Source organism: Lissotriton helveticus, chromosome 11 (assembly GCF_964261635.1).
Source record: "Lissotriton helveticus chromosome 11, aLisHel1.1, whole genome shotgun sequence".
In the NCBI taxonomy this organism is placed as follows: domain Eukaryota; kingdom Metazoa; phylum Chordata; class Amphibia; order Caudata; family Salamandridae; genus Lissotriton; species Lissotriton helveticus.
In genome coordinates, this window is record NC_136072.1 from 946,179,308 (window position 1) to 946,323,486 (window position 144,179).

The 144,179-nt window shown below is 41.8% G+C and overlaps 1 protein-coding gene across 1 annotated transcript; it reads left to right on the forward strand.

Annotated features, from left to right (window-relative positions):
* Window positions 1-50,900: 50,900 nt before the first annotated feature.
* Window positions 50,901-115,630, forward strand: MN1 (MN1 proto-oncogene, transcriptional regulator). Its single transcript, XM_078667296.1, has 2 exons — window positions 50,901-55,712; window positions 112,379-115,630. Exons 1-2 carry the CDS (start codon window positions 52,244-52,246, stop codon window positions 112,561-112,563), a joined length of 3,654 nt encoding a protein of 1,217 aa, XP_078523422.1. The 5' UTR covers window positions 50,901-52,243; the 3' UTR covers window positions 112,564-115,630.
* The last annotated feature ends 28,549 nt before the right edge of the window (window positions 115,631-144,179 follow it).

A 144,179-nucleotide genomic window follows, 5' to 3' on the forward strand; every position in this document is an offset into this window, starting at 1 on the left:
TGGCTGCTAAAACATGGAACTCACTCCCCGCTTACCTTCGCCTCACCCAGAACCACCTAGCGTTCAGAAAGCAGCTTAAAACGTGGATATTCGACAAATAATCCTCTTCCCCTTCCTAAGCGCCTTGAAACCCTCTGGGTATGTAGTGCGCTATACAAATTTTATGACTTGACTTTATGACATTAATCAACTGTAGGGTGGCCCTTAAGAGCGACCTCTCCTAATTCAACCCATAGCCAGTCACTTGCCTTATTTTTTAGGCGAGCCTTTAACCGGCAATCTGGTGGGAACTTCCCAGCTGCTTATGATCCCCCTTTTTGAATAGCGGGAGTAAAAATATCCAGAAGGAAGGAACTCTATTGTTCTTGTACTTGCTTTTAATAACTGGGAACACGATTTAACTCCAAAGTAATACGTCCTGTTTTATTATAGAGATTGGGACTTCTTCTGGTCCCATCGAAGTAGATAAACGCATTCTCCAAATGGCCAACTCAATCTCCTTCAGTGAAGCAGAGATATGGTTAGAATTGCCTACTTTTTGGTTGGGAGAGCTATCCACTTCTCCATTTGCCATATAAAGATTTGAAATAAATTGAATCAAGCTATCCTCCTCTATTGCGAAAGGGGCAGATATAACTCTTGACCCACACCCTCCTACTTCTATAGTCCAGAAGAACATTGTTTGGCCCTTATCAGTGGTCTCGCTTAATTAAACCCATAGCTGGTCACTTGCCTCATTTTTAGGTGGACCTTTAACCGGCTCCTATGCCTCTTTAATAGGGACACCCTGGCATTCCTCTCAGACAAGTTCTGCATGTATTGTTTCCTAACTGGAGCATTTATTTTTTTATTTAGTTAGAGAATCAAAAGAGGGATAGGCTTAAAATTACCCCTAGGTGTTTTCCGATTAGCACTTGCTACAATCTGCTTTATACATATGTTTTAACATTCCAATACATCGTCCACCCAGGTGCTTAACTTATTAAGAGCTGTTTCTAATTTTATCTTTAGGCTAGAAATCATTCTGTGGTTCCAATGGGTTCTCCATGTTTTTTATTGAATTTAGAGAAGGCCCCATCAAACCTCCACAAATAAATGGGGTACACATTTAATCCTAGGGAGAAGACCAACAAATAATGATCACTAAGGGGGGTATCAATTACTGTTAGGTCACCAAACAAATAGAACAAGGAGTGGTCAACCACCACATAGTCCAAAATGCCCCCCCACCCCTCCTTCAAGGATTTATGCATATATTGTGCCAGGGAGTCCAAGGGTATTCTCCCCTTAGCAATCATACAACTGTTGCCTCTCAGTTGGTCAGCTAAAGACTTCCCTCTCTTATCCTTCTTGTTTTCGCCAGGAAGGCAATAGGAGGAATATGTAAGGCCTTCTCTTTTTCAACATCACCTAATTGAAACAGAGCATAAATGGAGTTTTTGCAATTTAAACCACCTACTAATATAACATGGCGGGCCTGCTCCTTGTCCAGGGTGTTTTGGGTAAATGCCAAGAACTTATTCAGAAGTGGATCATAGGGTGCATCCGGTGGAATATAGGTGTTTTCCAATAAAAGGTAGGAGAACCTGATTCCCCATCAGAAGAGGTCAGAGAGGCCTCTATGACATACATGCTTCCAATTGAACTTGTAGGTTAGGAGAATCGCTACCCCACCTTTTCCATGACCCTTCCTAGAAGGCTTGGCTTTACAATCTAAACTAAAATAATCATCACAATATAGCTCCTTATCACACCAGGTCTCCTGGGGGCAAATTACATCTGATTTTAATGAACTAAAATTTAGCAATTTCTCCCTGCTATTCTTTAGACCCTCAGCATTCCAGGAGATGATGTTTAGCTCATTGCTAATTATGATGCAACAGAGGGAGGCTAGACATACAGGCATTATTTAAAACTCTCTGTAACCAATTCCACTTTTGGTCTTCATCTTTTACAAATTTGACTTCATCATTCTTAGATTCCCTAAATGACACCCATCTACTGTTCTTCCCAATGTGAAATTTCAACCCCTGGGGATCAGCAAGGGGATCACCCCTAGGGGGAGAGAATGGAATAGACCCCCTAATTCTTCTCATTTCTTTGTGATAAATCCAACCCTTCCTCCTGTCTCTCCCCTCTTTTAAACATAGGAATAAAACCAATGCCTCTACATTGCAAACTTTCACAATTTTGTAATATCATGTTTACCACAATTTTTTAATGAAAGGTTATTCTCGATTTAGTCTTTAACCCTGTGTCAAAAAGTGTAACCAAAGAAATGTTCTACTTTGGAGTAAATTCAGAGTGTTGATGTCAGTAAAACAAGATAGTAGACAAGCTTGACTAAGAATTAAATCAGAATCAAAAAGTGGAACAAAATCTAATTTGCAGACTCCAACAATACTGTACGGTAGGTGTTTTTCTTCTGGGGTAAGCAATTCAGAGAAACCCTTCTTCTTGGTTAAGTCCACAAATGGAGTGGCTGCGGGATTCAGATAGGAAGAATAAGAATATATCTGACCATCAGGAGACACGGCCACCAACTCTGCTGTGATCCTCTCATTAGGCGAGCTTGAGGCTGAACATTGTGGCCCCAGCACCGGAGAATCTAATTGAAGATATTGGGTCGACCCCTCTGACCCTTGCAGTGCAGTTTTTGTAGCTCTTTCTTGAGATTCATTGATTGGGCCTTTTCTTCCCTCTCCTGTTTTTGGGTTCACCTATAGACCACGTGGAGGATTTAATGATGGGGAATACTTCCTGTTCTATATGATAGGCTTTCTCCAATATCCTCTTTACTTCAGGCTCAACTGAGGCAGGGTCAAAGGTATTTCTAAATGATTGAACAGAAGGTTTCTCTGAGAATATCTTTACATTGTGGCTTTACTGCTTGTGAACCAAAGTCGAGGCATGTACATGCCTCTTTAGATGCACTCTCTGATTTTACTGCTAGAGTCGCCACAGTCGGGGCTACTCTAGCAGTAAAATCCGGACCCACACAGGTCATTTTGGAGTATCTCTCCCTTGTCTTATTTTCCATTAGTCAGTACCTTTAATAATGCTATCACCGTATCGTGAATAGAGTCAGACCCCCCCTACTAATGTTTCCAGTAGGGTTAGTATAGAGAATACGATTCTTTCCAAACAAAGCAATGAGGTGGAGACCTCTACCTCCTGGTCCGGGGGTTATACAACTGCTTATCAATTGTCTCAAGATCTGGGACTGCCAATGTTTGAGAAAGTAGAGAGGAGTGATTTGAGGGCGTACTGCTAAAAAGTTGCAGGCCAGTAGGCAATGTCAGGGAAGGTGTAATCAGCGTGTGCGGTATATAGTCCTTATATTGTGACCTGCTGTTCCTGCAAATATTCAGATCAATATCCGGGAGTGTGACATATTTGTTTAATATGCAGGAAATGCCTCTTTGAAATAGACCCTCATGAGTCATTGCAATAAAAGTATTCTCCACATAGGAATTTATTAGTCGCCTGACCGCAGCTGGGTTCAATAGGGTGAGATTTTTTGGGAGAAAGAGTAAGATCCTCCCTTAATATACCAGATACTTTACTTTGAGGTGGTTCCTCATGTAGCATTACTATTGGCGTGTCCTCCTGCAGCAGGCAATACTGCTGGCATAGCTGCAACTGAGGTTAGCACACAAAAATGTTCTGGCAAGGTGGCCCCATTTTGCCCCCAGCAAGAGTCATGCAGTGCTTCAGATCATCTTGGGACATTTTCTCTTTACCCCAGAGTGAGAAGATTTGGTTCTTGCATTTCAATCCATTGATAGAGGGGGCTCTATTTCCCAATGGATTAAATTTAGTTTTAGTATGAGCACTGCCCATGATCAGGTGCCCAGATCACAGTTTCCTTGGCATCATTGTAATTGTACACCATCAATTTCACCAATGCCATGGTTGCAATCAGGTTTCTTATGATTAAGAGGACAAGAAATTGCCAGCAACACCTTAGGACTGTGTTCCCAATCAATGAATAAACAGTAGAGAGCTTCAGGCAAACTGTGCTTCAATCCTGGCCCGGCAGCTTCTAACTTTTGCTGCCTCTCCTCTCAGGAGGGCTCTAGGAACCTCCAACACTGTGGCCTACGGGGGCGCCTGAAGATTTAGGAAGTGGTGAGCAGATTTCCAAGGTAGTTTTACATAGAGAAGAGTAGCAGTCCCCTGTGCATCACTTAAGGTTGGAAGATGTACCAGGCTTTGTCCCTAGTTTCCTTTGTGGAGTACTGCTGTTTGAAGGAGGGCAAAAGGAAGCAGACAGGGAGGTGCTTGAGGCAGCTAACTGCACTATGTCTTAACTCAGCTGCTTTTGCAGCCTTCACACACTGCCCCGTTGGTGCGGCCCCTCCTCTCGAGGGACTTCCCCTGAGTGACCTGAAAACATGCTCTCCTCCCTTCCTCACATTCTCGTGAATTGCAGCTCACAACTCACAGCTTCTTTGGGACCAGTTAGTTCCACCTTAGCCAAGTATAATCAGTTCTGAATCCAAATGAGGGTGGTTAGATGTGTGGACTCCATGCACTGTCGAGCGACTGCTGCTACCTAGAGCTCCTACCACCCGATGGTTTAACTGTGAGCTGAGACTGTTGATGGCTTGCGGCTTCTGACTGTAGGAGTCTTTCCATTACCCGCTTTCCTGAGTTCACAGGCTCGCTATCTGCGACTCAGAAGCCTGCTAAACGCTGAGCTCAGGCTCCTCTGGCTGCAAGACCTGCCTCATGGCCACGTAACGTCCACTTCACTCTGCCTCACATTGAAAGAAGAAAAATAAAGATAGTTCTTCTAGTTATGCCTCTGTCGGGTAGGAACACCATTTTGGTGCAAACCCAGGTTTACAAGTCTCTGTAATTCCGAGTTTACATCAATCTACATGGGTAGATGTATGGAAATACCCATGCTCTACCCATTTAACACCTACCCAAAGTAAAGTAATGGAAGGCAGCGCTATGTGCTGTGTTACATTGGATGTATGACGTTACAACGCATACTTTTACAACGCATACCTTTACAACGCATTTTTTACACCGCAACATCCATTACAATGCACTTTTACAACGCCTACCATTACAACGAATTCTTAAAACATACCTTTACAACGCATTTCACTACAACGCATACTACATTTACAACGCATACCATTACAACGCATTACATTACATTACAATTAAGGTAAGTGTTGGATAGTGTAGGGGTTAAAATTACTATTCTAACTCCAGGGGGTGCAACAATAGGGAAAATATTGGATAGTGTAGGGGTTAAAATTACTATTCTAACTCCAGGGGGTGCAACAGTAGGGTAAGTATTGGATGGTAAGTTTTGCGTTGTAATGGTATGCGTTGTAATGACTGCGTTGTAATGGTATGCGTTGTAGTGGTATGCGTTGTAGTGTCATGCGTTGTAATGACTGCGTTGTAAATGTATGCGTTGTAATGGATGTTGCGTTGTAAAAGTTTAGTTGTAATGGTAGTGCGTTGTAAAAGTTGCGTTGTAAACGTTACACCCCGTTACATTACTTTGCATTTAATAAACCATGCAAAGCTACTAAAATGGCTTTGCCTTTCCTAGTAAATGCCAAATATTACTTTGCATCAGGCTATGAAAAAGTGATGCAATATTGATGCAAAATCATTGCAAATCTGAGTCATGGTGTTTTTTGTACCTTCAATCTGAACCTGTACAGTCTGTAAGAAAATAGAAGCTAAGAGCATCCCAGATCTTTTGAATAATGGTCGTATCATTTCCTGATGCCTTTTTAACTGGAGTTCCAAAATGACCTTCAGAAATTCAGAGATAGTCATGAGTGCAATCACCTGTGACTGTATTTCAATTCATCAAGGTCAACAGTATTGACCAACAAAAATATCATATCCACTACATCGTAGATGAATATATATGTGCTATTCTTAACTCCATGTCTACTTACCATGGAGATGTGGTGATGGTTGATATAGATTTTTGTCATGCCAAGTAGTGCATGTGATACAGTGCCCTGAACAATTTAACTTTCTGTAATGATCCATTCATTATCTCTCAACATTTTTCAGCACACTGTCACTCTTATGCCTTTTATTTTTACATTGTTGCCTTTCGGACACGGGAAAGCCTCCAGAATACCCAACTGGTTACTCTGGAGGGTGCATGACATGAATATCATTTTACAGGTAAATTCTGCTACTAATAGTTAATTTTTCATCATATTCTGTTCTCAAAACTCTACTTCTAATAGACGTTTGATCCCCCTAACCCCTTTTAAACATTGCTAACTTTGTGAAGTTTATTAGCTTACAGTGTTTAAAAACTTCACAAAGTAGCAGACAACTCTCATAATTTTGCCCACCCATACAAGAGCCAAAAAGAGAACTAAGCTCAGAAATATCCTCAGGTGATTCACACCAACAATTGAAATTGGGTTTGGACAAAAAATGCATGCAGACCCCCTTTTTATTTCCCAAATATCTAGAATTGTTTATCAGATTTGATGATGCCACTTACTATGTCCTTACCAAAAAATCACTGGTTCATTTTTTGGTTTTCTAATTAAACTAAGATCTCAAGGTCATGTGATCAAAGCAGCGCTGGCTGGAATATACGTTAGAAGGGGGGAACAAATAAATAAATAAATAAATGTGCCTTCCTTTCTTGCAGCGCAACGTCCTCCTCCGTTGGTGTCTTCCAGGAAGCTCTCAGTGCAGGAAGCTGCACCACCCAATCTTGGCGCTGCTTTCACAGCATGAAAGCAGCACCAGGATTGGATAGAGCAGGCTCTCCCAATGCTCCTAAGAGCACAGGAGGTTTGTCCTTTCTCTAACCCATCTGTCTAAGACAGCCGGCCAAAGAGACATGCGCATTTTAAAGCACACAGCTCCCTGCTGCTATCGCTTGGAATCACTGGCCCCGCCCCGTCATGACACTAAGGGGCCTATTAGATGGCGGACGGACCTGCATCTGTCCGCCACCCCGAGGTCCGCAGGGGCAGCGGCGGTCCCTCCGGTGCAATTAGGATGTGACCGCCACCCTGGCGGTCACATCCCGTATCTTTAACCTTGCGGCGGGTGCTGCTTGAAGCAAGGTTAAAAATGCATGTTTTACATTTACATGCACAAAGCGGCAGGCACCAAAGGTACCCCCATGTGCACCCCCCACCCCCGACACCCTGGGGGCATGCAACGGGCCCCCAAACACCAAAGACCACATGCTTTCCCACGCCGTGGAAAAGCATGTTTCAATGCACATCGGAATTTGGCTAACGGTGTCTTGCAGACACCGCCACCAAACAGCCCTCCACTCCCCGCGGATCAGTGGCGGACGGACCTGCCATCCGCCGCTGGTCCCACCGCAATCCCACCGCCATCCTAATCTGGCGGTGGGTGTTTTCTGTGGCCGCGGCGGTGAATCCGCATCCTCCACGCTGGCGGTGGCTTCCGCCGAACGGAGGATGCGGATTCACCGCCATCCTAATCGGCCCCTTAGTTCGGGATGGTTTGCGGAAAAACAAAATGGTAGTAAATAAACGTTATTACCATTTGGTTTTCAGCTGTGGCGATTTTGGGGCGACACTCCTCCGCTTAAATGGAGGAGCTGCCCCGGATCAAAGCCATACAGGAGGCCTTGGTCCTGATACTGAAATATGTGCCCGCAGGATGCTTACTCAACATAAGTGAACATATCTGTCTTTCACTCAAATTTCCAGGCCAATCATCAAATGTCCTACAGTTGCAGGTTCCCTGACTTACTCCTTGAAAACATTTGTGAACTCCATTTTCTCACGTGCAAATATACATTTGCAGAATTTTCTTTCAAAAAATGGGCAGCACCAGTGCAAAGGCACATACTTATTTTCTTTCTATATTCATGCACAGGGGAAATATTTTCTCCATTGAGAAAACCCTTCCACTGCACCCCACCAGTTTGGGACGGTTTCCTTCTTATATGTGAAAGCCATTTAATCATGCAGAGGAAAGGAGTGAATAAAAAGCATTTTCTATGGTGGGATGGTGTTGGAGATGAATATGTGATAAACCAGAAATTAATACCTTTATGGGTGTTTCATGATCTCCCAGGGAATTCTCGCTCTGCAGCACCACTTCCTGTCCATTCCCCGCCCCTTCTTGTCGGTAAACTTAGCTGAAGATCTTCAAGGGTTTAATACTACCTATGACTGCACAGCAAACATTTCTGAATAAAAAAAGTGGCTTAGCACTTCTAAATAAGAGCATTGGCGCAACTAAACCAGGCGTACATGCACAGGTAATTTTGAGATTAGGGCCTTTGTGATCACCGCAAAATTTATAGTAGAGGAAAGAAATGTATAGCCTTAACTTATAGCTTAGGATATAAGGAGTGAAGGAATCATGTTACATACGACAAAGGGAATGTGATTACCAAGAAAATGGAGGCAATGGTTGCAGAGCCAATCTACAACAAGTAACAAGTGAAATACAGCTTCTCGGGAAAGGTTGTTGCATCAATATGCCATCACCAGCGAATGATTAATTGGGGTACAGTGCTGCCACCACTGGAACTGTATGGGGACATGTGTATGGGTCAGACAGACAAGTAGGCACCAAGGTGGAGCAGGAGAAGGACAACAACAGATGGAGATAATGTAAAACAGGGAGGTGGACATATTGACGTGGAAACAGGCTGAGTGAGAGGTCGAGAACACAATGATGAAGAAATATTTGGAGAGCAAGAGACACAGCTCGTGAGACAGGGTGGGATAAAGACATGGTCGCACAAAAACAGGGATATAGAGATAGGATGAGAAGAAAACAAGGATAAGAAGTGATTGAAGGACAGGCAACTCTGTACTGAGCTCTTTAAATGTAACTTTCGAACATGTAACGTTTGGTTCTGACACACCTAGTGAACTTAGGAGCCATCTTTGGAGATCCCCTCCTTTCATCGAAATGCCTCTGGCATTGCATTTTTGCATAAGGCTATACACTTAGGAAATGAAAGGCAGACATGTATCCCTCTCCTTTCTCCATTTGCAGTCTTGGCACTCTGGTTAAGTGTTTCTATCATGGAGTGGCAACATGGAAGTGTACACACTGGGGAGAGGGCAGGGGAGGCAGTCTCTTGACTCATCGAAGTTCGCTCTTGCTTGCCATACTGTACCTTGATTTGAGATGCACTCAAACTGATGCCAGTTGTAAAACCGGACACAAGAACGCCCTGCCACAAGTTACAACTGGACTTTTTGAAAAAAAGGGGCCCCCTACCAAATAAGTATGCTTGGTAAGTCTAGGGACAAATAGAATTGTATGAAAAAAACAATAGCAAGCTTCTATTTAACCATATCAAATAAACTAGGTGCAATTAGGCAGTAACCACACTCTATAACATCACAAACAAATGTATAAATGAACACATAGTTCTGGAAAATATATTTTCAATTTATTTTTTATCTATATAAACAGTAGTGTTTGTTCATTCATTTAAGTTAGATTATTTTGTTTAAGACACAGAGAAAAATGTTTAAATATTGACATAAAATGACAACAACAACAATACATAAAATGGAATGATGACAAAGGACAATCTTATTTGTGTTATCAAATTAGTGCTTTCAATAATCCTTGATAGGTTAGGTAGGGCTAGCAGAAGATGAAACTTGATAAGGGCAAGGGGTAGATGTGAACTACGCGCGTTTCGGCACTACCGCCTTCATCAGGATGCACATACACCTAGAATATTTATTATACATTATTAACCAAGCAAATCAATGAAACATTAATCATAATCACAGCAAATAAATTAACCATTAATCATTTCATATATCTGATAATGCAATTCATTTTTCAATATTATTTCCTATTTCTTACATCTGATACCTCAGCAATTTATGAACATCTAAGGGATACAAGATGGATTCATTTATCATTTAAAAACAGCATAGCATATACAAATATAACACAGATAAGTTATATACATGTCTTAACAATTAATAGAAATACAATTAGTAAAATTGAAAAATAGGAAAGTGGAAAGTGGAAAGATGAAAACAGAAACACAGGTAGATACAAAGGGCCCTTGTCTATTTAATTTCAATATATAGTTACACTTTTCTATAGTGACTCTTTTCACTCGGACACAAGGGTAACAACCCCATTTTAATGGGTGACCACTTGTCTGATGGAATAGTTAATGGATACATAAACACAGATAGGCTATGTATATGTAAAGGGTGAAACACTATCAATATCTTAGGTATTGATAAAAACTATGATGAGAATCTTAGTTTTACCTCCATTGGGCAATACATTAATCAAGCTTGTTACAAGGTCCACACTTACTCAGATGGATGAAAACCTGAATGGCGATAAACTATAGTAAACCAGTGCCCAGAATGGTTTCCAAACAGCTGAAAAGCGGAGGATAATAATAATACAATTAATCATTATGGCCCAATTGAATAGCTTATTGGTACCTACAAGAGATATGCAGACTTGGACACTCACTTCATTAAGGAGGAATCTGTTGGTCCTAAAGGTAGCTACGTTCGTTGATAGTAAGCGTAGGGCTGAATTCTGACAGCGATGAACTTGAATCCTATGGTGCTATATTTAAGGCAGATAGAACCAGCTATTAGTTATACTATAGTATCAGATCAGCCTTTGACTATATATTACATAAGAGTTAGCTTATAATGTATGTGCTTACTTGGGGGAGAAATTCTCTCTCGTTCTTGTAGGTACCTAGGATACGATCCTTATTGAGTGTGATGCGACGCAATGCTTTCTGAAATTAAAAGTATTACGATTTGAAAATGGTAACCACTATTTTCGATTAATTATATAGCGCAATGTTCTATATCGAAAGATTGGAGACAATACAATATATAGGTCTAAAGCGCTTACTTCTAGTTGGATGTAAAAAAGTCTCCTGCACTCGGCTCTAGGTGTGAGGTAAACACTCCATTGAAGACGTAGTAAATACCAGCCTTATAGGTAATTTATGATGCTGAAAATAAAACAAAAAGTTCCAGCGTCACCACTTAGTAAATGAAATATGGAGGGCTTAACCTATAGCTAAGCTCACAGGAGTTCCCTCGCATTTCCCGTTACCTTTGTATTTCGATGTAATTGTGGCCCGTGGTATCGGTAATTGGCTTCGATTCTCTGGATCAACATCTTGAATTTAGTGAAATATCTAGCTCTATATAAAGCACTTTGCTTTCGCACATTTTTCGAGTCAAGTCTAGTAAGAGGATCATAGACTGGACTACTTCCTCAAATAATGATCGCCATCTTCTAATAGGCGGACAATTTTATTTATGCAAAAAAATATTTATATATATACATTGGTTTCTGCTCATGGTTCATAATGGCAAAATTGTATACAACCTTTTATTCATTTAAAACAAATATTAAGAGTAGTGAAATAGAGTCATCGATATTAGACTATTAGCGCCATCTGCCTTGCCGATAGTAAAGAAGGACATCCATATATGAATATGGGTGCCATCTTAAAATGGGCAAGCGATTGCATTGATGCAGAAAACAGGGTTTCTATTGTTGTATTAATATTACAAGATGTATATTTTATAAATCACATGTTGAGAAGGGTGAAATAAAGTCTTCTATCTGTAGTTTTTAACTTACGCACACTTTATCATGTCATTAGCCTCAATAACGGACAATACACAGAACGATGTAGCTGCCATCAAGGAGTGGCTGCATGATGGTGCTTTAACATATTAACGAATTATATTTGCCCTCATCCTAATAGCTCGACCAATAGAACGTGTTGCTAGTTTTGAATCATAAATTGTATACAAATAAAGTAGTGTAATTAATGCCATTAAATTTTTTCTTCGTCGTATAGTACGCCCACTATCGGAAGCCGGTCCTGCAACCGGCCCCAGATTTCAATTGAAGACAACAGCTGCTATCTTGTGTGGGGAATAAGGGTACCTTTATACAGATAGGTGACATGTAATTCATAAAGTTCCTTAATAATAACAAGACTATATCAGATGGCACTCCTAAGGGTGCCCTAGCTTTATTTAAAGACAGAATGTCATAATATGACACCCGACCCAGATTTCACCTAGAGATAACAGCCTTTATCTTGTGTAGTGAATACGGATACATTTATACAGACAGGTTGCTCTTTATTCATAAAGTTCCTTGCCAATAACCAGATTATATCAGCTGGTGATCTTGACGATAACCTAGCTTTATTTAAAGACAGAATTTCATAATGTGCCATAGAAGGAACAAGTTGCTAAATAATCGCATGTTCCCAAGGGATATCCTGGTTCACACCCTTATTTACAGTATCTAATAGAAAAATCCAGTATACTTTACGTTTCTTTCTAATAGTGTCTGGACATTGGCCATCTCTCACTAGAATTCTTTCAATGATGAACCAACGTATATCATCAGAGGTGTGATTATTCTCTATAAAATGAGATACCATAGTTGAAGCCACTTTTTTGGTTCGGATGGCAGATCTGTTCTGTTAATCTAACATTAAGGGTCCGTGATGTTTCACCCACACATACTTTGTTACAAGGGCAGATCAACAAATATATTATATTTTTTGTTTTACAGTTGGTCATGCCCTTTGATACAATTGTTTGCCCATTGAAGTTCAGTTTATTCATTTCCATTGCAAACGGGCAGACTTTATGCATGCCACATTTATAATTACCTTCAGTCGGTAGCATGCTCACAGCACTTCTCTGTATTGGCTCATTTTTTGTTGGCATGCGCGATCTAACAATTAGGTCTTTCAGGTTTCTATTTTTTGCGGTAGGCAAAAAGAGGCTTCTGCAATGTATCAGTTTGTATTCTATTCATATTGAGTAAGTGCCAATTTGAGCAAATTATTTGGCAAATTTTTTCGTTCATCAAAGAGTGACGTGTCACGAAGACTAATTTAGCATCCTTTTTTGGGTTTGTACCTTTTAGTAGGTGTTGCCGATCATAGAACCTTGCCCGTTTGTATGATTCTCTAACTAATCTGTGTGGATACCCTCTATTCAAGAATTTTCTTGTCATATCTGTGGCTCTAAGGTCAAAATCTTCCAATTTTGTACAATTACGTCTAAGACGCAAAAATTGCCCAAAAGGAATACTGTTTTTTTTGTGTTGTAGGATGAAAGCTTTTATAATGTAAAAGTGTATTGCATGCAGTTGGTTTTATGAATAGAACCACTATCAGTTGTCCACATTCATGCTTAATTGAGATATCAAGGAATTCAATTTGCCTATTGTTTGAATTAGAAGTGAACTTCAAATTAGAGTCACACAGGTTCAACCAAAGTAAAAACTCATCCAAAATATCTACATTGTCATTCCATATGAACACAATGTCATCTATATATCGTGACCAATGGAGTATAGATTCATAGAATGGCGCCACTTCATAAAAAATTCATTCTTGTTCAAAATATGCCATGTAGATATTTGCTACCGTACTTACTCCTTTAACTTGTTTGTATAGCTCATCATGAAATTCAAATACATTGTCCTCAAGGATGATACGTAGGTAATCAATGATAAAGTTTGTATTGCAATCAATGTTCATTAATTTAATTCTATGAACCATTGTACTGCCGAGATTGCTCCATGACTGGGTATATTGCTATACAAACTTTCAACGTCTAGGGTGACTAACCATTGTCTATTGCAATTGAATGATGTTCCTTCCAATAGATGAATTATATGACGTGTATTTTGTACATATCCCGGTATGCCTCGGACATGTGGACGGAGGATTGCATCAAGGTATTTTGATATAGGTTCTGTAACAGACCCTATTGTGGTTACAATCGGTCTGAGAGGGGGGGTCAAGTTCTTCTTTATGAATCTTGGGTGTACCATAAGGGCTAGCTAGCCTGGGATGATCTATATTCATATAGTCAAACTCTTTTTCACAGATATAGCCATTTCTTAAAGCTTTTGTTGTTAATCTATATATTTAGTTTTTTGTCTTATCAGTAGGGTTTCTTGTTATTTTCTTGTAGAACCTACTGTCACTCAATTTTTGTGACATAATTTATAGTCTCTAGTATGGCTATTCCATCACCCTTTCACAACTTTTAATAGTGATTTCGGGGGAACCCTTAAGTTTCATTAGGGCTTTATGTATTGTTCATCCGTACTTATATTGAATGGAGTTTTGGGCCCATATTTGGTGGCCGTTACTAACTTCTTGTAACCACTTGTTGAAACATTTTGATTTCTGGAGCTACCTGATCTATTGTTGGCGTAAAAGTAGATTTAGGTGCCAGTCCTGATTTATTAATGTCACTAGAATTATTTTCTATATTCGTGAAAAAGAATTTCCAAAATATTTTTCGAAAGAATGACATTAGATCATTAAACAACTCAAACCTATTCAATCCTGAATGTGGTACATATGTTAGCCCTTTTGATAAAAGATAGTAGGTGGCCTCATTCAGATTGGTTGTACCCAAGTTAAAGATCGGGATATCCTTCATTCCCTCAAATAACGGGCATTGCGGGTTTCGAGATATTGATTCTGATTGATTGGTTGATGTCCCCGGAACGTGCGTTTGATATTGTACACGAGGCTGATATTGTGGTCGGGGTTGGTATTGTTGTTGGTATTGTGGTTGGTCTTGCGGTCGCCAGTTGCCCCTGCTCTCATTGCGTCACCCGAAAAAAAGGTGGACGATCTCCTTGATTGAAACGTGGGTTGTATCTATTACCTCTATTTTCAAACATAGTCGATGTCCCTTTGCTATCGGAGTCTGTTGTATCAGAGAAAGTTGATACCTTTTTGTTTTTGTTATAAGATCTATATGTCTGCTGGTGAGATTGTTGGTCTTGCTCAGTTGTATCTGATTGTGAATAGTAGCCATCAGAAAGATATGGGTAAGTATTTTCCTTACTGAAGAACCTTATGTCTTTTTTTTCAGTTTATTAGTTTTGCGTTTTATTAGATAGTCAGTGTATTTTTTTTAACACAGATTTTATTGAGATTCTGAGACCATACGCCTCATACATGTGATCGCATAATATTTGGCAAACTTACAAAGTCCAATCAACGATTGTGGACACAATATAACATTGCCTCGCCTCACAGTGGTTAAGCTACACCATCTACACTTTGAGCGTGTGGTGTACGGTCTTTCCTGGGTCGAGAATCATAACTTAGTTGACATGAGACATACTCCAGCGGGGCTCAATCGGATTGCTACCCACTCATACAAGGCACTGTCATCTTCCATTCATTGGATCAGGCGACAGGGAAATCAAACCCCCTCAACTCGGACCCCCTCTCCCATGGTCCCTCCCCCCCTTTCCCCCAGCCCCCGCTGCTTCCCTAACATCATGCATGTCACTCAGAATGTATTCCGCACACTCCAATTGAGTCCTGTGTCAGTAGTCCATGCCCCACCCGGAAGGATGCACCCACTCAAGTGACCTCTCCACCCACCTGCTTGTTCACCCCACTATCTGCGGCAAAGGTCCCATGTAGCCAAGGGGTTGTGCAAGGCCGGAAGGATCAGTCCTCTTCGTCAGTCGGGTCCTTAAGCAGATCTGTCAGCGCCACCCAGGCTCTCGCTGTTTCCCATAGTTTGTCATTGTCAGTTCTTCATGCTAGTTGGAGCCGGCGGGTCCCCTCACAGTCCGCCCACTTGATAAAGACTCTGAGCCAGCGCGCCGCATTGGGGCTGTGACCGCCTTCCAATGGCTAGTGATTTCGCGCTTGGCTAGGACCAGCCCCAAATCCAGGAACCTGCTGGTGATTTTGTTGCGGGCAGTGTGAGAAAAACAAGTGCAGCAAGTACACAGCTGGAGTATTTTGCAGGTCCCTCTCCGTTACCTCTGTCAATTTGGCCATTATCTCTCCCCAGTACCCCTGGAGCAGTGGACAATCCCAGAACATATGCATGAACTCTGCGTCTTCCAGTCTGCAGTCGCAGACAGGCAGCGTGGGAGACGAAGAACTCATTAAATTTGGAAGGAGTGAGGTATGCCCGATGAAACACATAGAATTGGATGAGCTGGAATCTTGCGTTTCTGGAATACTTCCATGCCCGTTCCATCAGCATTTCCCAAGGTTTAGGCTCTATAGGCGTTCCCAGGTCAGCCTCCCACTTAGCGCGCAATCCTTCTAGTGGAGTCCTCAAGCCCTGCGTCAGTCTTCGATATAAGCACGTGACCGCCTTAACCCTACCCGTGGAGGAGACCACATATTGGCAAGGAAGGAAAACCTGTGGTTCCTCTAATCCTCTCTTCCAATGTTTGCGCACAGCAGCTATCATGGCAGCGTGTAGAAGAAAGTCCTGAGCAGACAGTTTGTGTCTGTCCATGAGATCTTGAAATGGTAGAAGTGTACCATCTTTGTATAGATCCCCAAGGGTGGAGATCCCAAACTCCTCCCATTCATGTAGCCCCTGCCAATCCCCCCCATGAGGCAGTTCAATGCAGAACCATATCGGAATCTCAGGCGAATATGCCAGACTCCCTTTATGGCGTCGCAGGGCCCTATTCGAACAGAGCCTCAGGACCCAGGTCTCCCTGGACACCGCCCTCTCCTGCACCGGAAGGCACAGGAGAATCCGAGTCAGGTGGCGTAACTCTATGTCCCGGCCTCTCCGAGCTATCTCCAGGCCTAATTTCCCTGCCAACCTTTGAGTGGACCATTGGAATTGGGCCGCATGGTAGTAAGCCTCAAAATCAGGTGCTGCAAAGCCCCCTTCCTGCCTTGGGCGCATCATGGTAGGCAGTGCCATTTTACGCCTCCCTGAACCCCACAGGAAGTTAGAGACCATGGAGTTGAGTTGGGGGAAGTACTTTCCCGGTATCCAAAGTAACGAAATAATAGAGTAACCGGGGGAGGGTTATCATTTTTAGTAGTGCCACTCGTCCCGCAACCGACATAGGTAAAGACCCCCAGAAGTCCAGGATATTCTTGTTATTTCGCAGGGCTCGGCCTATGTTACCCTCAAAAAAATCAGCTGCTTCATGGTAAATTCTAACCCCCAAGTATGGTAAGCAGCTGCCTTCCCATTTCACGTCAAGCCCCTCAGGGGGATCGTCACGGTCTCCACCCATCGGGAACAGACAGGTCTTGGCCCAGTTAACCCTGATCCCCGCGACTCGCCCCAGTCTCTCTAGCAATTCCATCATCTCTAGGCCCCTGTAGTGTTACCGAGTCCGTGCTCGCGCCGCTAGTGGCTCCATTGCCAGGGCGAACAGGAGAGGAGACAGTGGGCAGCCCTGCCTCGTCACCCTGCCCACGGCACACGCGGCCAAGATTCCCCCTCCCGTCCGGACCCTAGCCGTCGAGCAGGATTAAAGAATCTGCGTCCATGCCACAAACCCCTCACCCAAGCCAAGGCCCTCAAAACCCAAAACAGGTACATCCACTCTAGGCTATCAAAAACCTTTTCAATGTCTATGGATAGCACACATGCCTCGTCGCCTCCAGCAGCCGATTCATGCAGCAGCTGACAGAGCCTCCGAATATTCACTGCCGTGTTCCGGGTGGGGATAAACCCAGATTGGTCTCCGTGCACCAGAGTCGTCATGTGCACCATCAGGCAATTGGCCAATATACCGCTCAGGACCTTATAATCAATATTTAACATCGCAAGGGGGCGATACGCTGTTCGGTCCCACTCCAGTTTCCCCAGTTTAAGGAGCGGTACAATCACTGCCTTCCTTGCCGAGGTGGGCAGATAGCCCACCTGTTTCGATCGGTTATAGATAGACACCAGCTGCGGGGCCAGCACGTCGATATAAGTGACGTAAAACTCCGACGGCAACCCATCAGTGCCTGGGGTTTTGTTCTTAGCCATGCGCTTGAGGGCTCCCCGGACCTCGCCCACTTCCACCGGCCGGCCCAAGCTTTCTGCCTCTTCTGCTTCAATCTGAGGTAATTCTATATCTAGGAAATCCCCTTCTTCCAGTTCCCATGGCGTCCAGTGGGCTACGATAAAGGGTGGAATAGTAATTTAGGAACTGCGTGTTAATGGCCTGCTGCCCTCTCGTCTTGTATTTTGACGATCGGCGTACCCCTGCGGGCAGGATTCGCCAGCCAGGCCAGGAGCGCCCCTGACTTATCGCGCTCCGCGTGTGCCCGCACCATATAGGCCCTGTAATCAAAGCACCTCAGTCTCTCCACTTGTGGAGCCAGCTCTTCCTTCACCCTCAGGAGCCCCTCTTGTATGTCCTCCCGACCCGGTCTCTCCCGTTCCTTCTCCAGAAGCCATTGCTCCACCCCTGTACCTAACTCAGTAGAGTTGTGCGAATTCCCACTGCCTCTCCAATGCACCGTCCGCATATCATCTCTTTGAACGCATCCCATTCATTGTGCAGACTGGAAGAGGTGCCTATGTTGTGTTGGAAATAGTCCTCTATGGCTGTACCTATGGGGGTTCGGAAGACCTGATCTTCCAAGGCCTCTGGCGGGAGACGCCAATTAGGAATCGCCGTCCTAACCCGAATCCAGTTCAGGGCCACCAATAGGGGGTTGTGATCAGAGGTCGTCCTAGCCAGATATTCACTCATCATAATCAGTATATGAACGTCAGGGGAGCACAAAACCGCATCCAGCCTGACATGCAGTTCATGGACTGAGGAAAAGTAAGAGTAGTCACGCTCTCTGGGATGATGGGTCCTCCAGGTATCTGTAAGCCCCCAACTCTGCTGCCAGTCCTGCCAGACTTCTGCTATTCTACGGGTAGGAGTGTCAGGGAGTGGTGGATGGGAACGGTCCAGGTCTACGTCCGTCACACAATTAAAATTCCCTCCTAGTAGCACAGGGCCCATTAGTACCCCGGCCAGTTTCTGCGACAGCTGCGTGAAAGAGGTGGGCTGATCCATATTGGGGGCGTATATGCTTCCCAGCGTAATGTCCCGTCCATCTAGTCGCCCTGTGGCCACAGTAAACCTGCCCTCGGGGTCAACCACCTGCCTCACACATTGAAATGGTACGCCTGCTCTCAACCAAACCAATGTTCCCCTGGCATAAGCTGAGTAAGTAGTGTGAAAGATCTGCCCTCTCCAGCGGCGTTGTAGCGCCATCCCCTCCGCTTTCGTCAAGTGAGTTTCCTGAAGTAATGCGATCTGTACTCCCCTCCGTACTAAGTAGGCGTGTATTTTGTGTCGCAGACACTTATATGCATCCCCTGCACATTCCAAGTCAAAACTTTAAGGCCTATGGAGGTGCCCATGGATCTGCTGCATGCACACACTTACCTAACCCCCTCTAACGGCATGTCTGACCCTCCCCCATCCCACCCAACACATAAACGTCCCCTAACTCCCGCTCCCCAGGACAGGCACAATAGAACAGGTTCCCATCCAAACCAAACTGCTCAAAGCCATAACTGCAACTAGAAGGGAATTCATGGCTCGCGCACAATGCCCCAAGAACACCCCCCCCAGCCACCACCCTCCTGGAGAAGACCCTGTATAGCCAGCTGAAACCCCGGCATTCCTGAGAAGTCATCATCAGTCGCGCTGCCCCACTTCTGAGTGCCCCCCAGGATCAGGTAGCTCAACAGCCCCCGCAGCATACATCCCGCATAACCTCTGCAGCCCCATCACCCAAACATTCCGTCAGCTGTCCGTGGGGTGACATTCGGCATCTCCATGTCTGAGAGACCCTGGGAGCTGCCAGAACCCGGACTCCCTGTTCCACTCTTCGCAGTGTCGGTAACAATACTCGACGGGCTGGCCGCTCCTTGACTGATGGCCGCCAAAGCCCGCACCGCATTATCTCGCTCATGTCTCTAAGCCACCGGAGAAGTGGGGCTCCCCCTCGGTGGAGTAGTCACCCGTCGCTCCGAGGCGAGGTCGCCCGTGGGGTGCTCGCTGCTGCTCCACCGCGACTCTCCAACCAGTCCCACGCTGCCTGCGGGGTAAGAAAAAAGTGGATCTTCGCATCCGCCGTCACCCGCAGACGTGCCGGGAAGAGCATGGCGTAGGGGAGATTGAGTTGACGCAGCTTCTTCTTGACGGCTAGAAAGGAGGACCGTTGACATTGAACCTCTATGGTGTAATCCAGAAATATCAACACCCTAGTGTTTCCTATTTGCAGGTTCTGTTGTTCTCGAGCCCTCTGCAAGATAAAGTCTCAGTCGCGGTAATGCAGCAGTCTCGCCACCATTGGTCGGGGTGGAGCACCAGGTTTAGGTGGACGGGCTGGGACCCTATGTGCTCGCTCCAACGCATAAAATGGGGAAAGGCCCTCTGGCGCCACCTCTGTCCGCAACCAGTCCTCCAGAAATCGGACTGCATCAGGGCCCTTCTCGCGCTCCGGAACCCCCACTATACGGAGATTGTTGCGCCGCGAGTGCCCTTCACTGTCCTCCGCTCGTACTTCGAGGGCCTTGACTCTGTGCATCACTTCATATGGAATGCCCTTCGTGTTGGACTCATGGGTCGCCACCCTCTCCTTGAGCTTCCGATGATCGTCTTTCAGTAGGGGGAGGTCCGTTCTGATGGCGTCCATCCTTTTCTCAAGCGCTTCTCGCGAGGCCATAATAGCCTGCATTATTTTACCCAGGGTAGGGTCCCCAGGCCGACCCAGTCCCCGTCTCTCAGTATCTCCATCTTCGTCCTCCATGTGTCGTTCTGGCTCATCTAGGCGCAGTACCTCAAAGCCCTTCTTTCTGGACACACGACCCATTGTAGTGGGCAGATGCTGCCAATGTTAGCAGCTCCGGGGGAGCCCGCAGCCGTACCCCGCAGTAGCAAGGCACCACCACTGCCATGCGCCTGCTCTGGAAATCACAGCCCTAAGCGCCCCTCTGGGCCTGTGCAGGACCAGTGCTGTGTGGTGAGACACCCCAGAAGAGCCTCCCAACGCCGAGCTGTCCGGCCTGAAGTAGGCAGTGTAAAGGCGGTGCCGTCCGTGTCCCGCCTATCGAGAGGAGGCCCCCCCACTCACCACTCGTCTGTGTCTGTCGCAAGTCCGCCATCAGCGCTGGGGCCCCTTGATACCCCACCAACGTCACGGCAGGCCAGTGTCCTCCCAGGTCGCAGGCGTCGTATAGGTGCACTTTCCAGGACTGTCTGCCAATACCTCTTCCAGCTAGGTCGGTCGTCCTCACCCTCAGCGCCTCCGATCATCAGCCAGGGAGCCCGTGGAAAAGCACCCTCGGCTTCCGTGGCCCTCACCGCCACCTATCTCAGCCAAATGTCCGGGGCAGGCCCCAGTCTGTCACTCCAGCGGAGCCCACTGTGAAGACCCAAGTACAGGCTGCAAAGGCAGCAGTAGTAGCGTAGATAAGGCCAGTAATCGGAGCACGTTCATCGACTCCCGCACGCAGTGCTGGGCCACTCTGTGATTTACCTCAGGGCACTCCGGGTCGGGGTACAGTGAGCGGCCCTCCCAGTCTTGACTCTAGGGCTTCCACGACCCCCAACAAGTGACTTGTAGGGCTATCAGCAAGTGGAGAGATCGCACAGGTTCTCAAATGGTGCCAATCCTGTTCCGGGCGCCGCCATCTTGAGGCCAAGCAATCAGGGCAAAGCAGTCGGGGTATATCAGCCCCCGCCCGCCGGTATGGGACACCTCCTCACAGCCGGTGTTAACAAGAGCAGCAGTCACTCCTCCGATCGTGATATCAGGGCCAAAGCTCCCCAAGGCGGCCGCCAGTCTCAATCGCCGCTATCTCCGCCAAGCGCCAGTCTCACAAGGTGAGGACGCCATCTTGTAGCCTGAGGCTGTGGCGTGCAGTGTGGGAGGTAATAAACCCTTTTCAGCCCCCTATCGCCCCCGCCGTCGTCAGTAAGAGCACTCAGGAGGGGCACCGGACATTTATTCACAGAATGCGGTGCCGGGTTCCAAAGCTGCTGGTCAGGATCATTGGTTACGGAGGGCAGCCGCGGATGAGCTCCAGAGCTCGCTACTGCCTACATCGGCGCTTAAGCCACGCCCCCTTAGATAGTCAGTGTATTAGTTCAATTCAATATCTAGTTCTCCAAGTTTTTTCTTTGCATCATCCACAGCTGTGGAACTTTTTATTTTGCTTTCTAGTTCCAGAATTTTATTTAATAGCTGTGAAAGCATCTCCTTAGCAGTCTCTACTATCAGCATCATAAGGTCCCTCGAGCACCTATTCGCAATCATGGACCACTTTTCTAAAAATTCCTTGATCTGAACAAGTAAGCCTGAGATGCTTTTAATTTGTAATCCTTGTGTGATAATTCCGTCTCGTTGATATTAGAGCATGAACTGCTAATGCAGTACTATTCGTTTTGTCTTTTTCTTAAGTGACATCAATTTAATTAAATTGTTATTTTTGTCAGGAATTAAAGATGTTCTATTATCAAAATGTATTGATGATCCTACCATAGAGACAAAATCATCATCTGTGAACCCAAAGGTTTTAAGGTTAGCCATATCAAGACCTGGTAAGGGTATAGCTCTTCAAAAAGAGAAAAGGAAAAATGGTTTACTTGGTAAAGATTAAATCGACCATCACAAAAGGGGAAGGGCCATAATGGATATAGTGGAAAGTAAATAGTATGAAGAGTACATAAACATAGAACAGATAATACCACACAATTAGACAACAGACCTCTAATCTAAATGTATAAACCTACACATATACATTTACAAAATATGCCGTGAATAGTGATTCAAGTAGGATATTACCTAAAGAACAGCACTCCCCTCATAGAGGAGCTATGAGAAATATACCTTTTGAAAAAAGGGGACCCCTACTAAACAGGTTTGCTTGCTAAGCATAGGGACAACTAGAATTGTATGAAAAAACCAATAGCAAGTTTTTATTTAACCATATCAAATAAACTAGGAGCAATTAGGCAGTAGCCACACTCCATAACATTACAAAAAATGTATAAATGAACACATAGTTTTAGAAAAATATATTTTCAATGTATTTTTTATCAATATAAACAGGTTTGTTTGTTCATTCATTTAAGTTAGATTATTTTGTTTAAGACACAGAGAAAAATGTTTAAATATTGACATAAAATGACAACAATACATAAAATGGAATGATGACAATGGACAATCGTATTTGTGTTATCAAATTAGTGCTTTCAATAATCCTTGATAGGTTAGGTAGGGCAAGCAGAAGATGAAACTTGATGAGGGCAAGCGGTAGATGTGAACTACGCGCGTTTCTGCACTACTTCCTTCATCAGGGAAACGTCTATTGCAAAGCAACTAAGTAAAACATAAAACATAAAACAACACAGTGGTTACTAACTAATATGGTATACATACATCTAGAATATGTATTATACATTATTAACCAAGCAAATCAATGAAACATTAATCATAATCACGGCAAATAAATTAACCATAAATCATTCCATATATCTGATAATGCAATTCATTTTTCAATATTATTTCCTATTTCTTACATCTGATACCTCGGCAATTTATGAACATCTAAGGGATACAAGATGGATTAATTTATCATTTAAAAACAGCATAACATATACACATATAACACAGATACGTTATACACATTTCTTAACAATTAATAGAAATACAATTAATACAATTGAAAAAGAGGAAAGTGGAGAGTGGAGAGTGGAAAGATGAAAAAATAAACACAGGTATTTACAAAGGGCCCTTGTTTATTTAATTTCAAAATATATTTACACTTTTCTATTTTGACTCTTTTTTTTTGGACAGAAGGGTAACAACCCCATATTAATGGGTTACCACTTGTCTGATGGAATAGTTAATGGATACATAAACACAGATAGGTTATGTATATGTAAAGGGTGAAACAATACCAATGTCTTAGGTATTGATAAAAACTAATGATGAAAATTTTAGTTTTAACTCGATTGGGCAATACATTAATCAAGCTTGTTACAAGGTCCACACTTACTCAGATGGAAGAAAACTTGAATGGCGATAAACTATAGTAAACCAGTGCCCAGAATGGTTTCCAAAAAGCTGAAAAGCGGAGGATAATAATAATACAATTAATCATTATGGCCCAATTGAATAGCTTAGTGGTACCTAGAAGAGGAATGCAGACTTGGATACTCACTTCATTAACGAGGAATCTGTTGGTCCTACATGTAGCTACGTTAGTTGATAGTAAGCATAGGGCTGTGATGAATTTGAATCCTATGGTGCTATATTTAAGGCAGATAGAACCTACGATTAGTTATGCTATAGTATTGGACCAGACGTTGACTATATAATACATAAGAGTTAGCTTATACAGTATGTGCTTACTTGGGAGAGAAATTCTCTCTCGTTCTTGTAGGGACCTAGGATACGATCCTTATTGAGTGTGATGCGACGCAATGCTTTCTGAAATTAAAAGTATGACGATTTGAAAATGGCAACCACTATTTTCGATTAATTATATAGCGCAATGTTCTCCAAAGATTGGAGACAATATAATATATTTTCAATCGAATTAGGTCTAAAGCGCTTACTTCTAGTTGGATGTAAAAAAGTCTCCTGCACTCGGCTCTAGGTGTGAGGTAAACACTCCATTTAAGATGTAGTAAATACCTGCCTCATAGGTGATTTATAATGCTGAAAATAAAACAAAAAGTTCCAGCGTCACCACTTAGTAAATGAAATATGGAGGGCTTGACCCATAGCTAAGCTCACAGGAGTTCCCTCACATTTCCCGTTACCTTTGTATTTCGATGTAAATGCGGTCCGTGGTATCAGCAATTTGTTCGATTCTCTGAATCACCATCTTGAATTTAGTGAAATATCTAGCTCTATTTAAAGCACTTTCGCGTGTTTTTCGAGTCGGGTCTAGTAAGAGGATCATAGAAATTGATGTAGGACTACTTCCTTATATAATGATCGCCATCTTGTAATAGGCGGACAATTTTATTTATACAAAATAATATTTATATATATATATTGGTTTCTGCTCATGGTTCATAATGGCAAAATTGTATACAACCTTTTATTCATTTTTAAAAAATATTAGGAGTAGTGAAATAGAGTTATCAATATTAGACTCTTGACTAACTCGTGATCTGCCTTACCGATAGTAAAGAAGGACATCCATATTTGAATATGAGTGCCATCTTAAAATGAGCAAGCGATTGCATTGATGCAGAAAACAGGGTTTCTATTGTATTAATATTACAAGATGTATATATTTTAAATCACATGTTGAGAAGGGTGAAATAAAGTCTTCTATCTGTAGTTTTTAACTTACGCACACTTTATCATGTCATTAGCGTCAATAACGGACAATACACAGAACGATGTAGCTGCCATCAAGGAGTGGCTGCATGATGGTGCTTTAACATATTAACGAATTATAGTTGCCCTAACCTTAATAGCTCGACCAATAGAATGTTTTGCTAGTTTTGAATCACAGATTGTATAGAAATACAATAGTGTAATGAATGCCATTAAAATGTTTCTTTGCCGTATAGTACGCCCACTATAGGAAGCCAGTTCTGCAACCGGCCCCCGATTTCAACTAAAGACTACAGCCGCTATCTTGTGCGGGGCATAAGGGTACCCTTATACAGATAGGTTACATTTAATTCATAAGGTTCCTTGATAATATCAAGACTATATCAGATGGCAATCCTAAGGGTGCCCTATCTTGATTTAAAGACAGAATTTCATATTATGACACCCAACCCAGATTTCACCTACAGATATACATTTTTTGTGATGTTATAGAGTCTGCTTACTGCCTAATTGCACCTTGTTTATTTGATATGGTTAAATAGAAGCTTGCTATTGGTTTTTCATACAACAAATTACAACTGGGCCGCATTTCTTGCTAAGTCCCTTTTCTCTAATTGTGCCTTTTTAGGGGAAATGAGCATCTATCTTCCATTAATTTGTACTGTTTTGTCCTGGATTTTGCGCTTGTTGTTAAAACTGCCGATTAACCTGAGTGGAGACCAAGCACAAACTATTTAGGGCTACAATTTGCTCTCAACTCGGGTGCAAATGTGTGCATGTTAGAAATGGGGATCTCTCGTTGGCAATGGTTTGCACTTTTTTTCAAGTAGGGACCCTTGTTTCTAGTCAGGGTAAGGAGTTCCGCCCTTAGACAACCCCTGCTCATCCCCTTGGTAGCTCGGCATGAGCAGACAGGCTTATCTCAGAGACAGTGTGTAAAGCATTTGTGCACACATACAGTAAGACAGTGAAATCACTGCAATGAACACCACACCAGTTTAGAAACTAGGTAATCTTTATCTAAACCAAACAAAACCAAAACTACAAAAATCGGTTCCTTGCTCTAGGGGAGGTGATTTGTTGGTTACTTAGTGCCATGCATGGGAGGTGATGCGTCGGTTCCTTACTGAACAGGAGGTGATGCATCAGTTTCTTAATGTGCCGGGAGGTGATATGTTTGGTTCTCACTGCGAGCCCGGCATTGCTATAGACTTGGCGCCCCAGTGAAATGCATAGGATTCAGGAGGAGTGGGTGAAGCATGGAAATGGAGAACGAATCACAGTGGGAACAGGAGCTCAGGTAATGAAGTATTTAATCAGCAGAAGTGTAGACACAGTAACCCACAGCGAAGAGCAGCTGGGCAGACGGAGTCAACAATCCAACTGCCCCTCACAGGGGAACCACAGTACATTCTACATGAGACATAAAAGATTCTGCATGTCATATGAAAGATCCACAAGTGTCTTATAGAAACAAGGGTATAAACTTACTCACAGTCTGCTTCGATGCAGCAGCAACGGCGTTGCATCACTCAGCCTTGGTACCCCGATGCGTTGGTTCTTGCAGTCGCACAACAGGGCATGAGTCAGAATTGGTGCAGTGATCTCGGACTTCAGAGATAGGTGCATGTGACTCGGTGTGCAGGGATTTATCCAGCCGCAGACAAGCGCTGCATCAGTTTCATCAGCGGCATGGCAGCGATGTGTTGAAATTCTTCCCGCGCTGCGTTGTTACATCAGAAACGGATGTGGATGCATCACACTTCATTAGTTGCTTCTTTTTTCTCAGCTCCCAGCAGCAGGAACATCCTCCAGAGGTCCAACACAGTAACAGGCACCTCTTGGCAAGTCAGAACTCCCAGCAAGGGAGTTCAGGGGAGATGGTGGGAAAGCCTTTGTGTTCCTGAGACTTCAGAACAGGAGGCAAGCTCTCCTTTAAGCCCTTGGAGATCCTCTTCAAGCAGGATACACATCACACAGCAATGTCTTTGTCCTCTCCTTTGCAGAAACAGCCACTGCAGGCCATCACCAGACAGCACACAGCAAAGGGGCAGTAGTTCTCCTTCAGCTTTCCCAGCTCTTTTCCTTGGCTGAGGTTCCTCCTTAGTCCAGATGTATTTGAAAGTTCTGGGGTCTGGGCGCCAATATTTATACTCAATTTAATTTGTTCTCTTCTGGCAGAGAGGCTCTGTGCTCAGTCAAAACTAGTTCTGTCAACCCTGGTCCAGCTTCCCGGCAGGAGGTGGAGACAGCATTATGTAAGGCAGACCAGGCCCATGCAGGTGAAAGGAAATCTCCTCCCCCTACTCTAAATGCAGCCCAGGTCTATTCAGCCCAGTCCTGACTCATTCAGGAAAGGCAGGACACACCTCAGCCCCTCCAGTGGATGTCTACAGTGAATGCAAAACCCAACCCCTGTCACTCCAAAGCCAGTCAATCCACAAACCAGCAGAGGCACATGGGATGGCTGAGAAAGAAAATACCCACTTTCTAAAAGTGGTATTTTCAAACACCCAATATACAAATAATATGCATTTTTAAATTATACGTTCAGGCACACTAAATCAATCTTTCTACCACATCTCAATGGGAAGTTATATTTATACGATGTTATAAATAAACTCCTATTCTATCCTAAGGGACAAATACCCTTTCCATAGTGAAAGACGAAATACACTGTTTTTCACTATCAGGACACGTCACACACACCAGTACATGTACTACCTTTCACATACAATGCACCTTGCCCACAGGTGTACCGTTGGGCCTACCTTAGGGGTGACTGACATGTAATAAAAGAGAAGGTTAGGGCCTGGAAAGTGGGTGCACTTGCCAGATCGACATGGCAGTAGTGGCAGGTCTGAGACCTCTTTGAAGGGCAGCTTGTGTGGGTGGCACAATCAGTGCTGCAAGCTCCCGAGATGGCGGTCCTCTTCATGGCGCAATTTGAAGCCAGATTTATCTTCAATAACAACCCGTTCTCGAATAATGTGCAGCAGTGGCTCCGATACATAGATGATGTCTGGTGCCTGTGGTCGGGCTCCGAGGAGACATTAAATTGTTTTTTCGGCTGGCTGAACTGCAGGCACCCAGACATCAAATTCAGTTGCACAAAAAGTAAAACCATACTGACTTTCCTGGATGTGGAGGTGGTTCCTAAAGAGAAAGCCCTCACAGTAGTGTTACACAGGAAAGAGACTGACAAAAACTCTATACTTCATTATCGGAGTGCTCACCCTAAGAGCTTAAAAGACAATTTGCCCTACGGACAGCTATTATGTATCCGTAGGAACTGCACAGATAAGGCAGATTTTGAGAGTCATGCTATGAATTTTTGTGAGCAGATGGCCGAAAGAGGTTATGCTAGGAAAATGCTAAAGCACGCTAAAAAGCGTGCATGGTGTACACCTCGAGAAACTCTACATGAAAAAAGGATCAAACCACCTTTAGAGAGACTTGTATGTGTCTCTACTTTTGGGCCCGACAGCAATAAATTCAAGCAGCTAGTGTTGAAAAATTGGAGCCTTCTTGAGAATCTGGAGGGCGGGTTTGCAAAACCATTATTTGCCATGAGAAAGAACAGAAGCATCGGCCAAGAAATCATCAGGTCTGATATATTTCCAAAGGGAGCTAAAAAGGACCTTCGAAGTCAGCTAGGGCTCAAACCAATTGAAGGGCACCACAGATGCGGAAACTGTATTGTATGTGACTACACAATGGAGGGCACAGAATTCCTGCATAATGGTGTTAAATGGAAACATAAAAACTTCAGCAACTGTAAGACCAAAAATGTGTTCTATGCAGTGGTCTGCCCCTATGCTAAACTGTATATAGGCAAAACCTGTCAGCAAATTAACCAAAGAATTACCCAACATAGATCCAGACTTAAGAAAAGGTCTTGACAGCACCTATGGTGGAACATTATGTTGATGCTGGACACACGGAGAGGGACTGAAGGTGGACTGTTCTATGGTCAATGAACACGACCAGTAAGATCGCTGATGTCGAGACCTTTCTGCTTAAAAAAGAGGCTTATTTGATTATGAAATATGACACGGTGTTGACCGGGCTAAATGAAATGTCCAAAATATCGCGGATCTGAGAGGAGAGATGTCCAGAGTCTACACTGTTTTTATCATGATAAACTGAAAAAATTGCTGTGTTTAGCAATGGTTGTGAGGAATAGTTACATGCAATAGTCATTGACAAATCACAAAAAAGGTTTGTTTACAAATAAAAAAACAATCCCACTTTTGATCAGAGGCGGCTTAACACGCACTACGCTGCGCGCAGCGCCGCCACAATATATTGTGTGTTTTATTTATTTTCCTCGCTTAAAAACTACAATCCCCAAAATGAGGAGAGGTAGAACTACACTTCCCAGAGGCGCAGGCGTTTACACGGATACAGCGTTCTGACCGCTACGTGACGCTGATTCACGTTACGCGGCTGACAGTGAGAGAAGGAAGGTTGGACACGTCGACCGGTAAGTGGTAGAGACGTGTGCTAAAGTGAAATTATTATTCACATATAGCATGGAACATGAGACTTAGAACATTCGTCATGTTTGTGTTGTAGGAACTGAAAAAAAGAAAAAAAGCAGTCAGAATAACCGAGTCCCATCGTAACAGGCGGGAGAATAATCAGACGCCTGAAGGTAGGATGGGGGCAGTACATAGCGCTAGCGTATCCAAGCGTAACAAATGAGTTTAAAACTAAGCAATCCGGTACACACCCTCTCTCTCCCTCCTTGCCCTCTGTTAGGATTCAAAGAGGATGAAGAATAAATGAACTCTGCCCTGATTTTCGACATAATGAAAACACAGGTATGTTGTAGGAAACGAGCAACGGGGCTTTTGTTTTTGTTTTTTGTTTTTAAAAAAACAAGGAAATAGAACATAATATTAAATCGACCTCCTCATTTTTCACAGATTCATTGCTCTTGAAATCCGGAGACAGCGGTCCAGACAACCTTAGTTATATAACGCCTTACCACATAGGCAGGTAGGCATTTTCACAGAGCAAGTGATAAAAGCTGTTTTAACTATGTATATATTCCAGACGAGTGACAGGTGCTTTCATTGTTTTGTATTTTTTAGATACATCAAAATGTGGATAAATAAGATGCCCTGATGAGAGCACACTAAAGCATAAGTGTGTCTCGAAACGCGTCGGCACAGCGAGAATACCGCTGAGTTGTACTAGAAACACTTAAAGTTGTATATACCTGCAGTACAATTGATTTTGTCTTGCGGAGTTTAAAGTTGTATAGACTTGCAGTCCAATTGATTTCGCCTGCTGAAAACTTAAATTTGTATATACCTGCAGTACAATTGATTTTGTCTTGCGGAGTTTAAAGTTGTGTAGACCTGCAGTCCAATTGATTTCACCTGCGGAAAACAATTCTTTATTCCACATTGTCTTTTTGTAATTGTGAAAGTCTTTTTTTGATTTGTAGCATTGAATTCTGCTAATTGTATGATCAAAGTGTTAATTGTATGTGAAAAGTATATGTATATGTAAATGTTTGTTGATAAATTCTGTGTGCGAATCTGTGGAGAACAGTTGCCCCTTACATGTTAAACGAATGAATTTAAATTCCGGGTAAAATAAAAAACCCAGCCACCAACAGAAAATAGTGTGGTGTTTCTCCTTGAAATGAATGGAGGTTAAAGTAATACAGGAACCTCAGTCTTTTTTGGTGTAAAGCAAGCCCACTAGCAGCATTTGACTTACAGGCCCTGTGCACACACAGTGTATTGTACTAGGGACTTAGTAGTAAGTGAAATAAGCCAATCATGGAAACACCAATTTATATTCACACTTTACAGAGGGAGCACTTGCACTTTTGCACTGATCAGCAGTGGCAAAGTGCCCAAAGCATTTAGACCAGCAAAAACATAATCCAGCACACAGCAAAAATACAGGAGGCAGATGCAAAAAGACAGGAGGGAACCATGCCAAGGATGCCAGGTCTAATGGTGCACAATTGTGCATTTTTAGAACTGGTCTAAGCTTTAAATGAGAAACACTGTTGTCGAGGTATTGAGTTTATATTCGTGGTCATACTTCCTTCCAAAAGAGTAATTCTTATTCTAATAGACAAGAATGATTTATATTTTTCGTAGTTTTTTACACATGTTTATTTCGTATAAAAATATAGGACAGCATGTATTTTGTGACTGTCTTAATGTCTTACCTCGCTTCCTTAGGGTCTCACAAAACTTTCATACAAAGGTATCTCTCTTGAATAGCATCAAGATTTTCCTTCTTCTCACCAATTTAATTTTTGTCTCACAGATATATATTTACTGTTCTGTCATCCTACGTGTAAAGCTCATACATCAGTGACCATGAAAACTGTCTTGGGTGGATTTATTGTTTTCAAATGGCTTTGTCAGGATCGGGCTGCCTTGCGCCTGCCTAGGGGTAAAACTACAACTCCCATGATCCTCCTGGCTAGGAGGAGTATAGTGCTGACATGCGCTATTGGTCGTTGCGCGTAATTCTGCTTCCTGTTTGTTGTTCTCTCGCTGATGCCGAGAGAGGATCACCTTTTGCCTTCTGTTGCTCCGTTCCTAGATTTCCTGGCGCTGAACTCATAGGGTCCCATGGTGCCGGTAAGAGGGATGCCGGGGAGGATTGTAGCAAGAGACGCTCGCAGAACGTTTGTTTATTGAATGACACTTTTCGGAAGGGGAGTGCCTTGAACTCCGCGTGTGCTTCTTGGTATAGGGCGGAACTCAGAGATTCCTGCCTCGAGTTACCATGCCGTACCTATTTGGTTGGATTTCTCTGTGTACCGGCGGAGCGTGGTGGTAGGCTGCTACACGCTACCAAAGGTATTTGGCTCAAGTTGCTCAGTAGAACCCGGGACGGCAGTTGTGGTCTCAACTACCCGTTTCCGGCTTGGGCTACTGTGACATTTGTTCTACGGATTGTACAGAGCGGAACACGGTGGTAAGAGTAACCATGTGTTGCCCTTTCTGTTGGGATCTATATAAACTTGTTCCTTGTACTTATGGAGGAACGGTAGTGGTGGTCGCAACTACCCGTTTCCGTTCACAAGCTTTTGTTAATTCTGTACCTGCTTTCCACACAGTGGATGGAAGTGTAGGTAGCACGTTGTGTGGGGAAATCTCTCCATATTTTTTTCTTCATATTCATCAAAGGGAAGGGATGCTGCAAACCACAGTTCAACAGGGTAAAGAGAGATAAGAGTTATTCCTGAATGGTGCTTTCACAGTATATGACATATGCATTGGCCAGTCAGAAGTATAACCTCTGTCTTCTTACATGTGATTTGCTCTTAGGAACCCCCATATACATACAGAAGCTTCTTGTATTCAGTGAGGATTGTCATAAGGCTCTATCAGGTATTAAGGGTTTAGTGAGAGTGTATGAGAGTAGTCACCTTGCATGTGTTTCACTTATACATTGTGTTGTTTTGTCATTTCAGATCCTTTGTCCCTGCTGACCCCTTCCCTTCCCTTTGTCCCTCACTTGACAGTGCGAACACCCTGTGTACTTGCAATCAGGGTGTTGGTAACGTCAGGAGGTGGACCCTTATCTCAACAACCGGATCCCGCGGAGCGTATTCTGACAGGCTTGATATCCAGACATCATCGTTTATGCATCATAAGCTTTAATGGAGACCCTAACTCTTTAGCACAGACTGATTTCGCTCACTCTCAGCCATGCTCAATCCTTGTATGATCCCGCAATCTGGGACTAACAAATTTCCCTTACCTGGGCCCAATTCACTACCGTACAAGTCCTTTCACGCTGGGTGAGTTAATACCAAACTTACCAATTTCTATTACCTTATCATCCTCGCATTATCTTTTGTGGCGATGCGATCTTTATTTATGTAATCTACGTTTGGCAAACTAATATTTGGATCTAGAATAATACTGTTGCATGCTCATCATAAACCAATTCTAAAATAATGACATACTCACTTATGAATTAATAATGCTTTATCTAAAATAATGTGATTGCTCATTAAATACAATACAGCTCGAATCATTAATCACCATACAAGGAACAATAAATGAGAAATGACAAAGAACATCTCATAATTGATGCACTGAGTGAGTGGATAGGTGTAGAGACAAAAGATTAGAGATGAAAGACGTTTGCAAAATGATTATGCAAAAATTAGATATAATACTAACCCACAGAGAAAATTAGGAAAACTACAATCTGGCCATGAGAGCCGCAAGGCCCCTCAAGAAGAGTTGAAGAGCAAAGAATAAGTCAGGATTCAGCAAACAGGAACAGGCAGCCCAAATAGGAATAGGAGATAGCAACGCAGCCCTCTCCTCTCGCAAAGTGAAATCACACAACCAACCCCCACCCACTAAGGGCCAGAAGTAGGTAGGCTTTTACCGGTCGGTAACGGCCGAAATCGGCCGTTACCGACCGGTAAAAGCCTTTTCCTATGTAGGAGGCTATTTTACCGATTCGGTAAATAGCGAATCGGTATTTACCGATTCGGTATTTACCGAATCATCATTTACCGATTCGGTAAATGAGATGTAGGAAGCACTGTAAACAGTACTTCTGGGCTTTAAGAATTCGTTATTTACCACCAACTATTAGTTGTTGGTAAATAAGGAATTCCTATGTAAATGCATAAATGTTAATTTACACCTGTGCCATGTGACAGACATACATGCCCTTATGGCATGTATGTATGCCACATGTGCACACCAGCACTAATCAGGGGTGCAACAGGGTGCCGATTTGGTAAATACCGAATCTGAACGATTCGGTATTTTTTACTGATTAATTACCTACATAGGATTTACCGATTCTAAAATACCGAATCTGTAAAATTCGGTATTTTAGAATCGGTAAAACCTATTTACCTACATCTAGCCCTAGGTTCCTAAGTTATACTCTAAATCCCAAGAAAGACCAATCCACAATGTATCATAACACACAATTTCTTTTCGTTCTATTGGTTGAGGAAGGGCGTGTACTATCTCACCACTCTCATCATGAAAACCCTGAAAAATAGTCTATTGTCCATTGTATTCATTTTATCAACTTCCAGCTGAGGAAATACAAATTCGAGCTACCTTCATATACCCATTTCCTCCATCTCAGTGATGTAACAACTTTTGTGCCTCGATTGTTCAATTGCGCCGCTCTTTAAGGAAATCTTAAAGGAAGTATTCCGGCTTCGAAGATTAATTTGTTTCTCCACGCAAACTTTGACAGGCACACAGGACCTGTGAAGGACGAACAGTCTCCGACTACCCTTTCTTGCACAGTTTACACATGCATTTATTTTCTAAAATGACTCTCTGGCCTTTTCTGCAGGGCAGAAAATCATACTTCTACGGAAAACAAACACAATTATTATTAACCACTTGTAATGCTATACCATAAACGCACCCACCCTATGTGTTGCACATTTCTCATTTATACCCATGCACTCCCCGAAATAATGTTATTTCCAATGTAAATTATTATAAAATAAACAAGCAGCGTTAGTCCTTTTATTTTCCATTAGTCATTAGCATTTGTGGCCTACGTCAGCATATTAGTTCGCACTTGCAGAAGTTAATTTTCCCTCACGTTAGCCCATTTCGCATTTAGTTTGCAAATCACATGATTAGTTATTTTCTCTATGAGGGTTCAATCTGAGCAGGTTTCATTTCGCAAAAACCCTGCTCCATCAATCTCCCTTTGATGGCGATTTTGAGCCATCACCCAATAATCCACAGATACAATTTGTCACCATTTTATCATTTAGAAAGCTATAGTTCTTTTTTGTTTCAACATAACTCCATCAATATCCTGTACTATTTCATAGTAATTTCCTCTCCTGTGTTCTAATTCTATTTCTTCTCTTTTTCTTTTTCTTGCTCTCCTTTTAACATCCAGCATTTCTTCCTTACATTTGTAAAACATATAAAAATAATAGTATTAATATCCTGGTAGCAACGGGAAGTATTGGTGTTAGTAGCCTCCCTAAACAGCTATTTCCAAAAGTAGAAAAACAATTGCCCACCGAGGAGAAACTCTTACCAAGTCTCTCCTAAGCACCGTCAACCTTCAGTTCAGTTCTTTTAAATGATTCCATGATTCTTGTCTGAATGATAAACCATAGGAAAAACTATTCCGATATAACAACACCCATACCAATGTGCAGGCAACCTATAATAGGCATTCTTACCAAACACATAATAGATTCCAGGGAAAACAGGATCAGTACCTCCTCTTATTCCCCATCATCCTGTAATTAGGAAAACATAATCACATTCACTGGAACAAATGAAATAGTTATTAAAGTCAGTTTTTAATCTAAGTAAGCAAAGCTTCCCTTTATGATGCCAATGTAAAGTCGTTGTAGCGTATATGGTAGAGCGCGGGTTCACCTGCTCAGGATTTTACCATACTCACCTGGGCCCATAAACACATACAAACTTTGAACAGGTAAACCTACGCTTACCCAGTGATTTAATTCTAACCTTTTAGGACCTATACCTTGACTTACCAATCCTAGTCACCGGTACCTAGAGTCCTAAGGGATCAAGGGAGTTAGCAAGAAAATAGGTAGTAAATAAACATTTGCCCTCATTAAAATAACCACAGACTCGGGAAAGATTTAAACGCTTTATCTAAATATTTTCTTAAATGTTAGAGTCCATACTAAATCAATCAGGGCTTCATCAATTATAAAGAATAGAATCAAAGCAAAATGATCCGAAAATATTATGAGACTTTCTTTAAGCATTAAAACATAGGAAGGGTAAGAAAAGGGAAACAGCACAATGACATACCCACGCAACTTTATATTTACCTAGAATGGTGTGAAGACCAACCCTGGCCACGGGCTGGGATAAAGGACCGGACCCTTGATAGTGCAGGTGCCAACAGGATAGAACAGGTGCAGACCAGAATCAGGATAAGTACGGACCAAATTGGATCAGGACAAGACCACCGCAGGTCAGGACCGGCACCCACAGCTAAAGTGCAACGCCAGCGTCACAACCCTCTCTGCAGCTAACAGTCGAACCCCGATTGGGTTAGCGTATCTTCTCCCTCAAGAACCCCGATTGGGTTATCGAATTACTCCCCAAAACCCCGATTGGGTTATCGATTCTACTGACAGAGTGCTCCGCCAGCACCTCTGCTCTCGAATCTTCTGACAGAGTGCACAGCCAGCACCTCTGCTCTTGATCGCCTATTGAGTGCGTTCGGTCAATGACAGGTCAGCTATTCAGACAAGTCGCACAAACTAACTAGCTAAGCCTACCTTAGTTATACCATTTTCCAGGGCAGTGAACCACCCCCCAATGTTGCAAATGTGTGTATTCCCTCAATTTTATTTGTCAAAAGATGAGGAGAGGTCATCACACCATACCAGTTATGAGGTCATGCTCTTCAATATTCAGAACAATGTTCCCGCCCAATATTTTATTTTCCCATGCACTTTTATTCCACCCGGCAATGAATGTTCCAATGGTAAATACAATGTAGAATTTAACATCCTCTTGGAGGTTCAAGAGGTCGGGTTCCCAAGAGCATCTTCTAGCAAGTCAGGAGTTGGCAGGAGTTCAATGCCATGGTTTGCAGACTCGGGTGAATTTGGCGCATGCTCAGTTGCAAGAGGGAGCTACATTGTACTTCATTGGTCCAATCACAAGCTAATAGCAAAGTCAAAGAGAAACAGTTTTAGAACAAAGAATAAATGAATGCACTGTTTACCACTTATCTCTACTCTATTCCCATTACTTTATTTTAACTACAGCATTACGGTTTAGTCAGAATGAACAACTTAGTAAATGCAGCAATGCAAGCGTTAGCGCATGTAAACATAGAGCAGCCATCTTTAGTTCTGGTGCGCAGAGGCAAAGATTTCCCACCAAGCTTAAGAATACTCATGTCACGTCAGTATGACAGACGCATGCGCAGAAAAGTTCCCGCGTTGCGGCAGCCATTTTAGGTTAATCGAGTTACGGTTAATAAAAGCACATATGCAAGCTTCCCCAGCTTACTAGAAATGTTGTGTTTTGCATTGTTAATAAGATGAAACATGTTGGTTAATACATTACTTATTATTTTGAGAGGGTTGAGTCCAAGCAAGTCGTTTTACGTGCGGAACCTTAATCCATCAGTATAATAATAATACTGATACTTATAAAGCGCGAACAGCTACCTCTCGATGAGGTGTCCCGGCGCTAATGAGTATTTCAGCAGTGAGCGAGAGCCAAGAAGAAATTCTTAGATTTTCTGCATAAAAAGCCAGGTTTTTAGGAGCTTCTTGAAGCTAGCTTCTGTCGTGGCAGATTGGATGGCAGAGGGCAAGGTGTTCCAGAGTTTCGCCGCGCCAGCAGAGAAGGACCTGCCCCCAAGTCTAGCTTTTTTCACTCGTGGGACAGTTAACTTAAGCAGAGAGTTAGATCGCAGCTGTCGCTCTTGGTGGTAGCGGGGAAGTCTGAGTTTTAAATAGTTAGGACAGGTCCCTTTTAGTGCTCTGAATGCCAAAGTGAGAACTTTGAATTTTATTCTACTTGCCACTGGGAGCCAATGTAGCTCGTGCAGATGCGGAGAGACATGATGCCTAAAGGGGATACGTTTTATCAGTCTCGCAGCCGCATTCTGCACGATCTGCAGGCGTTGCACCAGATATTTGGGCAGGCCAAGGTAAAGACCGTTTGAGTAGTCTAGTCGAGATGTAACTGTCGCATGAACTACCATTTTGCGACACTCAACTGGTAGAAAAGACAGAAATTTTCGGAGGTTTCTGAGTTTGTGCAGGCAACTGGTGGTAAGCTGCTGTATGTGAGGGGTGAAAGAGAGATTCTCATCCCACCTTACTCCCAAATTTTTTGCATGGGTTCCGGGAGATGGAGCTGGACCCATTTCAGGAGGCCACCAAAGGTCGGGGGGGATGTGTATTTTTTCCAAAAAATAGCACCTCCGTTTTTCTGGCATTCAATTTTAGTTTGTTTGCATTCATCCAGCTAGCCACATCTCGAAGACAGCCCCTAATTTTGCTATAAGCTGCCTCCGACGTATCTAGATAGGGGAAGACTAATTGAGTATCATCTGCATACGAAATTGCCTTGACCCCCCATTTGGCGATCAGGGTAAAAAGTGGGGCCAAATAGACATTAAACAGCAGCGGGCTGAGTGCCGACCCCTGCGGGACACCACACCAGAGGCGTTTTGGTTTAGAGGAGAAGGTACCCAGCACCACTTTCTGGGACCGATCTGTGAGGTAAGAGTGGAGCCAACTCAGTGCCTTCTCTTCCAGGCCTATGTCCTTCAGCCGCAGCAGCAGTCTGCCGTGATCCACCGTATCAAATGCAGCTGATAGATCCAGGAGCACCAGCATAGCTGATGCTCCTGAATCTAAGGACCACCTGATCGACTCAGCAACCTCAATGAGGGCCGTCTCGGTGCTAAAACCGGCCCTAAAACCTGACTGTGTTTCATGTAAGGCACATTTTTCTTCAATGAAGCTGTTTAGCTGACGTTGGATCAGCTTTTCGAGCATTTTTCCTGGGGCTGCTAGTAGGGAAATGGGTCGGAGATTGCTCAGGTCATCCGACGCACCGCTGGTTTTTTTTTTCAAAGGGAGGAGCGTGGCATGTTTCCAGCAGTCAGGGAATGTTCCAGTTTCGATGGACGTATTTCATATATGTAGGAGTGGTACTACAATTGCGTCCGACATCATTTTCCAGAGCTTAGGTGGACAGGGGTCATCAGGGGCCCCTGATTTGCATTTTTGTATTTCTCTCAGTGCCTCGACGAGGGTGATAGGATGGAATTGACTTAAAGAGGGGGAGGGTGGTTCAGGATTTCCCGAGTCAGCCATAACTGTAGGCACAGGGTCCGTGAAGGTATCATAAACTTTTATTATTTTTGTATCGAAGAAATCCGAGATATTTTCGCAGAGTCTTACCGACGGGATAATTTCCGTCTCAATAGCTCTTGGTTTGAAAAAAGATTGAACAATCTTAAAAACTTCTTTGCTTGATTGCTCTGCCTGCTGGATGGAGGTCGCAAAAAAATAATTTTTTAGCTTTTTTTATGGAAAGGTGAAGACCATGAAGGGCTTTTTTATAACAGGTTTTTGCTGATTCACAGTATTTTGCCCTCCAAAGGCACTCCAACTTTTTGCAATTGCTTTTTTCGGCCATCAGCTCGGGGGAGAACCAGGGTGCAGAAGGAGATTCTCTGCGTGACGTGGCAATTTTAGCAGGAGCGATGGATTCCACTGAATTGCCAATCCAGCAATTCAGCGACACTGTCTCACCCTTTTTGTAATCACCTTCTCTAAAAGCCCATGGAGGTACATGGGACTTCTGCTCAGCAGCCTTTTCCTTAAAACTCTATCTTCTATCTTCTACCAGATTAATAAATTCAATCTCCTCCTGATATAATCTGCAGGTCAAGGTATTTCTATGCGCATATACTATATCAATTGTTTTGTTCGAATGGAAAAACTCACTAATAAATTCTGCATTTCTAGCCCTATACACTCAATTCAAATTCCTCCTAATTGGAATTATTTCAGAAAACACTAGATCCATGGTTGAATAGTAGTATTATAGACTACCCCTCTAGTAAAACAGACTGGTTAAAACACTACAAGAAACTCCATAGGTTAGAGGTAAGTGATGATAGTTCACTCCCTCAGAGACAGACAATGGTAGTTGCATGCACACATAACAATCTCTCACATCCATGGTATCTACATACTAGTACAACAATTTTGTAAAAACATTCAACGAAAAGTCATTAATCGAGTTATCTCTGTGATAAACATTATCATCTATCATCTTTTCTATGTTAGTTTGTGAATTTTCTTTAAGATTATCCAAATCTACTTTCTCACTCTACACACTATTAGTATTATTATTTCTATTGGGATACATAAAGTAAGGTACGACAACAATCAATGTTAACCAAACCAACATTAGTAATCTAACACTAATAAAGCAAGCATTAATACATCAACATTTAAAACTTCGGTTTTGATATCTAGTCTCTGTAATATTTGCCTCAGCAATACTAGAAAAATGTACTAAAAACTAAAAATTTTGAAAATCCCAAAAAATAATGTTGTATCCAAACACTTTTTAAACCTTCTTGCTTCACCCCTTTTTTAAATATCTTCACACCCTTTGACTCAATTGCAGCTCTAATTTTCCACACTCCTTCGAGTGAACTGTTAATTTTCTGCACCCCAATCGTTTTTTACACTGTTCATTTAGGGAAGCTTGTAGCCATTTGTGTGATTCAATTCTATAACAGTGTTTTCTCCACACCTTTCTGGGTGCTCAGCTGCTTCAGACACTGCATATGTCCATTCAGGTGCTGTGTATTTCTTCTTCGGAACTCTCAATCTTTTTTTTGCCCGAACTATGGGCCAGATTCACAAAACTAACTTAAGACAAAATCCTAAACTTACTACTTTTGATATTCACAGAAGGCACTTAGTAGTAGTAAAGTTAGGATTTTGTCTTAAGTATGTCCTAAGTTTGTCTTAAGTTTGTCTTAAGTCTGTCTTAAGTCTGTCTTAAGTCTGTCTTAAATTTTTCTTAAGTCTGTCTTAAGTCTGTCCTAAGTTTGTCTTAAGTCTGTCTTAAGTCTGTCCTACTACTTTTGGTATTCACAGAAGGCATTTAGTGGTAGTAAAGTTAGGATTTTGTCTTAAGTTTGACTTAAGACAAACTTAAGACAAACTTAGGACAGACTTAAAACAGACTTAAGACAGACTTAAGATAAACTTAGGACAGACTTAAGACAGACTTAAGACAAAATCCTAACTTTACTACTACTAAATGTATTCTGTGAATACCAAAAGTAGTAAGTTTAGGATTTTGTCAACTCTTCTTCCTGATATTTACTCAATCTCTCTGGACTAATTGTACCTAGAATCAATTCTTCCAAATCTGCTTTCAATCTCCTTACATCCATGCTCAGTTTCATTTTTACTAGACACCATTCCTCTGATCCATTAATCTAACTCTTCTGGCGATGGTCCTACCGATCCCCCAGAAGCGAGAGTCACTTCTTTCACATTCTTCATCGATTTCATGAAAGGTGGCTGAGGCAGAGGATTGTTTTGTGCAGGAAGGTGTGCCTTCCTGCACAAAAACAATCCTGGGTGCAACACACATGCTTGCACCGTGGTGTAAGGGTGCATGTGTTGGCACTAGGTTGCATTCAGTGTGCAAGTGCAAGGAGAGAGCAGGAATACATGTCTTGCTGCGCTGCCCTACGCCAAAGTTAATGGTCAGGAATGCACTGTATTTATTTATTATTATTTATTTATTTATTTATTTATTTAGAAGCTTATAAAGTGTGCGGCTACCCCCAACGTGGGTGTCCCGGCGCTACGGACTGAAGAGCAACATGGATATCTTGTAGGCTAGAGGTTGGCAAACAGCCAGCTTCGCCTGAACAAGGATTCAGTTTTAGTCAGCCGCAGACTTAATGGTAAGTTATTCCAGAGTTTAGAGGTGAAAACAACACCTGCTCTGCCCCCCATCCTGGAACGGCAAAAACGGGGAGAGAGAAGACGACGGAGGTGATTAGACCTGAGAGCTCGGGCAGATTGAACAGGCTTTAGCCTATGTCTGAGATACACCGGCCCCTGGCCATTTAAAGCCCTGAAAGCCAGGACAAAGGCTTTAAACTGGATACGATAGGGCACAGGCAACCAATGAAGTTTCATCAGATGAGGAGTTATAGAGTGGCGGTAAGGGATGTTGCATATCAGTCTGAACTCTCAATCCTCAACAAAGGGCTTTCTTTTGTCCCCACCATCCGGCCCAATTTTCTTTAACTACAGACTGAGATCCTGAGATTTTTTAGAAAGATCAGACTACACAGTTTCTTTCTGCTCAATCCCTCATCTCCACCCACTGCCAATACCCCGTTCCGACCACCATCTACCTTCTCCCCTTCAGGGAGTATGATTCCCAGTGAAGTTTTAACTTTTGAGAAACTGGTACTCAAAGACCTGACTAAATTGGAAAATAGCAAGACATTCATCCCCTATAACATCTCACTGGCAGAAAAACAAGCTCTTGCTGATCTTAAACTCAATAGTTCCATAATAATTAAGCCAGCAGACAAAGGGGGTAGAATAGTCCTGCAGGAGAAAGATAAATACCAAACTGAGATCCTACGCCAACTTGACAACACAGCCCACTACTGTAGGCTACCCTCCAACCCAACAAAAGAGATACAAGTTCTCATAACCAAAGTTACCACTGACGGGAAAGAATGTACTGCCCTCCTGGATTGTGTAGGTAGTAGATCTAGGATTTTCTGTGTGATTCTGACCAGGCCAAAACAGGTGGCTGTAAGTTTGTTTAGCTGGGCATTCATCAATAGAGAATTATCCAACCACATGCCTAAGGACTAGATGGGGGAGGCAGGAGTGAGTTGGGTACCCAGGTTCTTCGGTCATCCAATGCCTGATTGTGGTGTTGGTTTATTTCCTAGCAGCATCAACTTTGTTTTGTCTCCATTTAGCTTGAGGAGTGAACATTTTGCCATCCAGCTTGCCACTTTTTCCAAGCACAGGATTAGCTGTTGTTGTGTGCCTGCTCCTTGAGACAGGGAGCCCACCAATTGGGTGTCGTCCACATAAGAAAAAATTGACACTCACAATGCCAGCCAGAGGATGCTGATACATATTAAAAAGTGTGGGGCTCAATGCTGAGCCCTGTAGAAACCCACCACTAGGAGGGAGGACGTCAGAATAACTTGGTGGGGTCCCTAATTTGGAAGGACCTTTCTTCCAAAAATGAAGATATCAGTTTAAAGCACCATCCTTTATTCCAACTTCACTCATTCTAAGCGCTAGGGTTTCATGATCCACAATGTCAAACGCTGCGCTCAGGTTGAGGAGTATGATGGTGTTTATTTAAACTTATCAAAAAGGAGAATAGTGGTAAAACCTATTGCAATGCCCATGTAACTCCTCTTAGGCGCAGAGTAAGGAGATGCAGCAATTAGCGCAGTGTTGCCTTAATCATGATTTATGAGGCTTTGCATGCCTTCAGAAATCTGATTCAGAGCCCTGCCTCACGCATGTACCTGTTTCAGTAGTGCAAAGTGACACAGGACTCTCACAAAAAGGCCCTTGTATGTATAATGAGTATAATGAACACAATTATTTTGAGGTGCACTGTTCACTGGTTAATTTATTTTCTGAAGCCTGAAACATGACTCGCAGAAACACTGTATATTGTTACTGAAGCGGTTCATGATACCACAATCAGGGATACATTTACAAATGGGGACAATTTACGACAAAGGAATATCGCAAAGCATGGGCTGGACTTATTTAGCATGAGCCTGCATGCATTCAGGCAGAGCATTCTTACCAAACTAACTTGTTGATTTTTTGTTTTTGTTTGAGCATGCAAGAATGAGTAGATCTATGAAATAGGGCAGTGCTGTAACCTTCCATGTTACAGATGTTTTTAAACAGTGCTCTACAAAAAGAGCAGTGCTTTCGATGCCACCAGATGGGAAGGAGGGATCATGTCTGCAAATAGATTAACAAATAGTTGAAAGAGGGTAAGATAGTTGGCAGTGATTTATGCCACAGTGCATGTGTGGTATAAGGGGTGCAGTGTGGTTGCACAAGAGTATGTTGATTTCTCTAGTGAGGAATTTTACTGAAGCATTATCTGACAATGGTCGAAAAAGAAGGAAGAACTAATAAGTGATTTTAGGATCAGGATACTTGGGAGTAGAGAACAACGTTTGTCTGCTTCTTTTGGAGCGACTTTGGCAAACGTTGCATTAAGACGCCTTATTTCTTCTAACCATCATTTTCCATTGACTGGCATTTGGATTAATTAAAGAGGAAAGCAGTGCATCCTCTGTGCAACTATTTTCACTATCCGGGCTTCCCCACTTTATTAACTGTGTCAGAGCATTAGATAAAAGGAATATTGAAATGCTGCTTTTGAATTTGTACCCTGGTCAGTGCTTTTTTCATCCTATGCACCTCTTTTAAATAAGATCATCTCCCTGTAAGCTATCAGATTCGGTGTCCCAGTGCTACATCTGGTTGGTTGGTCCATGGTCAATTTTTGTTACAACTTTAATCTTTTGTGGTCACATATTAAACACTCACATGCACTTGGGAAATAATTATAAGCTTTGAGAAAGGCTTGGGAAGAGTAAAGGAGGACAGAGGTAAATGGACATGGTTGGGAGCTGTGGTGAGAAGGTTACAAACCCGCAACATAAAGAAAACACGCATGAATGTGCATGTAAAATTGTTCAATGTCTGAATGAACAGTAAAAACCCTTTCTTGATCCCTAATACTACTCGTTCTGGTGGTGTGTCAAGCAGCAGACCGTCCTGTCTGTCACAATCAACCAACTGCATTAACAACAAATATCAGTGAGAAAGAAAACAGCAGGTCACTTTTGCCAGAAGACAACTATATACATAGAAAATACAGACACACACAGCCGAACATACGCACAGGACACGCCCACAGACACAGAGACAAACACACACAAAAACATACCCACAGCTAAACTTATACATACTTGCACACACACAAACAAGGCACAAAAACATAGAGACGTGCACACATACAACCAAAGACACAGACACACGGAAAGGGGGAGACACACATTTATATTTGTAAATAAGTCCCAGTGTAAATGTTTAATGCAATCATTGAACACATTACAGGAAATATATTAATTTGGTTTCTATATTATGTGTACTGTTCTCCTGATAAGCGGATTATATGTAAATCACATCTTCACCCTTTAGGGCTGGTGTGGTCTATATAAAACTACTAATAAATAAAGGCATGCCAGAGGAAGAACTATTCCTTGCTCTGAGAGTGTATTAACCCTTTCCCTCCTTCACAACATCGGCGCCTACTGAAGGAAAACTCCGATCCAATGTTTCTTATTTTTTAATCAGGTAGTTTACCTGTCATGCTGTAAATGCCAGTTGCTAAGTCTTCCACAGTCTCAGGTATTCTCATAAACAGAAAAAATATCTAAAAATGACTGTCCCGGACACTTGCCTTCGTTCTGCTTCATAGCGGGACTCGGCTGCGGCTTCTGTGCGCTGCACAGACACCTTTGATGGCAATTATTTATGGAAAAGACAGAGGCGGCTGCCCGGGAGTCTCTCGTAGGAGGTCTGGCTGGAAATGGTAAGACGCGCATCACGAAGCTGACATTTTTTGTGGAACGTGATATGCGGCTTCCAGTGACGGACAGCGCGAGGCGCAGCGCGCCCCTTTCCTGTCAGAAACACATTCTCACGCTGCATGGAATGCCTCTCACGAGCTGGGGCCGGCGGGGGTTGAATTGAGGGGTGGGGGGCGGTTATGTCCGTGTTATATGATGAGCTCTGCTGTACAAAACAAAAATGGAAAAGAAAAAAAAGCATACTTGATAGTCAGCCCATTGATAAGAGTGTAGAATAGCCCTTTGAAAGGCTGAGGTCAACCTATGACCTTTTGTCTTTTCTTTTCTGTCTCCCTTTTCGGAGTCTTACTCCTGCTAGGGTTTCCGAGCGTGGAAAACTTCACCAGCGGCATTCAGCCAGCGAGCTCAAAGGTAAGGTGACCTTTTTTCCTCAGAGGATTATGATCCGAGCTGTTTAATGTCTCGCGACCTTCGGCTCCTCCTTTAATTACCCCGTGACATTGGGCGTACATTAGCACCTTGTTCGGAACAGTATTTAATAATTGAACACACTCAAAGGCACACTTCGGTTTTAATTCCCGCTTTCAATTATCCTGCGACGCTAAGGTTTAAACGTGGGGATTTATTCGCGGGACATTAATGGGCACTTTCATAAACAGAGCACGGAGAATTATGAGGAACGTCATCGAATATACCACGACCCTGGCGCTGTCGTTAACTCTCCGTGAACCCCCGCTGATGGATTGCGAGCTGGGGAAGATTTTTTTGGTCTTGTCTGCCTTCAGCTCGATTCTTCATTATGTGTGTGTGGAGGAATGGGGAGGGGGTAACCAAAAATAAATATATATATATTATTTTCAGCCCAGTATTTTAATAAATGTAAATACAGACCACTCACACGAAATAACAAACTACCTTCGTCTTCTGTGGTGGATTTGTGGTTGCAGTCTACAAACCCAGAACGTCTGCGCCTAATACATTTTGATTTATAGAGACGGGTTGAGGCCAGCAACGTTTAGATGCTTTGTGGTAAGAAAATATTTTTATTTCGTCGGTGTTGTTAGTTGAGCACATAGCTGGGTTGTGGTTTTGATTTATTTCTTCCTCTCATCCCACAATAACTCGGTTTTGGACGCTGACTGTCCTGTCCCTTCTGCAGTGCTGTGGCTAGGGGTCGCTGTGATGATGAATCAAAGGGTCATCAGAAGTCATACTGATGGCAGCCATTTTGATTTGAGAAGTCAGGAGAGCAGGCGTGGGTTGAGATGTCCCTTCCTGGGAATCCTTTGTGTATGGTCGGTCAGTTAATTCAGAGGAACTGCAGGTTACAAGTTCGAGCCTGGCGGCATACTGCAGAAGTCAAAGCAATGGTTGAAATAAGCTGGCTAATATAACTCACAATGTCAATGTAGGTAGAAAATAGCATTATTGGCATTTTCAACAATATTAATAATAATTGTAAAGTCACTAAATGCCACGGGGCGGGTTCTGGGTGTACGGCAAGCTGTCAAGAATATATGTAGGATAAATCGCGCACATTGTCAGGTCTAACGGTGTCCTGAGTGTGGCAGAGCTGCGAAAAGGTTTTCTTTGAATGCAGTAAAGGACCCGATGTTGTCGTATGCTGGTATAACACTACTGAGAAGTTAAAAGAGGCACGTTTCAATCCACAAAGTCGCCTCTTGCCCATACATCTATCTAAAAGAGTCTACGGTTGTCCTTTCATTTGAAATAGTCTGGTACCCTTGGGCTTGGAATTGTTCAATTTATAGACCTGTAAGGGGTGAAAACATCCTTCTTAGAAAGCAAGAATCTGCTGCAACTAATATTTCGTCTCTAAAGCGCGTGCATTAATGTTTCCTACATATACAGAGTATTAATTGGAGTAAATAAACTGCGCCTGACGTGGGAGCAGAAACATATGAAGTCGGTCACAAGTTGGATATTTTAAACTGTGCTTTAACATATTTCCGCTCCAGTCTCTGCTCTGCACGAACTGAAGATCATTCGTGCACGCACAGCTTGGCATCTCTGACGCATTTCAGACAACCAATACATTAATATTATGCGTAAAGAGAAAGATTTAAAAAAAAAACACACGTCTCAGACGCGCGGTGGAAATCTATGAAGTCGGTTAAGAAGTGAACATAATTCGATATGTTACGTGATCATAATTCCACTCAAACTCCCCGGGTGGTCACTGAACGAGATACACACGTGTTTTAAAAACACTGTCCGTGCACGACAGACGTCCACGTGAAGGTTAGCCCTTGTAGGTACCGCTCGCCTTATGTCACGCAGTAGACACAGGTCGCACGAATTCCGATGGCAGCAAGTGAAGTTTGAACCACGTCACACATCTAGCTCCAGATTTAGCCGCATCCGTGAGGTGCGTGTATTCAGTTCACAGATACCCTCTGGACTTGCCCTGTGGGGAAAAAAAGCAGAGACGGCGGAAACATATGCATACATATATAGTGTATAGAAACCCAGACACTGGTTATCTTGACCTCGGTGCAATAACAGCTTACATAGTGCATTTTTTATTCCCTTTTTGTTTGAGGTTGTGGAATAATGCATTTGAAACTAAATGAAAATGCACAGAAGTTTAAAACAAAAACGCAGCTAGCTCCGACAACAATTAGGTCCTTGTTTCAGTTCCTGAATCGCCCACCGAAACATTTCTGAACTTTTGTCGAGTTCACATAACGTACACTAGGTGGCACTGTGTCTATTCAAAAGAAAACCGGCTCCAGCAAGCTAGAGCGCAGGCACAAAAGCCCGAGAAAGATGCGTCTCTTGAACTGACTTTGAACTAAAGAAGAAAATCATTGTTACATATAATGAGAAACAACCCCTTGGACGTGGACTACCGATAATTAGACGTAGACCTCCCTAGATTTGGGGAAGTTATACAAGCCACCGTTTCCCTAGTTGTGTAAGGAAGGGCTTCTGTGCATGCACTTCCAAGCACAAGGCCGGACAATATGGGCACAACGAGCGCGAGTGCGGCTTATAACAAAACCAGTTAAATCACATGTCAAGAGATTAGACAGTAGACTTCAACTGGTGACAGTAAAGGGGGAGGTGAGAGTAGTGGTTTACTCGGGCAAACGGTACGAGCTCTGGAAAAGCATATGTTTAAATGTGCATCCACGTGCAAAAAAAATAATATATTTATATCATGTAATTTTCTATACTCTTGAATATGTGGGTATTTTCTGCCTGCATATCAATAACGCCATTTTGTATTTGATATTATTATGGTCTTTCCAATGCCTGTCTCTGGTCGGTGCGGCCAATATTTTGTGCTTGTCACTGCCCCGTGTTGTTTACTTCACCACACAAATGCCCTCCGCCCCTCCCCCTTCTCTCCTCCTCATATCACTCTGCTAAGTAATAATTTCCACGCCCAGTTGCATTTCTTCCCTGGTTCTGAAATCTCTAAGCCATCAGCAAGGAGGATAGTCCCCGTGAAAACTAATTACACAAAATCAATATTTAATCACAGCCCAGCATCCTGATCCTGCAGAAAAATCCCTTTAAAAATCTACTGCAATATACAAATATCTCTCCTTGTCTGCTTATTTATAGATCCCATTTTTGGCGGAGTGTGCTGAGGCGTAGGGGGCGGGGGCGTGCAAGATTTGTATTTTTCATCCCTGCTGCTCGACTGACAGGTCGTGAAATATACAAACATCTATTTATTCTAATGTCTCACTTAATAAAACACGAATCTCCTTAGAAAGTGTATGGAGGATAGGGCCCCACAGTTCACTGGGGAACCGCTGGCTTTAGTTGACAAAGCCTTTTACAAAATGTTTAGTTAATTTGCATTGTATGTTAGGCTATTACGTGTAAGGATTGCATGTGCATACAGTATCCCACCAACTATCAAATTTGCATGGGTATCTTTTTCTTCCTTCGCATTTAAAATAGCAAATGTCCATTTAGGTTGGCGTAAAGTGTCGGCCAGCGCGTTAGAATGCATACGTCGGTTCTGTTGCTATTTTGAAAGCAGTGACTGTGGTGTACAGTTTAATTTTATTTAATGCTTGCCCCGTGTAAAACTGTCCCGTGTATTTAATTTCAGCATTTCTCCGTTTCCCCGCTATTTCTATTGGCCGGGTACATTTCAGCCCCTGTAGAGTTCAGCGTGGTCAAAACATTTTAACTAAGATTATCGGGCTAAATATTTCATAAAGAGCAGGGCCGGTATTAAATTACACGTATTGATTTCGATATTAAGCCGCGTTCTCCTCCGTCGTCTCCCTCCCACTGCTGTCCCCTCAGACTGGCTGGTCTCTTCTGAAGGTTAGAGAGCGCGCACAGCCGTGGAAAGATTCTTAAAAGCCGAGAGAGAGAGAAAAAACAACAGTTTAAATATATCATGCGGGAGCGCGGTGCGCGCTGAGGCGCGGCGGTGGGGACCGTAGCGGAAACCACTTGAAGCAAGTGTGGGGATTTCCATGGGGAGCGCAGGGCTTGCCTCGGCGCTGGAGTGCCCCTGCCCACGGCTCGAGTTCAGCACTTACTGGCAGAGGGGGCAGCTGGGTGCCGCCTGCGCTCCGTCTCTGTGAGGAGTGAACCAAGCTAGGGGCGAGGGCGCCGGTTTTAATGGCAGGGCAAGTGTTCATAAATGTATAGGACTCCTGCCTTGCCTGCCACAAATCACACGCTTCTGTTGTAAACACACACACAGAGGCACAGGCTGGCACCTTAAAAGAGTATATTCACCTGCCAGCTAAACACGAACAATGTCAGCCTGGCCTTCAACTTACCACCGAGTGCATGGGAACTAAAGCCCCGCTCTCCGTCTAATTTTTTCTTTTTTTAAAACAACTGGGCGATGTATGTGGAAGTGAGTTTGTAGATGTCATCGTAAAAGTGTTATCTACATGAGGACATTGGACAGATTTACTCGCCGGGGTTGGATAATTCAGTTCCACCCACACATCCATCTGTCCGTGCTTTTTCTCAAATTATATATTTATTTGCAACGCGATTAACCTTTCGCGCTATTTACCATTGAACATTTAAGCTATTGCGTTTTTCCTCATTGCATATTTAGCCTTTGTTGTTTTTTTGTGACGCAACATCATAGAATTTGAACAAAAGTTGCAAGTCTGGTGAATCGTAAATAAATATCGCGTTTAAAAAATACACTGGTGTTCGCCGGGGTCAGGCGGTGCACGCAGACTTCCTGAAAGCATCCGAGGGCGCAGGGTTCTCTTGTTTGGCTTATTCCTGCCCAGTCCTGCAGGAGGGGTGCACAGACGGGCCAGTCCCAGCAGCAGGCCCCGGTCGTCCGCAACGTGTGGATTTTCCATTAATGAACAGCGCGCTGGACTGATAGTGCAGAGTGGCGCCAAAGAGACACCATCAGCCGTAGGATGGGGGTGCTGGACTGAACCTGTGTGCAGCAGGCGCTGTGCAGGCTGCACTCGGCATCTCCCAGGTCCACCTTAAGTGGAAGCCCCGCCCCTCCGTCCAGGGCGTCCTGTGATTGGCTGGAACCCGCTGTCCGGAATGGTCGACTGAAATGCAAAACTTGTTGCTGGCTCTGGAGCTGAGAGCGAGCTGAGCGCGGACTGCAGAGCACGGCTCCTGCCGGAGGGAGCGAGGAGCGGAGCGCGGACTGTGAGCGCGTCCATCCCGCCGAGCGAGACCCAGCGAGCGGCCGGGACAGGCGAAAGCGCAGCACGGCGCCCGACCGGGGCCTCTAGCAGCAGCAGCCCCTGTGCAGCCTGCAGCCTCTGTCCTCCGCCCGCGCTGGGTAGGGGACGGCCCGGGGAGGTGCGCACCGGTACAACTCAACCAGCAGTGGAGCAGCTCCCTGCAAGGGAGGTGCCCAGGACCATCCTCAAAGCAGAGGCTGCTGCGGTGGAACGAGCTCCGGAGAAGAGACAGCTGAAGGAGGGAGGGAGGGCTGCACCGAGAGAACTCCTGGCCCCTCGCAGGCAGCCCGAAGGCGCCCACAGCATGACGGCAGCGCCTTGAAGCCGAGGGCACCCATGCTAAGCGCTCAGCAGCAACTGTCTACAATGCAGGGCCTCTTCTACACGGTGTCCCCACGAGACCCCTGCTGATAAGAGAGGGGATACCTGCGCATTGGGCACCCAGAGGGGACCGACCGGCTGATTGCTTGCTGTCCCCACGCTCTCTCCACGGGAGACAAAATGCAGCCAGTCTAAACCCTGGGAGGAAAGTGAACTAACTGAAGCTGGGCTCAGGTCCCCGAGGAGTGAACTACCACGGACACTGGGCGAAGGTCTCACACATTCTGCTCCATTGGCACGGGCACCCGACGCACCTTCGAAGACTGGCGTGGGGTGTACGCATCGAGGGCCCCTTGTGAACTCTGCTCTGCCCGAGCTGACCTGGAAGAAGGGCTGTTGTCTTGGTTCACTTGCAGCCGCGGTGTGTCTCCCTCCCATGGAGCGCCTGGGGCTGCTAAAGGCCTTCTAACCTCTCCCGCACCCAGCAGTGGAGCCCGACAAGGACACCAGGACAGCCCAGGTGTTGTGCCGCTGCGCAAACTTTGACTTGCAGAGAAACTAGCATCCCACTGCACCGAAACTTTTTGTGTGTGACTATTTGTCTTATTTTGTGATATTTTCGGGGTTTATCTCTAAACTCAGAGCAGCCAGAGAAGGAACATATTTGCCCTTCATCGCACCGGTCAGACCTCGTTACAGTGTACCATGTGAGCGGTAATGCGGGTTGTTTCCAGCTACAGACCCTCGCCGCCCTCATCACTGTATTTGTATCCTGGAGAATACCCTCTAGGGGCCCTTCCCCTAACTCACTGCTTCGGTTCCTGCTTGCGTCTATCTGTGCCTCCTGGCTGTGACTCCCCCGGAGGAGGGAAGCTGGTCTGGTGAGGGAACAGCACATCAGGAGGCTGCCATGCCGTCCTATTAGCGTGGAAGGATGTTTGGGCTGGAACAGTTTGAGCCTCAGATCAGTACAAGGAGCACTGGCCAAGGAGACAGAGGCTTTGCCCAGCCAGGACTCCCCATGAGTTCCCACTTTAAGAGCCCTGCTTTCCATTCAGGGGGGCCTCCTGGCAGTGTGGACCCCTCCATCGGTGCATTGAGCGAGCCGACCATGCTGGGCATGAACATGAACATGAGTGGTGAGCCTTATCCCTTCCATGCCCGGGGGCACCCGGAGATCCATGCTGGGGGAATGCAGCCCCAACCGGTGCATGGCTTCTTCGGCAGCAACCAGCCACCCCACCACGGGCATTCAGGTGGCAGCCATCACCCGCCACACCAGCAACACCCACACTTCACTGGCACCTTTGGGGGCCCCGACCCTAGCAACTCCTGCCTACATGGGGGGCGGCTGATGGGCTACACTGGTGCCCTTGGAGGTCAACAAGCCTTTGGGGAGGGATACGAGCACATAGGAGAGAATCAGAGCGGAGAGGGTTTTGGGCAACAGAGATCAGGAAACATGCCAGACTTCCAGCACCCTACTGCTACAGGCTCCAACCATGCTGTTCCTGCACCCTGTTTGCCCTTGGACCAGTCGCCCAATCGAGCAGCCTCCTTTCATGGACTGTCCTCTGCCAGCTCTTCTGACTCCCATAGCCTGGAGCAGAGGAGGATCCAGACTCAAGGGGCTGTGGAGTCTTTGGAGTACACCTATCCCAGTGAGGGCCCCACAGGGCACTTTGACATGCCTGTCTTCTCACCCTCCGAGTCAGATGGGCAGCTCCCCCACTATGCCTCTGGAAGGCAGGTCCCTGGTAGCGGTAGCTTTCCTGGCACCCCTGTAATGCCCAGAGCCCCGGGCATGGTTGGGATAAACAAAGCCCACCCTCAGCAGCAGCAGCATGGTGTTTTCTTTGAAAGATTTGGGGGCTCTCGGAAGATGTCTGTGGGCATGGAATCTGGAGTCAGTGCCAGACATCCCTTAATGCAACAACAGCAGCAGACTGGAATACTCCCCCGACAGAACTCATGCCCACCAGCCATTCCCAGGCAACAGCAGACAGAAGCCAATACAGCCAACCCCAGCCTTCAGGACAATGGAGCAATAATGCAGAACCAGCATGCCCAGTTTGAATACCCTATTCACAGACTGGAAAACAGGAGCATGCATCCCTACACAGATCCTGTATTTAGTATGCAGCAACCAGCCCCACACCAACCCCCAAATCAAAGGCTGCAGCATTTCGATACTCCTTATCTCAGTGTTCCTAAGCGGCCAAGGTTTGACTTTCCTAATAACCATAATGTTGAAAGCTGTGCAACCTGGAACAATAACTCAATACATAATGCGGGGATAGAGAACCACCTTTCACCTTCGACTTACCCTGGACTACCCGGTGAATTTACTCCACCAGTTCCAGAAACCTTCCCACCTGGTCCACCCCTGCAGCACCCCGCTCCAGAACACCAGTCACTACAGCAGCGACAAAATGCTGCCATGATGATCAAACAGATGGCCTCCAGGAACCAGCAACAAAGAATGAGGCAGCCTAACCTTCAGCAGCTTGGTCACCACGGGGATGTCAATCAAAGCAACAGTGTGCATGGGGCTCAGATGGGGAGCATGCCTCAATCAAATTTTGAGAGAGAAAATGGTGGACGCCTGGCCAGTTTTGACCCCCAAAACCCACACCTGGCTCAGGAAAGCAACTGGTTTCCCGGACCTCATCCACCTGGGGAGATGATGCAGAGGAGAATGGGTGGGTCGAACTTACAAGCAGAGCCTACTCCGCATGATCTCAGTTTGCAACAAAATGGATCAAACATAATGTTCAGGTCAGGTGTTAATGGGATGAGTATGCAAGAACCTATGAGAATGCCTGGTGAAGGACACGTACAGGCCCTACACTCCCCAGGAATGCATTCTCAGTTTGGCGGGAACATGAGTAACCTTTCCCAAATGCAGAGTCCTGGGGGTGGCGTGGGGCTTCCAAATACTCCATCTGACAGGAGAGCACCATCAGACTTTTCAGCACCATCCATGGGTGGGCAGCCAGGTTTCCCATTTGGTTCCTCAAACAGACAAACAACTCCACATAACAACCCCGGAGTCACTGCTTCACCAAGCTCCTATCCCCCACAATCAGATTTTCAAGCCAGCCAGCGATCCACTGCAAGCAAATTGGGTGCCCTTTCCCTAGGTTCATTCAACAAACCCAATTCGAAAGACAATATGTTTGGACAAAGCTGCCTAGCAGCCCTATCCACTGCATGCCAGAACATGATTGCAAGTTTGGGTGCCCCAAACCTCAATGTCACATTTAACAAAAAGAACCAAACAGAAGGCAAACGGAAGATGAGCCAGACAGAGTCTGAAGGCAATGTCAATGGTGCAAATAATAGCAGTGGTCCTGAATATTTCCCCAATGGAGCATCTCAAAATAATCAGGTTTCTGGTGTTGTGAACAGTAGTAAAACTGTGGGACAAAATGGGCCAAACCATGTCCCTCATGCTGAATCCACACTGTCCCCAAACTATAATATCGAGGTCACCCCGGGCAATGATGGCAAACCAGTGAACGGAGGCGGGAGGGGGCGGGGCAGGAGAAAAAGGGACAGTGGGCACGTGAGCCCTGGACATTTTTTTGATAAGTACACTGCAGATGGGGCAGTAGTCAGCCCAGGGCAACAGTGTCCACCAGCCAACCTGGGGGAGCGTGGTGGGACTCCACATGACAAATCTCTGACTTCACCCTCTTGGGGCAAAAGTGACCTCCTTCTCAGTGACCAATCCGACCTCATGTCCTCGCTGGACAGTGGGATTCAGAGCATCACTAAGTCAGACAGCAGCTCACCTCACGTTGACTTTCCTGATGATGTCAGCACCAATTATGTGAATGAAGATGAAGTATCCTCTAGTTCAGATAACACAATATCCAAACCCAACCGCAGCCCAACAATGACTGGGTCCCCGAAAATTCAGCGAGGGGACCATGGGTTGCTCAATGGACAAAAACCCCTGGTTCAGAACTTATTAAACAACACTACCTCTACCCCAGACAGCTATGGACTAAGCAGCACTGGGCACCCCGGCACCCCTGTTATGGAGCAAGTCCGCACCCCTACTAGCACATCACCGCAGGATGAAATCCACCCCCTCGAAATCCTCCAAGCACAGATCCAGCTCCAAAGGCAGCAGTTCAGCATATCAGAAGACCAGCCACTGGGACTGAAAAGTAAAAAAACTGAATGTACTGCTCAAAATGGCGACAATGACTTAAGCAGTTGTTGCTCTGACAGCGTCAAAAGTGCCATGAGTACCATAGACCTTGACTCTCTAATGGCAGAGCACAACTCTACCTGGTACATGCCCAATGACAAGTCCCTGATGGAAGGACAGGAGGAGGACAAGTCTATGGCATCATGGGAGAAAACAAAGACTCAAATCCCCAACAAAGAAGGTATAGATTTTTAATTTTATGCATTAGTATAGCTTTTTTTTTTTTTTTTAAATAATTGTTTTCCAGGGATTTTTTTTATCCCCCATGCCTGCGGGTCTCATTCTGTATCCAAAAAGTTAGACTGAACCATGGTCAGGCGAATTAAAGAATGCAGGGTGTGTTATACACCACCTGTCCCGTAAGAGGTTTCCATGTGTGTTCACTGGGGCTGCCTTTTACACGCAGTTGTCCTCAGTCATAATGGGACTGTCCATCTGCAGTGCTGGAAGTCCACTGTCGCGCTGCGCTTCCTTATCTAGGTTCATGAGCGCGTCATATATCGATACCTGGAAAACTTGCATGACTGTGGCCTTTGAACACTGGAGTTGGACACTCTTGACGCCCACCAATACTTTGGTGATATGGTGGAACCCCATGACCGCATTCAAACACAGCAGAAACAACTATTTCGTATTTTGCACTCACCAGGAATCTTATGTTGTTTCCCTGTGATTAGGGCCCTGTTCACAAGAGTATTGATGGAACAGCGAGCCTGAGAGGGTGGCTACCAGCAGTTTCACTGGAGTCTCCTAAAATCGGCTGCCACACTTTCAAATAAACAAACGCCGACTAATGTGCACTATCACGTTTTTGCACTGCCGTAAGGCCGGAATCTCGTCACCAAATAAGGGTTGATAGATGGCCATTAAAAGGATGGTACTCTTGACAGTACACGTTTTAAATATACCTCTTATTGTTAGGGGTTTGCTATCATAGCCTGGTACTAAATGCATTTCTAAAATAAAAACAGCCGGACCATGCACTTTATTCTAACTCTGGATCTCAAATGTTGGCATCTGTTTACACCAAAGGAGCAGAACCTCCTCCTGCAGCTGAAAGAATGTTCTATAATTTAAGTGAAGCGAGCCATGGGCAGACAAGGGACAGGACACCAATGTTCTATACCAGTCTCACAGACAGAGGAAGGGAGAAATGTTGCCGAAGATGTGCACATGTAATGTTCTACTCACAGTTGCATGTAAATTGACTGAAACTGTCCCACTCATGAAAGAACAGACCAGTGATTAGTAGCTGTCCCTGGAATTTCGTGATTGTTTCTCAGTGTTTTGGAAAAAAATATCATGTACAAAAGTATTTTTCAAAGTTTACATACATCTTTAAATTTGCGAAAAAATACTCCGTATCCCTCATTTTCCAGTTTGCATATCAAACAGCCACGATCTGAACTGATTGAAGCAATTAGGCTAATGAATGTTAATATGTCTTGGCTTCACAATTGTTACAACAGGGTTTTTAAAAAATATTTTTCTGTTGGATTGTAAATCCGGGTGGCCTGTATCTTCAGTTTACAGAATGTGTACAGTACAAGGGTAGCGTTGCTCCATCTCCATGGAATGCGAAATATATTTTATTCATATTGAATAGCGTATTTTTGTATTAATTGTAAGATTTCATTCAAATATGCAGAAGTATCCCCCACTCCCGTCTCAATGTAATTTTGCAATTACAACAGTGGTATTCTGTATGTTTTCTAAACTGAATATATTGTTTTCCTAACTACTCAGCGTGTGTTGTAGTTTTTGTTTGCTTTTATTGAGTGCAACGACCTGTATGGAACATATTCAACATCTGTTACCGCGCATTTTTTGGCAGCGTTGTACCATTCAAGGATTTTCTTTAATTTTCTTAATTATTTTTAGCATATTGATAGCTCATCTACGGAGTTGGGGGTGAGTGACATGGAGACACCTTCTAAATGCCTTCTTTACCGCTATTATAGTAGTGAAACGCATGTAGAGCGGGAATATTTTCCTGGATTCGCTTCCGCACTTATAATTATTCTCCTTATTAATTAATGTATGCGCATTTTGCTCCCATTGTTATTTTTAGTGCGTGCTATTTCTTCCCCATACATTCGTGGTTTTACTAGAAGAGGTTCCTTTGTGTGTCTGAGCTGGGGCACAGGACCAGAAAGGGGTGCACAAAAGAAGAGACACTGTGGTTGTTTAAAAGGCCCATCACACCGCGGCCACGGCGCTCGGTGTGCCTTCGATGTTGCCTTTTGACGCCTGGAGGCCGGCTCTCCCCCGCCGCTCGCCTCTTTGTTCCTGCTTAAGGCTCAGCTCGGGAGGGCTATGGGACGGAGGCCCGGCTGCTTAGCATGCAGAGCAGGCCCCGCGAACACATCAGCATTCCCCACGCTTCGCCCAGGCAAAGACATAAATTGGTTTGTTTGGGGCCCGTCTTTTTCCATCCTTAAATGGAGTTGCACACAACATCCTTTCTAGAGCCTTCTCTTTTATTGTTCCTCGCACACCTCTAGATGCGGCCGGATCAATAGCTAGTTAGCACAAATCACAGGGCCTGTCAGGAGGGCTTTGCAGACAGAACGCCGTGCAATACAATTGCAGGCTTGTCTTTTAATTATTTAAGGTGAAAAGCGTTCTCATTGTTTCACAATAGCAGGGTTTGCGGTGCTATTTTAAGATTCATTTTGCTTTTTTTGGCGTTGGACATGACAGGTATTTGCTTTACAAAAGTGCACTACCTCATTTAATTTCTGCCTTTATTTCACGATGTGTTATTTTAAATAGAACCGCGGAACATACGCGAACCAAGTCCTTAAGAGCTGCCCTGGGCCGTAATATTGCCTGGTACCCCGATCTGTGTGCAATTCCTGCTTATGAACAAACCATGTCTCTAACCCTTTCTTCCAGCGATTAAATACAGCTTTTATATGTACAGGTTTAGGATGTTTTATAATTGAACTGTACAATTAAGAACTCAACCCCACACTCACACACACCAGGCCACTTTAAGGTTCAACCTTTACAAAGTACCACACGGTTTGTGTATTACTAAACCTCGGATCTGTAGCAATGCTTCATGGAGACCGTGAGAATGTTGGAAGACAAAGACGGAGCTTGTATCTACAATGCCTTAATCATACATACATGGGAGTTTTTGTTTGTTTTTTAAACACTGCCCACTAGCATAAACTGATAGGAGTGCAGTTCATTTAGTGTAATACATAAACACACACACACACTCACAGCCAGGTGCTACTGGACAAAAATGGATTGCTCACATGCGCTCTATCGCACAGGAACAACAAACATATACTGTACATATCACCTCAAATTCTCATGCCTTCTGCTGGAAATTGCACAAGGTCCATTCAGTTCTTCACAACACAAGGCATTGGCCTTGGCTTTCAGTTGTTATTACATTGTGCATGCCTCAGTCATACCTCCACAGGACACTAATATATTTTTATTTTGTTCAGTAAACAGTGCCCATTGGAATATTTTGTTTAGAGTGTAGACAATGTTAATACAGGACACATAATTATACACATGCACTCATTCCCGGCAATTGCTGGTCCAAATTTGGCAAAAGGGAAGCACAGGTGCAGCACACACACACACACACACACACACCACATAAAGTGTACATATCAAAGTCAAAGCATTCTCTTGACGGTTGCTAGAAATGAAACATTTTCTAAGTTAGTTTGTTACAACACAAACGTACTTTTCTGCGGTTCCCACTTGTTCAAATACATTATTTATTAATAGATTGTGCAATCCAGTCACGCGTCCCATAATATATTACTTTAAATTACCATAATAGGATGCAGACAAGAAAGCAGGGCTGAGAGCAGGGCGCCTTGATATGAACAACATGCAGCATCAGTAATTTGTGGTCTTCACAAATATAAAAACACCCTCAGTAGTGGTGGGCATGAAGGACAAAGGAGCAGGGGGTATTTTGTTTTCCACGTGGAAAGTTGCAAGGCGTGTGCTAGGTACCTAAACGGAGCAAAGTGTGCCTGAGTGCGAGCATGGACTCACAACTTGTGACATTGGAAGAGCAGCCAAGTAATACCCTCGAGGGTATGATGTGTTTGTTAACTGTTCCTACTAATAGTCGAACTTACAAAAACATTTGATAAACTCCAAGTTACCCAGCAAGGCGCTGCTTTCTTGTGTAGGATTATATTTCACAAATAAAGAATCTGTTTAAAAGTATAATGGCAGGATGTGTAGGCCCTGTGGTAAAGTATGTCTCTCATACTTGGAGCCGATAGGAAAAGTCTGCTATTCCTTCGTGCAGAAATGTTTTGTTTCACCTCTCGAACAGGCTTTGTAGGCAATTGTTTGTTTAGTAAAGTGGCGAGGTATAAACTCTGTTAATTTTCCACGATCCCTCATCCACAAACATACAAAAAACCCCGGCAGTTTCATGTTAACTGCTTAATACTTTAAATCGCATGGTCAACACGAGTATAGTCTCAACTTTAATGAGTCCGTTTGAGATACATTGCTGTTAAGATGCAATTTTTGAGCACCAGTTAGATGCTGCAGATTTCCTAGCAGCAGAATACATTTACGACCACATCCACACAATACATTAAATAGATGATTAATGTTTTACAATGCATTTAAACATTATATGCATATTTTTTATTTCATATAATTTTAAATTATCTACTTATTGTATTGCTGAATATTATCGACTTAACTTTGCAATTGGAATTAATATCTCTATCTCCACAGCATAACTCGTACCCACAACCAGTGCACATCTTGGTTTTGCAAAGCATGTGAATTGTTGTGCTGTGGTTCAGTCAAACCCAACAACTAATAGAAAGCCACATTTAGACTTATGTAGAGGAACAGGTTAGTAGTGTGTTTAGAACCACCCCGTCATCTGTCACCACCATTCTGCCTAATATGTATTCATGGGCGACAAGGAATTGCAGACATTATTAATTCCGGCACCTCTTGAAGTAGTATAATATCACATTTTCTGCACACTTCCAGAATGTAAAGACAATGTGTCACAGGATTTGAGATGAGCAAAAGGGAGTGAAAGAGTTAACATGATTTTTTTTTGTTTCACGTCAAAATTCCTAAGGTCTGTAAAAATGCCTTCACTTGACATTTGCTCTGCAGGAACATGCAACTTAAAACCACACAGGTGTTAATCAGGAAAAATGTAAATGGGTAGGGTTACCCTGACATGTATTATGTTCACGTCTGCCTCATTTCATTTACAAGCCCGGCATGCTTCACTGCTGGTCTCGTTTTGTTAAATATTTTATCACAGTAATAACGTAATCATAAAAAAGCAAAAACAAAACAAGAAGCAACTAAAGCCTGTGATTATAATCTCTCTCTTTACCTATCTTTACCTCTCTCTTTCTTACTCACACTGCACATTCACAAACGCCAAAAAATATATGGCATGTATACATTTATATACATACAAATAAACATAAATGGTAGCATCACAGAGCTGCATAATCGATGGAGTAAGGGTACCACACACTTTAAATAGAAAACGGCAGTTCTGAGGGGCTCGCACGTTTAATCTAATATTATATAGACACAGTAAGATTTTACAAGTCGTATGGTTAGGGTTTTGATATACACTGTTTTGCGCAGAGTGCATGTTATTACAAAAATACGTTTTATTCATCTAAGGATGTCTGACCGTGTATATTGACATTTTCACTCTTCCAATATATTCATGCTATCTGATCTTTGTTCTTTATTTTCTTTTGAACGCAACTGGTAATTTTGTAATAAAGTTTCATAGTTAGCTCTTAGGAACTATTTCACACCTTTTTTGAAAGGGAAATCACTGGAAACTAATGTAGAATGCAACAGTGTTGAACAATGTTTACAACTTCTACAAGATGAAAAGAATAATACAATAATGCCAAATATTGCAATTTCTTATAGAAAACATTTTTTTGGCAGTGGCGCGTTCTCTTTGTGTGCCACAGTGACTCTTTGTTGCTTTTGAGTGTCTCAGTGACATTGTATACTACCAGCATTGTGAAATGGTGCTGTATGCTAGTGGCACTCAGAGAGAGATACGTTGGAAATCAAAGCAAATTGCGTGTTTTAGATCCACCTACATTGATATTCCAGGGTTTGCATATAGAGCCATGTTGCTATTTAAAAATTTGCTAGACTAATATTTATATATATATTGCATAGTGCTTTTGGTCAATCTATTAATAAAAACCACATATAGCATGTATAATTATTAATTGATTATACATTTGTAAATTGTTTATTTAATAATCAGTCTTTATCATTAACACGCATTTAGTGATAGCTGCTATTTAATAATATGACAATTTCACATTCATTTCTTGTTCATGGAATGGAGACTCTTCCATTTTGATTATTTCAGTGATTGATGAAACTGTTTATATGATGTACTTTCTTATACTGACCTATTGGTTAGTTGTCAAAGGCTGGAAGCTTTCAGATATAAAGTAGGAAACTAATGTTGTTTTCTGTCACTGAATTGTCTTTTTGTGCAGCATATCTAGAATTGCCATGCAATTGCTACTGTGTCCCAACATGGAAAATATAGCTACAAAAGTTTTAATATTTTAAAATCCTTTTAGGAATACATTTTGCACGTGTACTGGTTGACATATTCCCATCTTAATTCAAGCAATTACACCTCCAGATTTCTACCAGAATACTTTTGGTATAATTACTGTAACAGCATATGGTATTATCTTTAAAAAGAACACCCTTTGCACTAACAGTGTCATGTTTAGCAAATTTGATGAGCTATTTAATTGATTTACTCTGTGCTTCACCGTAAACCAGCACCTTTGCAAGCATAACTCTACACACATACACATACATACATATTGGTCATTAGCAAATTAATACGTAGATTCTGTCCTAACATGATCATTTTCCCCATATTTAAATAGAAAATGGGACTACAATACCTCTTGTTAATCATTATAATACTTCACAATATGTGAGGTATGGTTAAAATACATCCAATTGATTTATGGTTTTTCTGCTGACAGTTTTTACTGCTTTTTAATCAGAAACGCTAAGCACAGACACCAAATGTTTACAGTGGGATAGAACATCCACAAACTGACCATTCGTGCTGAAGGCGAACGAATAATGATTAAAGATGGGATTACAGCAGGAGTATAATCACATAGGTGTGCCAGCCTTCCATCTACGTTTATTGTGATGCCAAACACATATTAAACTTTATGTCCACTGAGGAAACATTTTTAAGACCATCATCTTTTCTAAAAGCTATAGCTTGTTTTAGGATTGGTAGGGACCTTTGCTCTTTAGTACATTTTTCCAAATACATTGCCAAAGTAGTGACACGACTCTTCATTTTAAAATACAGGTTTTATTAGTGCATCATCTTGAGTGCAATCTTTTATAGTAATTGCACCCTTTCATGCACTGTGACATGATTAGTTAGTAACAGCGTTCTATATACATGAAAAACAGGTCACCACTTCTCCCTACATTTTACAGTTTATTGACCTCCCTAAACCCATATAACTATGTTGACTCTTGCCATGCAGGTAGGGCACCTATATATTATGCTAGTGAATTACTTATCCAAGCCACCTTAGCATTACACATATGTTATGGTTGTCCTTTATCAGAAAGTGTACAGTTAAAAAATGACCGAGTGTTACCTGGTGCTGTACAGTGCTGTGACTTCATTTGTGAAAATTACACAGATTAGGAAAATCAAATTCAACATATATATAACATTTTTTATTTCATATAACAAAAGCAGGACACTTTTGCAGTTTTAATTTTGTCTTTCATATAAACACCAGGAAGCATGTTTTGATGGGGGAAAAAACCACTCACAAATGTGTTTTGTGCTTATATCTCACAGTTAATAGCCTTTAGACGTGACGTGTTCTTTGGCAGCAGAATGCTGACAGCTCTGCAAACACGTCAGCCAATGCTGGTTGCATTTTTTAGGGGGGTTGAGCATACTTCTCAGCTGCAGCAAACCCTTTTACTGTACAAGACCCTCAACACATAATTATTCATAAGAAATTTACATTTTGCGTAGAACATGAGATTACAGAGGATGCTGAAGACACATTGCACATCTAGAATGGGTGTTAGGGAATAATTTCTCTGTGTAAGCATTATATTTATTATCATTATTGTTATCACTTGATAAGAATGTACGTCTAACTAATTTTCTGGACATAGCAGTCTGATACTCAGTAGCACTGCAATGTCAGTGTTCCGCCCCAATTCTTTTCCAAATTTGCATCATAAATGGCCCCCATATAGAAATAAATATTTTAATCAATGTAAAGAATAAAGCTTCTAACCAGTTCAGCATCCCTTGCTGTTGTCCTCTATTTCATCTAAAACTATTTTGTTTGCCACATTCTGGTGACATCAGATATATTCCCTCACTTAATATTTTATTTAGAAAGTATTTCTTTAAACAAAAATTATTTCATGATATATTCCAATCTATGCATTATTATGTCAAAGCAGTTAAGGTATTAAATTTTCTCGGCATCCATTAGCATGTGCGCTTCATTCTTACAGAATAATTGATGTAGGAAGTCTCCTATTAATTGCACTGCTTTAAAACTAGGAAATATGAACAGTAAGGAGAAATGGTATCCTCTACTTAGTCTTCCTGTGTTTTGCAATATCTTTAAAGCATTTATCCTTGTTACGAAAATGGAATTATATGGGATGTTTCAATAAACATTCTGCAAAGTAGTCAATAACCAAAATATTTTCTGAGCAAACTCTAAATTTTATGTGTATTATTTTGTTCACATCTGTAAATAATTAATTATTTTGTTAATATTTGCTGTTATTTTTTTATCCTAAACATTTTTTGGTGTTATTAGAGTTTTTTGCTAATATTTGCTGTTATTTTTTTCATCATACATTTTTTTGGGTATTATTAGAGTTTTTTTGCTGTCGTTATATCCTTTTGGTGTCTCACACCTAGAACTATACTAGTCCTAATTAACACACCTATGGGACAATTCTCATTAATGTTTGTGTACGGGAAGCAGGACTACTCTTTAAGGGACCATAACATGCCTTTGTGAATTTGCCCACGAATGTCAATTCCCCTATTAGTAAAAATACAAAAAGTACTTATTCCTTCTATTTGTATTAATTGCACATGAATCTGACCTGATAAATCCCATTTGAGATGTTTTGGTGTTGATTCAGAAAGATATGTGAATCAGCGCCCAGTTTCAGGCACAGATATTTATTCGTTAAGCGCGTCATATCAAAAATTGCATCCAAAAGCTTGTTTCAGGTGAATGTGATGTTAAAAGTGTGAATTTTAAGATCGATTTTTGGGGCATACCTTTTCTCAGCATTCTAATGTTCAAGCATATAACATATATGATTAAGAAACGACACAACTTATTATCATCATTGGATGTTAAGGTGGGCGTGAGCCTTTAAACACTGGTTAAACCAAGACACTATACTCCTCTCATCCATCTCTCTCTGAACCTCTAGCAAGGCAAAATAAGTCCGTAGACCTCAACTTTTAAATGTGGTTTAGGACTGCTGGTTTGTCACTTTATGTGTCCAAAGAAGTACAACATGATATTGCGTGAGGAAGCAGGTCAAATTTATTATAAACAAAGTGAGCTTTACATGTTTGAAGCATTTCCAAGAAAAGGGATGATCATGGCAAGAAGAGATAAGATCAGGATAACTGCATGATTTGTCAAAAATCAATCATTGGAGCAAGGGAGGTGCGAGTTTTGAATATGTGCATATGCATTTCAGAGGGGAGCTGCAGAATGTGAACGAAAAACATCTAAAGAGGGAGAACCAGTGTTGCAGCTTTCCAAATAGTCACCTCATGGCATGCAAAACGTGTAAAGTAAAACATCTTAACCCAGGCACATTTATCACTGAATTTCAGCTGAAAAAAAATCTTAACAACGAAAAACGTATCCTGGTGTGCTTTAAGTCAAATTAGTAAGCACACAAGCTATTTTGTCAACTGTGCATTATACGCTGCTTCGCCTGTACACATAATTGTCTGCTAAATCTATCAATATATATATGTTTTTATTTGTAGTGAAAGCTGTTCTTTTTATTTTATTGTTACTCTAAAAGGAATTGTGTGGTTTTAAATAGGTTACGGTTCAGAGAAAAGAAAGTGGTCCTGCTAATTTGCAATTTTCCTGATCAACATTCTGAAATTTGTACTTGGCAGTGTAAGGCAGAACTTTAACTACTTGCACAAACTGTTTTTATTATGTTATCCTTTGCTTGAAAGCAAAATATTAAGTAACCATGACTGAAATAAAAAATAATCTTCGAAGAATGGAATTCATTGTGATGTTAGAAGATCAGGAACAGTTCAGCATACACTGGTACTACATCCTAATTCTCAATCTGTATTCTACCATCACTCTGCTCTTATTTAAAATGTAATCACATTTTCTTTGGTCACCCAATGCTGAAGAAATATTGAGAAAGGCATTTTAATCCAAAGTGCAATTCCTTAACCACCATCTAATAGTGACCCAGAACTCTGTAGACTCTAAAGAGAAACCTGCCTGCTGACATCCCAAGTACCCTCTCAAATTACAATCCTTGCACTGTCCGCGACTGCTCTTATGCTCTAGAGTACACCGAAACAGTCCATTGGTAAACAACACGAGAATCAGTGACACAAGAAAAGCTTGAATATCTCCAATCTTCTATGTTTCTCCAAATGAGCCACTCTTATCCTTATTGAGTGAAGGATGCCATTCATACATGTGAATTTGATCATGGTTTGACCACATGGTGGTAGGGCAATTAACTCTTTGCCTTATTTGGCTGAACTTTGAGTACCTTTTTCTTGTATGCACCTGTTCCTCTGTGTACTTACTATATCTTCCTTAACTATTGACTGCTGGAACCTCATTGTGGGCTACCAGTTCTCAAGTCGATCAGCTATAACTGGATATTTACTACTTTTTTCGTGCTGATAACCCACAATGAAGCAATGTAATACTCTTAAAGGATTGTAATGTTGAACCTTGCAGTGATCTGTAGTTCATTTATTATAAATCCAGCAGCGATTTCCATTGCTTACAGTTACACTACTGTACCATTTATAGTAATCTGTTTAGTTAGTCTTTTTGTGTATAATTGCATGACAACAATTTTTAGAAAAAAATCCAAAAATTAATATAGAATAAATATATTTGTGAGGAACAGCACAGAAATGTAAGGTTTTAATTTGTTGTCATTAGTAAGTAACTAACTTTTAACAGACTTCCTCATAAGTTTGCCTGCCTTATTAACCAATGCAATTCAGGAAAAAGTCTGAGATAATAGGTAAACGGTAAAAAAAACTAATTATCTGGATTTGTCACTCAGCTGAGCCTCAGGGTCGGCCATAATGCAAACATTACAAGACACACATGCACAAGAGCAAGAAGAAAGCTTCGACTTTGTTGGCATAATGAGTACAATATTTATTTGCCTAAATTAATGTGACACACCAGACCGTTATTAAAAGCCTTCAGGCTTGATACCAGAACATATCGTTTTCCTACTGTAATGACTCAATTTAGCAAGACATTCCCCTGCTACTGTTTATTACTGCGGAGGGAAAAAAAATCTTACTTTCTATTTTGTTTAATACATGAAGGATTTTTGGTGGTAAAATTGAAAGATATTTTGTTGACATGGAAATGGTTATTCCAGTCTGACCTGATTAATTTACATTCACAGTTCAAAATTAAGCTAAAAATGAGATTTGAAAAAAGCATTGGTGGGAGATATGTGATAAATCATAAATTGTTTTGTGTAAGATCCCATTTACTTTTCCGCTGATTCAAGTTTTTGTGATGTCAAAAGAGGTTGAGCAGTATACGATTTTCAAAGTCAGATTTTGATATTCCACTTGGTAATTCCACAGATTGTAAAACTTGCTGTCATTTTAACAGATAGTGTAGTAAGTCTGTGGGCTGTGGAGGAACACGATCCTAGTTTCTGTTATGACGGGTTAATATATAATTATAATATGCAGGTTTAATGCATTTGCGAAGAGTTCAGGAAATACACTGGGAGGAAGTTTAAGAAATTACTTTGAGGGGTGGGGGGGCTGCAGATATTTGTAGGTTGCTTGGTAAAATTTCAAAAAGCCATGGAATGTTTACAGGCCCTACAACGGTTCCGAAGCATGCAAAAAGTAATGCCTGGATTTAGGAGCTTCATCTTCCCTACTTACCACCACCCGACACCCAGCAGCCAAGGACAACCCAGTCCTTAAGAACACGAAGTTAGCGCTCCTAAGTGTCGACAAAGTCCTGACAACGAGCATTAAGGGAGGCCAATCAGAATCCATCTGGCACAACCCTAAGTTAAGATATAAGGATAGGGTTCTAGACATGCACGAATGGTACAAACACGGCATATCCATTGCACAAGACCTTCAAAAGCAAGGCGAGTATACAACATTCGACACCCTCAAGGAAACCCACAACCTACAATCCATAGAGCTCTACAATTTTCTGAAAATTAAAGTAGCAATCAGAAAGGCGAACCTTCACAACCGAACATCATCACTCACACAACTGGCAACCAGTCTTAACACATTAGGACACCAAGTAGCACACCTCTACAAAATACTCCGTCCCCAAAAGACTAAACTCAATGATAAGCTTACAGATTTCTGGGGGGGTGCAGCAGGAAAGGAACTCAGCGAGAACGAGAAAGCGGTACTATGGAGATCAACTTCTAGGAAAAAAATAACTGCAACGCTAAACCAGACCAAATACTGGCTAGTACATAAGGCATACTGGACACCGGCCCGCCTGTCCGCTCTGGGGATCCGAGATAGCGATACATGCTGGAACTGTGACAGTGAGAAGGGAGACCTAGAACATCTACTTATCAGCTGTCCTAAGATCAGGGGATACTGGGACAGAATTGGGATACTTATCAAAGAGATCACTGGAGTAGCCATACACATAGATTTCCAGAGTCTAGCCATGTATACTCCGTGCTCCATGTAAATATATATATTTTTTTACATATACAATAAAAAATTACAGAACTAAATGAAAAATGCCATGCTGAGCAAGGATCTTTCAGGTCAGCATGTGCAATTTCATGTGCAATTTCATATGGTCTGGCAGGGAGAACTAGCTCACTCCGGGGAGTGGGAATATTTTTAAAAAATATTCCACCAGGAGCAACATATTTTATTTTTAAGTGATAGGCTTGATAAACAAAAACAATCTGTCACTTATGTCTTTGAATCAAGAAGCATGGGACATAGCCTCCATAATCATAGTTGTTGCAGACAGACAGTCTTTCATGTAAAGGGTCTGTTATAAGCATACTTGTTCACTTTTATGTCGATAAAGTGATAGGTCTCTCATTCAAGCATAGCAGACAAGGGGGGAGGGCAAACTCTTCACTACCTTTGTTTGGGATTTTCGTTCACCCATAGCATATATCTCTACATCCTATTAATCAAACCACGCAGTAACCATTCTAGAGTAGTTAGTGTGTTGTTGGATCATTTTTGTGTGTGTGTGGGGGGATTATTGGATTGCAGTAGAAATGGAAACCACAAGTGCATTAAAAATAACTGACAACTCTCCAGAAATATTTTGAAGAATAAGAAAAATTTTACACAAAATTCACTATTTACAAACACATTCGACAATATTGCAAATCAAACTTTTATGGAACTGAAGTGCACCAAAATTAATCCTGATGTCAGCAATCAAAACAAGCCTACGCATTTCAAAGACGTATTCGTATTATGTACAACAGCAAATACATCACTTGTGCATCGATATCTAGCTTATCACTTCATAATATATGCGGACTGAATTTGCATATCTGTCACGATCAGTTTGCTCACGCATTACAGTATTTTATGTATAAATGCTAAAAACATTTGTGTTGTATTGTCAAATTTACCACTAGTGCAGAATAATGGGACAGATGTGTCTTAATGACTAGAGCTGCTGACTTTGGATCTGGAGCCAGTTTCAAATCCAAACCTCTGCTCAATATCGTGGGGGTCTGGGGAAATCATTGAGGTTTATAGTTTGTTTGATTGAGTTTCCTTTGTGGGAATAGTAGGAGCCAATAACTGCGCCGTCCCGAGATACCTCGGCCCACCACATTTAAAGCTGTCCTTAAGACCAACAGACAACTCTCTGCGTTTCTGGTAGTTCCTGTCAATGTAGTAAAAGTTTGACAGATAGCACCATCAGCCATGCCATCAAACTTTTCAAAATTTTGGGATTTGAAAAAAAAATGAATGGCCCCATACCATTAGAATTTTCTGCCAGGGTGTTTTGGGGGGACATTATGTTTTTTTTCTGACCCTTACCACCAGGTTTTTTCTGGCCTTAACATACAGGCAACAAAGAAAAGGCTTTACTTTGTCTATGTCATGGGTTCTTTGAAGGACATATTCTATAGACAAAGTTAACAGGAGTACTGTCAATGGACTACTTCTGGTCTTCCCAACTCTCAATGAGGCAAGCGGACCACGAGTTTGGCAGGCAAAAGCCTCCATTGCAAATCCAATGGAATAGCCCCTCTGCCAAGCTCCAAATGGGCCCTTAGTTTCCCCTGTCCTGAAAAAATATGTGTAACATAACCTGGCTCTCATGCAAAGCACCCTAATGGCCAATGGACAACTTTGTAATGCATAAAACCTGCAACAAATAAAAACAAAAATTTGACATGCAATGGATTTAACCGAAGTCAGAAAATATAATGTGTTTGGTGTATTACAGATGATCCTGTTTAGGACTGGAATTGTTTCATGGTTATCACCAATTTCTCGGAAAACTGAAGGCAGCCCTTTCATCCGACCATTCATACATCTCAGTTGAAAAAACAAAAAACTAAATTGCGTTTATGTCTTTCAATTAAAAGACGCAATCTAATCTCATGCTGCCTCAACAATTCGATTTGCCACAAACAGCATCTAATGTTGTAAAATACACTGTATAATAAAGCTAAAAAGGTTTTATTTTTGTGCTGAAAACAGGTATCCATTAATTTAAAATCACAATATAACATTGGTATATTAAAACTGGGAACATCACCTATTTTCACCATTAATATGTATGTTTTTTTGTTTTACTGTTAATGTGGCCATTTTGTGCCTGAACAGAGTACATAAGTTAAGTCGATTTACCCATTTTAGTAATTGGAAATATCGCTATTTCCCCTAGAAAAAGCAAGCTTTTGTAAAATTATGGAAGCAATATCTCAAAGAATTGTACTAAAGGCATACATTACAGTATTCATTTGGATTTTTTAAAGGCATTAGATTGTTGTACCTGTAGGTAGACAGATTAAAAAGATTCAGAGCTTTAGGCAACAAGCAGCCTAGTTGTTCTTAGCCTGCCTTCTGAGAACTGTTAACAATGCTAAAATGTGTAAAAAAGTGTACTTTCATGTTATAGGTCTATTCTGTTTTTCTCTACAAATAAATTGCTAACCTGACGGTGCATTAAAAAGATGTTAAATTGAGAAACTATAACCCGAATATATATAAATTCTGTAGGATTGCCTTTTTAGTTTGCACCTTTGTAATGGGATCCGCAGCAGGCAAATGTAGGAAGTTGCAAAATGCAAGGAAGCCACATTTTTCTTTTGTTCAGCTCAATCGGAATTGCAATGTATTGTTTTATTTAGTCACATTTTCTACAAGCAAGTTCGAGCTGGAGGTGATATAAAATGATGTATCAATGTTAAGACAGTAGCTAGTTAAAGGTAAATTAATTGCAGACTTTGGAGAGGTGAATATTTTGTTTTTACAAGAATACATTTCAAATAATGTCAGAATTTAGCAGTGTCTTTTGAATAAATCATTTACACAGATTTCATAATTGTAGCAATCTGTACTGGATACCGTATTCATTGAACCAATCCAAAAAACATGCATGTGACTTGTTTAAGGACCATGATGTGGTTATCCTGGCATTTGACTGGATAAATGGCGTATTCATATGCTCTACCTCGTGCGTGTGAGGGCCCCACATAGAGGTAGTACGCGCTATATAAATGCTGCAATAATGTACAGATCCATGACACCACATTTTGTGCCTTCCTTCCTATTCAGTCAACTCCTGAAAAATATTACATGCAACTAATTAATATTTAGGAGAATAAAAATTGAATGGTCTCTTATTTTGTTCTGGACCATATAAGCAGACTGCATTCCACTTTTTGTCTGGATTCTTCATAAACACAGTGAAGTTGCATATTTTAATTAAATTAGAGTCCCTACACGAAGCCATTCTACACTCCAGTGCTTGTTAATGGTGACATTAATTCTCAGATCGACCGCAGAAATACTCTTTATCATGGTCTGTCCAGCATTGTGATTGAGTGCTCCCTAGGGATGTAGAATACACTTGATCTTACACCTTTCAGCTATAGCAGAAATTAATATGTAAGTGTCCATTACAAAAAGCCATTTCCTGACCCCTCATCCAGGAAAGGACACCAATTATAATCCTGTGTTTGGCACAAGAGCAATATATCGGTAAAGGTCCTAGTGGATATGTGATTCATTTTAGAATTATGACCTCTTCTTTGCTCTTGTCTCCAAAAATGCTGCAAAAATTATTATCAGCATTGGTGAAAATGAATCGCATAGGGATAAAACTCTACTGCATAAAAGTCGTCCTAATGCCGACTGACGTGCAAAACCAGAGATGCCTGCTGTGAGACTCTCGTGTGTAAATCAAGTTGCAGGAGTATCGGATGGGAGAAGGAGGAGAAGCATATTGTGACAATCTATGAATGTGTGTTATTGCATGATCTAGGAAGGATGGATTTTGAATTCTGTATATAAATGTTGACGACATGGAAATTATCCAGTAAAGCGTCTTATGATTCTGTGGACATAGCGAAGCGAGAGAAAACTTTACCATAATTGTGTCTGCCATTAGGCGGTATGCAGGACTAGTGTATTCTAATAACCCCCCACTTTTTGTGCTGGGTGAGTCAATCTATTGGGTTTAGGTTCTGAAGAGGGTGGCCAAGCAAGTTGTGTATCCACTGAAACGTATGTTGATCAAGGTTGTGTGGCAGACCCTGTACCAAGATACAGTGAAGGAAGACTACAAGAAGTGGCCTCTTTGTTGGGATACTTAGGATTGCTCTGGGCTCATGAGAAATGTTTGAGGGGAATATGCGTTAGCGTGGTGTGCGGGTATGAATAAGAGACAGTAGCGATGAGTGGGGGTTAGAGTGATATTGTTTATGATATTTATTTGATTTGATATAATGTATCTATGTTACTGTAGTGTATTTTTGATGGGACAAAGAAGTGCAATATGGATAACGTTTATATACATTAAAGTTTGAAAATATGAGATATATGTGTCGTTTGCGAATGTATATTAGTAAAATTACGCTTTAGATGAATACAATAAATCTTTGAAAAACATTTTTGCATCAACAAATATGTTGGACTTATTACTGTAATTAATGCAAAGAGGTCTAGCAGGTATATTTGTGATTATAAAGGTGGTCCTAGCCAAAATTATTATATCAGATATCATTTCTTGCCTTGAGTCTCCTTTAAGTTTGTGAGAAAAAGTGCCCTGATCCTTCTTGCTAGTTTGTGCACCTTGAGGCAATAAACAAATATGCTAGCAAATCCTTCCTTCCAACAGTATTAATTTTCATATACATGTCGGGCATTTCATCCAGATGATTTCCCTGATTTCTATGAGCCCAAAACAACAGACTGAAAAGATTGCATTTTCTATTTTGTCTTGAGGTGCCATTAGCTTTCTTATAGTGAAAACAGCACATAGGCACCATATAGAGAGATGATCATGCTAAGCAGAAAAAAATATCTAAATAAGTAATATCATCAAGCCTTGAAAAAAAGGAAAAAATAAATAAAAGCTGTACTGTTAGATGCTCAGACTTCGATTGTGTCACAAGCAATAGTTTGATTAATTTATTTAGTAAGTTTGTAAGTTTGACAACTTTTTAAAATAATTAATGCATTTTTTAATTAATTTCTCTGAAAGATATTTTTGACACAGTCTCATTTACCATATTCGAAATTAGGGGCCAAACGTATTCTTACCAGTTTCAAACTAGGGCTGCGCAATTTGCATAGTGCCTGGCTTGCGAATGGGAATGTAATTGGTGATTTGGTCTATGTCCTAATAGGTCAAACCATAAATTGCTCATTTACAGGGGGTTGTAAAATGACGTGCGTGATAATATTAGTTAGGTAGATCGCAATTTGTGCCCCCCACACCCCCATTTTTGGCTGCCAATGCAGAGATTATGATCTGCAAGATATTGGAGAACTCAGTCTAGGGCGCAGGTTACTATTACAAACAAGCATTTGCAATGCAATAGGTCTTGCATTTATACAAGTTTGAGCTATTGGTACACACGTTTATTGGCATTGTAAATGACAATGCCTATTATTTATGTTTTGGTTTTTAAAACATATATAAAATGCATTGTCATTTACAATGCCAATAGCATTAAACTCACGTAAATGCGAGACCTATTGCATTGCAAATGAAATAGAAAACGTACCGTGTAACAACCAAGTAAAGGGCCAGTCGTCACAGAAGGTTCAAAATAAAGACATGGCCATACTAAGGAGGGACTAACAAGCATATTTAGGAATCAGAAGACATAATTTACAAAGGAAAAAGACACAAGCAAATGAAAAATATGGGCCAGGGAGTGGGCGGGGCTTCTCTCCTGTACTGAACTACAACAGATCATCGCCAGAGCAGTGATTGTGCGCTGGCTCAGGCTCAACCTAAAAAGAAATGCTTCTAGTTTAGGAAGACATGTTGGGGAGCAGGCAATGGTCATAAGGTGGTTATTCGTAACCAGGACATGCTGCTGTGACAAAGTTGTTTGTCAATTTGTTTGAAATTGACGGATGAAGATTACAGGCTGCTGACTTGATTCACAAAGGAGAAGGTGTTCCAAGGGGACACCTTCCCCTTCCTGAATCCTACATAGGAGGGTCACTCTTTCCTTTGTACTCGATAAGCAAACATAATCATATTTATGCTAATCATCTGGGATGTATCTAGACGCGCTGGATTCATGCATTTGTTTCTAAGGGAACTGAGGGAAAGGAGCGGTTTTTGCAATGTTGTCCAACTGCCTTTGCATGTGGTAGTTAGTATTTAGCTACCTGTAGTGATTTTGAAATCCTGCATGAGTAGATGTGGTTTATGTTTTTGTTCAAGATGGCAATTCTAGCTGGGATGTATTTATTGAGATATTTGTATTCTTGCTATATATTAGCAAGTTAAACCATAATGGGGTTAATGAAGGTGTCTTGGTGTTTTTAAGTTTGTAAGAATTGTGTGACATGGTACCTGGGGAGCAATAGTCACTGCAAATTGTCTCACTTTCTCCGATATCTATTGGGTAGTGTCTTTGAGTGACAGTGTCCCCAGACAGGACTAGAATTTGAAACTGCAACAACAACGCTTTCAAATCTGCTAAGAAAACAGATATGTTTTTAAAAATACTTTATTTTTGGCTAGACGGACTGTAGTTGTACAAATTAATGATGCAGAAAAGACAGAGAAGTAAATATCTTTGCTTCAGTTCCTATAACACAGTTTATTAATCTTGATAGACAGTTTCACAATGGCAAATATATAAAATATTGTTGACTTGCACCAAATTTGTCAGAAAGCTATAATTTGGTCCACAAAGCAGGCTTTTTGTTATTTGGTGTAATTCCGTTAAGTCGTTTTTGAAATATTAAGGTTAAAAAATATTGGTATATTTCTGACAGATCAAAATATATGATTTGAATGGCTGCTACCACATTAAGAAAGATGTGGTGGCATCCATCCTAGGACTAAGGAACTCAGTGCGCGTGTCGTAGTAAAAAGTTTTAAAAAAACATTAGGACTAGGGCCCGCTAGGCCTGGCAATTGTTTTAATTGGCACCACAAATCGGCAGAGGATACACAGCATGGATAAAAAATATGGTGATCTCCTGCCTTTTATTTAAAATAAAAAACTTTGAGTGGGCCAGGGCATGAGGGCGGCGCAGTTACATTTTTACTGGAGGGGTGTGCATGGCTCCCTGCCCTGAACCTTTTGAGGGCCCTCAAGTCCCCATCCCCCAGGGCTCTACTTTTTTGATGGGGAGTGTGGCCTGCCCCCTAGGCCTGCCAAATTTCTTTTATTGGCCCCACAAATCCACAAAGGTCAGCAGCGCAGATGAAAACAGTTCATGCGGTCTCCTGCCTTTTTTAAAAAAAATTTATTTCATTTTTTTAAACAAGGGTATCAGGGTCCAGCAGAGTTCAAGTTTTTGGGAGGGGGCACAAGTATAGTTTCTTCAGCTAACTATAACTGATGAATTGCAGTGGTTTTATAGTTTGAAACTTTTTGCTTTACCTGACATTTTCACCTAACTACAATGTTACTTTCATCTTTTTTTCCCAATGAAAGTATATAGATGTATAGTGTACACAATAACGATGGACTGTGATGCGGCACAAATAATTACCAGTGGCTGAGATTAATTCAAGCATTCCATCCATCACTTTTTGTATACTTTAGTGGGTCTTCTTAGGTAGCTCAGATATGCCCAGATGTAGGTCCCATGCATACTGTGTCATGGAGCCAGGTATTTTCTGGCTGAAAAGCCCTAATTAGGACAAAACCGGTCCTGAGTTGATATATTTCAGTTCAGGGAAGACCTGGCATGGCAGTTTGGGAAGGACTGTTCCAATTGTAGCAGGTCAAGACTGATTTGCTTATGACTGGATCCAAACTAAGGTGGCATTGTGTGTAAAATAACGATGGACTGGGATGTACCCCAAGTAACTACCAGCAACTGAGATGAATTCAATCATTCCATCCATCACTTTTTGTATACTTCAGTGTTTCGCCTTAAGGAGGCGGGCATGCTCAGATGTGGTTCCTATGCAAACTTTATCCCTAGAATCAAGCTATACCTGGCTGCTGCAGAGCCCTAAGTAGAGCCAAACTGGTCCTGAGTTGCTTGTATTCATGTTAAGGGATGACCTGGCTTGGCAGTTCATGGTGGACTATCTCCATTGGAGCAGGGCAAGCCTGATGTGCATATGGCTGGGTGCAAACTGAGATAGCATTGTGTGCAAAATAACAATTGACTGGGATGCAGCCCAGAGTAATTACTAGTGCCTGAGATTAATTCATGCATTCCAGCCATCACTTTTTTGTATACTTTGGTGCAACCTTCCAGGTATATGTCTGAGAATGTTTCTGAATTGAAAAAAATGTAAAAGTGCACTCAAGAATTGATGTAAATCTCTGCCCATAATATTTGTGTGAATTTTGTTCCTATGGTATTTAAAACATTACAGGAGTTAAAACAGTTCACATGGCAATGCCCAATTTTATATTTGCTTTGGCATAACTTCCTACTTCCAAAGAAAGACTGTGTCAGAGAGAACAAATGTCGAAAACTGGAGGAATGCAGAGCTACATCAGTCACTTGAAATGTGGAACAAAAAAGGCCTTCACTGAAAAATGTGTTGAGTTTGCACTTCCATCAATTTCCGTTAGATGTATACAATTATTTTCACATATATTAATCAAAACATTAAACAAGGGTCTGTTGAAGTCGATAAATAGCACATAATAGTCAAGTAAGCAGCATAACATGCAAAATTGTTTTGTTGATCATTAATAGCGAATGGTAATATCGCAGTAAAAAAGGAACATCAATTGACCAATTAAAGCGACTCAGTACACTACACACAGTCCACAGGGTGCGCTTCGCCTCGCGGGGAGTAGGAAAGCACTTTATAAATGTAATTCACATCCACTTCAGTCTTATCAAACCCAACATAAGGTAAAGCATTATACTCTCATACGTGTCTTTTAAAGGTTTTTAAGATTTTGTTGGATGCACGTCATCAAATCCAACACATCTGCCCAAAAAATACATCCATGTAAACCTGTTGATACTGTAGCATTGGCTACAAATAAAACGACACAAAAATTAGGATGTAAATGACCACAAAACATGTGTGATGTTTGTAACTGTAGAACGTTTAAAAAGTCTTCCTTTTAAAAAAAAACCTTTTCTTAGTCTAGGGCAATCAAATGTAATTTAGAACAGAAAATAGTGTTGGAAATGGCATTGCAAATATTTGAGAACGCCCACAAATAAGGGTGTTCTTCTTATTTTAATTATCCAAATGGTTTGTGCACCCGTAGGGATAACTCACCTCTGTAGGTGTCTCTTATAGAAATCCTAAAATATAGGTTACTTGCATAATTTCTGGATGTGTGAGTGACAACTGCATGCATGTCTTTGATTTCTTGATCTGCCTGCCAAATAGCTCACACTTTTCCAGGCATTATATCTGACTAATGCATGGAACAAACTTTGCATATTAGGCCAGTCGTTTATGCTGTCACTGATCACCAGTGAGGATAAAGGTTTCAACTCGTGAATGCAGCTCCTACATCCCCTGAGTGAACAGACAATATAAAGACTTGCTTCGAAAGCCAAGTCGGTGTTTGAATGTCTCCCTGAGATTGCATTTGGAAGCTGCTTGTGCGTTTTATAGTAAATGTACTGCATGTGAAGGATTGTGCCAGAGCACTCACCCATTTAAACCTATTTAAATAGTAAACTTTAGGATTTGAAATGGATTATTGTGATGTGTGACTATCCATGCCTCCGTCTAAAATCTATTTGACACTGTTTAGTTAAGACTGCTTTGCTTTCCAAGACTTGTAATCTTTGCATTAGTAACTTTAAGTAAAGTGTAGGCATTTAGAAGTGGACACCAATTTGGAGTGAATGTAACATAAAGAGCTTTGAGAACTATCTTATCATAATAGTGTTCTATCTAACATGTATACTGGATATCATCATTTCAGACAAAAAGTAATTAATATTTTTCTCAGTGCTCGGATGTCATGAAGTATAAAAAGTAGAACATATAATGTCAAATCTGAAGTTGTTCCATTTTTGTAAGGATATTTGGATATGATGTGGTTATCATTGCTAATGCATGGTTAAGGCCAGAATCCAGTTTTTGATGTAAACCCAATATAGCAAACAATGGTCTAGCCATTCAAGTGTGTGGTGAAAATTGAAAATGCTTATTTAATTGGTTATTTATCTTCTGTAACACAAATATGGCTGCAATAGTTTGCGACAAATGTCTGAGGTAGCGGCAGCATATCATATTAATTTATGTTGATATAATGAAATGTAGTAGCATTTTTGAAGGTGCCTACTTTAAGATGGCTTTTTGTTTGTGATTAGTGATTCTATTTTATTCATAATTAATAATTTTGCTTAGCAAAGAGATGGCCACAGTAATTCAGGTCAAATTTTAATAATAATAATGACATGTTAATGCAGCGCCAAATAACTCATGTGGCGTTTCTAAGAACTGTTAATAACAGATTCTACTGTTAGTAACACTATGTATTGTATCCACCGTGGAAACAAGGGCAACTGAGTGCGCCTTACCGGGATTTGAATCTTGACCTCTAGAACACCACATTTGCTCGCAAAGTGTATTTAGCTCTCTGCGCCATCTACCTGGCAGGTTCCAGGCAACTATATCACTTCCTACTGATTTGCTTTTGGATAAGTAGTATGAAATATTGTAGCTGTTGCTGAAAATAAACCCTTTCAAAATAATTTAATATTTCCAGGTCAGTATAGTTTTTTATGTTGACGATATTAGGCAATATATGAGAGTCATCAACAGAGATGACATAATTTCCTCCCACTTCTTTTCTTGGTATTTTCTGAATTCTCCAAAAGTAAGATTCATCCAACATTGGTGTCATATGCACTCACAATCCAAAATAAAGGGTATTTGAATTATCTGTGTAAATAAATGATCCAGAGAATCAAAGCGAGTATGGTTCCTCCATTCATTCTCATGAAGATTTGATTCATGCATTTATATGTCATCATAAATTAGTGAAACATAATTCACTCAATCCTAAACTTTCTAGTTAACCTTATGTTCAATGCAACTTTTGTGCTTGATTTTAATTTTTAAAATGAAGTAATCTAACTGTCTGGGGAGCTAGCTTGTGATAGGAAGGGACTGGCTACTCATACTCAATAGTGTATTTGACCGGTTGTGACAAACCACATTTTATTTTATAAACTTGAAAATGACTGCATATTCAGACAGGTAAAATGTAGCATTCAGCACAAGAATAACTGTTTTACACACTGATCTTTCTCAGCTGATTTGTAATTTTGCATAAATTCACTTTGGTACGAAAAACAACTTATCTGATGTAAAATGGCATATCGTTCCTCGTGTGGTTTACCCTTGTGGGTCAGTAAAACTAAAATTACGGTATGGGAACTAGGCATTCTAAGGTGTGTTATAATCCTGTCCAAAATTTGTAAATGTTCGTAGATCTTCTACTCTTTTGTCAGACCTTCACGGTCCCAGCATAATGTGTCAATGTTTCGAGCTACCTTCTGAACATTAAAAAAGCTCCATAGAAGATTATCGAGCATGTATGCTACCACAGTATATATGTATGCAACCACAGTATCAATAAAGCTGAGGCATGTCTTCCAATGGCTATGCAATGTTTTTAGCAAATTGGGGTAGTGGTGTGGCAAGGATGCCATGGTCCCTAATGCAAGCCAGGCCCCTGAATCCCTGAGATTGGTACTAAAAAAAAGACAATAATTGGTGTGAATTAAGCCCATCAGAGCTCCAGGGCCTGATCATACTGTACCTGTTGCATTGTTGGTAGCTACACACTTGATTTAGGGTGATATCGTTTCAGTGCTTACTACCTGAAGGAACCTGCCGCCAGTTGACCCAGCCACGAATCACGCTGAATGCGTTGGGTTTCCCAGGCGCAGTCCCAGCTAGCCACCTTTTTTTCAAGAATGCTGCTTATCAGTGGAGATAGTCTTCACAGAACTTAGTTGACCAGGAGCAGCCCAACAACCCAGCTGTATTGCAGGCTTCCTTCACATTAATGTATGCATTCCTGATTGAGGGAGCATCAGTTTTTCAAGCTATCCTGATTTCACTCTAATCGATAAGTTCATGCAGAGTCGAGGTACCTGTAGTCCTAGGGATTTGTGCACTAGCATTTCAAGAACCCTAACACAACAGAAGATGCTGAGCGAGATGAGCTGGAGTGAATTAATGTTCAGCATCTGCATAACGTTATGCAAAAAGTTATGTGGTCTAGTTACATCAGCCTTTGATATTTTCATGGAGGCTGTTGCCACTCTCATTATGTATGATGTCACGGAGAATAGCCTCCGTTCAAAATTACCTCTTTGTTGATACTCACCCATATAGAAAGATATATTTTTCATTAGCAAAACAAAAAAAAGTTGTTTTGCTTTTGTCTTTTTATTATGCAGCAGGTATTTGTTATAGCACTCAGAATTTTTCATATGGTGCTAACCAGCACTCCACTAATCATTTAAAATAAAATAAAAGTATGCTTATTTCTCATTTAAATGTACACCCTTTACATTTTTAAATTAGTTTCCCTCCCTTATGGTGACATTTTACACAGAGCCCATTTCAGCAGGTCGTTTGTTTCGCTGGTTATTATTTGCATTCTTTGTTTGCAAGACTTCTGGTTTTGGTAATAACCCTGAATGGTACACCACACTCGACGAGTTAACTGGGCTTTCCACGATAAACGCACAAAGAGCTCTCTTTACCTTTAACCTTGAGCCTAGTCCAGCAGACTTCGAGGAAAGGGGGGAGACAGGGCCTCCTTTTGGAAGTAATTAAACAAATTGTCTGGCTGTTGTACTTTCCTGGTTACCCAATAACTCTGGTTTGTCAGTTCACTTTCTGGTTCATTAGTTAAGCATTTTTTGGCAATCGAAAGCATAAGACGCAAGCTGCAAAAAAGCCTTTCTCTTGAGCCACTCTGTCTGAGCAACCTGTTTGTTTGTGTAAGTTTATGTATGGCTGGGAGAAGCCGAGTGGAAATGCCAAGGGGTCAGGCTGCAGGCAGGGTAGCAGGCTGGGTTAGCTACAACTTTGTGAGAAACCTGAAACGTGCTCCAGGGGTTAACTATTTCAGCTTCGGCTGCTCCCCTTCTGTGAGCAATCCGAGCTCAGCTCAGCAGCCCTTCTGGGGAAGCACAGCGTTAAAGGCGGCTTTTGTTCTCCCTCCTCGCTCTGCACGTTGTTTTAGAGGAGGCTGCCGGTTTCCTTGCCAGCAAGCAGTTGCACATTTTTCATTCCTTCCTACTGGTATTAATATTCTAATGGTGTAAAACAATGCGTAGTGGAAACAAACGTTTGCAACCCCCTTTCTGCGTGGTCTCAATAGAAATGTGTGTGTTCCTAATTGGGACCTTTAATATTAGGTATAGTATTATTGTGACTTAGCAAAGAGGTAACTAGACGTAGCAAAATTTAATTAGACATTTGGAAGGTAGGCAGAACTGCCAGGTGACCCACAACTGACCCGTAACACATTTTGGGACTTTTGAAAAAACAGTTTTCTTACAGCGTAAATCAATGAAACTACAATTCCCAGAATGCAACTTCGGTGGCTAAAACAACCTGGCAAACAGAGGATGTCGGACGTGGCAAGAGGAACCGTGGCAGTTATGGTAAAGCTTAGCAGGTTTAAGTAGGAATAACTTTGCGTACTGTAGAGTTATTCGGAGTCCAAAAAAATCCCTAAATCTTTTTTTTTAAGTTAAAGAGTCGGCATATTAGTTCATAAAAGCGAACAAAAGGACGGAATGGAGGAAGACACACAGCTTTGTAGTGGGCACAAGAAGTGACCACGAGCACAAGAGAGTGCTTGTCCAGGCTGTGGCTGTGTTGCTGATAAGCATGCAGGTCGGAGCTCGGTTCTGGCTGCTCTGAAGGCGGGGAGGGTCAGGTTTCAACTTTTGGCTCGACCTAAATGCTCAAGGGGCTTGAATAATGAAACCCGAAGCCGAGGGCACAAAAAAAGAGGCAAACCTGCTTTGCACGAGGATCAAACATTTTCCGCAGGTCATTGTCCTGGTGATCTCTGGGAGTGGGGGGTTTAACGGTACCAGCATGTTTGATACCATTTGCCAGCCAGTGCAGCTAGGGGCTCGCTTGGCAACACACAGCCCAAACAAAGATTCCATTCAGCTGGGAGAGAAGAAATGGAAACGGGTCGACGTATTACTTTTTACTTTCTTATTGATTAAAGCAATTATTTTTGCCGTAATTGGGAAAATCCTAAAAAAAGTCGTATTATAATATGTTGATGTAGTCAGAGGAAAAAAAGAGTGTGCGATTTGTAAAAGGCCTAGGGATTGATACAGGGCGAGCAGAGCTGTCCCACCTGAAGAAATCAGTGTATTTAGAGTGTTTTCCTGGGTAACAAATCAGTGGCTCAGGGGGTTAGGGGTCTGAGTCGCAGCAGAGGTGTTTACATCCTTTCTGGATCCCTTCCATTGTGTGTTTTTTCTATCGGTGATTAGTGATATCATAAATGTACCATTACAGATGTCATCTTGTTTGACTTATAATCAATTGAGGTTTCAGCAGCTTCAGTATGGGTTTCTGGGTTAGCAGGCATATTCTCAATGTCCCAGTGACTCTTGGCATCTGACGAAATCACATTGTAGGATTCCCTGCTCATTATCCTAATCTGCCAGCTCGGTTGCTTAATGCACATGCTACAAAGGTTGATGTGCGACCTGAAGGAATTTACTCCCAGTGGGTCCTATGCGTCTGTCTCGCATGCAAGAAAGATACTTAAAATTAGCACCTTCGAGTTGTGTGACATTAATTCGTGTTATCAGTGCATAAATTTGAATCACTTGGCAGTGTGCCACCTGTGCCCATTATTTATTAGGTCTAGCTCGACAATGGAGCTGTCAGCAAGACCTATTGTTACCAATTATTTAAAATATGCATCTAGTAGGCGTTGGCTCTGCCCAGAGGAGTATCACTCTCTCACCTTATGCTATTTACTGTTTTGTATACCATTTTGCCTCCTACTGAGAGCTTACATTAAAGTGCATGAGGGACTATTTTGCTTTTGAAAAGCGTTGAATCATGACACCGTAAATTCGTTATCTCATTTACAAAGAAAACGATAATTGTTAATGTTGTTTTATCACTGCATCAGGGATTTTAGTCAATCAAGGCCAGAGATGGGCATTGCTCAGAGGGCATCCATGGCTAAACTACATTTGATGCCCACACCCCAAGTGCGTAGGGAACTGTCCAAAGAAGAAGCTGTGCACTTAGAGCAATACTAGGTTCACAAAAAGTAGCAAATCAGTGAGATTTACTAACATCAACCAGAGAAGCCACATTAAATCAAGCACTGAAGACACGGAAAGGCGACACTGACTGCGTTGGTGCTTCATACTTTGATCTGGGCCCATCCTTTGCTGAACTCCTAATAGTCAAAGACATGCTATGCTGATCCTGTGTGATCAGTTGGCACGTGGTTTGCTATTAGCTGCAGTAATACTATGTGTATTGTATTTTTCCCCCCCTCAAGATTATCCAGAAAGTAAATGTATTCGGCCAAGACATTGGCACCAAGGACTTAATAGGATAACACTTGTAATTAAATAACAAAACTATTTGACTGGACTTTGATTTCTAACTTGTGGACTACTAGGTTTGCTATCAAAGAGCTTAGAGGCATGGGACATATGTCCAAAATGTATCTTTCCCTGCATTGTCCATGATCACTGATTTTCAAAGTTTTCACCATTTTAAGTGCCCACTAATCTTGAGGAGGATCAATGGAGGTGTGTACATATGCATATGTAGACTGATGTAATTATAGATATGGCTGTGCTTCATGCAGCTGTCAGAGCAAATGTGTCAGCGTGATGTGTGATTTGATTCCCTAGGAGTGCTGGCACCTCTAGGCCCAGAACCGTACGAAGGTCTTTCTGGAGTCCTTTGTAGACCATTACATGATCCAACATGCCAGTTTTGCCATCATGGGTTCATCTATATTTGTACTTTGGCTTTATATAGTTTCCTATAATATCTTTGTACTACACACTTCAAGGTGACAAATTGTGAAACGTAAGGCTCCCTAAAACCATCAATTTGATTTAAGAGAAATACTAATGCAGCCAGGAGGGTGATAATGACAACTCATTTACCTTTCCCAGCTTCAGACAGTGAAGGGACGAAAAAATGGCAACATGTACACAGATTTGTACCATGCTCTGTCAGTTGGAGCCCATCTCTGTGAAACGTCCCCTTCACATGAAAACCTCAAGTGTTGAAGTCCCTGGATGAGCCGCCCATAGCAGCATTGAGTCTCCTATTTTGAAAGCAATGGTGGGAGCCATCTGCCTGAAGCATCTCTTCAGCATCTTGGCATACTGTGGACTAACAATAATGGGAAAAGCCTTGCAAACCAACCGCAGTCATTGAAGATTGCATCTGCGAACTCTTTTCAGGAGGAAGCAACCAGATAAAATCTTTGGAGGTGAAGAATATACAAGCCCGGAGACGGATCATCTTTGTAGTTATCTCATGAATTATCTGTAGTCTAATGTGCACCATTCTCTATTCTCAATTGTTGGTAAGCATGCCTCATAACGCAACGTCCAACCAACTACACAAGCAGTATTGCAATGATATAAGATAAACAAGAAAAATATACGCATATATAAAATACGTAGGCAGCACAATCACTAACGCTCTTGATAAACATACTGCTTATAGCAACATAAGGCAATCACCCTATACACATTATTTGACTCTGTACCAAACCCAGCCTGGCAGCTCCTCCTTGTTGACCTCATATTAAAGTAATGGGGTTAAAATGGACAATGTCTGCCTTAGCTTGTGTAGCAGTACACACTATAGTGACATGAGAAAGAGACAAAAGAATGCACTCTGTGGAGGAAATATGGTAAAAAACATGGGGACAAATATCTTAATCTGCGACCCCCATTCCTTTCCACACCTGAACACGCTGTGTGGACATCAGACTTTAGCCTACCCAAAACCTTCCCCTTTAGAATGGCCAGTAAACACACTGTTTCATAGGGAGGAATGATAGCTTCTAAATCTCAAGTCTAAGTCAGTCAAGTTGCGTATTTACTAATTAGTTAATTAAAACATTAAAAAAAGGTCATACTCCAGCCTGTGATAAAGAAGCTTCTAAACCACTTTAGTCACGGAGTAAACAACGTTAGTCACAGAGATGACACTTGATTCAATAAAATATTAAAGTTATTAAAAGATCAAGTGACAAATAAAAATGACAAATTGCATTCATATTACCTCAGAGAAGTTTGGCCAATTCCTTTAAACTAATGTCCATAAACTTGACCACATTTTTGGGTATAATCAAAACTTGGCCACTTAATATGAAAAGCACTGTAGCGATGCAATTTCCAATATTGTATCTATTTATTTTAGGGTTTAGCAGTTTTTTCCATGCGTATGAAAGGAATGGATATATATGAAAAAAATGTATGGATCAAGCTTTCTTTGGGTTGCTTGTATAATCTAATGATAGAAGATAAGGAGACACCACCAGACAAGCTATCCTCAAATCTCAAAGTAACGATCGAATTCCTAGTGTACGTTGACCATGGTGTAAATATTCCTGAATAATAACCTATTCAGTCTCATAAATTTGCTTTTATTGTGACACCTGAAGTTGTCCTCTATGAAGAGTCACATTACATTAAGGTCCTGAAGAAGTGAATTAAACTCATGTCTGAATTGTATGTGTTAGCCAGATTGCGGAAGATGCAAAATAGATGTTATGGCTTTAGATTGAGCACACTCAAGGCAGCCTCAGGTTTCACAGGAAAGGGGATATGGCCATACAGAAGTTAGGGAAGGAACATTGTGGAGGCGAGTTTTAAGATTGGTGTAATGATAGGGGATTTGAGGTAGGCAAATAAATCCTTGAATCCATAAATGAGCGAATTAAGTTTGGACTTAAATCAATCCAGATGGAATGTGTGACCCCTTGCTACTCTGCCCACATGGCAAGATTGTTACACCTGGACCTCCAGTCAATTAAACCATCTCCAGTGCTGCCTTATACTCCAGCAAGACAGTATACTCCACATATTGCAGTAGCCACACTGAAAAAGTATTCAGTTTTGAAGGAAAGGAATGTGGAATAGAGGCACAAATCAGTTGTTCAAGCCCCCTGCTTCAAACCTCTGTCATTTGTAGAGACCTGACACTTCTGGTCCAACTTGACCTTGTCTCTGGCCCATGTTTTGCAATGTAATGCAATAATAGGATTCAGCAAGGAATTTGGGATTCCCCAGTTTTTTTGTCTGAACCATAATAAAGGCATACTAACTTCCTCGAAAGCAGTCCTAATAATAATGAAACAGATAACAACTTGCACTTTCTGATGAAAATCGCCTGATGCACCCTCAATTACAATGCCACAACATTATTCAGAGTATCACAATGTGGCCTAAAGCTTTGCCTGGTGACGTGGATTCAAATCTTTTTCATATACCCAAGTATGAAGATCTAGCAATTACTGTTTTGGAAAGATTTTTGCCTCTGTGTCAAATAAAGCAATCGTGATAGTTTACAGGTAATCCAATGTCGTCCTTCTTTAGTATTGGTTGTAAAATAGAGCGTTGTCAGTAAGCCAGCAATATTTGTGATATTTGCGATGCTTTGGATAGGGGAAATAAACTAGCAGCATCCCAATATTGAAGATCATCCTTGTAAATTGTGTTTGGCACACTGTTCAGAACGCATAGCTTGCATTTACATTACTAATATTCTCCTCCGTGAGATTGTCGGACCCATTGCCAGGCCTAATATCAACTTATAATTAAGCAGGATCGACAAATAGTTTTTCATTATGTGTAGGCCCCGAAAAGGCTGCCATTAGGTTGCCTCTGGCCATAGGTCTCAAGATAGGTAAATGGTAAGTAAAGTTGTAAATGTCTTACTTTCCCTCACTTTACAAACATGATACATGTTGAGCCATAGTTTTTGAACATGGGGCTTTTTGTGGGCCAAAGTATTTTCTTTTGTGTTAATTTCAGTTATTTAATCTCGATATTTACAAAAAAACAGTAACACTCAAAGACCTGCAACCATTTTCATGCTAATTTAACTTCTATTTTCTCACTATTCTTTCTTTGATAGTTGTAGTGTGCTAAGCTAAAGTCAACAAGGTCAACAGGATGTTCTGTAGTCTAACTGCATCAATTTAGAGAGCATTCCAAATTAACCTTTTCTAGGCCTCCATAGCAACTGATACTCCAATTTTCCTACATTCAGTCAAACTCTCAAAACAGCATCTAAAGATCATGCTTTTTGCAGTATGCTCACCCCCAACCATATGCTGGCTAACTAGGAAAAAGCTTTGCACTCAAAGGAAGGTATAGTCTAAGACCACCTCCCTTGACACTGAGTGATCTGTACAGTTTATGGAAATAGTTAGACCTGGCATACAGGAATGTATTATTTTAATCTACAATTCAGAGCCCTTGGACCAAACACTTGTAAAGAGGTGAGTACTATAAGGTAACCCAGCAAAGCTATCTTTCTCGATAACCAAGGCTAAATTTAAATTGAAAAGCCCATCAATTTAATACCAAATGTAGTAGCAATAATGAAAAGAAATGTCCACACCTTATCAGTGAATTTACATTTTAAAGGGGACTTTCAATAAATATATATATTCACAATTACAAAACCTTCAGTTGGGTATTTAGGGTGCCCCGCATTACTCAAATTCCTTTATAGGATTCAATATCAATGTCAAATCTCTTCACACAACACTTCAGCCTATCTGCGTAATAGTTCCCAAATCCCTCCTCCCTTTTTAAAATACAGTGTAATGTTCAGCCTCTGTCAATTAAGAGCTCTTGCCCAGCTAGCGCAGACCTTACAGTGCTTGATCCAGGGGAACTTACCTTACAGATCAAAGGCTCTGCATTAAGGCATCATTTACAGATATCACTCTTGGAGGAGAGATATTAATAATCTACCTGAATTCATGGGTTGCTTCCTGAGAACAACAACATAAGAGAAAGGGCATGCACCTGGATCTCTGCTCCCTCTGCATGTAAATAGTTCACAACTCTACCACCCTGTTAGTCTGGGTTCAAGAATGGAGATCCATGGTCCTCACCAGTTGGAGAAAAGCAGGGCAACTCAAGAAGTGGAGGGAGCCCCAGAGCCCAATGGTGGAGCATGTGGAATAGGGGGGTATCTACATGATGGTAGGCCAATGAGCGCCAGAAAAAAAGAGATGATGCAGTGGCTCAGCTGCAGTATGTGCTGAGGTGCCACAAGGGCAAAGGAGGAGCTGACAACAATTATGAGATAATAAAGAGCTCTAGTCTCCCCAGGCCACCTTCAATATTAGAGAATATTAATCTATTCCAGATTAGACACTTCCAATCCCTGTGGCACTCTTGACACACAAATTGAATTGAGGGAGCTGCTATCAGTGAACATGTGCTATTTATTGTCCACTCGGGTTGCTGCAGGTCTCATACACCCTACTCCTGCTTCCCTAAAATGGGGTTTCCCCCTCAGGAGTGACTTTTAGCCACTCCTGGTTTTTCAGCAGACTACACTAAGTATGCTGGTTTTATAGCCTGGTTTTATACCTAGTACTTAAATTGGTAGAAGATGCCAGCATGCTTACTGGTTTTGACAGAATGGCCAGGACCTGTTAAAAGCCTTCATTACATTATTTGATTACTTGACAGTGATAACAAATTAATATTGAGAAACTAAACGGCCTCAATGCAGATGGTTAATAGAGGTGGGTTTTCAGTACCTGGCAAATAATGCGTGTTTCCTATTTTTAGTGATGAAAATGGAATCCATCAACCACGTCCATGCAAACAACACTGCCATAGTCTCTGAGATAATATACAAGAGTTATTCTTCCTAGTGCTGGCTGTCAATGACAGGACATTGTTGTTTGACGTTTTGTTTTACTTTCAACACCCAATTTACAGACACAAAGGGATTGGTTTCCTCATTTGTGAATGTAAATAATTTTTGTATTTTAAAGCATTATGTGCTGGAGTGTCATGGAATGGAGTGCTCACTTTCAGTCTCATATCTTCAGAGAGCGGCAACAAGGATTGATGGTGACCAAAGACAGAACAACATCTTACTCAGCAGGTGATGGTGCCTTGTGGTAGTCAGGGCAATGGTAAGCCATGCAGTCTGTAGTTTGTTTTTAACAGATGCCTTTATTTTTGTGTAGACCCCACTGCATTGCTTAAGCAAATGCTGTCTATTTTTATTTGTGCAGTTATGTGGTGAAGTACAAAAACAGACAGGCAGATGTTACTTGTTCCATCTCAGAAGGTTGACAGATCTTCAACTTCTTCACCTAACCTACATCCCGGCAGAGCAGTGGTGTATCAAAGCTTGAGACCCCCCACACCCCCCTCGGCAAAGTACATGAAGGGGTCTCCACACACGGGACCCAGCCAGGAGCTCTCAGACTACGGGTCTGCTGCCCATGCTGTGTGGGAGGGGGTCGCCTGGAGCTCAGGCACCTCAGTGCGGTGGAGGCTAACGTTAGGCCGCTGGGACAGTCATTGCCTTATTGCCGTTCCACTTTGAATATGCCAATGATCTGTTTGCAGACCTCTGGCATGGGCTTTAAGGAAACTACACCATGACCACTCTGATTGTGGTGCAACTAACTTTGAGAGAGAACCTTAAATAATTCGAATTACTTTGGGAGGCACACCAAATTAAAATCTGTTTTCATTGCCCACAAAAATTCACCAACTACAACAAATCTTTTAACTCAAAGGCTTTCACACTGAGAGTCACACTAGCCTTGAGCTAAGTTACAACAACCACCAATCAGGTTGCTGTGCGTTCTCCTTTTAGATCTGTAAGTTTGCAATGGGATTTTTACTTTGTTATGGGCTCCTAAATGATATCTAAGGCACTGGCAAACACCATTTAGTGAGACCATTAAAGCATTTCTATATAACATGGAACCTGTTGCGAAAAGTATAGGCCAAGGATGCATCTACCTGCCATGACACCTACTGTACTATAAAGCACATCAATGACCTGGGAACACGCTTTACAATCACTGTTAACATAACACCTCATCTGCTTACATCCCTATTTAAGGACTTATATAGATGGGGCAAATTCTACATTTCTTGAGCAATTGAATAGCCTCAAAATGAATTTCATGGCCTGTTTGCTCTGTTTTACAAACCCTCCCACTCATAATTCCAAGCAACGCAGTACATTTTTTGTTGTGAAATGCTCCATTCTCTGTTGGAGGGCAAATCCCCATGAGTGATAAAAGCGTCCCTTCCCCCTAGAGAGGAAGTGTTGGGGGGGAGGGCCCTTTCACAAACATGCTGTCTCTCAAATCTCTGCCTCCCTGCTGACGCATACCCAGCCCCCGCTGACCACCTTACGTAGTAAGTAGGACGCTGGCCTGGGAATCATGGAGGATAACATCTGGGGATAGGTCTTTAGGTACCCAAGGGAAGTAGCCAACCACGCAGGCTTTCGGCTGGTGCAGTTCAAGCTGCTTCACAGGGCTTCCTACATGAGGTCCAGACTTTACCTGATGGGGAGGGCGGATACTGATCACTGCTGATGGGGATGTGGGCAGAGAGGGACCCTGCTCCAGGCACTGTGGGAATGTCCAAAGTAGAAGGGGTACTGGGAGGCAGTGCAGGAGAGGATCTCTTTGGTGCTGGGCTACCCCCTTGCTCTTACCTCACAACTGGTGATGTTGGGAATATGGTGGGAACAGATGTTGAACAGATCAGCTCCTGTTCAGCAATATGGCATTGATGGTGGCCAGAAGAGACAGTGCCAGAGTGTGGCCCCACAGTGGTCGAATGGATTTCGAGTATGGACTGGTCAGTGCTTAATTTGAAAAAAAAAATAGGTGCCGGGGCACTCGTCAGGAGGCCACCACAGCTTACACCACATATTGTCACTATCAGCGCTGCCAATGGCAGTACCTACACAACTCCTATCAATCACACTGCTGCAAGTGTGACAATTCAAACTGTTTGAGGCCCTCAATGTTATAAGAATGAGTTGGGTAGCAGATGTTAGTTGTTTACAATGTATATTGAATTAGTAAGCAGCTGTTCTGAGCATCTTTAATTGACAAAAAACAGTGCTAGCATGTGGCAGCTGTCAAGTGCCGGTGTTGGCAATGATGTGCCAGTGCCGAGCACCAGGGACCACTGGCTCAAATCAAGCACTGGGACTGGTGCATGCGGGTGAAGAAGTTTGTGTACTGCGCCAGACGCTGACCTGGTAAATATGAGAAAGTGTGGGCCCAGAGGCAGGGGACCAGGGTGGGCCCGGAATGCGAGGTGGTCTAAAACAAACAAGGCCCTTGGTGCCCCAGGTGACATGGGGGTATGCCTAGATTAGAGCTTAGTCACAAGACATTCTGGATTGGAACATCCTACTGCAAAGTGATAGGGCTGGCTGCAGAGCAGCGTGTTCTGCCGGTTGGTGGAACAGGTTGGATGCTAGGAGATGTTAAACGTTTTGTTATGTTGTTATGAATCTTAACAAAAAGACCAAAAACAGTCCCTTCCGCTTTCACAGGTGAGGGGGGTAGGCTTTTCTGACACAATGATATACGTGTTGGCGGTGCAAATACTCCCCTTTTAGATTGGGATCGTAAGGAAAAGCTGTGGATCCAGTTGGAAAATAATTCTTGACAATACCACTTAAGAATCTACTATGGCTGCAGGTTGTTACTCGGGCAAGTCTCCCTTCTTCCCTACCATTAACGGTCAAGTTACTGACCCTCTAGCAAACTATATGGTGCAAGTGGGCTTTTCCTTCCTACCCATTCCCCCTCACCCCTCTGGCCAACAATCTTGATTTTCCACTGGGCTGTTGGACCTCAGTTTTCTCACCAGTGTCACAATTTTGTGATTTTGACAGTGGGGCTGACCTTTGATTGACAGCGGAGCTCATGGAGAACTTCGCCTTGACCAGGCTAGACATATATAGACATATATACACTCATACAAGAGGAAATACAGATTGAATTCCTATACACAAACAACATTAGGTGCAGAAGTATCTCCTGCTCTATTGCTAAATACTGAATCTTACCCCTACCCAGGCCCACTCAAGAAACCTGCTTATGTGATACTACGGGAGATGGAACTAGGTATAGAAATCTCAGAGGGGACATGGATTGCTATTTGGCAGAGGGCTTCAAAATCCTCAATATGTCTATGTAATAAAGAAAAAGGATAGAAAATACAGGCACGGTGGTACCTTAGCCCAGTGCTGTTACCCAGGAGGTTTGGTATCTTTGATGCATGCTGGAAGGGCTGTGATGGTAGGGGCACTTTCCTACATGTGTGGTGGACATGCCCACAGATTCCGACCTTCTGGGACAATGTTCTCCTCATGATACGGTCTATCACAAGTGTTACTCTGCCCCGTGGACCCACTCCCTATCCTCTTGAGTGAACGAAGACTGTACTCCATGACGATGCCAATGGGGAAATTATTTTCCCATCTCCTTGTAGCAGCACACAGGAGCATAGCCAAGATATGGAAACTACAACAGGCACCTACACTTAATCAGTGATGGGATAGATTATGGGTGATAAATGCCATCGAGAAACTCACAGCCCTGATCCACGAAAGGGTCTCAAAATGTTATAGAATTTGGTGCACGTTTGTTAGCTACTCAAAACAAATGCAAAGAATGTACGAAATACATATGACGATGTTGAAGACCCTGAGAGTATTTGCTATCTGTGAACTTCCTTCCTCTGAAGCCATAAGCCAGACATCTTGCAAAGCACATTTGGACTAAGTGCAACCAAGGTTGCAGAAAGATCACAATATGATTGGGGGGTGCTAAACGTAACTAGCTTTAATCAATGGGGAATGATGCTGTATGTCTTAAATATGCCACTGGCTGATTTTATGTTTGACAATATCCATATACTCTGTGCAAATAAAATGACAATGTGTGTGGTGCCCTATTCCCATTAAAACTTAAAATAATATTGTTACAAAAACAGAACACCTCTTAAAGGAGTGTTTGGAAACAAGATTGCTCGCTCGGTTCTGTAGAAAATGTAAACACCAGACTGATCTGTAGGTAGTGACATATGCTGCCATTTCTGAATTTCTTCTCGGTAGACATATTACCTGGTAGTATTGTTTCTCTCATAATGGATAGAAGGGCTCCAGGGCTCAAAAATTTTTTTTGCCGTTGCTATCTAACAATGGGAGTCCACTTCTCATTTTTATAATATTGGTCATGGAGCTAATGAAGAGATAATGTTTCAAGAGAGGAGCAAGAAGGGGAAGAAGAGGAAGTCACTGGTTGGTTTTTGAAGTGGAAGTTGAGGATTAAGATCATCTGAATGGAGTTGACAGAATATTTGGTGAAAACGTGGCAAAAAGAGAATGTGGTTGGAAGGCAAGTGGATTTCTGAGAAAGTGTTTAAGGATTGGGTATTGTGGATTTTGCACATTATGAAAGGTACGGTTGGGTGTAAAGGTGGTGGCAGCAAGAGATCGAGCAAAGGGACTGAGGAAGTGGCAGCCAATTTGTTTAATGTGATTAAGGAGGAAGAGTGCATGAAACGTGTGTTAGAAGAATAAGATCAGAGGAAGTTTGGGCATCCTACCAGAGTGTATCATAATTATCAGCATTAGGAATGTCTAATACTACTAGTTATTACAAGTGTTTCATATAGCACTGTCATTGGAACAATCATTCTGTAGCACACACCACAATTCTTTATGTCCAAATGTTTGAGTTAGGGCAAAACAAATTAAAGGTTTAGCAATGTCATTAGTAAATATAAAAGAATGTTTACTACTTCATCCCAGTCCTAAAGATCTTTTGTTTTGGGCATGAACTGCAACAGTAAATAACTGCATGTGTAAATATATACATTTGCAATCTAAGATATGTGCTGTGTGCTAGAGGGAACCAAGTAACACTAACCATGGTACATTGCACAATTGGCAAAGGGACATAAAACCGATTAATTTAAAATGAACACATATTAAAATTGATGTGGTTCTATTAAAAGGTTGGCTTTTCAATAACTGCTCGCATTTCAGTAAACCCTTTAATTTGCTTCTTTAAAATCTTTTAGCACTGCTGGCCACGAGGTTCAAGTACTGAGTCAAGTACATGTAGATTGCTATCATTAGTCATTTTTACAGGTTGAGTTCCTTTTTTTTACAAGTCAAGGTTGCAATGTAAGGAAGCAGAATAAAGCACCCTTAAGTAGAAGCTCTCTAAATTTAAGTACACTTGAATGATGACATATGAATGCTATGAACACAGAATATGGGACCATTTCCAGCCAGTGTGTCTCAACGCCAAGTCAAGTAGCAAACATCTGCTTACGAGCTCTTGGAGAAACTTTAGATGGCAATTCTGCACAGTGCTACTGACTTAAGTCACTCTTAAAAATGCTTGCTCGATGACTTTAGATAGAATATGCGTGTTCTGTTATTTTGTAGCTGATAGAAAATCAATTCACCTTTTATGGGTACACACAAAACTGTAAACTGATATGTAAGCACTTGAAGTGCTAACGACTGTCAGTTCTGAAAATCGTTACGGATTACTCAGTAGTCGTTTTATGGAGGTACTCAAAAGGACATACCACATAAATCCTCTTCTTGATTAATTCTTTCTAGGCCTGGCCTAGAGACGGCTTTAGCCGTTTCACCAGCTTCCTGTTATCCAAAGAATCATGATGAAAAATACACTTTAAGAAAGGCTTTCGTTCTGCCGTCTTCATCCATTGGTTTGGTCCAGTGTAATTTAGATTTTGCTTCCACCCATCACGATTTACAGCATTAGGCAGTGGATCATCCCACTTCACTGCGAATGGTGGCTTTTTCTTTTGCACGTGTGCACCTGCATCTAGAAAGTGGTACACTTCAGTGAGAGGGGCTAGTAGACATTTTCTGTTTCCAATTTTGCTATCATTTCATAGTTTTCATTTATTTATTTTAACGATATCATTTTGTACTAGCAATTTTTTTTCCAAATATACGAAAGCTACCTTTACATGGCAACAGTTTTAATTTTTTAATATGTTTTAATGTCTGTTACGCAACCCATTAGCTTTCCCAGTGATTGTTTGTGTCTTTTGTACAGCTGCCCTTTTCTCATTTTTACCTGTAATTTCTAAACATTATATTAATGTAATTGAAAAAAAGCAGTCATATTTTTGGAAGAGATGTGAGAAGTGTGTAGCAGTGGCATGCAAAGCTAAATTATATGTGACCTAACCATTTGCCAGATAAAATGTTCACTTAAAGTGCACTTCGAACATGTATCTAACTGCTCAGTTTTGTTCCGATCTTTTCACAATTAACTGCTTCTGCACACTGAAGTAAACGATGATTTAGCTGGAGTTGGTTTATGTTGTCTAACTGGGTACACTTGAAAACATGGAACTTTACCCGTTAAAAAAAAAGAGAATAATTAGGCCCTGGTTTGGTCACCACCGCTGGGTGGCCTAATCCATGTCATCATATTGGAAACACCTGCCAGGGCTTCTAGGAGTAATTGCTCTCAATTACTTGGGTAGCTAGACCTCGTTGGGTGAATGGCAGGGAGGCACAGCACAGTGCAGGCACTGCCATTGTGACGTCACTGTTCTGCCTGATGGCCCAATGGGGAATGTTGTTAAAGTTTAAAGCCCCATGTTAGTTGTTCTGTATCGAAATTCATTGCACAAATATACAGTCTTATTCCACCTCTGACTTCAACAGTGTACCACTGCTTCATGGACTGTCTGCGCATCCCGTAACTGATAAGAATTGAAGTACGCCTCTGACTGCACACAAGGCCAGATTAGCAGCGTGCTCCTCACAATCTGTAGTTAGAATAACTGAATTAATTTAGGTCAAGTGAGATCAGTAAAGTGTATCTAATGGCAAAAAATATCCAAATTAGAAAGTGTCTGGGTGCTGGTATTGTTAATTCTTTCAGTGGCCTTTCACCGAATTTTGCTGACCTTGCCAGATGAGATTCAAGGTAATTTCCATTGAGTGAATACATTCATTACTTTAAGTGTGCACTCGCTGGGTGTTTATTTCCACCTATTCAATTTTTAACCACAAGAAGTCTTATTGCCAATCCTGTGTGAGCATGCAGTGGCAATAGATAGCCGTTTGTTTAGTTTATATCTTCCACCATCTATGGAGACAACACTCATATAGTGCAATGGGTAGCATAATTTGACATATATTGCTATGGACTTTTTCCATACTGCCTGAATATGGTTCAAGCGTGGTCAAGTATTAATATGCAGTGAAGCAATGATTGTAAATGTAAGTACACAAGTACATGACGTACCATAACTCATTAAGCCTCAAACCCTGTGTTTTGCCAATTACCTGTTTAAGTAGTAACAAAAACAGCGAGTTTCAAATTGACTTCAATCTAAATTTGGTGCTCAAGTTGATGAGGGTGTAAAGATATTTTTTTAAATGGCTTTTCCTTAAATGGCATTTCGTTATTGGTTGTCAACCATCCTCACTCTGATAAAAAATAGTTCTAATGAATGTAAACTTATATATAAGGTTTCTTGTTTACTTGATGGATCACTTACAGAAATTACAGAATGCAACATGTATTTTTACAAATATACTTTCGCTAGGTATAAGGGGTTTCCTTAAATGCCACAAAGCTTACTATATTCCACTTAAGCTCGGACCACACAGATGTGCATCACCAAATGCCATGTAGGAGGAAGGATGCCCTTTGTGGAGTTTCTCCACTACTGTGCTCAGTAGTAGTCCCAGTGCCACGAAGCCAAGAAATCAATAATAGTTGCTTTAGGAATACATTAACATAAAATCTGACTTGCATCCTTCATATCGGATCTAATTAAATGGGTGATATTTGTAAAATATTGCCTTAATTGCAGTAATATGCCACTGCATTGTGCCTGATAAAAATTTTGAACATAGGGTGTAGAAAATAAATTACTTTTAGTGGAGTTATGCACCATCCAAAAAGTGGTTTAATGAGATCATTAGGGAATTACCAATAGTTTGATTTGCTGAACACAACATAGATTCCAAACCTAATAGATACCAAAATAGGCTATCGTCAGGTACATTATTATTATGCTTCATTGAACTTCCATTGTTAAGGACAACATGGTTACACATTCACATGAAGGTGAGCTAATAACATTAATAACCAAGGCAAGATATGAACATCAACCTTAGTGAAAATCAGTGGGTGATCTGCAATGCTGTAATCAGGAAACAGACAAACAATTGCAAAGGGATGTTTGTTTCACTGAAGGAGGTACCTAAACAGCTGCAGTCTGTGCAATTACATTACACTTCCATGTTCCACAAAACAAAGGGGAAGGGAGATCCAAAGCCATGACACAAAAGATAATATTTCAGAAATATTTCTCATTTTGTGGTGATTTGTGTGGTTCACAAACAATAGAAACGCAATGGAATGCTCCTTTAATCTATGAAATGTTCCTGAAATTGGGAAACGATTTCATTCTGTGTAATTTTGTGAGTTAGAACAGTTTTGCGAAAACCATGGTGAATCTGATCCATGTGCGAAAATCCTCTGTGGGTGGATTTTGCATGTTTCATGTTCCAGTGGTATATTTTAATGGGTGGTCTATATGTAAATTTTGTACTAACATTATCCTGATATTGGAAGTAGTATCTTGAAATCAAAGAGGGTCTGAGTGAAAAAAACATTTGAATCAGAGTGACATGGCTTTACTTGAATGTGTCCCCCCCACATGGTAGGATTAAAAGCAAAGTCCTCTCACTCCTTATGCTTACTTGCACATTGAGAGCTTTTACAAGAGGTGGGGTTTTGGTCAACTCATGTTTTAGGCAAAGACAGATGATTTCCTTTTTGGCGCGTAGACTGGATTTTATGCCACAAAAATGTAAAAAGTATAACAAAAGATTGATTTGAGGTTGGAACTAACACTAGTAAAAGGGAAACTGTTATTCTGCCCATGTACTAGCATGATTACTCGCGGTATGAAGATTCAGCAGTGTGATTGGCAAAGATAAGGGCTGAAAATTAAAAAATGTGGACTCAAACGGTTATGTCTATAATTTGCCTTCTTTTTTTACTATCGTGTCATTCTCAAAGATTTCTAGGTGTCTAGAGAACCGGCAAATCTTGTAAATTCCTACAAGTAATTGCATGAGCAAACACTTTTGCCGGTGCAAATTTTACGGTGAGTTGAATTTGAACTTGGTAATTTTTTGTGCTCCAATGGGGAAACCTATTTCCTTTACATCCTCACTAATTTTGGGGTTGTTGTCACCCAATTCCCACGCTGGATTGGGGCTTCTTACTTCTATTGACATAAATAATTACTTGGTTGTATTTAGGGTGGGAATGTGCCTGCCAAATGTTTGTGAATGCACACTTAGAAGTTTTGTGGCTGACACACATGCTCTTCTGTTATTCTCTTGTGCTGCAGCAGCCCGTGCGCCTGCTTTTATAACACGGCTCTGTGAACTTGTTGGGATATAGACATCGTAGTTCTTTTGACAGTAATAGATCCTGAGAAGTGATGACTTCACAGCTTTTATCCAGTGTCAAGATGTTTTCGCAATAAAGTGTTTAGTAATGTGAGCGGTTTCAATGAATTGAACACAATAAATGCAATAACTTTAAGAAGAAGCTATAGATTAATGCAAACAGAAACTCTTTTACGGAGGAGTATTAAGACATTTGCATTTATTTTTTGCTTTTATGACAATTCTTTCTGCCTAAAGTCTAGCGGCATTCGTTAGGCCTTTATTCTGACACAAATGTATTACAATTCAATTGATTGCAACTGGAAAATATTTGGAAGAGAAAGCGGTGCATAATGGTAGAGTAGATGTTCTGATATTAGGTGTGCATGTGCTCACATTAATAACATTAAAGACGAAATGAAAGGACCTTTGAATATTGTGCTCCCAAATCAAGAATTTTAAATATTAGTTGTCTTAAAAACAAAAAGACAATGGAACACCATATTAACATAGGTAAGAGAGTTTGTTTAACAAAATATGTATTTCCATCTTTACATATGCATTTTATGTGTTAGTTGGCATTACCTCAGACACACAAGCTTTGATTTTGGTGAGTGTTAGAACAGAAAGTCTGCCTAAACCAATATGTCATACTGTCATGTGAAAGATTTGTTCACAAAATATCTTGTCCTAGGGGATTTCTTGGGTACTCTATATTTAAGTTTGCTGCCTCACAAAAGCTTGCAACTCCCATTTATTCTTACCTGTAACTGTTGGCCCATACTCAAACATTATGAAAGGAAATTATATTTTCTTTTTAGGATGCTACTGAAAAAACGAACAATTTCTTATGCTGGAAAAGGAGATTTTTTTTCTCAGTCAACCCACACATGTTTGACCTGATCAGTATCCATGGGAGAAATTCACGCTTGGGTAGTTATCAAGGGCGGGCTGCCTCACACTGGGCCAGCGCTGTGTAAGGTACATGGGATGGGCAGCCATGAGCAGTGGCTGATGCTCTGTCAGAGCCTTTGCAGAAGTGTAAGGGACAAGCCCTGAGGCAAATAGCATTTCCGGAGATCTTCACCTCCTGTTTGTCATTCTGATCTTACAAGGAAGATGAAATGCAGCCGTGAACACCGCTTCTAACCATGCTCTTACCAGGCAGTGCCCCACTCTCCTCTGCTCTAAATTACACATGGAGAGTAGTATTCCTCTCTCTCTCACGCACGCATGCACCCACTCACGTGCACATACTGTTCCCATAATGTTGTGCAGACAGCACTAAACTACAAGCACCTATACTCATTAATTAAAAGCTTGGAGCCAAGCCAGCAAATGTACTGCATCTTATGAAGGCGTCCAAATCCCAATGAACGTCTCTTGTGTGACAGTCAGGGAGAAAACATAATATTGAAAAATCATTGTTTTCACTTTCGTTTTGTTTCTGAGTAGGACATTCATCATGGTTTATTGGTAAAGTCACTCCTCAATAGATGCACGCCACTGTGTCAGATAATGACTGTTAGATTAAACTTCATTTATGGATTATTTCTATGGTGAGAATTGTGGAGCTATTTAAATTGCATGCTCTCTAGTAAGTGTTGGAGTACATCAGTGCAAAGTCTGTGAGACTGGATGTAAAATGTGATGCACAAAATCAGGTCAAACATGTCTTTGTAAATTAGAATTGGAAAGCGCAGTTTGGTGACATTCCCCTACCATAGGATTTGGTGGCAGGAAGGAAGTCACAGTGCAAACCAGGTGCTGGTGACAGAATAAGATGTCAAACTACAGAGAGAGCCCTCATGTTATTTTGCTATTTGCACCAAAGTAGTACACCTCTACTATGGGAAAGTTGGAAAATAGAAAATCTTCAGTCCTTAGAAAGGATAGTTCAGTAGCTGGATCTGATGAGATGGTGGAGGCAATGGAACTAACAGTGTAATTGTTTACGTCCCGCATTTCCTCGGATCATATTCACTTTCATAGTATAGTATGTATACCTCCAACCATCTCAGGAACTGTGGATCATAGTGCCGCTTAGGTGTGAGTGACCTTTGCCTGCATATCAAGTCATAGTTACATAAAAAAAAATGCTGCTTGCCATTGTACTAGATTTTTAGTTATGTCAGTGCATTTAATTTTGACCGAATTGCATTAAAAATGTACTGAATTGTTTTCTTTGAAAGCGTTAAGAAATCTAATTGGCCATAAGTTTGCAAGTCAAGTACACACATTAAATTAAAACGGTCGTCAGAATTCAAGGTATTGTAAAAACCTATTTTGGCAGAATAAACTATAGGAGAAAAGAACCAAAACCTAGGACCAACACCCACACCCACAGACTACTCAAGAAATCTAGGGAACATCCTAGACAACAAGCTCAAAATCTCGGCTCAAGTCAACGCAGTATGCACCTCCTGCTTCCACATCCTATGCATGCTGCAAAAGATCTTCAAATGGTTGTCTCAGAAAACCAGACAGACTGTCACACAAGCACTTATCACCAGCAGGCTGGACTACGGCAACACTCTATGTAAGAATCTCGAAACAACTCTTACGCAGAATCCACACTATCTAGAACCCCGCGCAAAACTCATACTCAACCCATCATGCTGCCCACACATCACACTGCACCTCAGATAACTTTGCTGGCTCCCCATTCACAAGCACAATTTATTGAAACTTCTCACGCACACATACAAAGTCTTACACAACACAGGACCAGAATACCTGAACAGCCACATACACTATCACCAACTCACAAGATTCCTGCACCCTGTCTTACTCACACACACTCCCCGCATCTGCAAAAGCAAAAATGGAGGTTCCACTTTTTCCAGCATCGCACCCAAGACATGGAACAACTTCCCTCAACATATTAGAGCCTTCAACTTATGTCTTGTGTTTCACAAGAAGCTGAAGACCTGGCTCTTCATATAAGCAGCTTGGGGATCGCACACCTGCCCAGTCACCTGGATACCCTTTCGAGATAAGAGAGCACTATACAAATCAACACAACATTACATATCATGGATTTGTGAACTTTAAAAAAAATTTAGTTGGTAAATAATCCCAAAGCTGAGTAATGAAAATAAAAACATGTACACTGCTTTTGAACTGGCTTATTGGAACACATCCTATAATCAGTTCTGAAAACAAATATGTACTCAGATCAGTTTCAGTAAATAGGTCAATAGAAAAATATTTGGTAGATGCATAGCTTTGTTAGAGTGTTAATTTTATTCAAGTACGTTCATGAGTTTAAAATGTTTTCAGTGATTTCTATATGAATAATTTAGCATTGAGTGTAAAGATTTTTTACAGCATTCCCTTTTGAGGAACATGTTTTGAGTCAGACCATCTGATGTGGTAGGCATTATTTGTTGCATTTTCTTAGTGTAGTACAATTTACTTTATCAGTTTTTGAACATGCGCCTTAGTTCGTGTTATTTCCCAATCAATAGATATTCAGGATCCCCTCCTATATAAAGCTGCATTTAAAAAAAATATATATATTTTTATAGGTATATTTCACATTTACAACATATGATAAAAAACATGAAATGCTCAACGCTTTTGTTAATCAGGTGTCCCAGCGTACATGGTTTAGTTGTTGGCTGTAACGCTAACCCATGGGGCATATACGCCCGAGCGTCCCTGCCTCCCTGCCGTGCAACATATAACATAGAACATATACTCATTGGCGTTTGTGTTAGGGGTAACCCTCAGCCTAGACAGGGTGATACGGGTCACGTGTCTTATCGGTCCCCTTATCTAGTTGTCTACTCTGACGTGGGAAGTGAGATGGGGGGAGAGTAAAGATTTAATATGGGGATGGGGGGAGAAGTCCTGCTCTCGAGGTTCCTACGGTAGGCCCCTGGTTGTCTCTGTCTAGCGCTTTTCATGGGGGCCCGTAGGGTGCTAGGAATTTGTCCAATGTTGCCTACATCCCCCTGTTGGCGTTTTTCCATTGTGTGTTTCGTAGGGCCGTGATGTCAGCTCCCCTCAGGTATGTCACCCAATTGGTCCATCCCTTGAAGGTGGCTTTGGAGGTGCAACACGACAGAAACATCCTAGATTTCCTCATAAAGTTGCATTTTTTAAGTCAACATATATATTTTTCATATATATTTTTCAATTGCTATTTAGCTTTTAACTTACTTTAATTTTTTTTCCTGCCAGGAAAGCTATGAGCAAAGATGAGCCTTTTATGAAGAAAAACAAGTTAATAGAGAAAGTCCCAAAATTAGTGTGACCTCTCCCACAGGGTTAGAAGCAAGGATCCCAGTTATTTTTGTGCAGCTTGCATGATGGCAGCACATCAGTCTGGCATCGGTAAGAATGTTGCCCTGCTGTCACAAAAGATCATTAAAATGCCTGGCATGCAATTTTAAGCAGAAATTAAAGGTAAGAAGGATGTTTCTCTGTTTGGTTCTTCTCTTCAGGATAAACCGATTGATGGTGATGGAAATGAGGGTGAGGTCTTTGACTCGGAGAATCAGCGATATACCTCTGAAACTTCTAGTGGATTCAGGCAGATCTAAAAAATAGACGGCTACATATAGGTTGCCTTCCTAGCCCATTTCACAAACACAGGGAAAACAAATGTGGCATTTAAGGGCCCTTCTGTCTCTGTGTTGCATTGGTGAAGTAATTGAGAACAAATGGTAACATCGACTTAGTTTGACAATTGGCTGTCTTTGCTGATGTAATGGATTTGTTATCTGGGAGGCAAGGGCCGAGAAGAAGTAAAAGACATTAAAGCAACTCAGAGACCAGTGGACCAGGCCTCCCAAGGTTAGCACCTACCCAGTCCTCTGCTCTTCTGTTGCCACCTACATACTTTATGGTTACTGTAGTGGAAAGATTGTTATGTCCTTTCAGATTTCTCCAGCACAGTAACGGTTTGACTGAGGTTTATGCACATGCCTGTACCCACATTCCCTGCTCTCAGTTAAGAACAGGGAAAGCAATGCTCAATCGAAGCGAGAGACACAGACCAAATGAGATAGGCAGCTTAACAAAAGAGAGCTTTACAGTATGGTGGTGTGTGAGAGAGGCAAACACAAAGAAGGTGTTATGAAGAAATTTTTAAAAAGCAACAGCATGAGCCGCGGCTATAAGAGAGAGAGGTAGGCAGGAGTGAGCACGCTAACCACCATAGAGAGGAACAAGAGAATGCGAGAGAGAGAAACCTGAATGCTGACAAAGACATACACATGTATCACCACACTCTACAAATCCAACAAGTATACACAAGGATACACATTGACAGAGGAAAGTTATACACATAGAAAAATTTACCACAAAAGGAAGTTTAAATGAGCAATACAGGGGCAACACTGTGCAAAATATAAATGAGTGAGAAAAATGCTTTCAGCTCACATCTTTAACTGCATACAAAATATGTATGAAAATTGCATTTTTATGTTTTTAAATAAAACATTATAGTTTCTGGAATATTAATGTTACTATTTACTTTCAAAAGTTAGAATAACTCCCAAATTTAATGTGGGACCCTGAATCCCTTCTTAGGTGTGTGCTTTTTTAAATGTTTTATTTACTCCATTTTAAGTCTAAAAACACAACAATACAGCTGGATATGCATAAGAATGTCTACTGTATCACAATTTGTAAAGCTCTAGCCTCTTTACCCATTCCCTTTCAGCTGATTCCTACATCATATATGTAGTTCGTACTCCCCTGGGGCACACTGCACAACAACCAAATCCCTCTCCTGGTAAGCACTATATTTGCTTATCCCCTTGGTACGCCTATCTAGGGGCACTATTCAGGGGTGCATTTTCCCGCCGTCTGATGGTCCCCTCCCATCAAGGGTGTCGGATGAGTTAGCAAACAGTGAATTGTTCCCCAGCGTTGTCAATTTTTGTAAGAGTTCCCCCCCAGGTGGTACAATCCTCCTCCAGCCTATCGTCCATGCACACTTCTTTCATGCGCCGATCCTCTGCAAGTGTTCATTCTACCATGTCTCGAGACCCGAAAGGTCTGTTCAGGTTAGATGAATGTGTATGTTTAGATTTTGTTTGGGGTACAATGCAAATTAAAACAAATTCCTATTGGCAAACACTCTAATCAAGCTCAGAATGCTTATCTTTTTTCAATCAACCTAGTAACATTTATTTTTCAAATGCTCTAATTTTAAGCAAGCAAAAGATTTGAACCCCTGTGCTAACACAGCAAGTTGTGGAACTATATGAGATGACAGAAAAACTTCAGTTTTTTTTCCTGTGACCTCTATGTTAAAATGTAATGCTACAGTTTCTGTATGGAGCTATGTAAGCATTGCCTTGTACTTCCTTTGTCAGATTACTATGAACGGATTGCAGAAACACTGAGAAATAAGCCACCAAACTGAGGAATTTCTATGTTCATGAATGCTGCTTTAAATTGTAAAATGCCATGAATCCTGATTTTGCCCAAATAAATAAAATGTTCTGCTCTGCTAAGTTGAACATAGGGGTTACCAAAGCGTTAAAAAAACAGGCACATGGTATGGATGAACAAGCCTGAATAAATAAAGAGAATGCGGAAAAGACCCATATTCCAGAGTTCTTGAGGTTTTCAATCAATTTGTGCTACTCTTTTATTTAAGGCATGTTTTGAATAGCATCGAAACTTTTTTATTTTGCTAATGTGATCTTGAAGTCGCATTTGAGTGAGCATTACCATCATGATAAAATCGAAGAATGATGGGTGAAAATGGGAGGCAATCATTTGCAATCAGGACATGATGTCTTCGCCATAAAAACTGACCTCTTCACTAGCTTTGTTGGTCATACCAGCTAAGGTGCTATCATTTAACAATAAATTGGTAAGGCTCATAGATTTGCATAACCAGAATATGACTCATGAAAACACTGCCTACCAAGTTTTCTCTGCTGCTGGGTACACAAACCTTCACATAATAACAACGCAAACCAAAATTAAAAGATGTTCTGTGCTGAAAAATGATGAACTGTATTCAAGTGATAATTTGGTGTATTTTTAAGACCATCAACCTACACGTTCAGTGAGCCAAGATTTAAGTCTGTTGTTGAAGATAGGTGGGCAAGATAGTGATACAAACTTGGCTTTGTTATTGTTATCTACAGCTTATATAGCGCCAAATCACCGTCAGGTCTCTAGGCGCTTTTGACAGAAGAAAGCTATACTGGCCGAATAAAAAAGATACGTGAGGCCGTGGCACTAAGCGGTGCTTAGGGCTTCCCTAAACAGGAGTGTTTTTAGAGATTTCCTCAAATGCAACAGATTTGATTCCTTACGAAGAGACTCTGGAAGTTTATTCCAAAACTGTGGAACCACCACTGACAAAGATCTGCCACCCTTCGTTGCTAATTTATAGCGGGGACAAGACAGCAGTTGAGTGTTTGAGGACCTTAATGATCGTGTGGGTTTATAAACTCCAAGGCGTTCTTTAATGTAAGCAGGTGCTTGACCATAGATTGCCTTATGGGCGATGCATAAACTTTTAGGTCTTAGCACTTGCATTTTTGGATTTCACATGCATTTTTCATAGTTGAAGGCTTCTGTTTCAAGAACCTTTACTTTGTTTTATTTCTTTGTATCTGTATAATAGTGAATTGGATAATATATGCCTATTACTAATTACATAGATTTCAATATTTGGTTATTACAAACACTGCACATTAAACAAAGATCATGTTGGTTAAAGTGTATAGATTTAAGAATAGAGAGAAATTCCGAGTGCACAGGGAATTTAGACAAAGAAAATGATTATACAGAATTTACTGTGTGCAAAATGCATTTTTTACATATCTTATACTTGTTTTATGAATTAGGAATATCTGGAATAGTTAAAAAGGGGAATTGGCACATTCTAGTGAATTCTGAATTATATAATTACCTTTGTCCAAACTGTCTTAATTCACTTAAATTATGTGGCCTTAACAAATTAATCCTTAATGGTGTTCTACTTGGTAATCTGCATATAAAATACACTTAAATTCCAGTATTCACTCTAGATATCATAAGAGATTTTCTAATACACATTGAATAAGATAATCTCCATGTGAGTCAACACTCTCTGAAGGCTCTTGAGATCAGAATACCTTTAAAAAATTTACCTTCTGAATGAGGGTTGTCCAACATAGATCCATAAGTGACAGGATGCATGAATGTTTTTCAGGATATCATTTTGAGTTACATTGGTATACAATGATTATAGACAGAACTAATTTACGTAGTCAGTGGTTATATTAAAATCTATCTTGAGTCCATCCCTTCTTAAACCTAGGCTGGACATTCCTGTTTTACTCACTATTTTTCTCAGCATTAAACTTAGTGGAGGGTGAGAGAGCCAAATTGTGTCTGACCCTAAACCAGATAATACTAAAATCAAGTTCTGTTTTCGATACGCTTCAGATGTTCTTTTAAGCCAGGAAAACAGTGTATGTCTTTTGAACACAAAATTAGCTTGGGGACACACCAGTAGGTGTGACCATGCACTCTACAAATGGACATAAATAAATTGAATATCATGCTGAAATTGAATTTCAGAAGCTCAAAAGAGGACATTGTGTATTTATGTTCATCTGACTGAAACCCTGGGAGGTAATTAATAGTTACCAATCACTCTTGGACAACAATCTTGTGATTCCGGCACAGTATGTTTGAAAGGGATTTTAATGTTGACACTGTTATGCCATTTGTCATGTCTATAGTGCAGTATGAATACAAATAGAACAAGCAGTTGCAAAGCCAATAGGTCTTGCTTTGGGTGCTGATCTTTTGGGTTTGCTATTGAACTCACAATCAGTTAAGCCAATGGCTGAAGTGGACTGAGACTGTACCCCATATTTTAATCTGTGATAGGCGAAAGCAAAATGTGATTGACACTGCAGCGGACCAATAAATGAAGAGGAGTGACTAAAAGCCCCTGTAAGTTTGTATTATAAGAATATATATTTATAAATAATCAAAAGCTCTTGGTTAACGCCAAACCTAAAAAGTCATGGTTACTAACGTTCACTACATTCACCTTATACATATTTGAATTCTTGGTGCAATCCACTTACCACACTTCATTGCCAACATTTCAAATTATTCAAATAGAATTTTACTTTCTTTCACCAGTCCATTCACAATCTAATCAAATTAAGTGAAAGATCTCATCACATTTTGATGACATTAAGCTCACCTGTCCTCATGTTCGTAAACAGTGATGAATACTCTAAAACTATTCTACTTCTCATGTCCCTTCATCGTCAGGATGAGTCTCAGATCAAATTACTTACCCCACTCATTTCTACCACGTTTCACACTGCAATTCTCCTCATCATCCCTTAGCCAGTTTGTAGTCAATAGGTTTGGCTTGCATTTAGTGACCTGGCTAAAACATGAAAACAAGCCTGCTGCCCTGAAAAAAGAGAACACTTATTTTACATTTTATTTTCTGTATACAACGCATCTATGAGATAAAGAATATAATATGTGATTAATCAGTGTACTTTTGAAATGTAAAACAGTCTCTCATGGATTACAATGCAAGCACAAAGCCCACTGTGGGTAGTGGAATGATACATCAAGCAACCATTAGCACAAGGAGAGTTTGAAATAATCCTCTGGGTGGAGCCGGAGCTCACTCTATGTAAATTATTTGAAAATGTAGGTCTTGCTACTGCTACTGATTGCCTTCTTAGTCTTGAGGTGATGGTTAATGACAAGAATAGCAATCATGACATAACTGCTGCATATAAGTAGCAAACCCGTTATTGTGGTTTGTTTTGGAATCACAACCCAAAGGTATTCTCATGGCCGGTGGGCCTGGTTTATTTAAGTTTCTTCATTCTGAAACTACTTGTCTAATGTGTGCAGACACATATTTAGAAGCAGATTTCCAGTGGCGATGCAGGATTATTAATTTTGCTATTTGTTTTCTGTTGAGCCAATCGTGACTGTGTAAAACTCTCAAAAGACTGTCCTTATCTGTACTTGTGTATCTGACAATTTGCTCACAAATTATTATTAGGACACACTGTTATAAGGACTCAGAAACACCTTTTTTAAATGCATTACTCCTATCATCTGCTGGGATAACCTACTCTTTTTATTTGCTCTTGGGTTAACATGTTGTTACTGACCACCACATTTTCTAAGGACTTTAAAGTTGTTAGCACTCTGGTAGTATTTTTTCTATTTGTTTCATTGTGCCATCTTGGAGGGAGACTTTGAACAAGACCATTGCAGTCTAGTGTATTAGACCATTAGACATATTTAGAGGCAGCTGCAATGTGGTTGTGCTGTGGCATGCCAATGGAAGCCCGTCTTAACAAGTTGAACGGTCCAGCTGGTAACATTGCTGGTATACTTAAAAGGGTTGTATGACATAATATCGACAGACAGAATATCGACATACAAAAATATCGACACAAAAATATCGAAATCAAAAATATCGGAGTCATATCTTCATAAAGGTAAGTACAAAAATATCGAAAATTTAATATCGTAGTACAAAAATATCGAAAATAAAAATATCGTTTTTTTAAATGTATTAATAATAATGTAAAAATAATGTTAAAATACATATAATTTAACAAATATTAAATAAAAACATTAAAACATAATTAAAAAATTAAAAGTAATACATATACATTTAAAATAAATTAAAAACGTAATAATTTAATGTAATTTTATTTTTTTATTTTTTTAAATTTCATTTAATTGATTTAAATTAAATTTAAATTTATTTTATTTTTACCCTGTACGCCTGTACCCCAAAAACCCAAAACTGACCCTGAACCCTAAAAATACCCCTGTACCCCAAAACTCAAAACTGACCCTGAACCCTAAAAATACCCCTTTACCCAAAAACTGAAAACTGACCCTGAACCCTAAAAATACCCCTTTACCCAAGAACTGAAAACTGACCCTGAACCCTAAAAATACCCCTTTACCCAAAAACTGAAAACTGACCCTGAACCCTAAAAATACCCCTTTACCAAAAACTGAAAACTGACCCTGAACCCTAAAAATACCCCTTTACCCAAAAACTGAAAACTGACCCTGAACCCTAAAAATACCCCTTTACCCAAAAACTGAAAACTGACCCTGAACCCTAAAAATACCCATTTACCCAAAAACTGAAAACTGACCCTGAACCCCAAAAATACCCCTTTACCCAAGAACTGAAAACTGACCCTGAACCCTAAAAATACTCCTTTATCCAAAATTAATTTACATTATTTAATTACCAATTAATTATTAATTAAAAATATGTACAAAATTATATTAATAAATTAACTAATTAATATCAATTAATTACCAATTAATTATTAATTAAAAATATGTACAAACTTATATTAATTAATTAACTAATTAATATTAATTAATTACCAATTATTATTAATTAAAAATATGTACAAACGTATATTAATTATTTAACTAATTAATATTAATTAATTACCAATTAATTATTAATTAAAAATATTTACAAACATATATTAATTAATTAATTATTATTAAATTACTTCCCACCCTATTCCCCTATAAACCCACAACCCGCTCTAATACTAAAACGCAAAATGTTAACAAAATTACTAATTTTCAAACATACATTTCTAAACATATTTAGCAAACATATAAACAACAAAATAAAATACATAACACTAAACAACAAAATTTCGATATTACTAACATACATACCTTAATCTCGATATTCTGTCTGTCGATATTATGGCACATCGATATACTATACCATCGATATTAAAACATCGATATTATTGTATATCGATATTTTAATTTCGATATTTTGTCTGACTACCACTTAAAACAACATCACACTCTACAACTTAAGATATGAGTGTTCCAATCTCTGATCGAATCTCTGGAATAAGATCAGTGAAAATAACATTGCTACATCTAATCTGACATCTGCAAAGATAATCAAGACACAGGCATGCAGGGGGGCCACATTAAAGTAGCTTTATTGAATGTAAGATCACTTCTGAAACACAAAGCTGAAACAATGTTTTGTTGAAAGACACTCAACTTGATGTGCTCTGTATGACGGAGACCTGGTTGCAGGAGATATCTAGACCAGATATAGTGGAGGCTCTACTTACAGGGTTCAGCTTGTAACATCTTGATTGATACCAGCATGTAAGAGGCGGACTAGCAATAGTATTCAGGATGGCCTTGAATGTGGTCATTGTCCTGAAAATTAGTTGTTGATTGGAAGAAATATTGGCTGTCCATTTGACATTATCAGCAACCAGTAATGTATGCATTTTGCTTGTCCACTGACCTCTTCCCATTCTGGTCTCTTTTTGGGAAAAAGTGGCAGAAGTCATTGGCTGTGTCTCCATCAACTTCATAAATGTGATTGTGAACTTTAATTTATCACACAATAACCCTCCTAGCTGTAGTTGTAATTTCATCTTCGATTTGAGGCTTTAAGAAGAGGTACGGAAGGCCATTCATCAAAAGGAGCACATTATCAACCTTATTTTCTCCTTAGACAACCTCACTGAAGTTACATCCAGTACACCAATCGTTACGGTAGATCATGCCCTGATCCAATTTTACAACACAAATAAAACCCAAGTTCATGTGTTGATCTGTAGCCCCTCCAAATGGCATTTTTGGTTCAAAATTAACATAGAGAAACTAGTCAAAGTCTAAAAAAACTCTGGGCTCCTACTCAGCAAACTACTAATCAGAAGGGGCTCTCACTGGGACTTAACAACTGCCTAAACACCATATTCGAACATGCACTACAAACATTCTAATAATCGTATTTCTTTAACCAAACTAGTCAACTGGTAGCTTTCTATCCATTTGAGGCAGAGAGACTCCAGACATTGAAGGCTGAGTGGAATTGGCGCGTGTCCTACTCTCCGGATATGCTTCAGGTTTATAAATCATACGTGAGACACTATATGAACAGATTGCACCAGGTCAAAGCCAGTTATTGTGAACAGTAGAAAACATATTGTAGAATGAGCCAAATCTGCTAGTAAATTGCTATATCTTCCCAATGTTTATTCCAAAGTTTATTTTCAAGGCAATTGACATGAAAGCAGAAGTAGAAAGGTTACCTTGAATTCTAAATTGGTTAATTATTACTGCTCCTTCCTCTTTCACAGCCAGTTCGTCCTTTCATTGTAACCAGTTTGAAATCCTTGTGAACAATTGATATGTGTAGTCATGGCTAATGTTTATTTACTTAGTCAGTGCTTTTTAATATCTGTCTTGGTTCCTAGGTTCTACAAATCAATACCTTATTTTAAACCGTTTTCACTTAGTATATTGTTTTCTTTACAAGGCATACCCAACAGGATTTGCAGTGACATTTCAATTTTTTTCTTCTCAGCTCATGAGCTCCCTCAAAGCAAGACCTCGGCAGCAGCCCAGGCCGGCAGCCATTTGCAGTGCCTCTCCCTCCACTGCACGGATGACATCAGCGAATCAAAGGGCCGGACGCCAGTGCCAACATGGAGATCTCTGCATTCGGACATCTCCAACAGATTTGGAACTTTTGTGGCTGCTCTTACTTGAAGAAAACCCATATTTTCATGTATTTTTCATATAAGAAACAAACTCTCTAAAGGGCCGTTAATGTTAGGAGGACTATTTTTTAGATTGGTAACTGCTCATTGGCAAATGGACTGGAAAGGGTTAATTTATGACAAACCTCATTCACTTAATCTTCTTCCACAGTATGTTACCAGTGTTAAATCTGTTACAGTTAGCCAACACTTATTTTTACCTGATAGAGAACACACTTTGCTGTTATTCTGTAAGCCTGGCATTCTATTTTTGATTGTGATGGAAGAGGGTTTTAACTTTTAACATCATAATTTATGTCCAAACAGTGTTTGGCATAATAAGACAACAATATTTTTTTTCTTTGCTTGGTACCCAATAACATGCCAATCCGGAAGAACTCACTAAGCCCTACACCAGGCAGACAATTAGCACTGTATGCTGAATTTAGCTTGCAGATGTATTTCTTTGCCTCGAAAACAAAAACAAAATTCTTTGTTTTCTTTGAATGATATTGCAGCCTTCAGATCTTTTTAGTAGATGAGTTGGCCAAAAGCTCTAAAATGTTACTTTCTAGACCTAATCCACCTTAATTTATTTCTTTGATGAAATAGCAAGATATGTATGAAAAAGAAAACAATCAGCAACTCCCTCATTGCTAATGCTGGGTTTGGTCCAAATATGTCCGCATATTCTTTGGAGAAAACACATTGTCCTTTCTTTTCTAGTTTTTCTAGTTTAATGTCCGCATTATAAATTCTACGGCGATACAGTACTGGTGACATGATACCCAGAAATATAGATTCTGCACATGTAATGACTCCAGTGCAGTGGTTTGCACGGGGAAAAACCCACCAGATAGATGGCAGTAGTAGTTTCCTGTAAAAACATGGGAGTACAATTTGCAATCGTCTCCAAGGAAGCATTGGTGGAAGAACAGACAGAAATAAAATTTGTGTACAGGTTTTGCACTAATTCCTGGATCCAAAATGATCCCCATAAATCACGTTCCATTTCTACAGTACATGCTTTTTGTCCACATAAATTGATTGATAGGTCAATTCAAGTTTTTTTAATTTCGAAATCCTTTAGTTGTGCTTTGGATATCAGCATTATTCTTTTGAAGGCCAGTGATAAAAATATACTAGTATATACATATATATAAATATATTATTAAATTACCGTCAGATAATATGAAGTCCATGGGATCCACAGTAGTAACTTTGCCAAAGGTATATTTTTTCAAAGACAGTAAATAAACCTAAAGGTTGTATAAGAGTGTTCTGGTTAAATGTTGCATCAAAATAGATTACAGCAAGACATGCATATCTGTTTTTTGTGTGCAAATAACCTGCTCAGGCCATGATATAGCAGGTGATTTACAAATACAAGGACCTAATCTTTAAAGGTTCACACTCTTTTCCCCCAACTGTATACTTTCATTGGCACCTTAAAAAAGTAATTCTTTGGAATTTGTTCCTTTTGCATTTTTAATTTTACATATATTTGAAATTGGATGTCTCTAACTCTTGGCAAAAAGAAAAAGCAGGCTTTTAATAATCTACTCTTCATTTTCTGAAAATAAAATGTTTAAAGCACGATAATTAATGTAATGAACAGGGTATGGTCCCCAAAACTCCTTCAAATATCTGATTGTGGAGTAAAACAAAATGCAGCAAAACAAGATCTTTTAAAGACTAGGATTTGTATTCAATAATGCCTATTATCATTTCCCAAACCAACCAAGAGTACTGACTTAGTGTGCCACCATATTCTGTATAACAAGAATAGACATGGTTTTAAAGAACATCGTAAAAACGATACTTTCATATTAACAGATAAAACTGGCCTTCAACTGGTGTAAATGTTGTAATTTTCGCTTCAGGGAGAAAATTAAACAGATATGTACCACAATTTAGGATGCAGAATTGTTGCCTTAATCAATTGCATTTTATTAGAATCCTAATACCCCATATTCGGATTGATGACCAATAGTGACTGCCTGGAGTCTGACCCTGTACCAGTATCAGCAGCACTGATAACCTAGCAGAATATATTTTACTTTATAAGGTGTGTCTGCATCAAGGGAAACCATTTTCTCACTTTTAGTCAGATAAATAGTTGTAATTGACATAGTATTGGAATCTCCTTCAATTCAAATGAAAATCTCAAAAGCACCTTGGTGAACTTGTTAAAGGAACACAATGAAAGCTTAATGCATTGGTAGTTGCGTGTTTTCAACATGCTATAGCGAACCATTTTACCCACTGACATGTGCTATTTAGGGGTCACAAATGAAAGTCATTTCTGCAAAGATATGTGCATGAGGCCATCCTTTATCAAAATACTGAGAGCAGGGATACTGCTTATCAAGCAGGTTCGTTGTTTCCATGGCAACACAAGAGCATACACATACAAAGAAATTTTGTCTCTTCAATTGATAGTCATAGTAGTCATTTTACACATTTTACACAAAATCAATTATTTATAAATATTGTAATAATGCTAAAGCTGTGATAGTCATTTTATTTAAAAAAAAATCCCTAGGAGCTCAAAATTGAGTTCTGCCTCTGAAAATGGCGTTTTACATTTTATTTTGGGAGTCAGAAAAAATGGATCCCTTTCAGCCTGGGAAATGTCGATAACATGCACTTTCTCAAGGGTATTAATGTTTAAAACACTGTCATGTTTAGACAAAACTAAGAAAACGAAAAACGATATGTGCATCATGTTTCACAAAAACAATAAATTAAAATGTACGTTTTAAATACATAAATCTAAAAACACTGGTAACCAGTACTGCAAAGCAAAGTCTTCTAAAGTTGTTCTTGCACATGTAGAATATGGAAAGTTCAGCCTACTGTGTGTTCGGCAACCCTGTAATCTTTCTTTTCATTTTTTACTCTCGATATTTTTTCTTAAATGCTTGGTTGGAAGACTGTGACAACTCATAAAACTGAGTGTTATTTTTTCTTTTTTAAATATGTAAAGTGCAGTCTTCTGTATTCATGCATAATGTATATATCTGTATATGTTTTACTGAGCAACTAAATAACAATAAATATGATGTTAATGGTGACTTTTGTACATGAAAGACTATTGCATATTTTATGTAAAGTTCCAGTCAGTATAATAGTTCTGTTAAGGCAATTCTTCAGTGAATGCATACATCTAAAGCTGGATGTCATATTATATTATTGATTACAAAATATGAGAAAACAACTGGCTCAAAATTCATTCAGGTATTTGTTTCATAACGTATCGTGATGTAAAATACATTTTCAATATATATTCATATGTAGAACAAACTAATGACCCCACCACCCGCTTAAGTAGCTGTCATAAATTATATTGACTGAGGATTTCTTCTTTTTTTAAATGATGCCTGTCAACATCTTACAACTTATGCACCCTTAAACAAGCATTAGATACTCCACAGATGTTTAACAATTGGCATTTCACATATTTTATTCTTTAAAAGGTACTTAATATCACGAAAAGAAGATCTACAGCCACACTGTCATACTGATGTATTTTCTTTTTAATATATATTTTCACAACACTGTTTTACTTCTCATCTCCTCACAATTGCTTCCCTTCTATTGAAGTCTAGGCTCGATGGACTGTGAAGTTCTCTGCTGCTACCAAATTGTCTGTATGTGTCTAAAACATTAGTTCATAAAAAAATATTTTTGCCATTGCAACCGAACCACAACATCAGATTTGTCATTCATTTCTTACTACAGGGGGTTTGTATCCAGATTTTAGTTGGTGATTATGATCCTACAGTAGTGCCTGTTTGGCGGTCTATGGTTGTTTACTAATACATTAGTAAAATCTGCTTAAATGCACTCAAATCTCTTTCATATTGTGAAACACTGATCGTAAGGAACAGGTTCACCTTTTATTTCTAACTACCGGGAGTTTGGATCCGGATTATAGTTGGTAATTTTGATCTTACAGGTGTGCCTAGTAGGTGGTCAATGGTGGTTAACTTATACATTAATAATACCTGCTTGAATGCACTCAAATCTCTTACATATTGAGAAACAGTGATTTTAAGGAAAACTGAAATGTAAGGTCAATGGATACCTCTCTATCATTTGTAGTTTCCCTCAGTTTTATTTTTCAAAACAGAAAAACTAAAAAATAGAGTGAAATAGAAGAGGAGTGTCTCACCTATCATTGTTTCCTAAATGTTCAGATCCTTGATTTGTTAGTTGCTCCTAAGCCTTTTGTGTGGACTTACACTATCTCAACTTATAAACTCTAGACATTGGTCAGAGCCATCAGGGAATGAAAGTGTGATGTCCAGTGAGCCTTCATTTCACCGTTAATTTCCACCTAGTTATATTGTGCCTATCAGCTCTATAGAGAAAGAGGGAGTTTGGTTTGAATACCAGTAAACCCATTGCATGAATTGCATTATACATAGTTCTGGCCACAATTGACACATTTTCCTTTTTATTTAACAGATACATATTAAGTGTAAATATGTAATTTTCCAGGAGAAAATACAAAAAAAATATTAAAGCAGAAACTAGAAAAATGGATGGCTGCATACATTGCTACACACAAAGCTAATATCAGTGATATGTTCACATGTCGAATGAGATATCTGGATAGAACTATCTATGACATTCAGTAAACGCTACTGCAGCTCCACAAACATGTGCACACTGGAATGTGAATTTTAAGGTTTTGTATTCATTTATTGTTTTAACATTACAGTTATTAAGCCAGGCAAACAAAGGCAAAATCACCAAAATAGTGACACTAGGGGGCATATGTAGGTAATCTCCATTTTGCGATTCTGAAATAGCGATTTTTAAGGAATCGCTATTTGAGAATCGCAAAATGGAATGTAGGTAATAATTCGCAATTTTTTTGCGATGACCTAATATTCCTTAATTGCGATTAGCAAATTGCGAATCGCAATTAAGGAATGAGTGTCCCATTCATTCCTATGGGCCAAGAGGCCCATAGGAATGAAGGGGGATACATTCTCAAATTGCGATTTTCTATGAGAAAATCTCAATTTGAGAATCGCAATTCCAAGGGTGCCAGGGTGTCCAAAGGATACCTGTTGCACCCCTGGAATGTGCCTGTAAGTAAATGTGACGCACATACATGCTCTAAGGGCATGTCTGTGCACCACATGGCACTTTGAATTTTTAAAAAAAATGCATTTTTAAAGGAATTCGCAAAATACCATCTACTTGGAGTAGGTGGTATTTTGCGATTCCTTAACCCTGAATCGCATTTTTTAATTGACTCCTACATAGCATTTACGGAATCACAAAATTGCGATTCCTTAAATGCTTGAGCAAAATAAGGAATCGCAATTTTTGCGATTCCTTATTTTGCTAATATGCACATACATATCAAAACGCCATTTGCGATTCACAAACGCCGACATTCGCCCAATTTTGGCGTTTGCGAATCGCAAACGGCTACCTACATATGCCCCTAAGTCTCGCAGATGGATATCTGGTTGCAAAAATGTGATCTGCACAAACAGGTCAGGAGTCAGCAAATACTCTATCGCCACCTAAAGAAATGGAAACCAATCCCCATGATTACCAAAATGTTTGTGTGCCCATGCAGACACAAGAAAGTGATCACTGACTACAGTTCAGATAAAAGTAATGGCATAAAATGCACTGTTATCTGAAATCCATAACACATGAAATGGAGTATTGAGTAATGCAAATCACGCCAAAAGCGCATGTAACAAACAGACCCACAAAAACAAACTCCCACAGCATGATTTACCCCAAAAAAGGAAGAATAGAGAGAAATGGGTCAAACTGGGTCTTTTATTCCGAGCACACTGTGCTGAGCATGCAAAAACACTACAATATGAACACTAAAAGCAATGCTGAGACACGTGCCGCATTAGAGTCTATGAAGAACAAAGTTCATCTGGTTCAGTATTGGGATGCCAAGGTTTGTGCAGATCCATCAAGTAGTGGTAAAATGGGGGTGAGAGATTAAAAAAGCAATGTTGGTCAATTGAACTCCATTGGGAATATGTTTCTCTGCTTCAGAAAAAAACAGATTTTCACCAAACTAGGCATGAAACTAGGGAAGTGCCTTTGCTTCTTTTGGTGTAAATCTGTTACGTATTTTTCAAGAAATTTGCATTGCAAAATGTGTTAAGTGGGCCTTGAAGGATTAAATATTACCGATATGAGGACCAATTGTCTATCTACTGTTCATGAGCCAGAGCTTGAGGACAGTGTGCAGACCTACATTTAACAAATAAAGCCCCCTTATTGAATGAATTAGCTTTATCTTCCATTGCACAATTTAGGTCAGTGGCCCCAAACCTATATCTGCGCACCTGAAGACCCTGATTGGCTGGCAGCAAGAGAAAAAATAATCTTGTAGCTATCATTACAGGATCTGTGACAAACATTCTGCATTCAGAATTAAGAGGCCACATACTGGGCTGGGTGGGCACACCCTGACCCCAATGCCTATGTGAAGGAACACACAAATACCCGCCTCAAACTTAAAAAACTATTGGTTTATGTTGTTGAATCTTTGAAAACCTTCCAGAGTTTGCAAACCCTGACAGCAGCAGCCCCTGCACCCATGCTCTGAACTTTTGGAAAACATTACTTATTTTGCAACCTATGAAATGTGTGGACCAAATCTGGGTCCTCTGCCTTAAATTCCCAAAATGTGTTTTGGGTTTATGAACTATGACACTTGTGCACCAACGTTTGATTCCCTACTGTGGTTTATGGAGTCTATACAGGGTTCATGAACTATGAAATATGTGGACCCATGCTGGGTTCTCTTTAATTGTTCATGATTTAAAGTTTACTAACTTCATAGTGAACTTACACTTTTTTTTTAAATGGGCCAGATCTGTGGACTCAAGACTGACTCCACAAGCACAGAATGCCTAAAAAGGTTGTGAGGCCTTCCTCCAAAGTGTGCAAACTTGAAACAAAGGGGCATATTTACAAGCCCCTATTGCCAACACAACATCACTTTCAGCGACGTTGTGGTGGCGATAGGGGCTTCGCCTTATTTACTTAACGTGGCTTAACTCTGCCATGTAAATAAGGCACCCTTTCATACTGTACTTAGCATGAAAGCGGAAAGCAATGGGTGTTGCGGTGGGCGTTCCACTGCAACACCCATTGATTTTGACGCTGCCCCTATTTACAAGGGAGCACCAAAATGAAGACCAGGGAATATCTGGTCTTATCAACAAAAAGAAATACAGAGTTCCCCGGTTGCAGTCAGCTAAGGGACTGTCATTGGTCTCTCTCTTGTCGGGTCAAACAGTAAAAAGGTGAGTGTAGTGAACCCTCTCTTGGAATTTTTGGGGTACCTCACACAAGTCGCCGGTTGGACTACACTTGTAATCCCACCCGGTGATCGTTCAGCGTCATCATCGGTACCCTGCCCCTGCGCCAGGCTGGCAGTGCAATGCCTGTCGGGCAACAATACTTGTTGCTCTTTGGCGGGGATCTTCTATTCCTTCGCCAAAGGGTGTGTGGATGTAAGGGGACCATGCAAGGAGGTAATATGTGAGTGTGCAAAAGTGAGCGTGGGTGAAATAAAAGGAGTCAGTGGAGTCCAAAAATTGGGATTTTAATGATATGGCTCACTGCTCTATTAAAAATACAAGGGGTATAGAGGCAGAACTATCAAGGTAGTAAGCCTCATTCAACCCTTGGTGAGTGGATGGTCAACATGTTTCTTGCTTATAGAGCAATTCGTCAGGACCAAGGGGTGCTCATATGATTTGCAAGGGCTCCCCCGTGATCAGGGGGCCCAGTATACGACCTGGTAGGTGTCGTATGGCAGTCCTTTCCTCAGGACCCTTCCCAGGACTAAATGGGAGAGAGAAGAGAGAAGTGTACTGTTAAGGAGAGACCAGAGAGACATCATGGACAAACGTGGAAACATTCGCGTTTTGTGACTGTCATAATATACAGTGGGTGAGCATGCCTTTGGTTTGCTCAAGGAAGATCGCATGCTTAGTGGTATCCAACAAAGTTGGTTGGAAGTTTGTCATGCAGTAAAAAACCTGTGAAAATCAAGGGCTATTACTGTGCTATCAGCATGCGCGATAGCTAGTGGAAATTGAGACAACATTTGTGGGGAGAAAAACAGACTTCAAACATGTCTTTGTGAAGTTTCAGAAAAGAACACTAGATGGAGTCAGTGTATGGGTAACTAACCCTTGGATTAAACCGTAACACCAGCCGCAATAATACAGTGATGGTAAAATTTAGAACAACCTTACCCGTTTGTTACACTACGGAGGCTTCCTCGAGCTGGCCGGGTGGGGCCAGGACTTGGTGGAGACCACCTGTTAGGAGGAAGTATCCCCGCCATGTTATCGATTGGCGGTCAATGCGTCTCCCCATTCAACTGCTTAAAGCTTGGTCCCGCCGTGGCGTTCAGAAAGAGGCGCACGCGGGGGCGCAGAATGGAGCATATGTGCCTTACCTCGGAGTTCCTGGCGTAGGGCGTCTAGTCACCTACCCTTCCCACTGCGGACGTTGCCGAGGAAGAGGGCGAAAGCGAGGAGGGCAAAAGGGTGTACAGTGGCAGGACCAGATACCAGCACCAGCATCAATGGAGACCAGGAGCATGTCATCCAGGGGGAGACGAGCTTAGTTGTCAATCTATCAAAGAGAACCCTGACACCAACCGAAACACGAGTACTAGAGAAAGGTCTTGGCTTTGTTCCCACACCGACCCCAGACCCATTCCAAGAGATGATCGAACTGAAACAATTTTTTAGGAAAATCCGTCTTCGGGCATTCTTTGAAAACCAACCTGAGCTCCCGGATCTTGATACAGGTCTAAGAAAACCCTCCACCTTTACTCCCACTGACGGGATGGTACCACCCGAAGTCCTGACTTTTGAGCGGGCGGTCCTGAGGAGCATGCGTGAGATACCTTCGAAGAAAACCTTCCACAATCTGTCCAATATAGAACGACTAGCAGTCAAAACACTAGGCCAAGACGAGTCGATCGTCATTAAACAAGCAGACAAGGGGGGCGCCACGGTCATTCAGAACTACGAAGACTATGATCGTGAGTGCAGAAGACAATTGACAAATACCAACCATTACAGACCTCTCCTTGAGGACCCAACTAAAAGATTGACAACTACCATCATGGGCCTTGTGATTGAGGGGGAGACCAACGAGTGGATTAGTAGAAAGGAAGCAGATTTCTTGATCACTCCGGATCCTGTTATCCCCTACTTTTATACTCTCCCGAAAATACACAAGGGCACGTCTCCTGTCCCTGGGAGACCCATTGTCTCTGGAATTGGATCTCTACTAGAACCACTGTCACAATTTTGTGATGCGTTCTTCCAACCTTACGTCAAACAGATACCATCCTACCTGCAAGACACCAGGGATGTACTCCGTCTAATTGCAGACATAGATGGCAGAGAGGACACTGACTTGCTTCTTACCCTCGATGTGGAGGCACTTTATACTAATATCCCGCAACAAGCAACCCTGGAAGCAGTGGATTCGCTGATGCGAGAAGAGGAATGGTTATCCCCAACACCAATAACATTCATTATGGAACTGGCCCACATCGCCCTGACCGAGAACTTCTTCAGGTATGAATCCCAGTTATACCATCAAGTGCGGGGGACTTCGATGGGTTCTACCTTCGCGCCGAGCTTGGCCTGCATTTATATGGCTTCGTTCGAGAAGAGGTACATCTACCCTCCGGAGCAAAACCCCTACCGAGAGAACTTAACTCTCTGGCGTCGCTTTATCGACGACATCTTGATTCTTTGGAAAGGGGACCGTCCCAGCTGTGAAGCCTTTTGTGACTGGATTAACTTACAAGACCCCTTCCTTAAATTTACTGGAACCATCTCGGAGACGTCCATACCATTCCTCGATCTCACCATCAATCTGGGACCCGAAGCAATAACCACCACGCTATACAAGAAAGATACTGACAGAAATAGCTTGCTTCTCTACCAAAGCCACCATACTAAAGCCCTGCGAGATAATTTACCCTTTGGGCAATTCCTTAGAATTCGGAGGAATTGTAGCTCTGTCCAAGACTTCAGACAAGAGGCCCGGACCCTACAGCATAAACTCCAGGACAGAGGGTATCCCACCCGGTTGTTAAAGAATTCGTACAAACGAGCATTGAACAACAATAGAGATGCCCTGCTAGAGGTCCACCCTAAAGAACCAGATGACATCATCACCTGTGTCACCTCCTACACCAGGCATTCATCATTTATCAAGAAAGCCGTGATGACACATTGGGGTATCTTGAACTCCACTGGGATGGAATTGGCACGACCACGGTTCGCTTTCAAAAGGACTGCCAACCTCAAGGACACATTGATCCACACTCGCCCTAAGAAATTACAAACTCGACCAGTCAGGACCCTCTGGGATCTTCCCCCTGTCACTGGACACTACAAATGTGGTTCCTGTGTGGTATGCCCCCAAACCATCCAAGGCAGAACAATCGAACTCCCAGGAGATTTCACCTGGACCTTTCACAAACACACCAATTGTAACAGCTCGAGATGTATATACATCTTGGTGTGCCCCTGCAGATTGCTCTATATCGGGATGACAATGCGCCCGGTGAAACAACGGATAATGGAGCACAACAGTAATATTCGATGCTCCAAAACACACACCGGGCTGTATGAACATTGCAAGGAACACAAACATACCACTGAGGACATAAAGTGGACAGTTCTAGAATGCCAACCTGGTATGAATCAGCAATCCCTCTTCAGACTGGAGCAGAGATGGGTACACCGTCTACACACAGATGAAAACGGGCTCAACGATGCGGTGCCCTGGACAATGCTCACTAGATAGCTGACCAATGGACTGTTTTGTCCTTACTATGCCGAACCCAGCCCATAACCATTAAGCTGCCTATTTCCACCTCCCTCTCAAGATGGCACTCACGTTTCCCTCCCTCCTTGTTAGCACGCGAAGCCGTCTTCGTTGTTAACCACCGGCAACACACGGAGCGAGTGAATCTTCTGTGTCCATTATTTACCACTCGTTGCCTGGTAACACGCCGGGGCCACGCCCACTAAACTGGCCACACACACGGGTCATAAGTAGTGCGCCCGGGACGCCAAGCTTTACCGGCTGATCTGCGGCAACGTCCGCAGTGGGAAGGGTAGGTGACTAGACGCCCTACGCCAGGAACTCCGAGGTAAGGCACATATGCTCCATTCTGCGCCCCCGCGTGCGCCTCTTTCTGAACGCCACGGCGGGACCAAGCTTTAAGCAGTTGAATGGGGAGACGCATTGACCGCCAATCGATAACATGGCGGGGATACTTCCTCCTAACAGGTGGTCTCCACCAAGTCCTGGCCCCACCCGGCCAGCTCGAGGAAGCCTCCGTAGTGTAACAAACGGGTAAGGTTGTTCTAAATTTTACCATCACTGTATTATTGCGGCTGGTGTTACGGTTTAATCCAAGGGTTAGTTACCCATACACTGACTCCATCTAGTGTTCTTTTCTGAAACTTCACAAAGACATGTTTGAAGTCTGTTTTTCTCCCCACAAATGTTGTCTCAATTTCCACTAGCTATCGCGCATGCTGATAGCACAGTAATAGCCCTTGATTTTCACAGGTTTTTTACTGCATGACAAACTTCCAACCAACTTTGTTGGATACCACTAAGCATGCGATCTTCCTTGAGCAAACCAAAGGCATGCTCACCCACTGTATATTATGACAGTCACAAAACGCGAATGTTTCCACGTTTGTCCATGATGTCTCTCTGGTCTCTCCTTAACAGTACACTTCTCTCTTCTCTCTCCCATTTAGTCCTGGGAAGGGTCCTGAGGAAAGGACTGCCATACGACACCTACCAGGTCGTATACTGGGCCCCCTGATCACGGGGGAGCCCTTGCAAATCATATGAGCACCCCTTGGTCCTGACGAATTGCTCTATAAGCAAGAAACATGTTGACCATCCACTCACCAAGGGTTGAATGAGGCTTACTACCTTGATAGTTCTGCCTCTATACCCCTTGTATTTTTAATAGAGCAGTGAGCCATATCATTAAAATCCCAATTTTTGGACTCCACTGACTCCTTTTATTTCACCCACGCTCACTTTTGCACACTCACATATTACCTCCTTGCATGGTCCCCTTACATCCACACACCCTTTGGCGAAGGAATAGAAGATCCCCGCCAAAGAGCAACAAGTATTGTTGCCCGACAGGCATTGCACTGCCAGCCTGGCGCAGGGGCAGGGTACCGATGATGACGCTGAACGATCACCGGGTGGGATTACAAGTGTAGTCCAACCGGCGACTTGTGTGAGGTACCCCAAAAATTCCAAGAGAGGGTTCACTACACTCACCTTTTTACTGTTTGACCCGACAAGAGAGAGACCAATGACAGTCCCTTAGCTGACTGCAACCGGGGAACTCTGTATTTCTTTTTGTTGATAGTCTTTCTAGGACACATACATTGGACCCCTTTAAATAATTGTCCTAACCCTGTGTTCCTCCCTGTTGATACAATATCTGGTCTTAAACAGGCAAAACGAGGAGAAATGCTTTATTTCTCCTCGTTTTTGCTGTTTCCATGTGTGCTGCAGCACACATAGAAACAGCAAATTGCCATTGATTGTTAATGTGCAGAAAAGTGACCCTTCATGGACATAAACAATTTTAAAAAAATGACGTTTTGCAATTTCTATGTGTGTCATTTAAAGATTGTTTATGTGACACATAAACAATCTTTCCCTCAACGAAGACACCCTTGCGGTGCAAGAGTGCCTGTGTTGGTGCTAGGCTGCTATGTTTAGTGCCAGGACAGGGGCAAATGCAGGGTTGCAGCACATTGTTGTAAATATAGTTCAGCCCCGCATTGCCGAAGAGGCAGAGTGTGGCGTTAAGCCAGGAAGGCTAATGCTGCACTCCGTCACTTCATTGTAAATATGCCCCGTAGTCCCCTGTTTTTTTGGCATGTGAAAGAGCACTCTGAGGTATTGATTGGTTGCAAGTTCAAATTGCCTTTTATCAAATCCATGGAAGAAGAGGAAAGAAAGAATGAAAGCCACCCACCGGCTCTGCACGCTATACTGTTCTGTTAGATGTGCAATGTGAAGAAAAGAACTGAGTTGAATCCATAAATGGTGAAAATGGAACCGTATTCAGAAAGTGCAAAAATCATGTGTGGTACCATCAGCAAAACCTTTGATTTCAAATGAAGCTTCAGAAGGACCACAGCAGAGGATTTCACTCCTGAAAAGTGTCTTCTTTATTTTTGACTTCTGTTTTTCATGTTGAAGTGGCTGTTTTCACTTTTGTTATAACCAATAAAAAGTATAAGAGCAAAAACATTAAATGTCACACAATGCACAACAAATCAACACACTCAAAAAAGATACTTTTTAGATCCACATTTAATGTGGAAAGATAGAACTATTACAGTAAACATCACAGTATTGTTCATCTGCAGCCTATTAGTTTATACATTCTAGCATTCAAATGACAAAAATGAGTAATAAATGATAAATAATGGATACTTGGTTGTACCCCTGCTGCAGGCCAGACCAGGCGTGTTCCTTTGTTGCCCTGCTGCCACTCTCTGCTGCGCATGTCTTAAGTCCACATGGAACAGGGGTTGTCCACCTGCGACAGGTTACTTTCAGGGCCATGCTAACCGCCCATGGCAGATGTGGTGTAAGGTCAGCCGATCCCTGCTGCCATTTTCTACTGCATAAGGCTTAAAACCATGCACAGTGGAGGCTGGCCACACTTGGCACACCAAATGCAATGATATGATCTCACACAATTATACCAATATGTAACAGTACTTAAAGGCACAACTTTATAGAGTAAGAGCATATAGACATACCAATAAATAATGTTATGTTTCTGTCATTTATAATTTAATCTACTGCATCCAGTATGAAATCGTAGCATTGCATCTGATGTTCGTATTATAGTCTGCATGACTGTTGTGTGGGTTATGGGAATTACAGACCAAAGCAGAACCCCAATTTTGGGGAGTGGAGAGGAATTGGGTAAGCCGCAAGCAATGAGAAAATTGTGGTCGAGGAGCAGCCACACCCATGGAGAGACCAATAAAATCTTAGGGAGAAAAAAAAGGCACAGGACAGTCCTTTCAGCGTGGGATCAGAAGTAAAACCTGCCTCCTCTTTTGTCTCCAGTTAAGTGGTGGTCCAAAAATGGTGGTTTTCCCTTGAGAGGATGATAGGCGGGAGGAGCGAGTCCTTCCAGGAAGGGGCAAGGAGTAATACCTAACCTCTCTCTTTTCTCGAGGGATGAGAGAAGACTTTGAAGTTGGATTGAAAGCAGGATTATACATGGTCAGTTTGTGACCCGTAGGTTAATTTGTTAGGATCAATAATCTCCCCAGGCATATATTTTTATATTCAGGATACAGTCTGTAAGACTTTGATTTCTGGCCTTGTGTTACCTATTATATATGACTTGGCTCGGCACAGCGATAGGTGGTACGCTTTTGCAGAGGCACAGTCAGCCTCGAGGTTGTAGTGGCCTGGTCTACAGTAGTGTTGTCAGGGCTCACAAGTTGGACTGCATGTCAACGCAGTGGCAGAAAAGGCCCATGTCACATCTAGGGGGTTGTTGATGCATAAGGCAGTTTTCCACATGAATCATGTAGAGAGGTCAGGTGACCTCTTACAGCTCAGGTTAGCACTGCTATACTCATGGTACTAGTCAGCTCTTCTGGGTGCTCCAATTGCTGCAAACATGGCTGGGCTTCTACTCCTGGGCAGTCTCCCCTCTTGCTGTGAAAGGCACTCTCTTTTTCTTTCTAAGCTGGGAAGCTGGCTATTAGGTTCTAGGCCATTGCATCTCTAGAGGACTGGAATTCAGACAGGTACCAGTTCTGGAGCAGAGCAGCTCTTTAAATATTCTGCGAACCACTCTATTCCTTGTGAAGGAGAACCTTGATAATGAACAAAGTGGGATGGTTTAGGTCCCAACTTTATAATTATTGTACCAATGGAGATGTTAATCCACCATCTTAAGTGGTATGACTCCTTTTCAAATGTCATTTTCAGACTGCAGTGCAGACGCAGCCTTTGTGCTAGGTGATAGGTTTCACAGCAGGCAGCAGGTAGTGATGCTGTTAGCTCCAAGCAGAAGTATCCAAAACATGGCCACGATGAGGAGTAAAGTCCCCTGCACCTTTCTGTCATAAGCCTTGCTCCATTAGCATTCATGGAAAGACAAATGGCAGATTCTGTCTAGAAAGGATGTATGACGATACAACGCACACTTTTACAACGCATACCTTTACAACGCATTTTTTACAACGCAACATCCATTACAACGCACACTTTTACAACGCATAACATTACAACGAATTCTTAAAAAATACCTTTACAACGCATTCCACTACAACGCATACTACATTTACAACGCATACCATTACAACGCATTACATTACATTGCAAATAAGGTAAGTGTTGGATAGTGTAGGGGTTAAAATTACTATTCTAACTCCAGGGGGTGCAAGAGTAGGGAGAATATTGGATAGTGTAGAGGTTAAAATTACTATTCTAACTCCAGGGGGTGCAACAGTAGGGTAAGTATTGGATGGTAAGTTTTGCGTTGTAATGGTATGCGTTGTAATGACTGCGTTGTAATGGTATGCGTTGTAGTGTTGTGCGTTGTAGTGTCATGCGTTGTAATGACTGTGTTGTAAATGTATGCGTTGTAATGGATGTTGCGTTGTAAAAGTTTTGTTGTAATGGTAGTGCGTTGTAAAAGTTGCGTTGTAAACGTTGTATACCGTCTAGAAACATCCTCCTCCTTAACCCCTTGGGCGCGGCCGCGATTCTGCGCCTGTGCGGCCGTTTTTATGAGTGGGCGGGTTCATGACGGCCCCCAGCCGTCATCAGCACACGCCCACCGTGATGCATGATGGCTGGGGGCCGTCATCAGCATGGAAGGGGTTAATAACAGAATCTGCTGATTCACCCCCACTCCCCTATCAGCAACCAAATGGCAGTGCTCAGGACAGACTAATCAGCAATTACCCACTACAAGACAGTCTAAGGATATCTCTTTTCTCAATTCTGCCACACTTCATTGTCAGGGGCTCCTAGTCTAAGGTTAACCCTTTCTCAATTCTGCCACACTTCGTTGTCAGGGGCTCCTCTTTTCAACTCCAGGAATTCAGGCAATACCTTTCCACTGTTTGAGGAAGCTGCATGTCAACCTTCATCTTTTGACATGTTAAACAAGTGGAAAACTAAAATGAATGCCTCTTGTCCCTGCAATCATACTCTCACGATAAAATCCGTCATCCATGCTGTGCATACACACAGTGGACATGCACACAATATGTCACTTAAAAGGTCTGGGTAGGTCATTGTGTGTGCCATTCCAAATGGCCAGTATGTCGTCCATGTATCTCCACTATTTTATAATCTTGGTATTCTTGGTTCACTTTTCATGAATCATCTGGCATGTGGGTGCCCTACTCTAAACCTGCCTGAATGCTCAAACTAAGCTCTTTTTGAGGATGGAAAACTTTGCCTATATAAAGTATATATAGGCAAAATGTGCCTACATATATTATATATATTAATCGTGTATAGAAAGTGTACAATTCATTTTATATTTATTGGGCATGATGCAATGAGGATCTGGAGAATTGCACCTTAAAATGGATTAAACGTAATAAGATGTTGCTAGCATTTTGTGGCAATTGCACTATATTGCACTTTGGCACTTTAAAGGAAAGATTTTCGGCACTTTTGCATGTGTCACTTTAAAAGATGACATTGAAAATGTAGGAAAAATGGTGCTGGAGAGAAAATTGAAATGTGAAAATATGTTTGATTAACCAGTGGCTGTCTCCATTTTTGATACTATATTGGGACAAGAATCAGGAAATATAGAATCATGTAGAAAATTCTGCAGATGTACAACAATAGAAATTGGAGGGGTCAAAATGGCAGAGTTGAATAGACAGATGATTGAAATAAGGTTAGCAGTCTAGTTACTGAAGGTAGGATAAGGGTAGGACTGCATAAAAAGCATTCTGTATTGTGGGTGGGTTGGCCCAGTAGAAGGTATTTGCTGAAACAAATTGGTTAGCCATCATATATGGTGCATGAAAGAAAGACGAATATATATATTTTAACATATTGATGTCTCGAGTGGTGATTAAATTTGGTACATACACGGTGCAAATGTCCTGGAGAATATGTATATATATATATATATATATATATTACATATGTGTGTGAAGGTGCATGTGATACTTAGGCAAGTGATTTATTTCTTGTTGCAAGAAGCACACAATATGAATGATCATGTATTGTAATTAAGTTGCACAAATGGCAACATAGAAACTAAGCCTACAAGGCATAAGGTCACTAGGTAAGAAGGTTTGGTCAATATATATATAGTTACCGAAATATTGTTAAGCCCCCAATTTCAGAAATACCAGCTTTACATTAGAGCACCAAGATTTTGTTACATGGAAATACAATTAAGTTATATCCTTTCTACTGTTTGAGGTTTGATGCACTACCTCGATGATAGAATATTAAGATATCTCACTTTGTCTTTAGATATTTACCCGATGTGATTGATGCTCCACACTTGTTTACCATGCCTGGCGCATGGGTAGCTCCATGCTCATTATTGGCCTGTGGCTTTAGGAAGGCTGCATTTTGCAGTGTTATACAAGGTATTCTTTCATAGCAGAGGTACCTTCTTGAATGGTGGGAGACCCTCCCAGTGGGAAACCCTTCATTCCTCCAGGGGTTTATTTTGTTATAACATGCTCTACTGAAGTTTTGATCACACATTATGCACAGCACAACAATCTCCCACTGAACTAGTTTGACAAGCTGGGTATATCTTGGCATGTAAAGGGGGGCTTTCAGATGATGGGGTGTCCAGAACTTAACCATTAAGAGTACATTTTCCCCCAACTAACATATCAATTCCTCTCTAGTCCTGCCAGTCAGTCCAGATTTTAGCACGTGTATTCTGGCAACCCACTGTAGTCACAAACCGGCAATTCCAATACTTTGGCTCACCACTCCTGGGACAACAAAGTTGTGTTTCCTCATTCTCTTGCAGTCTCCCTTAATATGACCAGCACACCCACGTGGAAGGAGGTGATCGTATATCTGTTTAAGTCTAGGTATTTTGTCATATGTAGGAGAAATAGTTTAGGTTCTGGGCATAAGGAAGATCCCTGCACCACACTGAGGTATTTGCTACATGCCATAAGCTCTGAATTACTGGGCTGGACCAAATTGAGTAAACAAAGTCACCTACATCACTCCCACATCAGAAACAGTAAGCGGAGGAGATTTTCACAAAGCATCAGAGTTTGTGACAGTGATGTAAACTCTCTGAAGTATCCATAACTGTATTATTCAGAACTTCATAGCTATAGCTGTCATTCTGGGGCCCATCCTAGCATCCCTTCAGCTGTTATCTGAGGAATCCCTGAGGTATTTTTCCCATACTGCCCGGAGTAAGTCAAAGCGGTCAGATGAGTAATTCACTATCGTACGGTAGATGAGGGAGATCTGTTTACATACATTTTTGCCAGTCTGTAGACGGGCCTCAAGAGGGTTGAATTCAGGAGGCTCATTTTGGTGTTTGATGTAGAGGCTTAAGGTATGGAGGAGTTGGAGATAATGATGCAGAGTGGAATTTTCTGCACTCCGCAAGATCCGTGGAGCACGGAGTGCAGAAAACTCTGAAAACTCCCAGGCATAATCTGACTGCGGCAGTGTAGCTGCTTTGTAGCAAGATTGAATGTCTGCTGTGCCCAGACCACCATCAAACGGTGATTTGTAATATTTTCTCAGGGCTAATCTTGGTGCCTTTCCTCTCCAGTGGAAGCCTTGGAGGAGGGGTCTTAGTTGGTTAAATAGGGTGTATGGGATCCTGAGTTAGCAATTCTATAGGCTGTAGGTGGTAGGTGGTAGAGGAGTGTTGTGCTTTATATTATCTCCTTGCTTCCTGCTCAGCCAGTATGAATGTGATGTCTGTATGGAATGTTGAATGATGGATGACAGAGTGAATAGAATGTTAGTGTGCCTGGTGTGGATGTGGAATGACAGTTGATGAGAGAGGGCTGAGCAGTGAACATCCTGTTCCTGGTGGGGTTTTCCTCCTGTACATAATACTTGAAATAAAGAGCTTCAAGAATCTACCTGACCATTCATCATTTCATTACCACAAGGAGCTGTGGCAGTGACATCATTTTGATAATGGCATGCCTGCCCTTTAGACACAGGGGGAGGAAGGACAATAATTAAATGTATCCCTGCAGTCGGTAGACATGGTGGAGGATGTTGCATTCCCAATCTCTACTATGGTCACTAGTTACATACACTTCAAGATATGTAGAGCCCTTTTTGAACAATGTTATTTTATTTTAGGTTCTACTATTTTGTTAAGTGCATGCCTGTCCCCTAAAGGGCTACACAGTAGTAATCTGCTACTACTGAGAGATCCCATAAGAGACCAAAAGCCTATGCTGAAAATAGGCAGACTTCAGCTGCTTTCTGAAGGAGATATGATTGGATGCTTTCCTTTGGTGTGCAGGCAAGTTGTTCCATAGCACCAGTGCTATTGCCCGAAAGGACAAACTCCCTTCCTAGCCAAAATAATGTGAGGTACCACGACCAGATTAGAGTCTGTCAATCATAAATACATTGTAGGATTATAGGGCTGAAACAAGGATGAAAGAATGGACGCACCGTGCTTGTTCACAATCCGATGAGGTACGCAGATCCTTAACCTGAATGCATTTTCCTACCAGAAGCTAAAGCAGCTTACAGAGTAACTTAAAGACTGAGCAGAATTAGGATAGGTTGAATAAAAATCTTGGCGCCATGTTCTGAACAATTTGCAGCCTCTTCTGCTCATACCTAGGGCCACCCAAATACAGGATTTTACAGTAGTCAAGGCGAAAGGTGATTAAGGACTGAATGATCATGCTCCGAACCTCAGTATGGAAGAAGCCAATTACAGATTTAAGGCTTCTGAGGCTGCCAAAGCAAGCAGAAATTACAGCAGAAATTACTGTTTTGACTTGTGGATTGAACAATAATGAGGCGTTGAAACAATCACCCAGATTTTTAATTACATATTTGGGCTTAGGAGGAGACCCTAGAACACTGGGCCACCAGTGATTTCCCCACTCTAGTGAATGTTTCCCCAACAAGAGAATGTCGGTTTTGTTGGCATTCAACTTCAAACAATTAGAATGCATCCACTGTGCTATCATACAGCACCATCTACAGAGCCTGCAGACAATTACATATTTAGGTGAGTTTCAACTGTGTAGGATACCAGTGAAATCCCAAAAATAAACCACATCAGCCAATGGCTTTACGTTAGGGACTATCCTTGAGGAGTGCCATATTCTAAGGTTCTCTTAGTAGATGTAAAAGGTGGAGATATCACCTGAAAGGAACAATCATTTAAACAATAAACAAACCAGATCCATGTTTTGCCCAATACCCCATTCTTGTGTAATCGCTGAAGGAGCACCTCATGGGGCATTGTATCGAAGGTGACACTAAAATCGAATTAGTGGTGCAGAAACTCTCTCATCAGCAGCAGTTTGTCGCAAGAGCTCAGTCACTTTAAGAAGGATGGATTCTGTGCTATGGGCAGATATAAACGTATTCTGCAAGGGGTGTAACCGCTGATGCTTCTCTAAGAAATCTATTGAAAGATTATTCACGTTTCCCCATCACTTTTACCAGAAAAGGTAAGCGAGAGATGGGTCAATAATTTTCAGGCAGAGCAGAGTCTAGCAAGGATTTTTTTAGGTGTGGGATGGCTTGGGCGTGTTTTCATGCTGTAGGCACCACAGTACTCGAATTCGCTAAACTTACAAATATAGAGATGAGAATGTCCTTAAATTTAAACATCAGATCTGGTTTCATCGGGTCGTCAGAAGAGCTCTACTTTACTTTACACATAAGGGTTTTGAGAGAAATATAATCCAAAAATTGAAACTCCATCAACCCACCCCCCTGTGACATAATCTCACTCTTTGGATTAGGACATCCAGCATTAGGTATGAGGTTATCATTGGGAAAATGCACATAGATGTCATTACATTTTTATAATAAAGTGATCTGCAAGCCTGTCACATTTGTTGGCAGATGTTTCAATAAGACGGGAGTTCACTTCATGTTTAATCAGGCTTTGTATTATGACATAGATTTTTTGGGAGCAATTGCCGCTTTTCCTAATTTTGTCCACACGGAGATCAGCCTGGGCCTTTTTGACCATTTGTGATAGACTTAATGGGCATCATGCAATTATTTTTGCCGTAGTATTGTGCTCTTTTGTCCAGGAGTGCTCAAGCACCTTACAACGGAATGTAAGGTAGGAGGCCCAGCTAAGATCCTCCGACTTCACACCTATCGCATATAACACTGAATGCATCCCAAATTCTTGTGGGTCTTGGAGAATATAAAGAGGTCATCTGTGTAGAGTGAAGCACTATGAGAGTCTCCTGTTTTCCTTTTTTAATTTTTTTATTTTTTTTATACAGTTCATAGCATATATAACAGGAAGAAATCATACACAAATCAGACAATATTCAATGTGCTGTAAATAGAAAGAATTAAAAAAAAGCGAACATTGCAAGTAAGATGGTTAAACAATAGTCGAGAAGCAACCGAAGCATCGGACATTAATCAGAGAGTGAGCACTCCATATGCTGTATCATGGGCTGCCAAATCTTAATCCCTAATTGTTTTTTCTTCAATGATTTAATACGGTAAAGGTTAAATTCTAAATGAAATACATTATAACATTTTGCGCGCCACATTTCATACGATGGTGCCTCAGATTTCAGCCACATAGTAGCAATACATAATCGGGCAACTGACATGGCCCTAAAGAAAAAAAATCTATATGGATAGTAAAGGTGAAGAGTATCTCTGTCTTTACACAGCCCAAATAACATCATCTCTCTGGATATCGTAACCTGAACACTGGTTGCTTGAGACAAGAATTGCTCAATAGAGGAGAGAAAAGGTCCCAACACAATACAATAAAAAAATATATGTACAATGTCCGCCACCGCGGTTTGGCACCTGAAGTATTGCCCATCAAAAAAAGCACCCCACTTCATCATTTTAGCCGTTGTATGGTATAAATTAAACAAAGTTTTATAATGTTGAGTCCGGAAGTTAGCAGTCAAGATAACTTTGCTAGCATGTCAATTGATTCTTGAACAAACATGCCAGGATTACCTAATCTAGTACTCCATTTCAAATCTTGAACCTCTATATCGTCTCCCTGCATGGCCAGCAAGATATCATACAATGTCCCAATCTTGGCCCGTTTAGTCAATGCTTCAAGAAGGTCATTAGTTTAAAAAAAAACTTTATTTATCATTTTCCAAATAATAAGCCAATGGTACATCATAAGTTACATATTATAACATATAAACTATATCAAAGGAGGAGAGGTAGCACACATAGCACATATCATAAGACATTATGGGGTTCAGGCACTGAAAATCGTTTAGTTTACCATTAGATTTACAGTAATAATAATTAACACTACACGAGAGGATGGGAAAAACAAAATCGTTAAGGAACAAAGGCCTATACAGTCACATTGGTACGACTTCACGTATATTTTGACCCGACAATTTGTATAATCCAGGGGACCGCGAAAAGGCCCATCAACATCTAAAAATATAAATGCATAATTATAAATATGCACAACACCTCAGCCCACTCCCTCCGGGACTATGCAGCTCTCTAACTGAGACTGCTGATCAGCCGTGATCTTAGCAATGTAGGAGCGGCATGGCCCCCAAATATCAATGGGATAAGACGGCCCAGGGACCTGTGTCAAGTATTCCACACAGTTAACACACGTTGCAAAAAGCCATACTCCTGACCCAGGATTTCAAACTCCGAGGCCGTCTAGCACACCAGAGAAACACAACTTCCCTTTTTGCCAGCAGGAATCCTAATGCTGCAAGTTTACGAACAGTGCGTGGGAAGTTGGAGACATAACCCAGCAATGCTATTTCTGGGGTGGGGATCAGGTTCAGACCTAGCATGTCGCTGAAAGTGTGGTGTACCTGAGACCAATAATCATGTAAAAGTGGACAGGTCCAAGATAGGTGGGCGAAGTCAGCGTAGGGGGCCTTGCATTTGGGGCACTGGTGGGAGTGCCTAGAATCTATTTTGTGTGAAAGTGCTGGAGTGTGATAAAGCCTACGGAGGAATTTAAAATGGATGAGTTTGTGCCTGCTGTTTAGCGACACTTCCTTCGTAGCTTTGCAGCACTGTGCCCATTGATCGTCCGATATGGGTTTTCCCAGATCCTCCTCCCACGCAGTGCGCACCTTGGTGCCCAGAGTGTGAAGTGAGGCACTGCTCAATCTATATAATTTAGAAACCAGGTGCGATCCCAGTTGGTGTTGGATGATGAGTGTGAGAGGGGGGACATCTTCAGGAGTGAGTGGAAATGTGGGAAACACAGCCCGCATCATGAATCGCAATCTATTCAAGACAAAGGAGTCCATGAATGAGCGGTCAGAGAAACGTTGATCTTCAGATGTGGAAAAAGCGTGACCTTCATGGAAAAGGTCGCCGATAGAGTGGATGTGGAATTTGGACAGAGTGTGTTTGACTACTGTTTCGTCGGTAATCGGGCGCCAATAGGCATTGGGCAATGGAAGGGCTGGAGAATACAGTTGGTGCAGGCCAAGAAGCCTGTGCACTCTATCCCAGGCCCAACAGGTAGATGAGACAGTCTGCATATCTTGCAGGTCCTTATGGAAACCCCTAGGAAGAACGGTGGAAAGCAATCCAGGTAGGACCAAATCTGCTTCAGGTTTCAAATACAGAATGCGGGCGTCAGGGTGAAACCAAGAATATGCGAATGAGCATTGTGCAACTAAAAAATATAAATAAAAATCTGGGACGCCAAAGCTACCCTTTTCATATGGAAGGCTTAAGACCCGCCAGGATACCTGTGGATTTTTGTCACCCCAAACTAACCGCAATAATATTGAGCGCAGTGGGAAAAAAAATCTTGGTGAGAGGAATCGGGATGTTAATAAAAAGATATAAAAAGCGAGGAAGTACAACCATTTTGATTATGGCACTCCTCCCAGCCATAGACAGAGGGAGGCGGATCCACCTCTCAATCGGGCTCTCTAAAAAATCCATTGCGCTACCATAATTTAGTCTAATGATGGCTACAGTGTCCAGATGGATATGAACCCCTAGATATTTGACTCCATTCAAGAGGAAACGAGCAATTCCACTCTGTGGTACTCGGGGTGAGCGGAATGATGACTGATTTGTGCCAATTGATGCGGAGACCAGAAAATTTTCCGAAGCCGTTTTTTTCCAAAATAAGAGGTTCCAGATTGATGTGAGGCAGTCTGACATATAAGATTGTGTCATCCGCATATAAAGATATCAAAAGAGGACCAGTGCAGAACTGGAGTCCCCGGTGTAGAGGTTTTTCTTGAAAGTGACGGACCAACGGGTCCATCGCCAAGATGAAAAGCAGCGGGGATAGGGGGCATCCCTGACGGGTGCCACGTGACAAGGAAAACTGTTTGGTTATGGTGCCGTTGAGGCGCAGTCTGGCCGTGGGTGCAGTGTATAATAATCCAACCGTAGAGACAAAACAGTCCGGCATACCCATCCATCCCATGATAGACAGGAAGAAGGGCTTTCTCAGCGTCAAGAAGGATTGCGGCGGCCGGTGTGGATGGGTCTATTCGATGCAAAACGGAGAACAGGGTCCTCAGGTTCAAAGAAGTGGAGCAATGTGGGACAAATCCAGACTGTGCTGGGGATATGATAGACTCCATCAGCAAGGAGAGCCGGATGGCTATAACCTTAGCCAAAATCTTGTAGTCGAGATTTAATAAAGAAAGAGGTCTGTATGAGCTGCATAATGTGGAGTCCCTGCCTGGCTTGGCAAGGAGAATGATGACTGCCTCTCTGAACGTGGGTGGCAGGCATCCCGTCTCAAGTGCCTCCGCGTATACTTCCACCAATCGCGGGACTAAGACCTCTTTGTAGGCTTTGTAAAACTCGGCAGAAAAGCCGTCTAGGCCTGGTGCCGAGGAGCCCCTCAACGCCTCAATGGCTTCAACTATGCTGTCCTGAGTGATGGGTGTAGCTAAAAATTCCTGCATGTGTTTTTCAAGATATACCATAGCGATCTTGTTTAGGTAGGCCCCCTGGTCCCCCTGGTTCCCCGTTAGCATGGACCTGTAGAGGCGCTTGTAATAGGACAAAAAGGTAAAGCAGATTTCTGGTGTGGAACGAAGCACCTCTCCCTGCGGACCAATAATCTCTGTGATATAAGACGCATGATAAGGGGGGTGAAGTAGCTGTGCCAATAGTTTACAGGGTCTGTCACCTTCCCCATACTGTCATGCTTTGCACTGTTTGGTCAGAAACCTCAGCTCTCTGTCCGTCTCCTCCCTAAACTCTATCATTAACGACAAGCGTCTGGCCTCTGTGTCACCCGATGGGTTCTGTAATAACTCTCTGTCTAGTGCAACAATGTCCTTTTCAATGCGAGACAGCGTGGAACAGATATCTCTTAAAGCACCAACATGTTTGGCAATGCAATCACCACGAATAGTTGCCTTGAACCCCACCCAAAGAACTGCCCAAGACTCCACAGACCCAGTGTTAAAGTCAAAATATTCCTCAATGGCTTGTCGAATTTCATCAGTGAAAACAGGGTCAGTCAGTGCTCTCCCGGGAAATCGCCACTGCCTCTCATACCCACCCAACCTGGGGATCTTCAATTTAAGGACTATTTGAGAGTGGTCTGAAAGCGTGCGCGGGAGAGTGAGAAGGTTCTCGACCCAGCCAGCGACCCCAGGAGAAAAGAGCCAGTAATCAGTTCTGGTCCAGGTGTTGTGGAATCCAGAGTGGTGTGTATAATCAGGAAGCTGAGGGTGAAGCTGTGCCTCTGTGTCAATTAGGGAGAAGTGTGTGCATATATCGAGCAAAATTGAACGTGATCTAGCTTTAGCGTCAGGGGAGGAGGATGTACTGTCCTTAGTCGGATTCATCAATAAATTAAAGTCCCTTCCAACAATCAATAGCCCAGGATCAAGCGTGAGGAGCTTCACTTGTAATTCTTGGAAAAAAGGAGTATCGGCATTGGGGCCATAAATCCCCACCAATGTGACCGTGTACCCGTGATTATCAGGTAACGACCTTCTTTGTCCATGATACTGTTGGATAAAACAAATGGCACTCGCTTGTGTATAATTATGGCTACCCCTCTTGAATATCTGCAATAATGAGAAATAAAACGATGGGTACCCCAACTTTTGGCAACTAGAGAAGAGTCAGAGGGGGCCAAATGTGTTTCCTGTAAAAAAGCAATGTCAATCTCGTGTCTAGTGATATAATTGAAAACCTGTCTATGCTTTCTAGTATTATTCAGCCCCCGAGCGTTCCAGGACATCAGTGAAAGCCCGGATGGACCGAGCTGAAGGCCTAACTTGGCCATCTGGCAAACAATCACAAAGATAGTCTGGATTCTGTGCTACTCCATCTCAACTCAAATGCATGATAAATGATGTAACAATCGTAAATATATAATAAAAAAAAGAAATACCCCCCACCCACCACCCAGCCTCATATCAACCCCATAGAGGCAAACCCATTGCAATTGTACAGCAGAACGCAGTAATATACATGTCACTGACCAATTAAGAAGGAAATAAACAATTAAAAAAATTTTTTTAAAGCAAGGATACAAAGGCATCCGCCATGAGGGGCAGCAACGCCACGCCGGTCAGGCATACCCGTAAATCAAAATATGAATAAACCTAGAATATACATAGTCATGCAACACCAAGAAAAAGGCAAAAGGATATGCAATAATGGGTCTTCAGCCAGTCCCAGGGTCCGTGAAAAGTTCTACGCTGCTTTGCAAATCGCCATGGATCGGAGAAAGCGAACCAGAAGCAGAAACCGCACTCGACCACCGCTTCTTATAGTGCTGGCAAAACTCCTGTGCCTCCGCGGGTGTGTCAAAAATGCGGAATCTGCTGGCAACCTCCACCTTTAGTCGTGCTGGGTATAGCATACCGTACTTGAGGCCCAAGTTCCGGAGCGTAGCCGTGACTCCATTATATTTACGGCGTGCCTCCTGGACCATAAAGGTAAAGTCCAGAAAAAAAGACAATGTGCTGCCCTGCCACTGGATCTCACCCTTCTCACGCGCAGCTCGAAGGGCAGCGTCGCGGTCACGAAAATTCATGAGTCTGGCAATGATAGGGCGAGGAGGCAGGCCAGGGCGAGGCCGGGGACACAAAGATCGATGGGCTGGCTCCACCACAAACCCTTGCCTGAACACCTCCCTGCCGAACAGGTTGACGAGCAGCTTTTCCACGAAGAGATCCATCCGTCCAGTCGACGTCCTCTCCGCAACGCTGAGGATGCGAATATTGTTGCGACGGCTACACGCCTCAAGGTCCTCATTCTTGATGGCTACTTCCTTTAGGATCTTTTCGGCCCGCTCCAGCCGTTTCAGCGATTTCGATGAGTTCTCTTCTATGTCCGAGACTCTAGACTCCACCACATCCAGACGTCGGTCGTGGGCCTGGACCTTAGACCCCATGTCTGCCATTTTTTGTTCGAGACTGTCGAACCGGCCATCCAACGACTTGAAACCCGCCCTCATCTCACTTATCATGGCAGTGACCAAAGAAGTCGCATCGTCTCATTCAGCAGACTCCACAGCGCCTGTGGAGGAGCCCGGCGGGGCATCAGTGGTGAGGAGGGAAGCTTTGTCAAAACTGAGGTTGCGTTGGTTTGGATCCCTTTTCCCCATGGTGGGAGTCGAGGGGAAACAAGCGGCGTTGAGGAAGCAAAGTGGCAGAGGGCGACAGCCCCAGAGAACATTGAGGGATCAAATACCAGTGAAAGAAAGTTCACTATTGCATTCGAGTGAGCGGCCAGGGCAGCGACATGCGCGTAGTAGGCAATATAATGTCGTGGGGGCACCAGCAGAAAGGCAGATGAAATCAGCACTCATGACCGTGGCCCATCTTGTAGCTTGTCAGGGTTCGCCTATAACACATAGTCCCACTGCGAGATCAATTGGTAGCAGTACAAGGCCGCAGTTGCTTCTGTAGTATTAGGCCAGTGATGCCAAAATGGCTCTGCTGCGAGGGGCAGCAGAATTGCCTCCACACGGCCCCAGGAGAATTACCAAGGCCTCCCCAAGACTAGGCTGACCATATATAGTGGACGCTGGTAGGTCAATGGCAGGGAGATCACCAAATCAGGCCGTGTGGTCTGGCCAGGGGAGCGTTCTTGGTCACGGAAGCCCGTTCACCACAGGAGGGCAGATGTATGCAGGAGCGTCGTGGCGGATAAAAGGACAGCGAGACACCAGGGCGGGGCCACCACAATGCAGGGGCAGCACCCGTCACTGCCTCCGCACACCCCCGCGGCACACAGAGCGCCCAGCCCCGACCCCCGGACCCAACGGGCAGGGCCGCAACTCAAGGCCCCGGCCCGGGACCGCGCAGAAGGCCCAAGAGCAGCGAGCGTGTCCCCGGAACCCGGAGCAGCACCGCCCGACCCGGAGAGGGGCAGGGCAAACCAAGCGCCGCGAGCGGGCGCAGAACACAGCAGGGGCACGACAGGCGCGGCACTCACTGTCCGGCCAGGCGCAGTCAGGAATTCCACCAGCGAGGGCAAGGGGCCCTCAATTCCCTCCGCCGTTCTCACTTCTCCCACCGTCCTCGGGCACTAAGCGGGTGTCGGAATGCACCAAATCGGGACAGCTGCCGGATGGAAGCGTCTTGTAGGCTTTAATATGGAGAATCACATATTTAAATGTTTATACGGGAGCCCGGCCGGCGGAGCTTCATGCAGAGGCAGCCATCTTGGTTGCCTCCATGGCCACGCCCCAGAAGGTCATTAGTTACTATACAGATAGTACTGCGGTGCTTAAAAATAAAATCCCGTAGCTGTAGGTATTTAAAAAAATCATCTGGGAAATTGCATATTTTTCAGTTAGCTCTGCGAATGAAACAATAACCCCAGCATTGAAGACATTCCCTAGAGAGCAAATCCCTTTGTCCCCCCATGTCCTCAACTTAGTGTCCCAGAATATTGAAGGGAATAATTCTGTAGAGTCAAAAGGAGTATAATAATTAATTCGATTAGGCGAAATAATTTTACGCATCCATCTCCACCCTTTAAATGCAGCAGACACAGTTTTGAATCTTGTTCTTTTGTAGTAACTTGGTTGCAGAAATCTAAGCAATACTTGACGAGATTGGCATCCCAATAACATCGAGTAGATATTCGAGGTTTCACTTATTTGGCGTTGGAAAAAGGCCTGGAGGGCTTCCAAATATATGACGCTACCACTGTCAAGAGGAGGATGGGGTGTGCCGAATTTGCTTTTATTATTTCGTTTGTCTTCTTCAAAATAAGAAAATGTTAGTTACTGGGGGAGAGACATTGCCCTTTTAAACCCCGAATATCTACTTGAGTCTCCTGTTTTCCATTGAAACCCCTTTACCAATGAGTCGACCCGGATCCCTGTAAGAGAGGTTCAATAACAATCGTTAAGAGCAGGGACGAGAGAGGGTGCCTCTGTCTTGTCCCCATGCCGATTGGGAATTCTGCAAAGAGATCTGAGCCGAGCTGAACCCTGGCCTTCAGATGATTATAAATTGAGCGAATAAAATAGGGAAAACTATCACCGAAGTTATCCTTCTAATAGATCCATAAAATGTATTCCCAGGCCACCAAATTAAAGGCCTTTTCAAAGTCTACACATAGGACCGCCATGGGCTGTATCATTTGTCCGCAAGAGCTAATGTGGCTTGAAGTCTGTGGATATTATTTTTGATAAACCTCTCAGTCATGACCTTGCATTAATCTTTGTAAATTATGGTGTCAATTACAATTATTAGGTGGGTTGCCAAAACCTTAGCATCTGTTTCGTTTCTTTATTTATAAAACAAATGGGGCGAAACAACCTGCCCTGATCCAGGGTTGCCCCAGATTCAGGGACCATGACAAAATCTTCAAGTAGTTGGTCAAGTGGCAGTATCTTATTTTTGTATGCTTTGTGAGAAGTTGGCCTGGCATATGCTGTCCACTATTCTAGTGGGCACCTTGCATCAGTCCAAACGACCCTTATTGATGGTAAGTTTAAAGACAACCTCTATAAAAAGCTATCCTAGTGGTAGCATTGGAGAGCAGCCTTCAGGCTAAGTCTTGAAGATTGAAGGAATGTAAAGCAGCTTGTTTTACCAGTCTATAATCGCATGAAAGACCAAATGAAAGGGGAACCACACCAGGTATATGTATAAAATATATGTATTTATTCTAAACACATCCCTCTAGTCTCTTTATGAGGCTAGAGGCAAAAGTACATTCAGTAAACTTATTTAGCACACAGTAAATTAGCACAATATATGTTGAGCCCTAGGGGCGTACCAAACCATATACTAAGAAAGTGGTATAGGAACCATGACTGACATAGATACAAGGCCTAGAGCCTCTAGAATGGCTGGGGCCACCAGGAACCACCCAAGGTAGTGACACAGGGGACCCACGGGGGACTCGTGCAGTGTCTAAACACAGCTGCGAATCACCATTAACTTCTATGGGGAAAGCCGTGGTTGGAAAATTACAGATTAAGAACACTTAGAAGAGGACTACGAGCAAACCCCTTTAGAACTATGAGGTTCTAGAGTCAACACCCACAGGAGCACTGGAGTACTCGAGTTACCTCACCCAGGGAAGCCGGGTGCATAGGTGTTTTTTCGTGTCGGGTTTCGTCGACGATTTCAATGGCGAGCTGCTGAAAAGTGCTGCAGACGACCAAGTGGAAAGTGTCCAGGTGGATCCAAGGGTGGATCGGAGATCTGAAGAACCTGAAAGCACGGGGGACAGAGTCTGGGTCACTTGCCAGTGACCAGGAAGGCGATGAGAAGATGCCAATCGATGTCGGGTGATTTCAGGTGAAGAAGGTGAAGCTTGACTCTTCAGCCATCAGGACCAGGAGGCATTGAGGATGACCAGGAGCTGGATTCGAGCTGTCCCACAAAGGATGTTGAGTGCTGCAGTGTCGGTTTCCAGATTGGACCCAACAAGCCTTGGCAACAGCAACCCACACAGAAAGCAGAGATTGGCTTCGGTGCAGACCAGCAAGGTCTGAGGTACTCACCCTTTGGAGGGGAGTCAGGACACATCTGGAGCAACCAGGAAAGTCCAAGAAACAGAAGAGTTACCTTTGTGGGGATCCACCAGTCAACATACCAGGGATCATGAAGGAGCCTCGAGCGGAAATGCTAGAAGAAGGCCCACGGAACACTCATGGAGTGTAGACCCACAATCTTCAGTGCAAATGGTGCTCAGGACTTGGATTACAAGTAGCCTAATGCACAACTTCAGAAAAGCTCGGGAAGTTGATGCACTTGCAAATGTGCACGGTGTCCAGGAGTTCCGGTCCCACATCACTCGTGAGGGCAGTGGGTCTCAGCTTTGCTGGGATCTCGTGTCGGCATCTGAGAAGTCTGGAAGTCTGGGTCCTGAGTCGCAAAACCATTGGGATCT

Coding starts and splice junctions, on each gene's coding strand:
- MN1 (XM_078667296.1), top strand. CDS start 52,244: ATGTTTGGGCTGGAACAGTTTGAGCCTCAGATCAGTACAAGGAGCACT. Junction 55,713..112,378: donor TCAAATCCCCAACAAAGAAG/GTATAGATTTTT, acceptor TTTTCTTCTCAG/CTCATGAGCTCCCTCAAAGC.